This window comes from Anabas testudineus, chromosome 16 (genome assembly GCF_900324465.2).
Source record: "Anabas testudineus chromosome 16, fAnaTes1.2, whole genome shotgun sequence".
NCBI lineage: Eukaryota > Metazoa > Chordata > Actinopteri > Anabantiformes > Anabantidae > Anabas > Anabas testudineus.
The window spans coordinates 17,764,047-17,882,065 of record NC_046625.1 but is presented as its reverse complement, the minus strand read 5'-3'; the positions used below and the strand labels follow the sequence as shown (position 1 = coordinate 17,882,065).

Below are 118,019 nucleotides of genomic sequence, written 5' to 3'. Positions count from 1 at the left end.
GTTTTCCAAAGGTGAAACACATTTAGCATAGATTTTCCCCACTTGAAATGAAAATGGATGAATCCACTGTAGTGAACAGTACCTCTGGGGAAAAAAAAAAAATCTGAAAGTTGTGTCATGGCACTTCCTTCTTGTTAGGTGGAAACATTTCATTATTCATCCAAGTAGGTTCTTCAGTCTGAAGAAGAAGGAAGTCCTGTTGCCATAACTCAACTTCTACATACCTTCACCCGGATGACTGGGAATCTTCACCAACAATAGCTCTGAAACTACTGTAGGAGAAAAGAGCAACTTCAGTATGAAAGATGATAGGAGATTCCAGACAGGACAAGGGTTCAGAGATAGGACTTGGTAGGAGATGGAGTTCAGGGTCACAAGGTCACGAGTGAAAAACATAGACCTGTAGTGGAAATTTATGGTATAAACATTCAAGAATTAACAGAATTAATGTTTTCCTTATGGTACACATATACCTAGTTCCTCAGGAATGTTATGTGGAGGGGGCCCTGTGAAGTATAAGTATGAGGGTTGGAGAGAGGTAGAGGAGACATTTACATGATTGTGGTGTTTTCTCCATGCCGGCATGTACGCATTAAACTGAGATGGTTCATCACACTGAGTCCTTCTTTGAAGTCTACTAAGATTCAGCTATATTGAGAGGAAGAGTAAAATTTTCTACTACACTACCTGCCAAGGTTAACAAAATGACGTTGACATCAAATAATAATGAATGACATCTAAACATGTATATAGCAGGATGATGGGAGCACATTACAATTCAGTATATGTGTAAACCTTTACTGTGGGATCCCTTTACTTTGATGACTTATTTTTCTTTATTGCATCAATGCATGTTTGTTTCCACTAGGAGGCGGCAGAATCAGGCTGGTGAAAAACTAGCTCTACAGGAGGATTACAACAATGTTAAAAAAAAGTTGTTCACTTGTAATGGTTGTTAGTCAACTTACCACAACAGTGTTACTGTTACAGGCTTCTCTGATAAAGGCTGTAATATGTTCCTCTCTAGGATAACATGCAACAGCTGCAAGTGCGATAAAAAACATGTGTGGTGTGTTTACTTTACTGGAAATTCAGCAGAGCAAATCAATCAGTAGACAAAGAGAGAAGTAACCTGAAACCATGTCACATCCTGACCAGGTGGGAAAGACAAACTCAGAGAAGGCAGAAATGAAAGGCGTGGCACGTTTCCTGTTGGAAAATAAAAGAATTGCTTGTGTTAACTACAGGGGGGAAACATTAAATCCACCAGGTTTGCATTTATGTTAATACTGTACTTCTTTTCAAACCAGCTGTATAGCTACCATCTTTTTGCATTCATTCACAAGCTATATATAGCTATGTATATTTATCATGTTCCTCGTCACTCTTTATGCCTTTTAGCACTAGTAGCACTACAGCCAAAGTGTTCTTTAAGAGTGTGCATGTTTGCAAACCATCATTGTTCTATTTTATAACCAAACTCTCTGCAGACAACGCCTTAGTTGACCAAGCATGGTTTGCAAACTCACTGTTATCACCATAGCAGGTTTTTTTTTTTTTTTTTTTTTTTTTGCAGACTTAGAAAGGAAACATCACACAAACCTTGAGATGAACTGATGATTAACAACTGTTACAGACCTTCAGAAATTTAAAATGATGATAAAACTGAAACACACACACAAATACGAAGCACACTATTTAATCATTTTACAGTTAGAACTCTGCTTGCACAAATTAAGATTGTTATAAATAAATACAAAATGTTGGTTCTCGAGTTTTTATCCCTGAATGTAACTTTAAATATCTATTAATTTACAGATCACAAGACAGGTGGCTGTTCCTCAGGTGGCAGAGTGGGTCATTTGCTCATCATAGGGTCGCTGGTTTGATATCCTACCTCCTAATCTCCAGCTGTTCCGATGGAGGCCAGCAATTGTAAACTTCTTAGTCTCTCAGGAGAAACCTATGAGCGCAGCATATCCCAAGTAAAATCTCCCAGGGGCTATTTCTCTAATTGATCTGTGGGTTGTTGTTTCTCCCGAGGCCGAGTTTAGAAGCAGAAGGCAGGAATGCGACATACATCTGACGGACGCACTGATGTGGGAACATGTTAACAGCACTAACTCCAATTTGCAGAAGTTGCAGCCTTAGGCATCTCACAAGGTTGTGGCCTATTTCCAAGAGCAGAAATATGCTGCTAAATTTCAACAGCTGTAAATGTGTCAAACCACTGCGACCACTGCTCATTCTTTCTGTATCCTGTAAGTGTTCACATCTTTCAATGCAGGGACTTTTGCAATCTCAGACATCATGTCCTGAATCATTTTACTTCATATCCCAGTGCCCTAATAAGGAGAAAAGACAGCTAGTGGCTATTCTTTCTGCAGCCTTTTTCAAAATAAGCTACTTTAAGTAGTGCTTTCAGGAGATTGGAAGGATAGATTAATTATTCAGAGAATATGGGTGCTTTTACTAAAGTGCAGATTTATGTCTCCAGTAGATGATTAATGCCACATACGATGGCATTTATAGCCTCAGTTGCTACGTTAGTCCCTAGATGGATTATAAAACAGATTTACACAGTGTAGTAAAATAGGCAGCTATACAAATACACCTTTAGATAGAAATAGCCTTAATAGAAAACAGCACTTATCCTGGAGTTAGAGTTCAATAAGATGAAAACCAAAGGAAATCCACCTAATTGGCCGTTAATACATGACTAGTGATTTATAATTCTTTATTAAAGCAGCTGCATTGCTTCATCAACAAATCGTTCCGCAGCAGACAGGAGAACGCGTGTATCTCAAACAAAAAGGTCTCATCATAGTTTGCTAAAAACAGAAGTGCAACAATGGCAAAAAAAAATGTATCTGAAGCAATGTTGTCTGATGATGAGGAAGAGGGCACACTGTAGAGAATTAGACATCAAGAGAAAAAGAGCTGATGAGAGAGAACAGAACGGAGGGAAAGGGCTGTTGGCGTTTGGCAGACTGATAGGGAAGAAAGGAAAAAGGCCAAATGAAGGCAACTAGTGCCAGTGTGGGCTGACTGGGACAAACATTTACCATAATAGCCTTGGAACGCTTACCAGAACTCACAGCAATGAGGATGTGTTTTCAGGAATGTTCACAACTCGTCAGTTTCAATTCCTTGACAGCTATTATGCCTAGACCTCCAACATACTCTCACTTTAGTCTCACTAAACAATGGCCTGACCAGTAGTACTTCTGCATAATCATGGTGAAGTGGTAAATCTAATAGACCTGTGTGTGGTTTTCAGAATATTGGTCATCATTTAGTACGTCCAAGGTAATGAGTTTCCTCCTCCTGTCTGATGTTGGACCTGGCTTCCTGTAAAAGGGCTGAAATTAAATTAACTCACATTAATTAAATTAGCTCACGTTAATTAAATTAGCTCACGTTAATTTCATTTCAGTTCGAGGGATTGAAAGGTCATGTGTTTTTTCTGTAACGCCAAGAGAAACACTGGCTACCAAGGTATACATACATTTGGGTAAAGAAAAAAAAACTTCAACTCAATTTCTTCTATTTTGTACCAATGATGAAAACATAACAATTGACCAGAGAGCACAGCAGCTTTTCTTTCCATATACTTTGAGTTTATTTAAAAAGATTTGGTATACACTACAATTCTCTGTCTTCCTCTGTGATAATGAAAAAGAGCATATAAACACAGAGACATTTCATGGCAAAGAACGCCAAGGTCAATGATACGTAACACACTACAGATTTCAAAACAAGTCATCCAGGTCCAATGATTGAGCAATTCACCGCGTCAGCCATGTTGGCACCACTGTTGCTAACATCTTGCTGATTATGAAACTTTAACTTTTCAGCTGGAATAAAGACATAAAGTATTCAAAAATGTCTGGAACAAGACGAGTACATTGTTCTGCAGTGTGCACTCTCAGATCAGATACACTTTAAAGGAAACAAAGGCTATCATTTTGCAATTATATTTGACAGAAGGGCAGCAAGGAAATGTACAATTGGAGAAATCCACTCTAAAAGAAAGCTGACATATTACAAACAATAGCATCAAAATCAGCAATACTGAGCCGAGGCTGTTAAGGCATCAATCTTGAAAAATATTTAACATATCAAAATCTTGACAATGACACAGAAATCAACTTACAAAGAAATGTAGTTATGTTTCTTTGGAAAGTTCTAGTGGTCACTGTGCAGTGTTTAAGAGTAACCAAAGTCTAAATGATAACTAACTGTGACTAATACATTTTCACCAAGACATCATCTGAATATAAACTGGCATCTGAATATCTCAAGCAGAAAGAGTGTGGGGACTAGATTTCAGAAACATCGAAACAGATTTAACGGGTTGCCAGAACCACTGCGTAGATGATATAGAGGATGATGATCCCGATACCAATACCCAGGGCCACGTGGTTCAGTGTCCTAGCCACCCTGCTGCTCCGCTCCGCCTCCGCCTGGTCTCCCACACGATTAGCTTCACGGGTCTGAGGATGAGAGAAAATTTTGACTGTCATAAATAAAGACACGTTGAAAATGCGACACTCTCTCTCTGGTTTCTAGCCACATGGGTAATGTAAATTTAATATTCACCCTCCTTTTAATTCTACAATCAATAAGTTATGTAGTCCATTGTTAATATAAAAACGTCCATTACAGCTGCTTTAAGTGGAATTAATGTGTAATTGCTCTGATCGTTAAAAAGGGGAAATATGGCAGAAGTGGCAGAAAACTTCCTCCATGTTTCTGAAATCGAGTTCACTATCCAGCTGTGTCAATAAAAGCAGTCTGTAGCATCCACTCCCTCACTCCCCAAGCGTGGCTGTGATACAATGCTTGCCAAAAACTGAAAGTCATTATTTCTGCTTACATTTGTGAGATTTACAAAGCAGGTTTTACTTAGAGCTTAAGATGAATTGTACAACGTAAAACTGTCACATCACTAAAAGCTTGATTGTGTTTCAACTAATTATACTATAAGATCAGTGTTTGAAACACGGACTGACATTGTCACTCACCTTACAATATGATATGAAGGTTTGCTAATAAATCAATAATTAGTGTTTTTACCACCTCGATTCAGACACAATCAGTGTCTCCTAGTAACTATGAAAGTGGCTTGATTAGAGCTGCTATATTTTAACTCGATTTTAATTACACACTTTCAATGTTATAACATTAAGCTGGTAATGATAAACTACAGTAAGAGGGTTACAGTTGCCAGTAATGGTGTTTAAATCTTAACATTAGTCTAGATCATGAATGTAATTCATACACTAAACTCTTTCTATAGAAAAACTGTAGAACTAGAAACTAATCGGTATGTTTCTCACCCTTCCCCGACTCAGGCCATCTGCTGTGTAACCATAATAACTATAGTACAGAAGACATCAAAGCCACTAACTCAAACGAAACAAATCACTATCACTGCTCTACCTGTTGTAAGTGGTACAACTTCTTCAGTCTAGCACCTTTTGCAGGAAGTGAAAGTACATTTGCAACGGCTCTAGAGTTCAATTTCTCTTTTTTGCAGCAACTGTCACCTCTAAATGAGGATGTGTGTGGTTTTTAATTTCTCCTTTATATTTAAGTGACTCGTATCTGAGCAGTCATAAACACTTAACAATCAAACTGTATTGGGTAATATCACAGCATGAAACTATGATATACTGTAGTATTTGTTTTAAGTAAACTTCATTGACTTCATTTGAAGTCAAAAAGTCCGAAATTTAACATCCTCATCTTAAGGCTTGGATAAATAATAATTACAGAATAGAATATTAAGCCAAAACAACAACAACCATGACAAAGGGCAGTGCTTTATATTACAGGTCCATATTTTTTGAAGTTTATTAACTTGGGTTTAGAGAGCAAAACTGCTATAAGTACCAAATCACACATTTCTTTATATGAAATGTCTAAGAAATCAATAGGAAGTCATTTAACATGGATTTTAAGAGAAGCAATGAAATCTCTGGCAATTGATTGAAATATTGAAATAATGAATTGAAATTAAAATAATTATTGAATTGAAATAATGCTATGTTATTGTATATTGTATAGAAAAGAGAATTTTCTGTAGTAGCTAAAGTACGTTTTATGAAGTAAATGTAGTAATAAAGGTAGTCTGTCTATCTGAGAACAGAAACTCTTCTGACTCTAATGTAATTGCACTTATTACACGATTTAATGCATCTTCGTTCCTGTTTGCCAGCATCCTTAAATTATCCCGCACTGATGCACTAACGGTGAAATTGTGTTTGGTGCATTTTGCAGATTGTCTCTGCTTTCCTGCTGCTGCTCAGTTCGGTGCCTGTCTAGTTTCATATGCTGTTTGCCCTAAAGAATAGTGGGCTTGTCTGTTTTTCTGTCTTGTTCCTTTAGAAGAGATTGTGGATTAGCGCTTTGAGGGACTGGGGGCTGTTGGCATTTCTGAGAAAACCACAGAAAAGAAGAAGTGAGTACAAGTGATGAAAGACAAACTGGAACACATCAAAAGCCTACAGATCAGTTCTCACAATTGAGAAAACCCTACCACTCGCACTTTTACACTCTGATTTAGGGATGTTATATGTAACAGATCATTTTTACTACAAAGACGCTACAAAATGTATCTTAGCGTGGAGAGGTGTGTGAAGCTTTCTGTGACTCAGACTCATTGAACATCACTGCCAGCAGATATACTTGTAAAAGCTTTTGAGCAATGCTCTCCCTTATAAACCAGTCAGAGAATTTAATGACACATAGTAAAAAGTACAGACTACAGTTGCTGGTGGAGATAGAGCTTTCAGCAGATAAAGATCACATATATTTAACCAGGAATGAATGGAGATGAAAACAGAGCTAAAAGTTATATTGAATAATTAAATAATAAATATCGTTGTAGTTTTTCCATAAGTTTACATAACACATTCACCATTCCATTTATAATAAACAGTCAGCGTGTTGTCTGTGTGTTGTCAGCAGGGCTGTACTTCTGTACTTTCAGTGTCTTGTTGTTTCGGTGTAATATATTTCTATTTACATTCAAGTCTTACAACCATCTTAATTGGTGGGCGACAAGGTTTAGACTTTCCGCATGTCTGAATTCATTTTGATAAATAGCTTGGAAGATTTGGACGGCTGTAAACAATCCTTCATTCAGAGATGACTTGCCAGGTGAAATTGAGAAATACATTTGTTATTAGTACATTACCACAAGGGTTCTGAAGAAGGACAGGATGCATTACTCATAGCTGCACACTGTAGATAGTGCCAGTTACTGTTTGGGTGTTCATCTACTGTCAGCAAGACCTAAACTATGAGGAAAGCCTGATGTTTTGGGACACAAAGGACCATTTGATATCACAGAAGCAAGGAATGGCTTGGCACTAGAGACACAGAGTGCTTATGTCTGATCCTGACAAAAGCATAGCTTGTCTGGACAATCCTCTGTTGAGCTCTGCTACTCTCCACTTCTCAACCTGGTTCCAGCAGAAAACATGTCTCATTTTCCCAGAAATTTGCGAAATAATGCATTGTTTCTCAGAAAGCCATTGAAAAAAAACCATGTGAACTTGGCACCATTATGTCAAATTCCCACTGGGCTCTTTCACTCCGCTTTAAATTAAGCGTCAAAAACTAAAAGCATTCAGTGCTCTCATTTCCACAAATGCCACTGAGGGAATGTTAAGTGAGACAGATTCCAGGCACATTCATATCTCTCCACCACTCCCCTTTTTCTGTTTTTTGTACTCTCACATTTCCATCTCAGTTTGCAATTTCTGTTTAACCTTCCAGCTTTAAACACTCAAAGTGACACTAGAGCACACGCAGTGAACAGACATTCACCTCCAATGTCTCTGTCCTCTCCCTGTTTTCCCGCTGTTTAGTTCAATCTGATTAGGATTTTTAAAATCTCTCTCTCTCTCTGTTTCTACTAACATGTAGCCTACAACGCTCAGTTTTTAACTCAACTCTATCTACCGGCTTTCAGTAAAAGAGATTCTGTTTACCACTGTGGATGTAGAACGACGTCTAAGTAGTTGGTCGCCAAAAGGAAAGCCCAATTAAACTGCCCAGATGTAGTCTCCAACGCAACATGCACAGGAGCCACATATCTACAGTACATATATATTTTGGATAATCTGTGTGGTGCTTACATTTACAGTAAATTTTGACTTACTCCCATTGCCTGTTGTGAAAATATTCTTACAGGATATTTAGGGGATTTCTAGAAAGCCCTCACAGTTTGGCTTTCTCTATTTCATCTATTAACTACACAAAAGGCACTTAAAAGCTTACTTCAAACCAAATATTTTTCGCAGGTGAGAAGTCTGGACTGCAGGTAGTCCATGATTCCCAAAAATAATTTTACATTTTGATTATTCAGACCACAGAATGTCTTTGCGCTGATGACTTTTAACTTACATTTGTGAATGCAGGACAAACTGTAATTACAGATAATGTTCTGAGGTGTTCTTCGAATCTTAATGACATAATCTGACATAATTGGGCAATGCACGGGGTATTTCACCATTTTCTGCATTGAGCATGAATAGACCCTAAACCATTATGCAAACAATGGAGCCTCAGCACTGACACATATCAAATTTCACAGTGTTAGTCATAGCTATTGATAGCCAGCGAGAGGTGTGCAAACGCATCATGGAAACTACAATCTGTTTCAACTGTACACACAACAGCCACGTTGTTACAGAATGTACACAGTTTTCTATCAACTACTTTTTTGTTTGCCCTTGTCCAAGGCTGCCAACGGCAAATGTAATCTAATGTAAAATGAAATCTTTGTCCTTTCTCTGCTGTACACTCATTCAGGTTACAGCAGCTAATTTGAACTGTGATGTACAATACCGGTAAAAATACACTTAGTCACAATGATAACTAAATACCAAAATGAAATATACAGTATTTACATTGAACAAGGAACAAGGGAATGAGATGGATGGTCAAGAGCAGAGGATGAGGAAAAAAATCTGCCTGGGTAGGTTGCAGAGCTGTTGAGAAACATGAATAATCTTTGCAACATCTTGGAAATGCTATTATTGCAAAACCTAAAGGCATGTGAAACAGGATGGGAGTATAAGTTGAATAACTGACCATTTTAAATGAAAGACCGGAAAGGCACACTATCTGTTTCAAAGAAAAAGCAAACATATGCTGGGGTTTTCCACAATGCTTAACTTTGATTGTACATTGAGAAAGCTTGAGGCTGCTCCTCCTACAGTGGGTGGATTGTGTCACTTCAAGTTACCAACGCGCTGAGTTCAAATCATTTAGATTGTAGATTAAACACTGCACGTCCAAAAAAAAAAAAAAAGAAAGTCCCACACTCTAATATTTTGTTGGACCGCCTTTAGCTTTGGGGTTAAGCTCTGTACTCTTTGGTGGCCAAACCATGTGTAAAAATGATGTGTCATGCTTAAATAACTTGTTGCCAACTGAAACATAATCATCCATGCAGTAATTATCCAATGGGAGGCTCTATTTGCTTAGTTAAATCCAGGGGGTGAGTTTATTTTAAACAGGGAGTGTATTCTCTCTCTCGCTCTACTTTCTCACTGATGATGTTTTCATAGTAGCAAATTACAGGTGAAATAGTCTGTTTCTTTTTTGTCACCTACCTACACATCCTTAAAAGCAAATCAAATAAAACCTTTGTTATCTTATGTTGGTTCTGTTCTAATGTCATCACTGTAAAAGTGTGTTGTGTGCTGACTATAACTGCCTCAACACGGCATTTAATTCAGTATTTACTGAAAATGTGAATAAACCACTCACTGGTTTATTCACACCCTAGATCTTGTTCTGAAAGAAATCGCCTTAAACTGGTACATTCATTGTCTAAGAAGCTATTGTAACTTTATTCCAGTACATGATTATCTTGTTGATATCACTGAACCTTTGTAGAACAAATGACACATAAAACATAATCTGTCTGCTCAGTCGACCCAGTTTCGAGACTTTAACATGGCATTCATCGGGTTGGCCGCTGTACTGTTTTGATTGTAAAGGAAATTTAACGTGTTGGTGTAACAGTAGCCGTGCTACACTGTGATTTATTTCATGCGATGAACAACAGCAAAGAGCGAGATCAGCTAAGTCCCTCAGTCACACACACATGCTCCTGTTGTCCCCGATGTTGTTTTTCTTTTCTTTCTTTCTTTTTCTTTTTTTGAATTCCGCAGCTTGGTTGTCTTTCCTGTTTCCTGAACCTCTGCTCGGTTTGTGGACTTTTGTGTTATGCACCATTTTCTTTGACCTTGCCTGGTTTCTCTCTGTATGCCTGTAACCTGCTTGGACTTGTATTCTTTTTGTGAATTATTTCTTTTATTTTCATATACCTGGATTTAGTCTAAGTCTGCTTTTGTCTTTTTGTCTTTTGAATTTTGTAACCTGACCATCTTTTCCTTCACCGTAGTTCCCTGTTCCTTGCCTGCAAACTGTGACAATAACTGTTTCAAACAGGGGAAATTTACATTTACATTTATTTCGTTTGGCAGACTTTTATTCAAAACAACTTACAAGAGAGCAACAAGGCGTAGAAGGCTTACCACTACACTAACCAGCCACTGAATAGAAGGTATAGAGTAAATATAAGGAGAATAAAGAGCAGTGTTTGGAACTAAAAAGTCATCCATAACAATTATAGTAATTATGGAGTAAATAACAGAGTAAAAATATAAACCAAAAATGTGCTTAATATATATATATATATATGTAGCTCTAGATTAGGCCTTCACACTGGTTTGTGCAGCAGATGAGAGTGACAGGATGTGGAGAGAGCTCCAGCGTGAAGTCACAAAGTTTACCAAGATGAGTCATTTATGAGTGAAAAATGTAAAAAACTTTTACTTAAGTGACAAAACAATATTTGTCATTTTTTAGAATTATAACTTCAACCACAGGCTTCATACGTCACATACATACACATGCTCCTTGTAATCTCACAGTTCCCCAATTCAGCTTTTTTCATAGTAGTAGCAGTAATCCAGTGATGGTTAACTGTACACCAATGGAAACAATGCAAACACAAACGGCTACCAGCAAACAGATTTGCTAAAATGTACACAACTAAAGTCTAACAATGATTAGTTTATAGTCATCAATATACAGTAAAATCACAGAATGTAAAACATACTCCCTCAAAAGGAAGCTGCACTGCTCAACATGACGTCTTTTGTTTTTAGCACTAAAAGCCTGGAACGTACAGCTGGTCTATATAAACATAATGAGTGACATTTGTTGACATCATTTTACATAACGCTCTATGTGCTGAAGTTCATGTTTGTCTAAACAGTTACTCATTGCTGCCATTTAGAGCTGTAGATGTAGCAGTACGAACAGTATTATACAAAATCCTGTTTTACGGCTTTGTACTAAATTCACATCATCTGAATTTATTTGCAGTTATCCAGAAATGTCCACATCTGGAGCACAGTGACTAAAAAATGAAAGAATATAATATCTTCTGCTCTGTCTTGCAGCTTTGAGTCTCATAGAGTATCTCTTCATTACAGCAGTCTGGGATACAGGCCAAATAGAGTTGATGGCTGTATTTCCTCTACACTCCCACTGCAGATACAGGCATAAATTACTCGCAGTACACACCCTAGCTACACACAGTCTACACACAGTATAAAAACACCCATTCGTGATCAAACATGCCTTATCCCACACACTGGGAAAAAGCCCATTCAAACCACAGAAACTAAAAAAAACAACATCACGTTTCATGGTATGTTAAAACCTTTAAAAAGTCACTACTACACCACTACAGTTTTTCCACTGTGATACCAAATGGAAACAATCAAGCAGCCAAGACAACTGTGCATTCCCATGTCTAGTAAAACAGACTTGCACAACACGAATAACTCGAAGACGCAAAACGAGTAACACTTTATAAACTTTCTCAAGAATTAAAACTCTATTCTATGTCATAATGTTAAATGGCTCCATTTTTTTTGTATTATTTTTGGCATAAATTCTTTTTTTTTTAGTCTCATTTCATGATACACTGCAGTTATTTTCTGGCACATGTTGACTTTCACTGTAATTACTTTGGAGAGGGTGATGACACTTTCATCACCCGCTTTGCTTCCTGTGCCATCTTCACACCTTCCAGCTGTTCTCATTCACCTCCTGAAACTTGGCACTCGTATGGACACATACACCCAACTATACACAAATAAATGATGTTGTTTCCAGTATTAATTATTCACAAGCATTGGAAATTGAATGTTGGAAACAATTCATCATCGTGGAGCTCATGACAGACGTCTAGACCCTGGTTTGCCACTTTACTATGCACTGGTGAACTGCTGAACTGCAGAATGGACTACCACAGTGGCATAGATTCAGAATTAAATAACTTGGGTTTTGGGTTTAGGGGCCACTTTTACTTTGCGCATATGTAGGTATATCACATAGTTAATGAGCAGTATGACAATGGTGGAATTAAACTCACAAAGATGGAAAAGATGAGGGCAGCTATTCCAAGTGGCAGGCAGCAGCACAGCATGGTGAAGATGGAGTAGCCCAAGTAATCATTCACAGGATGAGCCAGTGGAGTTCGAGTCATCAACACTGTTGGCTGGACGGTAATGGTGGTTGGCTGTCCTCCATACTGCTGACCCATGGGGGGTGGCTGTTGTCCATAGCCTGCACCCATATATTGACCTGGAGGTGGGTAGCCCTGCAGGGCACACACATGGAATACAATTCAAACTCCCCAGCAAACAAGTGACTAAAAAGGAAAGTGAAGTAAATGGATGAAAAATGTCTGGAGGGTAGTGACTAAGTGGAGGTGGTGACTTACTCAGTGCTCAACTTCTTTGCTGGAATGTCTCCAGTTTATGTAATTTTTACTTTTACTACTTTACAATTCAAAAAGTAGCCTACTAGACTTTTTACATTTACATTTATTTAACGGTTTCAGTTTATTAGTTAAAACCCAGGTTTAAAACTAGCTTTTTACTAAAATAACACATATCTTCAACCTTACACTTTACTCATTACATTTTCCTTGGCATGATTTTCACCATTGAGAATTTAGAAAAAGGAAGTCCACTTGTCATTACTAACTTCAGTGCTGACATGCAAAAGTGATCATTGATTTTAGATCAAATAATATTATGGCATTTAAATTGCATATGTCTTTGTATCATTAATTATATTTGTAATATTTGTTTTCATTGTTTTACAAAGCATCATGGTCTTCATGGGCACAGCACTGGTAATCCACTGTGATGAAAGGTGATGTGAGGCTCTCAGTACTGTGAGAGCTCAGGATGCAGGATGTGCTGGTGGTTGATGGGAGTTTTTTTTTTTTAAATTAAGTTTCATTTTATTTTCAGTGGAAGAATCCTGTTTGTGTGTGTGTGTGTGTGTGTGTGTGTGTGTGTGTGTGTGTGTGTGTGTACACATCCTCCAGTCTTAATCCTGTCATGGGGCGTTTTCCACTGTATAAAGAACAAACAACGTGCTTTCAGTTCCCGCACAGATTCCCAGATGTGCGGGAACCTTTCTTAAAAACAAACGTAAGGAAAAAAACTACATTCGTGAACGAGGCCTATTGTTTACTTAGTGGAGTATTTGTAGTATTTCTAAGCAGTGGTATTTCTAATTTGGTAAAGAATTTGAACTGCTACCTTTTTAATATTTGGTGGTTTTGACACTGGCCTAGTTTAACAAGATATTCAGGCCATGACGTAACACTTACAGGAAATCCCGTCACCAATTATCTGTTCTTTTTGAGCAGTAAACTTCTCATTTCTCCTTAGAATATACTGCTATGATGATCTGGGTGTTACGTATCTTACACATTTTCTAGGTTTTATAAACCATACTAAAAAGATCATAGTAACAAAATAAAAAGAGAGCAGAAAAAAGTATCATTTCAACATTTTCATCATTTTAATAAGACAAGAGAAGGCTAAATCCAATTTGCTTTGTTAGCATGAAATTTAAGGGATAAAGGTGAATTTATAAGACTTAAACATTTACCAGTGTTACGTAATAAAAAAAAAAAAGAGGAAAAAAAAGAAACAAACAACAACAAACTGTTAAAAAACACTAAACTGTGTCATTAATTCTTCTGTATTTGATGCAGTTCAGTTCCTCCAGTCGCTGTTGGGCTGCTTACCTGAGGCTGAGGCGGGTATCCCGGGCCGGGCTGCGGGTACCCCGGGTTGGGGTTGTCATAGTAAGGCGGAGGGGGCGCCTGTCCCATGGAGGACTTCTCACCGCTAAATTCTGGTGGAGGGGCACCCGAAGACTTGTTGGGGTCCATATCTCAACAATTTGATTGATTTACTTTTTGGAAAAAAAAAAACAAAAGTATTTTTTCACTCTAAACAACCTAAATGTTCCTCTGAACTGCTTGCTCCAGATGCAAGTATGCAAGTGTTAGACGATAAAAGTCCACCTCAGACCGTCGGAGAGCCGAGGCTTGATGAAACTTTCTCCTTACTGTCAAGTCACGGAGAATGAAGAGGAAGCGTGCAGGCAGGGCTTTTCAAATTAAAAGCTCCATCTGACAGCAGCCTCTCCTCATTCACTTTAATGGAGAGAGATTTGAATGGATGTGCCTCACTGAACCACATTGATGATTGAAAAACGTAAACACACGATATGTATGATTTTAAATATAACAGTAACATTTGCTCTAAATGATTTAGACTTTTATTTTAGTGCCTTATTTCCGTTCCTACTCTGTCTGCCATCGGTTGACCACATGGTCAAAGAATCAACAAGCTGAAAGGGAGGGCCCAACTTGGGAGACGTGTGCCTCCCCCACCATCACTTACCATTAACTGGAAAACGAAACGTTGTGTTACAACTGAGAACTCGCTGTGTGTCCTAATCGTGTGTGTGTGTGTGTGTTTTTTAAGTAGAAACATATGGTTTATAAATACTATCAAATGATGTTCCTCTCTACACACATCATGCAGTGCATCAGTGTCGCCCTCTCATCTCTCTCTATTTATACATAGCTTCGGAAAAAACAAAGTATTCAGTTGGTTGAAAGCATAAAAATGATGTGATGAGTATAAACACAGAGTAGGATGGAGACAGTGGCCACTAGGTGGCGCCAGAGCCTTTTTAAAAACACCAAGGCTGTCAATTAGACTGACTCTGGAAAAATGCAGGAATTCACCTAAATTACACCAGAGTTACAGAATTTACAGTTGAACTGACAAAAGACCTACATAGTTTCAGCTGTGTCAACTTGAAAAACACCTGTCACATACCCTAGACACACTCCCTCCCCCCTGTAGACACGTGTTTAATGTTGTTAATGTTTAATGCTCTTTCTCTTCCTTGTAATAATAATAATAATAAATTTATTTATAGAGCTCTTTTCTGAACATATGTTACAAAGTGCTTCACAAGACAGACAAGAAGCACATGTAGCCCAGCAAGATCAAGATCAACTTGAGCAAGCACTAGGCAAACAGTGGAGAGGAAAAACTCCCCCTAGAGGGAAGAAACCTCCAGCAGAACCAGGCTCAAGTTAAACGGCCATCTGCCTCGACCGGTTGGGGAGCAGGAAACAGTTATACAAACAAAACAATAATACAAACAACTACCACATCGGTCCTTGGAGAGACCAGTTCCAACGTAAAGACATTGTAATCTAATGGAGAGTCCTCCCAAGGACAGATTTGTTTTAGCTTACAGAAGATCGCAAAAGGCTCGCCGGTAGAGGGATGTTTTAAGGAGAGTTTTGAAAGATGTTACTGAGTCAGCTGATCTTATATCCTCGGGTAAGCTGTTCCAGAGTTTAGGGGCTCTAACTGAAAAGGCTCTGTCACCTCTAGTAGTCATTCTGACATCGGGGACATACAGAAGATTTCTACCAGAGGATCTCAGGCTACGTGCAGGCTCATAAGGCTTTAAAAGCTGGGATAAATAGCTGGGGGAAAGGCCATGCAGAGCTTTAAAAGTTATTAATAAAATCTTAAAATCAATCCTAAAACATACTGGCAGCCAGTGTAAGGAAGCTAATACAGGAGTGATGTGATCGTATTTTCTTTTTCTAGTTAAGAGTCTTGCAGCCGAATTCTGAACAATCTGGAGCCGATTAATAGATTTCTGGCTGAGACAGGTGAACAGACTGTTGCAATAATCAAGGCGTGAGGAAATAAATGCGTGTAAGATTACTTCAGTGTCATGAAAAGAAAGAATTGAACGTATTTTGGAAATATTTCTAAGATGATAAAAACATGCCTGGACAAGCTTTGTGACATGATGCTCGAAGTTAAGTTTACTATCAAACCAAACACCAAGACTTTTTGCAGTGGGCTTAACTTGTGTGTATGCCTCCCCAACAAAAACTGCTACTACGTCGACTACTGCAGCATCTTTACTGTGTGCTGCTGCTTTATTATGACCCTCAGTGTCATCCTAACCCGTGTCACCTGCGCTTTATTCAATCCAGGCTATTGTTAATACATAAGTGGTACATCTGGATCTGATACACAACTTAGAAGAAAGGACCTTTTATTTGAACCCAACCATTTATCATATGACCAAAAGTGTTGGAACATGTGGAGTTAACATGGATTCAAGTCAATAAGACTTAATATTTACTTGCAAATCCTTTTCTTGCACTAACAGCATCAAGCCCGTGACCCACTGACATCACATTTACATTCTTCTTTTGTGATGCTTTTCCAGGATTTCACTGAGCCTCTTTCAGTTGTTGTTTATTTTTCAGTCTCCTCTTTAGCTGGTACAATTCATGCTCTACATGGTTTAAGTCTGGAGACTTGTGCAGTGTAAAACCTTCCACTTCTTGCCCCTGATGAACTCTTTGTTGTTTAAGCTGTGTGCTTTGGGTCATTATCTTGCTGCATGATTAAGGATCTCCCAATCGGTTTTCTTTTTTTAAAATTGGCATACGAAAAAGGTTTCTGTAGAGTTCATTTTCCAGTTGCCATCATATGTTACATCATCAATGAAGATTATTGGGTCTGTAACTTGTACGTTTGGGATCGTGAGCAGATTCTTTCTTCTCCAAACTTTAGCTTTTCCATCACTTCCTCTTTATCTCCTCAGAGCTTTGTCCCAGAATTTCTGAGGCTCATTTCTGTACTTCTTGACATATTCCAGCCTGGCCTTCTTGTTCTTCTTGCTAATGAGTAGTTTACATCTTCTGGTGTAGCCTCTGTACTTTTGGTCATTAAATCTTCTGCGAACAGTAAATTGTTGTACCTTCACTCCTGCCCTCTGGGGGTTGTTGCTGATGTCATTACTGGTTGTTTTAAGGCCTCTCTTTACTGCCCTCACAATGTCTTCTTCAGGATTTACCAAATGCTTTGCTTTTCATCCATAGAAATCTCTCTAGTTTACAAGTTCTCTATATAATATATAATATAAATGCAGTGTGAACAGGCTACAGCAAAAATAAAGGAATTTGTCTCACTGTTCCAATACTTTTGGAGAGGAGTGTAGTTGTAGGTCTATAAGGTTTTAAACTTACCGTGTTTTGAGATGATTTTTATTCGGATTTGGTATTAATGTATATATAGTGCAATACATTACATTGACATGTAGTTATTTGGCAGATGCTTTTTTCCAAAGTGATATACAAGTTAAAGACAAAGCAAACAAAATATCTAAGCTAATAGTAAAAAACAGGAAAAGACTCCAAATGTTTGTCTGGTAGTGTAAATAAAATGACATAAGAGTTTAATTAAGACAGTGTAGTACCACCGTTCAACAGCAGCATGTCGTCTAGTGGCTGGGATGAAAGGCTTACAGTGATTTGCAGGTTGACTAAATGTATCCTGAAATATCAATTTGTCCCAAACCCACTGCTGCTTAAATTAAATTAAAGTTCACTAGTTAACTGTCTGCTGCACTCACACACACACACACACACACACACACACACACACACACACACACACACACACACACACACACACACACAATTGTACACAGAAAAGCCCAAAACTCAGAGTTGTTTCAACAATTCTTTTATAGAAACAAGATACACTCTTTCTGTATCGCTGAACAGAGAAATCCACTCCACTCGTCGATAAAGCTATACATGGGAATTAACAGATTAACATGAACGGATGATAACAAACAGCACTCTAATCACTCATGACTACGTGGATATTTATCTGACACACAAGCCTTGACAGTGGACTAGGTTTGTCACAGTAAGCGACTAATATCTATATCAACGATTACCTTACGCATACAGTACAGACAACAGAAGTAGTGCGAGACACTGACACAACCAACAGTATGTAGACACTATGGGATTTTTTTGGTAATAGGTTTGCGTTACCACTTTCATGAAAGGGACATGTGTAAGTATGTCTGAGTGTGGAGGTGTAGGCTTAAGGTCAGTCGTGCAGGTATGAGGCAGAAGGCATCACACCTCACAGCCGCTACACACACATTACTTTCTGCTCAACTCTCTATGTAAAAAAAACGAAAGTGTCTTGCTGGCTGTCACAAATCCCTCTGATCCTCCTCCATGCTAAGTCAATGTGTGCTCTGGTTGACATCTAGCAGTCGCAGGCACGACCTACAGACAGAGGACGATAGGAAGGTGAGTTTTCACACAATTTATTTTTTAAAACATGATATTTTTTAAAACAAAAATGTAATATACAGTACAAGTTCGGACAATTGTAGAGTTTATTATCATTTGAAATGGCAAATTCACCAATTTTTATTGCATTCCTGTGTTATTTTACCACAGTATATAGTCATGAAACCCCTGCCTGGCTTCTATTTATGAAAATACACCTCTGCTGCTAGATGGAAAACTGATGATGTAATTTGGAGGAGTTTCCAAGATCAGATGGTTGCTCCTACAATGGAGCTTGTACTGGTTAACCTGCTCCTCCAGATGACTCATCATCATCAATGATGAGGATGATGAGGAGTAAGTTGAAAATTGGCAAAGTTGACCATGAAAGTGTTTCAGATTACTTTCCTCCAACATTAAATTTAAACAATACATCTAATTTGCATTCAAATTGTAGTTTAATACGATGTAAAGCATAGAACAACAGGAGCTCCTGGACATTTGGAGAAGAGGCTGATGGCAGATGTGTGTATTAACATTTTGTAGTGCAGTTTAAATTAATCATGAAGAGCAGTGAAACATATTTGTCTCATTCTCTGTATGTGAAAAATTTGATAAAAACCATATCACTTATTCTCTGATGAGTGGTGGAAAAAGTGTTTGTGTTTCAGCGCACATGCAGGTGGAAATTCAGTGCAATGTGTCCCTGTAGACTCCTGCTGGCTTGCTTACAAACATACGCGCGTGCACCGTGCACACACACACACACACACACACACACACACACACACACACACACACACACACACACACACACACACACACACACACTGTGTTTTTCCATAGTGACCACCTGTGTATTCTCTCTCCATCAGTGGTGCTGAAACTAGCTTGATTTTCCAAGTATCTGACATCATCAATCACCAGGGGACACTACAAATTAATAACATAAAGTCTGCCTTACAGACTGCCGTAACCCTAAAGAGCGTCTTTCATGGCTGCACCACTATATAGAAAAGGAGTAAAGACGCCTCTAACACCACCCATCTCCTGTCATTTTCCACCCCTCTTGTGCCAGACACCCGGAGTCACTCCACCTGTTGAACAGCAAGGTCTCTGCTCAGCACTATGAGAGCTTTTCATACTGTGTCAGTATGTGTAAAATGTGTCACATGTATACAGGGGAACCAACAGCAGAATAAAATTAAACCTTATCAGCACATGAATACCTGAATATTGAATATGATGAAAAGGGGTTCAACGGTTTTTTGGTGTTCAAAGCTGATAGTTGCTTATTGCATGTACAGGTTTCTGCACCTTTTTAGCCATTCCCCTCATAGCTAATGTCATGTGTCTGTGTTTAGAGGTGATGAGCATTTCTGCTGACATTTAAAGTGCACCATCACTAAAAACCTAGTTTCCTTTGTGGGTAAAACATATTTTAGTAGAAATAGGCCAAAGTTAACTGAAGTCAAACTGGTGAATAACTAATACTTATATTTATCTCTTCTAGGTTTCACTTCTTGAGATTGTGTATTGGATTTTTGATAGGGAGTGGAATATCTGACACATGATGGTTGTTTGCTACCAGGTGAAAATACAGTACACTACCTTGGTCGGTGAGCATCTGCTGTGCACCGCTTCCTGTCCTTCTGCAAGGATAAGAGAGGCGAGAGTAAGATAAATGTAAAAGCAGACTTCTAAGATTTTCTTCTATAGAAACTTGTGCACAACTGCGGTTCATAAAAACAACACTAGATTTGGAACATGGCAATATATGTTGCCATGTTGTCATTTTACTAATTATAAGTATGATTTTTAACAACAATTACACAAATGTAATGATAAAAAATCAATTGTGTGAAGAATCACCTCTTGTCCTGGTTGAACTTGCACCTGCAGTGGCCACCTGAAAGAAAACAAAGAAAGAAATGTGCTTTCTGTGTGTAGTTCTTTATTTGAGCCTGTTTTTGACTACATGTGTGGATTTAATTTAGTATCTTACTGAGCAGGATGGTGATGCCAATGAGGCAGAGGACGGCAGCGAGAATCAGGCCTCCAACACGCAGTCTGTGGTAGTCTGCGCAAAGAGATCAGGTTTAGTTTAATAATAGAAATTATCAAGTAAAATAAGACAATGTGAAAAGAGTGTAACTGTACACAAAACCTACATGAACATGTAGATAAAAGTAATTTACAGAAGCAAGTGATACGAATTTGTGCACAGTTCAGTCATGAAATCATAGTTATAACGCTAACTGCCAGTGGCACATATCCTCTTACATCTATTAAATAACAATAATTGAAGATGAAAAAATAATTACCAAATTTAAATGGATCATCTGCAGCTGTATGAAAAGAAATGAATGGCATCAGTTAAAAGTAAGATACACATACACAATGGCCTAGTTTCATTCTCTCACTAATCATTGACATGACTGAAGGTCAGGTCGATACAGTTCAACTTAAAATAAACATTACAGTCAATTTTAAACCAAAATGTCTGATGATGATGTGTTTCTGGGACAAAACCTATTAAACACACAACTCAAATGATACAAAAACATAGTTGTTAGTACAGTCAGTGAACTCACCGCTCTGTTCTTCTGCAAACACCAGAGACACAACTGCAAGAAAAACACACATTTTCATGGTGAAATACATGGCGAGACATTATATTCTGTACACACACACACGTACATATATATTTAAACATGAAGCTTTTCCTTTCTGCACTGTAATTGTCAAACACTTCATTTGCCATCTTATTTAAAATACTGGGATTTCGCTTTTGTTCTCACTTTGTTTCTGTAACAGTAATAGGGGACGATTTAAAAAGCCAGAAGCCTTTTGTCTCATGAACAGAAACTAGAAGAAAAAATACAGAGACTTGAAGAATGTGCTGATGGAGGACAGACATTCAGGGAGAACTTCCTCTGTAAAAAGGAAGTGGAACAAACAGGTCACAAGTTCTTAGTGATGTAACATTATATCAGTGTTTACAGTGGCTTTCTGCTAAAAAAAAAAGAAGCTTGTCATTTTATGGAGAATATTTGTCTCTTGAGAAGAGTTTTACTTACGTGTCATGAACACCAAAGCACAGATTTTTGACATCTTCAAACTTGAGGTCGTTTACCTGCAGAGACAAAGACAATATCCTAATATCAACAACAGTATAAACCATTCAGACGCTTTCTAATCCAACATATCTTAACAACAACCTGAATAATGAATGGAGATTTTACTAAAACTGTATAGTTTTATTGTGTGACTGATGCATACATGCAGACTGACGTTCAACTCTAGGCTCTAGTTGTATTAACATGGGGTAGATAACATTATCTCCAGGACCCAGTGTGACCAATTTGAAATGTGTGTGCATGTAAGATAGCTGATTACGGTCCTGCAAACTGACGGGACGACATAGCCAACAGAGATGTGATGCTATCCATTTAGCTTTCTGTGTTTCCTGGGGGGCACTAAAAGGAGTTAAACAAACACATCACTCATCACTCGTACTCATCAACCGTCTGAAGAACACATAAAAAAAAAAAGATCAAATTCAAACAGGGACAAAGTGGTCTCTCTCACTCTTCTTTCACACTTAAACTTGATCTGTTGTTGATGAAGGGTACAAAGTGCTCTAATGGAGCCTTTACAGGAGAATTGAATCTCTGTGGGTAATATATTACACCCGTGCCACGTAAAAAGCTTCAAAGATTCAATCAAATCTGTTCTTGTTTCAATGTTACCCTTTTATTTTCCTACTACCCATTTAGCTTCTACCTTTTAAAAACGTTTGCTTTTGCTAAATGTTTTTGAAAAATCTATGTGAATATTATTAAAGTGCACTCGTCCCCCCACAGCTATTTCTGTCTTTAACGCCATTTTGATCTCATCTCTACAGTAGAGATAAGGAAAGAATAAGATAAGAGTAAAGATAAGATCACCTTTCTTAAAGATTTCTAGTCAGACTTATCTCCTGACACTGATGCTCACATTGTAAGAATCCTCCTTACATCATCCTCAATCAACAAGTAGATTTCCTGCCAAATAAAATTACGTCCCACACACTGTCTGATTGTTGTCAGCTGCCATGTTGGTGCAGCGACAGCAGAGGTACCATGCGCATTGGGTGGAGACACACCTTAGGAAACCCAGCAGTGATTTTCCACTTACTGCACATTTCTACTCCGAGCGTACAGTGTGATATTTCACTCCTCTCTGTTTCGAACCTTGTAATTGTAAACGGTCTCATGTGAAATACTTTTTGTGTGGAGAGCCGCAGCAACTGAAGGCCAACCAAGTGAAAATCCTGCTGCATGTTAATTTCTTAAAGATGTTACAGTACATCTAGCGTTTAGCATTTTTAAGTGTCTGAAAGGCAACAACGGTGACCTTTAAGACTCAGCGATCGCAATCTAGGAGGATTTAAATAAAACAATGTGTCCCCTCACTCAGCTGTTGGTATTTGGAGTTTGGCAGAAATGGAGAAAGAGAAGAGCAGGATGAGTGCTCCTCTCCCGGTGCCTCTCCACAGTTACCCATGGAGGAGCAGAGGGAATGTAGAGGGTGGGAAACAGGCCAACAACCACTAGGGAAAGGTTTACCTCAGGAGAAAGACACACGAGGAGGAGAGAGGAGGAAGAAGTGGAGGGCAAACACAGAAACGGGAGGGAGAAAAACAGAGAGCAGAGGAAGAAGAGGACACAGAGGGCAAGCTGAATGTGAGCCTGCTGAAAGGGTATAGGCAGAGGGAAGAGTGAGAAGGGGACATATGGAGAGAGGACAGATTATGGAGTATAAAAGCAGTGGCGCCTCCCTGTTCCTGTTTGAAGATCATATTCTAAAGCAAATGTTAGTGCAGGGCGGAGCTAGAACATGAGTGCTGGAGTTGTGTATTCAATCCACTGAAAAGAAAAGCACAAAGGCAAAGCACTTTGAGGGATTAGTAAAGTAAGATGAAAAACATAAGAGTTACAAAGCTATTTTCTTTCTATTTTCATTGTTGCTGCGACCAACATTCATTTGTAGTTTTTGTCCTCACATTGATTTGTTGCTTTTCTTGAACCACACATGTGTTAGCAACAAATAATTAATGAATAATCAAACTCGACTAGGCCAGTCGACTAATCAATTCCTTGACTGTTTCAGCTCTAACGTGTAAATGCAACTTCTTATATACAATCATCAACAGCCACAGAACCTCAGAGGAGCCATTGCTTCATTTCCTCTGGGTACAGATATCTTCCGGAGCCACTTCTTAATCTGGGCCTGGTCCAGGGATAAAGAGTTTTCTGTTCTGGCTCTGTCGCACCCCTCTGCCTGACTCGGACTGTCCCTTGTCTTTTGTTTTCAGCTCTCGCTTCATCTCTCTTTTTCCTCCTTTTAGAACTGTTTTCTACTTTTCTGTCTTCAGTCTGTCTTGGTCTCTCTCTGTCTGACACTCCTTTCCACTTATGTGAAACGCTTTGAGAACCGTTTTGTTTGAAACCACTGTTTCACATTCTTCATCCTTAGTCTCTTCTCATATCCCCTCTACTCTCTTTAAGCCTCTCCTCTCCTACTTCCCTTTTTCATGACACACTTAGACATGTCTGTGCTCCTCCACATGTCTCCTCTCTTCTTCTTTTGTTAAATCTATTCCACTCATTTATCGCTTCCCTTACAAAAACTCTGTATTCGCAGGCTTTCTCTGCTCATCTTCTCTTTCCCATGCCACTTTCTTCTCTGCTTCTATCCACCATTGAGGTTACACAAGAAGATGCAGGGACATGAAACAATGCAATGCATCCTGTCAGTGACTCTGCCATTCTGAGATGGAAGTAATAATTAGATTTATTCTTCTTACTGTAAAGTATTTTTTTAATACTTTACAGTTACTTTACACTTTAATTAACTGTATGTACTTTCAGGTATTGAACTTTGCTATAATAATAATAATAATAAAAAAAGCCTCCATGAACTACAAGCTAGAAAATGACAGGATGTCATGTCAAACCATTCAGTTGCTTGTGCATGTCAGGGGGTAAAGTTGAAATATCACTGAAGTGAACTGGAGATTAAAGTTGACCCACAAGAACTTAGATCACTCCCAGTTGCAACAGAAGTTGAACAGGCAGAAGAGATACATTCAACTTCAAGTCCCAAAGGGCGACTGCTTCAACATTAAACTTTGTTTGCCACAAAACCTCTGTAAATCTGGTGGCTTTAGTCATTAGACCCACACAGAATCAACACATGGTTAAAGCAATTTCACTAAATGTTAAATTAATAACAGCGCAACATCACATGACAGCTTGCCGAGCTGAGCTTCCTCATTGCTCGGTTACGTGTTGTCGACTCCTGCGGTCTCTGTCGTCATCTCTAGTTGTTAAACTGTTCCTGCAGTTCCTGTCAGAGCCTCTATCCTGTGTCTGTTGTTAAAATAGGGAAAACCAAGTTTAACATATTCAGTGATGTAGGCTACTGAGTGTGTTGCTGATCCAGCTCATGTTCTCTGTCAAGTAGCTGCCCGCAAGTTGCTCTATAGCAGGAAACAGTACTTCAAAATGAAAGCGTGGTGCCAGGAATCCAATACACTTCAAAATAAAGTATTGGTGTATTGGGAACCACTGTTCCAGGCCAAAATAGTGACAAAGTAAACTTGAGTTTACTCAAAGCCGATTTAAATTGAGTTGCCATTTACTTTTATTGGAGTGGATTTTTAAACAAAGCATTTTACTTGTCATTAAAATTACACAGTGGATCACTCTTTACACCTCTGACAGACCCTGTTTACTCATGAGCTACTTTACTATTTGAATACCTATTGAATAAAACACACACACACACACACAAAGCAGACACACTGAGAAAGGCTAGAAGTTGACTTTCAATGTGTTTACTACTCCCTCTCTATAGGCGACAACACACATAGAGATGCCTCTATGGTCCTTGAAATAATAGGAAGCAAAGTGTTGTATTACAGCAGCCTAGTGTCATATGCGTCCCACACCCTGTCCTAAAACCACAAATCACAGGGACAAACATCATATTCATTGGTGTTGTTATATTTACAGCATATATGTATGAGGAACACACTGTGTGTGTACGTGCACACCGTTTGTCTTAAAGTGAATTTATCCCAGACAGTCAGTTTCTGCTTCCTCTATTTTGTGTGCATACTGTATGACTGTGTGTGTGTAATGGGGTGTAGCACACACTATGTTTGAATTCAGTCCATGTTTCTATTTTTCCAACACTCCCCCCACTTGCTTGTTTGAATGCTGGACACTTCTGTGTGTGTGTGTGCGTGCACGTGCTTGTGTGTATTCCTGTACTGCTCTACAAAGACAGCTGCCTATTCTCTGTGGTATTTTTTTATTCCTAAATTAGCAGCACTGGAATCCAGTGCGCAACACATCCTTTATAAAACGCACACACACACGTGCGCACAGGAAAGTCTCTGATGTTGAGGCCTAAACACAGTCAACACAGTGTGATCCTGCTTTACACTCTGCGATGAATAATTAGTTTTTATCTCAGCTGACACACAGCTGACTTGTTCCTCCCTTCATGTTACCAGTCCACTCAGGAATTTGTCAACTACAATAAACAATTTTCCTCTGGAATCGAATGCCTGGAAGTGTGATTGATGAAGTGTATTGCTGAATTATTAAAGAGCACACATCTTTCTCTCTGTGGCTGCTGAATAACTGTGTGATAACAGGAAACAGTTACTGACCAAAGATAAGTTTCAACAAATCCAAATCCAAGTGTTGAACCCATGACAGTGTAAAAGCTAAACTGAACAAGACAGTAAGGAAGGAACAGTCAGAGGGTGGGGAATCAATGAAGGGAGGGCACAAATGAAGAAATGAGAAAAAAAGGAGTAAGGAGGAGTAAAAAAAAATCAACCCTGAAAGAGGAAGGCGACAGGAAGACGAGGGAGAGTGCAATTGGGAAATCAAGGGAATCAGGAGGGACACAAAGAGCCAGATGGAGGGTGAGAGGGAGTGGAGCGTACTAGAGCCTTGACTCACACATGGTAACCACAATACTAGTACAGAACGGCTAGCAACAGATCTCATGCCCCTCAGATTGCAGTCATGATCGGTGGATTACCAGGATGGATCATTTCATCTCACTTTCCCTACGCTGAGCTTGATCGTATAATTGTATAACATTGATCTTATACATATATACATATGAGCTCTAATAGACTTTGAATAAATCATGAATCCGATTGTGTTACCACATTTTACCACACACTCGTGATTGCCTCAAATTGTTCTAACAGTGTGATAAGTTGTACATAAAGACGGTCGTTTGGCCTCTGAAAGTCACAGTAACAACCCCTGTTTAAAATCAGTGTCTTCAGGTATCGTGTTTGTATACCTCCGGAGCGATGTGGGGAAAGGTGAGGAGGAAGTGTGTCTCACCTGAGCGCGTGCTCTCGCTCTATTTCGCCACCGTCTCTATCAACTGTTTTCCTCACTTGCACTCGTTTTCTTTTTTAAGATCTGTGGTCATGTGAGGAGAGGTGAGGACAGAGAGCTATGTCTGACTAACCTGAGAACGGAAAGACAACTCTGTCTGTTGCCACCTTCATTCACCCTTTTTCTCTGTCACCTTAAACCTCGTTCAATTCGCTGCCTATACATTCGGTTAATAAGTGAAATATTTAACCATACATATTGTACCTGTAGCCATAACTACACCTCAGTGTGGCTCTGTAAAGAGTGTAAAAACAACCTCTTATCCATTAGTGCTTAAAGAATTACTCCAGAAGGGATCAACAGAAAACTGATTCCTGATCATTTGATGATAACAGCATTAAATAATCAAAACTATGAGACAGTCCTGAAGGTACATAAGGATTATTGTTCACATTTGATCATTATTTCCATAATGTAACAAGTGAAACACTTCAATTCTTGCAGGTTGCAGCAATTTAAACAATATTGAAGATTCAGTCTTTTGGGTTTTTCAGTGTTATTATAAGTAAATGGAAACAAACTGTTTGACAGCTCCTGGATCTGCCCTTGGCCCAATCTGACCTTGTGCCACATAGCAGCAAACTGTTATCACCACTGGCCTTATCCATTGGCCTTTCCTCTCTCTCTCTCTCTCTCTCTCTCTCTCACACACACACACACACACACACACACACACACACACACACTGTTACACGCAGCATACACTGTGTGTACCAGCACCAAACTACCATAATTCCTCAGCAGGAGATCCTCAGCTGTCCTGTTGCTGAGAGTGTCCTGTGACACTTGTTACATGCCCACTCTGGTATTATCCCATTTCAAATATCTGATGCCCTTTATTTGAAACACGTGAAAGAAGTCGAGGCAAATAGTTTTTCGGACTTTGCTGGTCAGTTATCTGGTGGGTTGAACAAAAACCAAAAGCACAAACAGACACTGGGATCAAATGGCGTGACGGAGGACACCATCCCGGGCCGAGACGCACGATGGCCAGGGGATGAGTGCCAGTCCCTGGTCCTGGCTCTGGTCTGGAGAGGAAATGTCAGCCTGATAACGTGGCAGGCTTATGGCATACTCCAGCGTTTTAATGTCCTCTACACTTTACTCTGTTCTAAATTCATTTTACTGGGACATGTTTGAGATTTAAAGCAACAGGCCAATGGATAAGAAACGTGTTGATTTGATTTTATTAATAGGAAATATGTCGATTTGATAAACTTTGATCAACTCACATTAAAAGTAGTTTGAGAGGCACTACGTTAACCAGCATTAAAGCATTCCCTGAAACTGGCCTAACACCAAACCCACTGGAAAGATGCGCACCAGCGGACTTGAACTTCACACCCAAAATGACAACACTTAGAAAAAAAAACGATCTTCTGTGAAATTATATCAGTTCTGGATCCAACGCTTACCTGTGGCAGGTTGTATTTAGCAGCGACAAAAAACAAAACGAGGAAATGTCTCCAAACGCACGGATCTGGGTTTGGTCTCAGACGCAGCGTCTTTTCTCCACACTGTGCGCCAACACCCTGACTTCACTACACTGTCCCACAGGTTGGCTTGGTTTTAGGAAGGGGCTGAGTCTCAAACGCCTCAGTTTGCCTGATGAATCCTGATCCCAGGTCGGTTTTTTCTGTCCGTTTGGCCGCTGGGGAGCGGAGGACTGGAGCGAAGCGGGGCGCGGAAACTGATCCCGAGTCAGGAGGCTGGGAGCCGGGAGGAGGAGTGAAGCGTTAATGTTTGTTTGTCGAGCACGAAGACTCCAAGTTGGTCAAATTGGCTGATCTCACAGTATTAACTTCCAAACTAGGAAGAGAAGTGTAATTAACTACGGTATCCCTGAAACGGACACATAGACAGGAACATATAAATAAATAAACAAATCTGAACGCATCAAGGTGTGAAAAACACCATGACATGCTGACATGAAGCAGCAGATAAACACACCTGTTTCCATGTGTTTTCTTAAGTTGCAGTGCTTTGAACTCCTATAATGAAGCGTTATGATCAGAACTCAACCACGACTATAATAAACATGGAAATGAATGGTTTTATAACATGTTAATGTCATATTCAGTACATGAAACTACTGTAGTGATAATAACCTGACAAGAGGACATGACAGAAATGTCAATAGACAAATGACTGTCTAGGACATGGACTAAATCCACTTTATGTGTAGTATGTTGTATGTAAAAAAACGACGCTGATTTTGATTTAGCATAATGACATATATTTTAATTTAGGTTGTGCACACCAGAGGTCTGTAACAGATTGTTTTTTCTGATTGTTTCAATCTTGAAATGGTTGACCACACTGATAATCTAGGTCTACAGTTTATTAACATGCAAATGCAATGTACAACACACAACACTGACTAAACATTGCATAATGTTCTTAATGCTGCACTGTTTCAGAAACATTATAAAATATAAACTACAGTAACTACACTTAGTATCAAACTTCAGACAGACTGAATTACTCTGACTCATGGCAGCACAGATGGAAATCTATCCAAATCAGATACATTTTGAATAAGAACATGTCTGGGGCTTTGTTAGTGTCATCTCACTTATGATGTCAACACACTGAGCAAGCTCGGCACTGCACACAGCCAATGTCTCCACCCATTCTTCATCTTCTTCCTGGATGAAACCGGTTTGTCCAGCACGATGTTAGATCGTGCTGGTCTCATCTTCCGCTCGTCTACAAGATAAGACAGAAGGGTGGGGTGGTGGTTTGGAAAGAAATATGAGCAGAGAAACAATAAAAAAGGGCCTATTACAGGCAGCGTGAGCATTCAAAGAGACAGATGTACTTACCTGCTCTTCCTGGGACATCGTTTATCTGTAAATGGAAAAGCAAGGTGTGTTAATGAGGGTACGCACGCTTAAATGCACAGTTACAAATGTATTCCCACTCAGATTAAACACACATGGGATAAATTTTATATAGGATTTACAGAAAGACTATGCGCACAAAACCTTTTGGTCATTATTTGCTATGAAATCTAGTAATGATGACTAAATGTCAGTTGTTTCAGTCTAGGAGAAATTACAGCTATATACTTTTTATCCACAGGTTTATCATAGTCACTTATTGACTTTCAGTAAAGTGATTTTCAGCACTTACAAAGTAAAACGCTGACTCCTCCTGCCACCAACAAGCAGGTGCAGACTAGGCCTCCAATTCGTAGACGTTCATAGTCTGAAAATGAATGTTGTCTCTTAACAAACCTTAACCTTAACATCCAAATATAATTAAATTTGATATTTCCAAGTTAATACATGCTGCTCTAAATGTATTATTTACAATACAAATAAATGAGATGATTAATTGTGCAATTTAGATGATAAAAATCCAATAATAGTATTTCTACTTACTGTAAACAAATGGATCTGTAGATCGAGCAAAGAAGCCAACCAAGAAATAGAAACACAAAAAATACAGTTAGGAACAAACCTCAAACAATCCCACAATGCAACAGCAGACTCACTTCAACTTGCTCAACAACTGTTAATGTACAGACACCAACGATAGGCTGGTCCCTGTTGGCTCGGTTACATGACTTTGTTTATTTAAAGCATTCATTCTGACATGGTGACATGTTTTCATATACAGTACAGTATGAAGATCAGTGAACTTTTATTTTAGGCCATTATTCAAGACTCAAAAGAAGCTGAAGTGTCCGGTTTCCTCATAAACCAGTTCCACAGTAAAACAATGCCAGAAAAATGTTAAAGTACACAGAAGGTTTTGGTCTTACTCGCTTCAGTTTCCATGAAAAGCGTGAAGAGCACTGCAAAAAAGCCAGACAAACAAAAAGTTAATTTGTCTGAAGGAGAGTTATCATTGCATACAGACCGTGTCTCCAGTCAGAGGCAGCATTTTAAAGACATGAGCAAAACTGTGCATTGTTTAGTTGATTTTCGTTCTGCGTTGTGTTCGTGTGCTCCTTTTTGCACTTGTAAATTTGTGTATTTTGCAACAAAAACTGTAAAAGTGTTTTCTAGGTGCAGTGTGTAGTATCTGCTTTGTTGCCCTTCACGTTTCACAGATTACAGTTGTGTAAACTCAGCTTCTGTAGCCACATTCAACTCATCAGCCCAGATGTGACATAATCTAAAGTGGTAGAAAAGGACAGACTCACTTTCTCAAGTGAACTCCTCGAGCTGGTTTGGTAAAGTGAATCATTTCTCAGTAATCTCTGTTGTCTTTTTCCAACTGACAGCTAACATTATGTCCTAGAGGAAAAAGGATGAAACTACACGCCATATGTGGAAATAATCTGTTCTTTATTTTATTTACCTGCCATTACGGCCACAAGAGTGAGATGTCCCATCTTCAACAGCAGCACTAAGAGTCAGAGAGAGAGAGAGAGAGAGAGAGAAACAAATAAAGAGAGTGAGAGGGAGAAGAAGCATAATAGCGTGAGAGAATAAAAAAAAAAAAAGGAAAAGTAGAACCTATGCTTTTTCCATCAGGTTCCCGTGTTTCTCACTGCCCTTCTCCCTCTCACCAAGAATGTCCTTGTGGTGTAAGAGGTCAGTGTCTCGTCAGCAGGGATGCGTTCGGAGTGTTTGGAGAGTAAACAGTGGATGATTTTTTGTCTCTGAGTGAAACCCAGCGGGTCTCCAGACAACTTTCCTTCAACATCCACTCAAATAAAAGAGAAAATCCACTGCATTGGGCCAAATGCTGTCATGTGCTACAGATTTTTTTTTCTTAATACGTATTTTTCTTCCTCCCATTTCTGGCTTTTTTTTATGGGAAACTGAATTTTATCTTCTGACTTTGTACAATGAAATGTCTTATTGTACAATATTAATAATATAAGAATATAATGTCAATACAAAATCCACCTTTCTAGTGACGCTGTTCAGTTTGGCTAACAACTAGTGTTATGTATAAAATATATAACAAATATATATTTTTTTATTTAGCAGGCCGAATAGTCCTTCCTGTGCTATTGGGTTGTAATTGATTTGTCTGAAGGTCAAAACAGATTTCTACCTCGAAGTTGATGATTTTTATGCTCAGAGTGCACAAAAGTTACTATTCTTCCTTTATCAAGCGCAAGTAACTCAAATCACTGAACATAACGAAACCCAGGTTTTAAACATTAAGACACAGCATATTCTAACCACAAGACCCTGTCACCTTTAAGTGACCTTGGACACCCTTGGATCAACATAAAGGTTAGAGACACTGGATTTTAGAAATTTTATGTTTATCTTTCATTTACTTATCTTCTCTTTGACTCAAACCAGTTTTTTCGCTCACTTATCCGTTAACGTCTTGCCTGTTACTTTAACCACTCACAAAAACAACTAAGTGAACTTGGCAGCTTAGTTTTATGCTTTTCTTTAACCTGGTTGTAAGTTTTGAAAATCTTTTCTTCACATTTGTTTTTTACGTACTGTATGTAGAGTATTAAATGTGTTCAGCATGTAATGTCTTACAGTGATACAGAGTGCAGGATATTTACATCATATTATAGCAAAGATAATGGAAACACATATTATCAAGTTATTTTTGTTGCTTCCCTCATGCCTTTGTCAGAAGGTTCAGTGTCAGATATCATGGCATTAGTCAAGGTCAAACAGGCCTCTGTCTTTCAAATCCCACGTCTGTGATGACACAACAGCAACAGACTGCCTGAGTGATTTACAACATCACTAAAGTTTGCCCAGTTTAGTGGATGTTATTGTGCAGGGTCAACATTGGCACGTTACAGTGTCCTCAACAGCAAATTATGTTGATTAATTTGTTAATTATTAATTGTGGGACAAAATCAAATAATAATTTATATTGACTGCACAGTGATGCAAGTTTTTTTTTAAGTAAACAAAATGCCCAAAGACTACCCATATACAATATCATAAAGAGAAGGTCAACATACCGTACATATGGATGAACAAATTTACATGATACATTCATTTTTTCACCTTTGAAACTGAAACAACCTGAATTTTTCATTACAGTGAATTTTTACTACACATATTTCTGTTTATCTTTCATTGTTCAAAACACTGAACACTGTTCACAATAACGCCTTCTGTATAAATAATTATAACATGAGAATCACAGGCCTTAAATAATAATGGTACAAAATGTGCCCTTGACCCCAAAGCCTGAGTCCTGCCCTGCCTTGTTCCACTATGTCTGTGCTTACCTGAGCTGACGGGTGCAGGAGCCGAGGTGTATGTGTGTGTCAATGTTCCAAGACAATGCCTGACTGACACTACGTCTTTTTTTATTTTACCTGAATAAGAAGTGTCTGCTCCTCCTCTTTGTTTAGTATATAAACTTTTGTGCACGTGTCCAGTGTGAAAGTGTGATGGCTGCAAGGGCATGTATAGGAAACAAGGGTGGTGTTTTTCCAGAAACATCAGCGTGTGTGAAGAGTGAAAGGCATTTTTTATTTGCCTCCAGTCGGTCACTTTCATACTTTATATTTAACATACTTACTACACTTCTAATGTTCCACTAAGACACAGATGCAAATCCTTATATTAGTATTATATTAGTGTTTCATGTTTGGTTGTGAGTCTGCTTTATAACCAGTAATATGAAATAAAGCCTCTCTCATTTATACACTGTAGGATTTGAATGTCCTTGTCAAACGTAGCCAAAGTGCCAACACTTTAGGAAAATGCACAATATAACCACTGCCCGTAAGACAAACATCATGCCCAAGCATCCCAAACCTGTCCAGGGACTGCAAGGACAGCAAATGTCTGGGAGAAAGTGTTTGTGTTTGTTGTTACGTTGGAATGAAGACAACGTTTGACGCCTGTGGATAACACGTACTAGGTGACCTGACCAGAATTCATCCTCGTTCCCCTTACTTTCCCTCACGCCCTCCCTGTGGCACAACAGGTTTTGTGTGTTCACATATCAACACACTAACACTGTTGAGCTGCTGACAGATTAATTTTTATTTAACACATTTTATTGTTATTTACATGTATTTGAATAAAAACGAACAAATATTTAGTACCTTGATCACCACACATCCTCTTGGATAGAATGATCTAAAGTTGCATCTACGTGGCCCTAATGAAAAAATACTACTGATGTAATCTGTCAGGATAAAACAGCACATGGAAACAGTAGCTACAGCACTTATTATACTATAACTTTAATAATGTTTTAATGTTTAGTAACTGAAAAGAGAATTACTTGACATGTTACATGTCATACGTGGTTTATTAATTTAAGTCTGTGCATTGTATACTTTGTTTTGGAAATGCTAACGTTAGTGCTAACATGCTGCATCTTTATTACCTCATAACAAATGCTTCATTGGGCTCTGTAGGTCATTTCCATGGATACGTTCAGTCCTTTCCCCACACATGCTTGCAAAGACAACATGAAACAAAGTGGAGCCTGTTTATGGTTTGGAGAGTTGATGCAATATGTGTTCATTGGACAGCGAATGAGAAAGACTGCGAGGCGGCTCTGAGTGTTTCCTGCTCAGGATGCTGACCTGGCACCAGGTGCTGCAGTGTGAGGAAAAATAATAAGTGTTATGGACATTAAAACATGTAGACTCTGAAATAAAAATATCAACGTGAAAAAACAGCCCTTGGTTCTTGTGCTTGATAAATAAAGGGCACATAAAGTGCTGTCCTTCTATTCTTCCTGCCGGTCTTTGCTTTTTGTCACGCAGCCACCATGTTATTGTTCTGTGTTGTGTTCCTGTGTCAGGTATCTCAGGTGTCTCCCAGTGCTCCTCTCTCAGTTGAATTGATTGCACTGTGTTGATCTGATGGTTTACAGGCATTTTCCTTTCACTGCTAGAGGGGCGAGAGGCAGAGATTTTTCCACTCAGGTTGTGTTAAAATCTTGTACAAAGCTGGTTTCAGATTGTGAGGCGTTTGTCCACACTTTCGTCAGTTGCATTCGTTTGATCAATTAATTAGTTTAATCCCATAATGTGCAGTATGCAGGCGATTGTACATGCAACACACGTGTAGAGTGCATGTGTCACAGTGGTGATTTGTGACTATTTATACTTTGTCACATTCTGACTTGCATCAGCCTCTCAACAAATGATAATAACACTAGAGATAGAGAAGAGACACAGACACAGAGATACACAGAGTCCTGGGTGTGTAATTGTGTGTATGTGTGTGTGTGTGTGTGTGTGTGTGTGTAAGTGATAATACAATAACTTGACAGCAGATAGAGTGGCAACTGGTGACGACAAAACAGAGACACAGAGTACAGATGCGTCAATAGCTTCATCTAGTGCATTTTAATAAAGATACAATTAAACAATATGTGTGTGTTACGAAAAAACTGTATGTATAAACACTTTCACATTATGTTAAACACGTTTTGAAAAATAGTAACAGTGTCTGTGAAACAAAATATGGAAACTGTGAAAAACTTTTTTGAGTGATGCTGTACGTGTTTGTGTTTAGTGTCTGTCTGCCTGTAACATTATGTGAGGTTAAACAAAAGCCGTGACAATTGCATGTCACTGAAACACTTTTGAGAAGATAATACTAAGCGTGGTATTTTTTTAGGGGCTGTATGTTGATATTTCTGTTTTTGTAGTGGAAATAACAATAATATTTTGTTTAGCAACATACAGTATCATTTCAGCCCACTATTGAGCACTATCAATTAATTAATAAATTCTTTTTAGAGCTCATGGACTAAACTTGGGTTGATGTAACACATTTCATTTCTTGTCCTGTGAGAAGCTGCCATCAGTAGGTTAAAAAACTGACTGTCCAGACCTCTGTGAAAAACTGTAAAAGTAAATGTAAAGCCATGTACTATTTATACGTATTCATGTTATATAAACTAGTTTAAATTACAAGACTGTATTTTAACATTTCCTTTACTAAAAAGCTATGATATTATACAATATTACAAAAGTCATTAAAAATATTTTCTTTTTTACAAAGTCATATTTGAGAAAACAAAAACCCAGAGCTAAGACATGAAGAAGAAGAGAAAAGCAAACATGACCTGACTGAATCCTCAATGCATTTGATCTTATGTCATACAAAGACAAAATGTAGCCACCATTTCAAACTTTATATTCAGTTGTTCTGCTATATGAAGAAATCAGGCACCCGAGACAGAGGCCTCCAGAGAGTGAAATGAGGTGTAGCTGAGCAGCTGAGTCAACACATTGCTCCATACAACTTCTGTTGTATCAACTAAAAGACGAGGGAGAATTCTGTCCTGCTGATTGTGTGTGTGTGTGTGTGTGTGTGTGTGTGTGTGTGTGTGTGTGTGTGTGTGTGTGTGTGTGTGTGTGTCTATCTGCCTCTCTGGTTGTCCATGCTGCTCTATCAGGTGTCACAACACATTTAGGGGAATGAAGACCACACTTGAAATTAGTCAAATACCGGCTGCCATATTACATTGTTTAGAATGACTCGAATTACTAAAATTCCCTTGTGTAGCTTTACATCGGCCAGTGATTTTACTATTTGAGAAGTAGAGCCACATCATTTCAGTGAATTTGAAACAATACATGAGTTGTACAAAAACACTAAAATACTACATATAGGTTAATGATAGTTTAATGAACTAGCATAGTTTTAAATTGTTACTTGTGGCCTAATACCAAAGTTAAACAACAAGAAGAGAGAAGAATGATGAAAACCAATACAAAACGACTTGACACAGGCAGATAAACAAGCAGGTATGTTAGGCATCCACCAGGGGGAAACAAACATCTTCACAAACGCATCACTGCTCTGTGTGACTCTCTTGACTCTGGTAAGTGTTCTCTGCCTTTCACATGCTGTTGATCACTGCAAAACAAAGTAAAGAACCTAGTAAAGGACCTTGGTGCCTTGGCTGACCTCTGTCTATCCCGATCCATGTCAATAAAAGTCTAGGTCATCAATCAGATCCAGTTTTGTGCTGCTAGTTTTTATTAAAAATAAAGGGAAGCTGCTGAGTCGCAGTGTCCAACATGAATTATAAACACTTAAAACGATGCAGTAAAAAATGTTGGTTTAGTGTAATTTACAATGTTTCTTTGAAGTGACTGTTGCTCCTCAGGAACGGCTGATTGGTTTGTTATCTTTACAGGAAGTGCCTCCATCAAGTGGACAAACTGTGAAACTGACTCACCAGGTGTTACTGTACAATGGGGACCTGGGTCTTTAGAGAGGTCTGCACCTTCAGTAGCTTGTTGGTATAGAGCTGTTAACCTACACAATGCCTTAGCACAAAGAGAATCCACACCCCTCATATCCGCAATTAACTGGTGACCGTCTGCAGGCGATCTTTTTATAATCGCTTACTCAGCAATTTAATTTCACCAAAAAAAAAAAAAAAAAATTAAAAGTAAAAACACAGACAGAAGTTAACGTGTACGCAATATGAAGCTTTGTGAGGGCAGTGCACACGGGGCTAATTATTTTTGGTACATTATTTGGGTGAAAGACACAGACACTGAGGGCAGGATGAGGAACCCAGTTTGGCTTCAGACATTTCATCATCTATAGTCCTGGGGTGAGTCCAGGTTTCATTTCACTTGCTCGAAGGATTTTAAAAGAGAAACACTTAATTCAAGGTTTATTCTCTATGGGTTTGGTCTTGAACGGAGCCCAGCTCTGGATTTGCTCCCAAACCACCTGCTAGTCATCTGTTACCATTGTGCTCAAATCATCTTCTGTTTCTTTTCCCCCTGAAAGCATAAAGCCATCACATGTCACTGATCACTTTTCAACGTACATTTACTGCTACATGTTCACGCGCAGCAAGTGAAGCAATACTTACTGAAGCACTTCTGGAAGCTCTCTGATCTCTGCAGTAAGATGTATAACAAACCAAACACCAAAATGGTCGCGAAGAAGCCTCCGACGGTACACCCGATGAGAATGGCATAGTTGTTGCTGACAACTACAGTAGAAGAAAAGAAAACAGCATGCTTTAAAACATTTTCCATAAGGGAAATATCCAACAGACACAAAAGATATATTATATTCAATATCACAGAAATATGGCATAAACAAAACATTACAAAAACATAGAAACTAAAATACTTTATGAAACACCAGAGAATACACCACAATCATACTGGAAGAGAACGACTAACTGGAATGACCTGCTTGTAATCTAAGGCAGAAACTTCCTTCAGGTGATCGCTATTGTGTTTTTCCAGCAAGTGTTCTTTGAATCTTTGTAGAAATGTAACCAGAAGCGTGTACCATTGAGAAAAAAATCTATGAAATAACACAAATAAAACAACAGAGTGAGACATTACTATTGAATGCAGAGGTTTCCTCAGCATTAACGTGGAGGACGGCAGAATGTGCTTTGGGATTATTTGGCTGCTGACACACTACTCGTGAGCCGTTGTCTGAAATAGAGGTTCTGTTGAGGATCCACACGGCCAGTGACTCTCCGTTCTTCATATCACAACGTCCATAGAGAGACTGAGGAAGGAGGGAGGGATAAAAGTGAGAAGAGTGCACACAAGGGAAGATAATAGGACAGGCTACCAAATGTACTGGAATAGGTGAACATATACAGATGCAAGAAAAAGTAATGGTGCCAACAGGAAAACTGTGAACCCTCTTCCCACTGTATTAGTGATACTGTTGCAGAAGCAGTCGTGTCCTAACGTCTAGAGGAGTGACCATGCTGGTTCAAACCATTCAGCCAGCTGGATTAAGTGAGGCATGTGAAAAAGCAGCAGCTGTGGTGGTGGAGGTGTTTTATCTTCCAGGTTATGTCAAAGGATGCAATACAATACAACAAAAACTAGTCCCTATGAAGGCAGAGAAGAGAATGCAGACATTAAGCAACATTCAACAAAACCAAAACGTTTGAATGAGTGAAAAGAGGTATAATAACGTATAATTTGAGGCAGTAGAACAGTGATGCAAAGTTATTTTTTTGTGCGTTCTTGTGTACACTGTGTTCCTTCTCTGTTTGTGCTGAATCACAAACGAGCTGAGATTCAGAAGAACAAATGCCTCAAATAGTTATTGCCTTGCTGTCATATAATACGGTGCAGTGCACTCCCTAAACACGCACACACACATTTTATGTGAGAGATTTGATTTCTAAGTACGTCAGAAAAGCTACAGTGAGTTAAGAAGATGGATAGAGACCCACATAGGCAAAAAGCTGGGGCAGGAGGTGAGCGGCTCACCTGAGGGATAGCTTCCACATAGCCATTAGGGCAGGTGAGGTTGTATGTGCGCTGACTCCCATAGAAGGTAAATGTGAAGTTTGGTGAGGCAGCGGCCACTCCACAGCCAAACGCAACAGATTCACCTTCAGCCACTGTGACGTCAACTGGAAGCGTTCGATAACCGACGACTGCTGTGTTCAGTGTTGAGGTCATGGTGGTGGAGCTGCTTAGAGCTGAAACTTGAATTATGTGTATGACAGACAAAGAGAGAGAGAGAGAGGGGCATAAAGGAGCAAACAAATAACTGGATTAAATAATTACTTGTTTTGAAAAGACATTTTATTATCCACAACCAGAAACTACCTGTACCTGAGGCATATGAGTGTAACATGTGATTTTAAATGAAGCCCCGTGACTACTAGAACAAATCTATTCATACTGTGAATCTGTGTTTCCCTCACTGATTTTCTTGAAGGAGGAAATATTAAAAAATTCTCCAGCAGTTAAACTTGGGCCCTTCCTCCCTTCCTTATCACATTTTCAGATAAGGATTTATTATTTTCAATGTGCGTAAACACTAAAATCCTTAACCATGATATACATCATATATCATATATACTGTATGTTACTTTACCTGAGGAGGGTTTAGTGATTTGGAGCAGGGTCAAAAACAGCAGGCAGCAGATGTGAGAGGCTTTCCACTTGTTCCACATTTCTCCTTTTCCCCTTGTCTCAGGTTTCATCTCCACTCCGTCTCTTTTATACCAAACAGTAGCACTAAGTCACACTACAAGACAGGAATGCAGTGAATGTGCGATGTTTCTTGTGTCCTGATATGAAAACACGGAGAAAGACTGTGAACGCTTAGTGTTGATGGTTGTTTACACGATGATGATAATGATGATAATACTTTTAGTACAAGGTGTGGCTGCTAAACGTCTTTTTTGTACATTTTCTGCACAAAAATCAAACCACACAGCTGCAAACATGTTTCTGAGAGATCCCCATTACCTCTACACTAATGGCTTCTTTACTGAACTTTTGTCAGCCACATTTTCTAAATCTGAATTGTAATCTGTCAAAGTATTAGTAACTATATGGAGACTGAAATGTGAAATGTGACAGGTGAAATTGGTAAGACTAACCACAAAATGAGATGGAAGTTCCCCAGCAGGTCTGCGAGCACCTTCCTTACTGACACAGGATCAGAAAATAGTAAAGAGAGTGTCAGTGTCTCCGCACGATGCCGACTCTCTGTCGACCTCTCTCTGCCTCACTCCATCCTCCAACTCTGCAGGTTAGGGCACCTGTAGGAAGGCAAACATCTTCCTGGTTTACCTGACAGATTTCTGTGAAGGAGGAACAGGTTGAGCAGGCCCAGACTGAAACAAAAATAGCTCCAGTTAACACTGCCAACTATGCACACACACAATCACATCTGGTATTCCTCCCTCCCTCATTATCCCTCTGGAGTCGAGATTCAAATAACTTAGTCACAAACTTTCACTTTCAAATAAGTTGCGTCTTTCTGAAGGACAAACAGGTTGATCAGTTGCCATCATGACAGGAATTGCACCGGTCACCACGTACTTGTTGAGTTGCTGGTGAATTATAGGGCGTTGTTTAATGTTAGAAATGGAGAAAAAGGATGGTGTTGAGTTAAAACGGTAGTGAACATTGAAACTAATCCTTCTTTATACTAGTCTTATTTTCAGCGCACCACATCACTGAATATTACTTTGTATTATATAACACTAACAAATAAAACCATTTCATGACTGATCGAGCAACAAAAGCTCACAGCAACTATGCTTTTTCAAATATTCTCACTGGTACTGCAGTTTTCTTTATGTAGCAGTTAAAACATAGCCATCAAATATTTTATTACCATAATTCAGTTAGTACAGTAGTACAATCATCAGCCTACATAAACACGTAAGACACATTATTGGTGACATTCTGGGAGGCGTGTACTTAAATGCAGCTGCCGTGGGGTAGGAAACAGCAGAGAAACAACCATTATGATGAACTCGTTGGCATCTGCCACCCAGGACTCTTTCTGTTCAGAGGACTTGTGAGGTATTATTAAATTAAAGGCTGCACTGGAATCCAGGAGCCTTTTGTTGCTGTCCGGATCTTTGTGCATGTCGTCTTTCTTGTGAACCACAGCTCTTCTGCTTGAATGATTTCAATTTGCACAGTCCTCTCCACAGTTTTGCTGCACCGAATGTAAAAATATTTCTATAATACCCTCTTTAAGATATTTAGCTGCACATTTAAGAATAAATTATGAAGCTTTTGGTCACATGACATGGATGTTATTAAAATATTATGTAATATTGTCATAAAGATATTATTAATAAATAAGCAAAGCGGTAATATTGACTAAAAAGAAGTGTGCCCTCTGTGGGATATATAGCTGCAAATTTGAGAACAGATTCTGAGTAAACATGTTGCAGATATTATATTGATATTGACAGAGTGACAATTTGCACACGGTCCCTAACTCTGTATAGCCATGTGCTGGGGGGGTGCAGTTCTGTTGTCCGACCATTAAACATCAGACGCAGATCGGTGGATCTGTCTGCAGGAGAAGTTTCAGCCAAATGTCTGTTGAATATCTAACTTCAAACCAATTTCACCGCGGTTTTCTTCCATGAACTTCTCCATGATCAAATTAAATTCCAGGATCTCAAATGCGTCTCTAAATATTGTGTTTCACGTTGATATGGAGAAGTTGATCACACTGCTTCTGATCCTGGCGCCAGGTAAGTAGAGGAAATATTTATATTTTTTCATTTTTTTTAAAAATTTATAGAAAGTGTTGTAATATAATGTGTAATTATTAACCTATTCAGTTATTAGAATTAACTTGTATTTATTGTATCTAATCTATTTATATTGCCCTAAACAGTGAAACTGGATGAAAATCAGTCACAGGGTAGATTCAGCTGCTGAATTGTACATAGGAAGGAATGACTTAATTACAATACCAGAGAAAAAGGAGTTGGCACCTGCTCATTAACACAATTCAAATTTTTGCACCCAAACCAACTTTCAGTTAGATGCAGGTTGCTCACTAGTTTCTTTTTCTAGTCACTGTTATCCTAACAGCAGATCACACTACACACACACACACACACACACACACACACACACACACACACACACTCAAATTATTTGTAGGTTGCAAGAAGTTTCTATTTCCTGTCAAGGTTGTGAAGAAGTAAATCAGATTACACTGCTTGTTTTCTGCAGGAACTGTCAGTGCTGACTGGCCGGTGACTTTTGAAAACCCAAATCCTTGTGCTTTAAAGGGGTCGTCAGTGACCTTCAGGTGCACATACAACTACACTGCTGAAGAAACCGTTCTAAATCATACATGGCACAAAGGACTATTGAAAGGTGACATCTGGACACGCGTGGAGCTCTCTGAACTTTCTTCATATCACAGTCGTACTGAATATCTTGGTGATCTGCATCACAACTGCAGCCTTGCAATTCATGATGTGCAGGATACTGATGCTGGACATTACTACTTCAAGTTTGATACAAACAAGTACGGGAGGCGTAGTAAAGGCTCTGTGTATCTGTCTGTCACAGGTAAAATTGCTCCAATCGCTGTGTTGCCATTCAAGTTTGATATTCTGAGCTTCTCTTAACATCTGGTCTCTTCACCTGACTGATGTACAGAGTTGAGCGCCAGAGTGCACCCACAGAGAGTGAGAGCAGGAGACACGGTGACGCTAGAGTGTAGAACAACTTGTCAACTTTCCAGCGTAGTCTGGTTCAAAGATGGACGGCCGGTAGCTGAACCAGAGTTCCAGGCCAAGGCAGAGGATGCTGGGAATTATTTATGTGTTGTCGAAGGACGGGAATCATTGCGGTCGTACCCTGTTGCTCTGGATGTTCAGTGTAAGTAAGGTAGCAACATTGATGAACAAGACAAATGAGACAAAAGCTGAATCAGTTTATCAGAGTTGGATAGAAGCACATGTTCTCTGAGCCATTATCGTTTTAACAACATCTGTTGCTCTGCTTATTGTGCTCACTTCTAATGTTATTACACTTTAAGATGTATAACATTATTAAACAAAAAGAGTTTTAAATATTTGAAATAAATAATCTTTGTCTGTTTATCCTCTGTCAGGATTAAACATAAGGACTTTCTTTTAAACTGAAAACAAATCTGTAAAAAGGATGTATACAGCAGTGAGTTGGTGGTGTTTCACTGTATACACAGATCCTCCATTAAACGTGTCCATTGAGGTGAGTCAACCTGGCAGTCTGGCTTTGGGCAAAAATGTTAGTCTGACCTGCAGCAGCGCAGCTAATCCTGCAGCAGATTACACGTGGTACAAAGGTGCATCCAGCTCCAGCCCTCTGCTCCAGGTGGGCTCAGGAAGGGTGCTGCCTCTTCTCTCTGTGGAGGCTTCTCATACTGGACTCTACCTCTGCCGGGCCAGGAACAGCGTGGGAGAGAACAACTCAACTGAGGTGCTGCTGACACTGGGAAGAACAAACAGTGAGTATGCAGGGAAACTAAAGCTTGTGGACGACTGATGCAGCAGTCACAGCCAGTATTGTCAATGAGTCAGCAATAACATGTCGATAGCAGATATTTTAAGTGTTGAAACATAGCTTTTATTCCTTATAGTGTTTTTTTCCCGTCTTCTTTTAGTAACAGTTACCCGTGTCCTGCTCTTTTTTGGTTTGGGAATCAAAGTTGTTATTGTGATGTTACTTCCACTGGTCATTATTTGGGCTTGGTGAGTTAAGATATACATGATTTTATTTTTTCACACCGTGGACATGGTTATTCTATTCAACGACTATCATAGCATGTCAATGAAACAAAGAGTTCCATGAATTAACGTTTCTTATTTTATGTATTTAAGCAGGAAAAGACGTAAGACGGCTGCGAACAAAAAGGTAAGAAATTATTTATTTATTATTTATTTAAGTAAGACACAAATTATTTGTTATTATTTGTCACAAAATGTCTCATGTTGTCTTGTCCTCTGCTTTCAGGTGTACAGTCATGACTATGAAAACATCCACACTGCCTAAATGGCAGAAGAAAATGTATGATTAAAAGTATGTTGAAACTAGATATTGAATTACTTTACACTTCCTTTATTTAAACCAGCTTCGCTCACTGACTGAGTGGAGCTAAGAAGATAGTTTGGCTGCTTTAAAGTTGACTCACACTTTCTCCATCTTTCACCTGTGACAGTGCTCAGGCCTTCTCGTGGCTGTTTTATGTCAGTATGTGTATATATCATTTATTAGTATTAAAGTGGAAATAGACGTAAATATAGTATTTTGAACAGTGCAAAAATACTGTTGTTTAACATGTGTCATTGTGTTGAATGGTTCCGTACTGCCACATCATAATGAAGCCAAATAAGTTGTAGTAAAGCCAGGAGGTTCTGCCCCCTTGAGTTTGAGTGCATGTATAGCATATAGGGCTCTGCCAGACTTTTAAATACTGTAATACTTTGTATGTTGTTTTAGCTTTTTCTAAGCTCGGTGTGGAGGCTGGTTGACATTAGATGTTTAGATTTTTAAATATTCTATGTACATTACTGTTCAAATGTTTAGGATAACTTGTCACAGCTGCTTCTATAAAACACCAGCACACAGAGGCAGGCTGTGTTTGCTGATGCAAGTTCATCAATTGATCATTGATTATTAACACTTTTCACACATTTTCATGGAAGACAAGAAAAGCTATAAGTGACCCCAAACATTTGAATTGCAATGTATGCACTTTACAGAGCATTTCAAGGCACTTCTTTCACACTGTAAAGAGGTTTGTATATATGTCTAAATCTATGACTTCCTTTAAACGAGTTGGATATTGACCGTGCAATAAAAACGCTGACACTTTACAGTATATGAACATAACACCTTTTGAACCAATGCTGTCCTTAAAGATGTAGCCCAAAATAGAAGAGCTGATATGTAAGAACATTTTGTAAATGTGACAGAGTCACTGCCCTTCTGGTTTTCCACTTTCTCACTTCTCTGGTCAGCTTCTGTTGGCGCCTTATCACACTGAGGAGTTTACTCAAAAACTACACAAATGCGACCCAGTCAGAACCATGAACGGCTTTTAATTGGATCATTACGACTGCATTTTCCACCATCATCTTCCAGTTTCCACTTCAATAGCGAATTTTTATTAACAGCTGCTTCAGTATTTTCCACTTCTGGGTATCACTTATACAGTACTTGGTGCACTAAAATCCAGTAGGATTTTTTAAAAATAGTTCTGGATGTCAGCTGTGGCTAATGTTTATTGTTTCAATTACATACAACACACAAAAAGCAGTTCTAGTAACAAGTAACTCACAATCTACTTTATCAGGTGTAATAAATATTTAAATATTTTCTCCTTAAAGAATGCCTGGTTTCAGCACCATTCATCATCATCCCACAACACAATTGTACTGCAACAAAACGGCAGCTGCCTTACATTCACTTTTAGTGATTTGAAAAAGTCAGTCCAGTTCATCCTCATTCATCTCAGTGCATCGATATCCAGGAATTAGCATGTCCAATGTGGTGTCTTGCTTGCATGGAAGGTTAGTAATAGTTTAATAGTAAAAGGTCGACAATGAGTCTTGAAAGGTGTTTTTCTTCTGTTCATGTGATTTCGGTCATGAATGAGTTCATAATGTAAAACTAACATACACAAACACAATATTGAAAAAAAAAATCTAAGTCTTTAAATACTGTCTGTCTAATGAAATGCCTCTTGTGCTTTATAGTTTAAATCTGTTGGAGATGACTTTTAACTGAATATTTGTGGGTCTTGCTGAGTCTTTACGGCTCTGTAGCAGTTGTCTGGGTGAGGACGTATGAATGTTGTGTTGATGACTTCTTTTTCCTAAAATAACAAGACAAATAAATCATTAGAAACACACTCATTTGCTGATCTTGACATAGTTCCCTGGATATCACATTAAGATTTTAGTTACACATTGTAGTAATTCACTGTCACCTTGTGCACCACTCACCTTGTCACAAGAAAGGCAACTAAGGCTATAATAGCCAGGAGAGCACAGATGGTCACTCCAATGATCACGGCTCTGCTTCCTGCAGAGTCCGATAGAGTTGCTGCATTGGACAAAAATATAGAATGAGCTAATGTAAGTCAAAATGTCTTAGTCAGTGTTTCATACTGTATATGCATGTATGCAAATAGTTTAACTCTCAGGTGTAGACCTTCTTGTTTTGAAGTTTGCTCATTTGAAATGAATGTAAAGCAACTAAGTAAAGGTAGCTGGCTTTTCATTCACCTACCTCTGGAAGCACTGAGTGCTACAGAATAAGTCTGTGATCCATGTTTGTTGCGTGCCACGCAGCAGTGCAGCCCATGAACCTTAGCGGTGATGTTAGCCTGGCTGAATGTAGGGTTTCTTTCTGTGGGTGTTGCCAGGGACTGCCTTGCTTGATGAAAGCTTTTGTCTGCTGCAGGGAGACATGCTTCCCCTTGATACCAGGTGTACTTGTGGACAGGTGGGTTGGCATCACTACTGCAGGTGAGAGTCACAGGAAGCGTGTCCTGGAACTCTCCGGGAGGAGACACTGACACAGTTGTGTTTCGGGGAGAATCTAGACAGTGGGGAGGTCAAAGGTTGGTTACGGCTAGCTCGAGGTCATATTATATTCTATTAAAACATCTAATTTGTTGAACCCATGCAACAAAGCCAATTTTAACCTATTTATAAACAAGAGTCCTTCTTGACTTCTCTTTGTTTGAGTAAGGCTATATGTACTACAGAACACACTCACAGGTGAAGAATAAAGAAATAACTTTGTGGGCTGACTACTCATTAGTTGTTTTTTCATGTCTTGAACACCATAGAGGACACAGAACACCTTGAAACATGATTAAACTTCACTTACACTGCACATCAAGGCCAAGCACTGGTGACTTCTGCTCTTTATCCCCAGTCTGTATTTGACAGTAGTAACTGCCTGAGTCATTAGATGTAACTTCACCGATGTTCCACACATGTCCAGTGTGTCTTGGGGTGGTGTCTGTGGTCTTGTACCATCTGAAAAGTGCTGTTGATGTGGCTGCAGGGCTGCAGCAAGCCAGACGTAGGGTCTCACCATCAGTGATGTCACTGGAGGGACTTGCTGCCACTGTCACTGCACTGGGGGAATCTGGAGAACATGCATAGAATACAGTTATTTTTTTATGTTTAATACAACAGTTTTATCACTATAAAAAAGTTAGCCCAAGTTTCAAAAGCCATAACTTCTCTGTCTAATAAGAAATGCTGTTTACACAATTCTGTATCATGTATTCTTTTGTACCATTTGTTGGTCATGCAGATAAAGAGTAGACAGAAATAAAAATACAGTAAGAAGAATGTGACTTCACTGAGATTGGTCAATAATTACTTAGGACTATCAGGATCAGTGCCTACTTTTCTTACACTCATCACCCTGCCCTACAAACACACAAAATGAGATTACTTTTCAACAGTGTCTAATACGATAAACTGCTCTCAATCTCCTTTTATCTATGTTTAGCAAAGACAAGTTATTCTTTGTCTCCACTTGTTTGACTGCGAGAATAATCTGCAAGCACCAATGGAGGATTTAGTTAGAAAGAAGAAACTGTTTTGTCTACTTTGTCAAGTTGCACTTCCAAATAATGTATTATTTGGAAGCACTCAGTTTCATTTCAACTATACACAAATAGCACAAACACAGGGTTGCACAGAGGAAGTAGTTACTACTTGGTGCAGTGCAAGGGCAAGACGTCTTACCGCAACATATGACTGAAACATTCTGCCACAGGTTCTACATGACTCATTAACCTTAAAACATTTTGTAATGCCTTGTGTAATTATCCCATGTGGCAACAGACAGAGATCCTGTTAAGAAAGTGAGGCAGTGAGCAAGATGTTAGACACAGAAAGAAAATGAACAGCCACAGTCTTGAGCAAGAACGAGGCTTTGTGATTCTGCTGAGGTCTGACTGTGCAAACTGATATTCTATACTATTTTCAATGTTTCTATAGTCTCTTTGTAACACTACAAATTACAAATTGATCTCTTTGATGACAGTCACTGTCGTGTTCCCACCTGCCACCAGGAGCTGGACTCCTCTCTGCTGTGGCATCTTCTCTGTTGGATGGTCAGTGATGAGATAAAACACGTAGGTTCCACTGTCCGACTGTCTCAGATTAGTAATCCTCAGAGAACAATTGTTTGTTTCTGGCTGCCCCAGGTACTGGATCCTGTTCTGGTAGGATGGATGTGGGAAAATGCCGCCACTGTGGAACACATACCTGACACATACAGACAGTTACTTAGAGAGTTAGAGTCAGTTGGTTTAACCATCATACCATGAGTTCCTCTCTGTGCTTCTGTGTGTTTTTTTTATAAATACCTTGGTGTGATACAGCGGCTGTCTTCAAGACACCACATCTCAGACAAAACCTTGTATTTTTGTCCTTCACTTTCTCCACCCTGGTTGAGAACAATACACAAACTAACTTGAGTCTAGATGGTGTAAAAACATAACGACACATTTGAAATAGTAATCTTTCCTTTGTTTACCCTCGATGAACCACCTCTCCTGACTGACACTGGGATACAGTTTGTACAGATTCTGGATAATGTCACACAACAATGGCGTCTTTATTGAATTACCTGAGCAGGAAGCTGCCCCTCTTTGGTTTCATTTAAACTTTGGGGGTAGTCATAGGAACAAGGGAGAACAACTGAGGAACCAATCACAGCACAGATAGGACTGTCTGGGACACGAACTGACCAATCACCGGCAAGAATGCCTGCGGAGCAGAGGACTAGTATTTTAATACAGTTACACCATCAATCAAATTTTATAAAACTAAATTATTACAACAAGAGTTAAAAAATGTTATGGATGTATAAATTTGTTACATTTTCAGCATTAAAATACTAACAAGGTAAAACAAGGTAAAATTAACTGTGAAACAAGTAGGTTACTGCAGTTATTACAGCAATGCGACTTGTACTCAGCATTTTCCAGGTGTGTCGGCTAAGAAGGGCTGTACTAGATCTCAACCTGATGCTTACAGTGGGAAATTATTAGATTTCTGTTAGAGCAATGTAAAAACATATTGGAAGGCATATTAAAATGTATTCTGCCATTAAAATAAAGTTGTGTTAAATGAATGTAAAAGCAGAAGCTGTGCGGAAGCCAAAATGAATGAACGTGTGGCCTATTTCAAAAAGAATCTCACCTTGGACAGACAGCATGAGCAGCAGCCAGCAGCTGGACGCCATGCCCTGACCTTCCTCCTGCCCTCCTGCAGCAGCTTCACCTTTTCTCTCCTTCCCACTTGTCTCTGTCACTCTGCGACACTTCTACTCTTTATTTAAGTCAGTGACTTCTCCTTTTCATTCGTAGGGCAGGCTGCTTTACTTCCCCTTATTGTCTCTGTCACGGGCTGAGGTGATGACGGGGCTTTCGTGTCAGCAAAGGGACCTCAGGGTCAACAGAGTGTGCGGACGGTAGGTGGTGGTTTGGGTGCACTGACTGTTTATATGAGGCATCACACTTGCTCAAAATAATCAGCTCTCATCCTTCAATCAGTTCCCTTTAAGCCTTGCTGTTGTAGACTCTGTATTATTATGATAATACAGGGCTGTCGGCCGCGGGGTCCACCTGTGCAGGTGCGCTGCCTCAGACGGCCCCTCTGTTAGCCCTCTCAGTGACGTCACGTGACGTCACGAGCGCCCCCCTCGGGTCCACGCAGAACCGACGGACCACGGAGAAAAGTTTCAATAACTTAGTTTCACCTCGTCCAGTCTTCCAAATGTTTCTGTCTTGTCTGCAGGTGGCTTCGGTTGACACAGACGCTCGTCCTAGCTTGTTTTTTCTTGCGTCTCCGGGGTCAGTAACCTGTGAAGAGAGCACAAAGGGATCTACTGAAAACTGGGATTTATCTGTGGTGGCGTGTGTTGTCGTCTGTCTCCGAGGCAAAGGGTGTCATTAGTATTTCTTTCTTTTTAAAGCAGGTTAAGAGAAATAAAATTGATAATATTTTTACTAAAGGAGAAGGCTGGGGTTACACCTGCTTCAAGAAAAGACAGGTGAGTCGCTCTCTGGGAGAGTATGTGAGCCCTGTTCGGCTAATATGTTCATATATTATAAGTGTGGTTACCTTACATAGTGTTTCAGGACATGATCTGAACTTAGAAAACAAGTGGCTGGTATACTGTTTGTTTGTAATAAGTAGGCCACGTGTGTCACTCTTTTTTAATCAGCGTTTTATTTTATCATTTGTGTTCTTTCTGTTGAACCCAATCTGTCCCAAAGTCTCTTAGGAGGGTGCTGGTCTGACAAAAGCTAATACTGAAGTGACCCAAATCCAGTAGCACTGGTCTTTTCTAATGTTATGCCCGCAATTAATATATCTAAAAGTATATTAATATATTGATAATATACGCAATAGACTAGGAGATCTACCCTTTTAAAACAAGTAGCCATAAGGTAAAGACACAGCTGAACTCAGCTACCTGTGAGAAGTCCTGTGACTGGTTTAACCTTTGCTGATGGTTAATTAACCCAACATCCCCTTATCCGTAGTGACATGAGTAGTTTGCATGGAATTAAGATGCAAAGCACAGGTGCTTTAATACAAATATATATATAATAATAAACCTGTTAATGGATCCTTCTGTCTAAATCCAGGGTGGGTCCTCTACGGGGTGGGTCCTTGTGTGTGTTTGAACACAAAGTGAAAACAACAAACACGAAAGAGCTTTATTAATTAAAAATATAACATATATTATTAACTTACTAATTTAATGCAGTAGTATAGTTGTACACTAAGTTTGGAATATTACAATACATGTTCTTAAATTCCTGCTTATTTTTTAGGCTGCATTTCTGTCTATCCAGGTTTTAAAAGATATAAACATGAAATATAATATGGTGTGTGTCCCTCACTATTATTTTATTGTCATTATACCAGGTTATAAAGGGACTGGTGGCGACCTACTGTAGATGAATCAAGGAGAGAAGGAAGGAGACAGCTCATCAAATACACGTGCACTCTGCTTCCCACTGTATACAGATGTATGCTGAGAAAGTTGTAACAGAGGGGAAGATGGGTGAGTGCACACTTTACATGCACTGTTGTTCTTCTGTTGCTCTCTTTCGCCCCCCCCACACCTCCCTGCGCTCACACACACATGCACGGATCGAAACTGTGCTGGTCATGCTACACCTTGTTCTGCCTGCTCTGTGCTTTTGGGACCAGACATGAGTCCACTCGACAGTTAACCATTAACACACTTGTTCAAAGCTGGTTGGCTGTCTGTCTGATGTTCACTAGATTTATTTGTGAGGTTTGACTGTCAGCTTGGAAAACATTTACTTGGACTTGTTGTAATATTTTTTAATCCAAAGAGTTAAAGTGTTAACCTAAATAGAACCAACAAATAACCTCCAAATTACACAGTAACACATTGTACTTCCTGCATACATAATCATTTACAACACACTCTCCTGTCAAGCATAAACAACTCTCTGTAACCATATCACAGGTAGTATGAAGTTCTGCAACACACCACTCAACGTCAGTACATATAAAAGAAAAAGTAAAGAAGACAATCTACATCTGTCCAACTGTTACTCTGCATTAGCTGTAGTGTCACAGTGTTGGAGTATATGTATTGGCCAAACTTTATGGCTCCTAAGGACTTTACTCTGTTAGCCTTTATAGGGATATATCTGTAAGGATAGATAAGATTTCTTGCTCCATTTAGAAAACAGTCAGTATGAACTGTGAAATGCTGCCCGTTGGTGCACACAAAAATATGCTGACCACTTACATTTTATACATATGATCCATACAGTAAAGCACGTAAAGGAACCTACCTTACATTAGAGGAACAAATTGAGAAAGTCTCTTGCTGGCAACTGATGCCATCTCCACAGTTTGTGTTGCGAGGTCTTCTTGGTCACTCTGTCCTTCGTGTGCCGTACCTTACTTTCCTCTTGGTTTTCGGTGCCTGACTGAAGAGAGTCCACCCAGATGTGGTGGAGTAGAACCTTTGGTGTGTGCAATTACAGGAGAAGCACAGTCAAGGAGTGGCACATATGGCGTGACTTGTTTTGTGTACGTCTGCGCTAAGCTTAGGTGGGAGATTATTTTCAGAAATATGCTATATTTACCTTGGTGTGACATGCATATAAACTATTCAGGTATGGCAAGTAGAAAAACACAAATATGTACACTCACACACAATAATATTTTCCTAATTAGCCCAATAATTACTATACAGTTTGATTGCGTTTATTTTTACTCTTCCTCCATGACAACCACCTAAAGTGTGAGTCATAGCTTCTGTTGTGTGTCTCATCTTTGTGTGTGTGGTCTCCTTATGCTTCTGTACTGTTATTTCTGTCTCATCCCACCCTTGCCACGCCTAGATGCATAAAATGTGGTCTTTTTGATTTGACATTCATTTTTAAGACTACTGTCAAAGTCTTAATATCACTGCAAGAGGAAAATGGTAATACAGGACATGCTTGCTATGCAGTGAGTGGGTCAGGAGGCCTAATAAACATCAGCCTAGCGTATAAAAAAAGCAAAGTGTACTGCCACATGTCTCATCTGGTGCACAGCTGCTTCTTTTCACCCAACAGAGAAGTACTACAGTGGGAGGGAGTAATTCGTGCAAAGCTAAGGGGATCCCTCCCAAACATCTTTCAGAAAGAGTAATGACACGGTAAACTTTTTCCACTCTGCTGCCTCTGGGTGGTCATGTGACTCATGGATGAGGATACAAATAATCCAAATTACTCTGAATGCCTGTGTGGATGGGTCACATACATGTACTGGAAGTAATGATTCATTCCTGCCTCTCATGGAAGCCTTATTTACCCCAGTGGCCAAACCATGGCAGTAAACTATTTAGTCACACAGAGTGGCAGCGCTAAATGCTGACTGCATTGTGAAATATGCCACAGCGATGCATTCTAACACTGTTTAAAATGTCAGCATATAAATTAATCTTGGCTATAGTTGTTGTTCAGTAACACAGTGTCTAAAAGAAACTTTTGTACTGAAATTGCCTGTTTTGGCAAACATAACATCTAATTCAGACTATAGTGTTCATCAACATTTGTAATACAACACAACACCCACTGTGGGTTATTGCTTAAATTGTAGTTGCCTGTCAGCTCTCTTTTATATGAAAATAGAAATGATATCTGTTTTCAAATTAGTTACTTTACTATAAACTAAATAATTGTACAAGTCTTTTTGAATCTTTAAACATGACTATTAGTTATTATTATGGTATTTATTATTGCATGTCTATAATTATATTAGTATTATTAATACAATATGTATAACATATATAAAACAACTGTCTACCAACTTTTACTATTGCAGTGCATATTTCAGCGCACAATTTTCCTATTTCAGAGGAACCCCAGCCTCATAACACATGCACACAGATTCACACACAGGAGAAGGTGATCTTAGGGAGAAATGGACACAATAGAGTACTTGTTCTATCCGCCTGTGTAATTGGTAAGGCTCCTGTGTGGTGGGTGGATACAGAGCAGGAAAGGGGGAGGAAGAAAGGAGTGTGGGAACAAGGGGGTGGACAGAACCTTGGTAGGTGCTAAAGCTGAGGTGGAGGATAGTTCCTGAAACATTATCTGAGAGAATGAATGCATGTCCGGGTTGTGCCTCTGATACAACGTCCAGTGGATGTCTGACAGTCATCAGATGTTGCTTTTTGTCTTTTCTCTGCTTGAATTTTGTGTCTAGCTGGATTATTAATTGCATTTACAACTCAAGAAGCAGTAACAGCATTATCATACCTACATAACTTGATATTTGGAGGTGAAGCCTGAGGACGAGTGAGGGAAAAAGAGGGCAGGTACACGAAGGATGGAGGAGGAGACATGAGGCACAAAGAAGGGAAAGAGGAAGGAGAGACACGAGTATACAGGGATGCAAAAAAAAAAAAAAAAAAGGCAGGGAGCGTTCTGGAAAAATCCAAAGTAGAGTTTTCCACAGAGAGAATTGTGCTGTGAAGACAGGGAGAAGATGTGAGGAGATAGCAGAAAAGGTTAAGGTCACTGGAGCAGTAGGCCTACACTGCTATCATGTTTCTTGACAACAACAAAGGAATTCAGCCACACACCAAACATTTCAAGTAATTCTGTAAACACCACACACTGGTTCCTTGTCAGTCTATAAATTGTTTACTTCCACAGATCAAGACACGCCAAAGAAACTGGCTTTAAGTGTGGTAACAGTGCAGGATTGTTCTTGCTTTAATTCAAGACTGGCAGAATCACAGTGGCTCCCTTACATGTCAAAATAAAAACATCTGCAGCCTGTGTTACAACGTTTTGTCCATAGAAAAAGAGAGAAACAGAAACATGAGAGGCAAAATGTTAATAGAAGATAAAGAGAAGTTGGAAACTTGGCATGTGAGGTGTTTTCTATGTTCAGAAGGGAATACTCATATGTAGGATCGCCTCTCATTTCCTGACACACTGGAAAATACCACTATGACAGGCTGGCTGTCTCTTGCTACATTACATTAATGTTTTACACATCTCCAGGTTCAGCAATTAAAGATACTTGGATCTACTTTAAAATGAATTCTCATGTCCACAAAAACGTTAAAAGGCCTTTTCACAGCAGACCAACATAATGAACATAATGATATGTATGAAGAGCTTTTGGATACAGTAGTTGTTTTTTGTGTCACATTCGAAAAACCACAGGTCTTTGTACAGTTAAATGAATGATGACTGAATTCCACTTGGTTGCTTCAGTCAGTCAGTGTTTTTCTGACTCACAGTCTCACTGCTTTGTGGGATACTTGAATATAACAAGTCACCCTTAATATTATTAACTATGCTAATAGCTAATAATATAGCTTTTCCTACTAGAAAGCCAAACCAAACTTACCATGAAACAAGGATGATTTCCTGTTATTTTTCTGAGCTGAGCTGATGAGTTGAGCTGTTCTTAGTGATAAGGGATGTGCCAGATGATTTTTGTATGTTCAGTAACCTCATGCTCCACTCATCCAGCCAATGCTTTACATATGAACTTCTCTCCCAGATAATATAGAAATGCCTACAGTAAGTCACATGTCTTAAAAAAGGAGAATAAGACAGGAGAACTTGTTAAACCACATTCATTAGAGATGGAAACGAGGTGAAACTAAAAATCCTGTTCTGGTTGTGTACTGTCAACATGCATAATACCTGGGACCCTGGAAATGCCACACTCCAGTCTTAGTTATGAACGTTAATGGTTGTATGCATGTTTTTCATTCCATGTCTGCAATGAAAAATGTGTTTTACTTTTAAGCTGTGGATCAAGTTGACAAACTCTGCTCAGAGCAAAGGATAACAGGGGCAGAAAGGGACACACTGAGAATAACACTGGTGTGCAGGTGCACACATGCACACACAAACACACACAAACACTATGTGCACACGGAACAGACATGACATATGCTAGTTCAAGAGTTTGCTCTTGCTTTGTGGAGAAATGATAAACTTTAGACTATTGATCTAGTCAGTGTCATTTGTACTTTTCAGACTGTGCCAGTAAATGTGCTGCATGCCCCTTCTCACTGGGATTACGAGCTGAAACAAGTTATTTTGCTGATGTTTGTTGTAGGATGGCTTACAAACAAACAGCCCAAATACTAGCAGCCTGTACTTTTGGCATGTATGATTTTGTCGAATATATGTATATAGCAATGTCAGCGGCAACGGTTAACTTCAGTTCACCACTGTAATATTTACTCTCTTCAGATACCTTTGTGTTATGTAATGGAAAAGGCTTGAATGCTGCTGTTTTATGTGTACTGGCCTGTGCGCAATTGTGTGTGTCTCTATGAATATATTTATACTGTAAAACAAGTCGATGTGGACTCAAGTATGTGTCTGTCTGCAGGGAGCAGGGGAATCTCTCTGACCTGTGTGTTGACCCCCTGCCGAGTGATTGGCATGTGTGTAACGCTTATGACCTTGGGAGCCATTGGAGCAGCTGTCTGGGCCGTAGGTCAGACCATATACACGTACAATTTTGGTCAAACATCTAACAACCACGATCAATTTGGATTGAAGTGTTCATATTTTGTAGTATTCACTGTCAAAATGATTAAATGAGTTCTATTATAGATAACACTTTCTGAACAAATGGCTGTTGTTTTTATTATCCTTCTGCAGTTACATATTGCACAATGGAAGAAGACACGGGGCTGTATGATGGTGAGTACCTGGGAGAGGAGATGCTGATCATTCCTAAAATAATTATGCCTCCAGTAATGACAAATCTGCTGTGATTAAGGCTGGCGGAGTTTATATCTTTTACTGATGTCAATGATGTTGGCAGACAAAAAAACTTTAATTTCCTAGGTAACAATTCCCAGAAAATATACTGGTCTGCAAAAGACACATTTACAGTTAGATAAGAGAAGAAAGTAACACTTGAGTGTAAATGATGCAAAATAGTATGTATGTTTATCAAACTTGTTTTAAAAATAAACCACAATTGTTTCGTTGTAGTTCAGGTAAATTCTGCTGATCAGCATCTCCGAGTATTTGACTCCACCCAGAGGAGGTGGCGCCAGGTGTGTTCCTCTCCAGCCAACGAACTGCTTGCTAGCATTAGCTGTGAAGAAGTGGGCTTCGTCAGGTGAGAGATTTTTGCAATTATGTCTCAGTGTTGTCATAAATTGTGTTATATAGAAGTAATATAATGTGTGTGTGTGTGTGTTTCAGTGTGGTGAATTACTCAGTCACATCAGTGCCAGATGCCAGTGGAGACGGTGGAGAGTTCTTCTGTGTCAGACAGGAAGAGCTCAGCCATGGCAAGAAAATCAAAGACTCATTGTTCCCATGGTAACAAATACCTGTCTGTTTGATCTTGTAGCTGTCCCACAGCAGTCTAACCTACAGTGTCCTCTCTGTTGCCCTTCATGCTGTTTCTTTCAGTTGTCTGCTCACATGAACAGGAACTTGGACTTAAAATTTTTCTTGTCTCTGTCACACTGTTACTAACTCTGTCTGTCTCTGTTCCAGTGACTGTGAGAGCAGGGAGGTTCTCACACTGTTGTGCCAAGGTAAGATGTGAGCTCAGATCTAAACTAGCTGACTGACACACTGGCACATTTTAAACACAGTTACCTTACTAACTCATCATTTCCCACACATACTATTTCTTTTTATCTGCATCTCATCTTATCTGTTTATACTCAGTATTATATAGTTATTTATATATCTCATTCTTGAATACTTAATTCCTCAAATCTTAGATGTTTTTTTCCTCCCTCTTTGTTGTCCTCTCTGTCCTCTTGCTCCTCGGCAGATTGTGGCAGGCGTAGCTTTGCAGCCGACCGTATAGTTGGTGGAGTGGATGCGAGGCAGGGCAGCTGGCCATGGCAGGTCAGCTTGCAGTATGATGGAGTTCATCAGTGTGGAGGATCCATCATCTCAAACAGATGGATTGTGTCTGCAGCTCACTGCTTCCCTGAGTAAGAGAAAGAACTTGATTTTATACTTAAACAGTAGCTTGAAATGCATGTATTATTGTTAAACATAGTTTCAGTTTGTACATTTTTTATTGGGTTAACATAATCAGATTTTCATCAGTGTTTAATTTGAAGTTTGTATTTATGTTAGTAACTCATCTTTGAATAGAAAACTCTTGTGTGAGACATTGTTTTGTCTTTGTATTTCTCTCTTACTATGCTAGACGGTACCGCTTTGTTAATCGCTGGCGTGTGCTGCTGGGCTCCATTTATAATAAACCAGTCAACGCCAACGTGGTGGAGGTCAAGACTATTGTTTATCACAGCAGCTACCTGCCATTTGTAGATGCTAATATTGATGACAACAGCAGGGACATTGCTGTTCTGGCCCTCTCCCAGCCACTCACTTTCAATGGTAGGACACACAATGACACACAGGGTACGCATGCCATCTCGCACTCATTCACACACACCTGTGTGTTTGAGCTGTGATGATTAGCGACAAGGCCAATGGCAAAGTCATAGAGAGAAAACTAGTGAGACACAGAGATGCTGCTGGGTTTCCTGTTTCTTAGATTAGACCAAACAGGACAAAAGGTCTTTTATCCAACCTAATTTGATCAGCACTGAGCAGGATGTAACCTCCAGCCCCTCTTGGCTCTCATTCCCTCTTTCTGTCCTGGTATCCCTCGACTCCTTTGATAACCCCCACTCTAATAATATGAGGGCTAAAATACTTCTTACGTGACTCAACTCTCCTCTATTGACTATTAGTGAGGCCTATAATCTGCAGAGAAGAAATAAAAGTGTGATTCACCCCATTCTATGCAGTAAAAGGAACTTGGAGTAGAAACGATAGAAACGTTTTAGTAGGTCATGTCTGACATCTAGTGTTTGCCATTCAGAAAAACAGATTAGCTATTATAATAGCACAGTATGAAGTTTAAGTGGCTCTTTCCACAGTGCACAATTTTAATGCAATCCTCAGAATCCCATAATCTGGTAATATAATGGGAGATTGAATGTTCTTTTATATTTTAACTATATAACATTTTTTGTTCTTCTACATTAAGGTGGTACCTGTTGCACTCACATTTCAGTCCTTGTTCATGCCATCTCAGTTCATCTCACTAAAGTCTGTTCATGACCTTAGTTGTCATTTTACAAGAATAAAAACATGGATGATTTATCATGTGTATGGTTTTGTATATACAGTATGTGTTTGTTTCACAGCTTATAGGCATTTTATTCCCCGTATCTTGTCTCCCTGTTTTCACATGTCAAAGTGGTTTCTAATATATTTGATCATTTCTGCAATGACTATGTGCATTTGAATGAAGTACTATTATAAACATGAGTTTGCTTATTTCTGAACACACACATATGTTTTTGCGCAGAATACATTCAGCCTATTTGCCTGCCAGCATATGGTCAAAGGCTGATAGACGGACAGATGGGAACAGTAACAGGCTGGGGAAATGTAGGATACTACGGTGAGTTGACATTTGATTTACAGCTGAACTGTGATGAACTGCAGACAATTACTTGTTAGGCAACATTATGTACACCACTTAACAGTTTTTTTTTTCACAATTTTGTTGTACTGTTGTGCTAAGTGTGACTGTGCAATGACAATAAAGATTTATCTTTGTTTTCTTGATGGTGGTGGTGGTGGTACATTACCTGTGTAGAAGAAAATCATCAGTGTACTGTCAATTTCTTACTCACAGGTCATCTGGCAGATGTTCTCCAGGAAGCAAATGTCCCCATCATTAGTGATGCTGTCTGTAATGCTCCTGATTATTATGATAATCAGATCACCACCAGCATGTTCTGTGCTGGTTATGAGAAGGGAGGCACGGATGCCTGTCAGGTCAGAGTCTGTCTGTCTACGTTTATGCATTCTGCTGCATAAAAGCATGCTTTTTTGGTTTCTAATTAGAGAACTGGATTTTCGCCTATATAAGCAAATCTCAAGAGTGTATTTTCTGCTGTTGGCACATGGCACAATTTGACTCACACTCAGTGAATCAAATCATCAAAATAGAATGCATGACCAATAGATATAAACACGTTACTGGATGTACATAAATGATACTGTTTGTCCTACTTACTTCAGTTACTGAAATGGGCATTTCAAATGTGTGTGTAAACTGTTTGTGTGGTTTCAGGGGGACAGCGGTGGTCCTTTTGTGTCAGATGACTGCCTGTCTAAGACCAGTCGGTATCGTCTCCTGGGGGTGGTAAGCTGGGGAACAGGCTGTGCTATGGCCAAGAAACCTGGCGTCTACACCAAAGTGTCGCGGTTTCTACCCTGGATATCTTCTGCTATGAGGGTAAGAGACTTAATAAATCATTTGTTTTTATTGTGTTTTTCATTGAAATACTGCTACAGGTTGTGTTGACCTACAGAACACAACAGTGACCTACAATTATAATAACTCTTTAGTGGGACAATTAGGTCAGCTATAAACCACTCACTACCAGTTTATGGACATGTCCCAGATTTCTACATACAGTCATATTTATTTATTGTATACAAAGCAGAATCATTAGATCAACAAGACATAAAGGGCAACAAAAAGTTGTTGACTCTCATGAACTCATGCAATTTGTTGTCTGCTGTGTCTCACCTACCGAGTTGTTTATTGTTTTATTGTTACTATTACGCTATTATGTATTTTCCTTTTTTTTTCTAAATGTTTTAATAAGATTGGAGTCATGAAATTATTATTTTACAGAAATGTTTTGCAATGCTTGTAAATCTAAAGTCAGATACATCTGTAATTTCTTCTTAAATATAAAAGTCTACTGTTCTCTCTTTCCAGAACTATCACAACTCACCGGGAGTTCACAAAATGGCTCGGACATGAAATTTCAGCACCCACAGTACAATTATACTTTTTCAACTGTTGAATGACAATATGGTCAGACACTATAGATGTCAATGAGGAGTGTTACAACTAATGAAATGATGTAATGTTCCCCTTGTATCACCTTGTTTCCCATTCATTCCTTTTTCCAGGAAATGTATGCCAGTATATTACTCCGTTATAGATATACTGTATCTTTGCAGATTAAGTTTTAAAATCTTAAACAAAGACCTGCTGAAGTTGTGAGGACATTGCAAAGGTGAATAAAAGAGTAAAAGGGAAATTTAAGACACATAATTGCTTAATTACATTTAAAATGTGTACATAAGTACTTCTAACTTTTTACACAGCAGAGATCCCATTTTGCACAGTAATTAAATCTTAACCTGTTTGATACATGACTTGTTTTAATGGATAATTATCTTTGTCTATCTTGTCTAATCCATGTTTATGATGGACATGGACAGATGAAGATAACTCTCATATTCAAATCAGTATTTTGTTCTTGTTTTGTAAATATTAGTTTATGTGTTTTATGTAGGTGTTATGTTATGTGAGATATGTTATATATGTCTGAATTATCCACACATTTTAAAGCCAAGTGCAATAACAATATAAATCATCTTCTTATAAAATCAAATTTTAACACTTTCCAGCACAGATTTTTAGCTTTTGATTCACAGTGTAAAGTAATTTGAAGTCAGACTCAGAGATGACTTTAAAACTGAATGATTTATGGAAATGCTTAACACAGTGTACATAAAAATACAAATTGTAAAATGTAAAAGCATTCATTGAGTATTTTATTGAAATAAAGTTTTAATTATAAAAATAAACGGACACAGTCTTTGTAATATAATGTCAGAATACAGTTCAAACAACAAAACAAAACAACAGTACCTAAGACACTACAGAATGAAAGAAAGACAGAAACCAGCTAAGTACAGATTTTTAAAAAACAATTACTTGCCAAATGAAATATCTGCTTTTGTATTCAACTAGTATTACTGGACAGCATAAAATAGAAGCTAAATAAATAGAATACAAAGTATAATAAACACTTTTTTTCAAGACTACTGCACAGACACTAACACCTCAATGAACCCACTGGCACACACACTGTCAATAGAAAGACATGATATGTCTCATGATGATTACAATGCTGTTATTAAAGAGTGAAAAGTCTCAATCAGACTCATTTGATTTAGCCACAGTAGCGTAGATCACAGTGTTGCTATTGTCTCCCACTGACCTATAGAGAAAATGATGGTATTAATAATTCATAATAATAAATATTTTATAATTGTAACCATATATGTAATACTGTGTTACATGTTGGGTTTTTATGATTGATTCTGATATTACTCATTGAAACCGAGTAGGTTAAATGTTGAAGGATTAAATATATTAATACTATCAGTGAAAAGTACTTGGAGGACATTTTTCACACAAAATGGTGTCTGTACAGTAGCTCTGATTATAAACAATGTGAATCTTCGGTTTTTATCATTGCAGGCTAATGTGATGTACTTTTTAAAACCTTTCCTGTGATGTTTGTATTATAAAACTGTGAAGTTACAGTGCAGTGCAGTGGACTTTACTTGACTCAGAGTTAAAATGCTGTCACACTTGGTAAACGGTAAACTTACCAGGTGTTCTGTGGAGTTCTGCTGTTGTTTATGTGATGTGGGAGACTGGGGTTTCTGGGTTTAATGGTCACTGTTGAATAGTGAACTTCATCTACAGGAGAAGTGCAGACCTGAAACAAAAGAGGGAATTCAGTCAAAATCTGCTGACATCTGCAATTTGTGACTGTATATGTACAGCATATACCTAATATTTTGAAACAGAATGTTTACATCATGGTTGTGGTTTAGGTTACTCTGTGAGGCAGATGTAAGGTCCTGGGCGTTAGTAACCGCTAGAGGAGAAGATTCTAACATATGGACGTTGGCATAAACACTGTCAGATTGATGGTCAAAAGCTGAAGAACTTGAACCTCTCACACTGAGCCTGAAGTCAAACACAGGCTGCTGGACAGGAAATAAGAAAAGTCAGATGAGGATATTTGTACTTCCATTAAAATGTCTAATTTGGCTTTTTATCATTTGTAACATTTTGGTTAGTTATTTATCTTTTTTGTCTAAAGTGGGAAGTTCATATATCCCGCCAAATCCTTTCGGAGAGAGTAATGAGTTATCTAATGACCTTTACTGGAGTTACTCACTTTTTCCTCTGCACGGAGCTGCCGTTTCCTCCTACCAACAGGAGATTACAAAAAAAAGTCACTTAATGTTCCTTCCCTTATACAGAGGGTTTCTTGTTACTCAATCCTGGAAAACTATTGTTTACTGATCATCTTATTTACTGTATTAAAGATATACTGTTAGTGCTTTAATCCATCACAACTCACAGTCCTACGTCTATTTGCAATCACAGTCACTTCAGAAATCTGTATATAACAGACTTTTAAACAGATACTAATGAAGCATTAAATCCAGCCTTAGCACAAGTCTCCTTTCAACATGTAAACACGGATGAAAAAAGTTTTACAAAGTAATGTATGAAAATGAGCTTTTTAAAAGAGGACATACATGCAGCCATGGCAACGCTTCATTAAACACATCATAAACAGCTTCACAACATATGCAAAAAAAAAAAAAAAGAAGCAGCAGTGACTCAAATATGCAAACAGAAGTGCTATTCAGTCACACCCGCTTTCTCCATCAGTCACTGACTCACCAGAAGAAGAAGAATACAGCAACCACAAGTGTCACAAGAAGGACTCCAACTCCAGCCAAGACTGGTAAAGGCTGAATTCCTGAAGAGAAAAACCCGCACACACATAAACCTGTATGATCACTGTTGGTAGAAAATTCACCTCTGCCTTTTAATTATTAAATGTGATTTTGTTTTCGTCAATCACTGTAAAAAGTATAAAGTAAAAGTCACAAACCAGGCTCCTTTTTCTCCATGGTCAGTAGCAGCTCGGTCGATTTGTTTTCCCCCAGACTGTTCATGACCTGGCAGAGGTAAACTCCGGCGTGCGACGGATCCACAGAGAGTAGAGACAGCACCTGTCCTGAGCCCACCTGCAGCAGGGAGCTGGAGCCAGGGGAATCTGTCCTCTTGTACCACGTGTAGTTGTCTGCTGCAGGGTTTGCTTCACAGCTGCAGGTCAGATTCACACTGCTGCCCTCAGTAACGTTTTGTGGATCGACTGAAACTGCAACATTCATTGGACGGTCTGAAAGAAAAAGTCCCAACAGATTATTCCTGAATGAGACACAACCTGCTCTGTTGTTGTACAGTAGTACAGCATATGTCTGAGAAGATATAAGTTAATGATTTCACCAAGACAAGACCTTAAACATGATACTTGTATTTCGTGCTGGATGGATATATGTGTCAAAATCATTTCCCCTTTTAAGACCAGTCCCGCTGAATAAATGTGTAGTCAACTGTACGGAGAAATAGTCCATAAAGCTCCTTTTCTCCTTTTGGACAGTAATAAAAGTTGTGCTAAACATATCCTAAAGATGAAGCCCCACAATGTTACAGTTGACTTTCTTGGGAGCATCTAATCTACAGGAAATTAGAAAGTTTGTTCACAGAGGTCAACAACTGACCTTGGATCATAGTGACAAAAGTTGAAATGGTTTTATATTCTACTGTTCCTTCTTCTGATCAAAACTAAATAAAAACTGGGAGGACAGATGATGGAAAGAAGGTGAAGGTTGTTTTAAACACGGATAACACGTGCAGTACATCTAACTGTACATCTAGACCCACCTTTGTAGGACTGAATTTAAAGAATATCTACTAGAGTCACTGTTACTGTTCATGGAGATGTTTCTGCTGTGAGAAGCAGTTTAGTTTAAGCTGTGTACAGTACTTACATTGAACGTTCAGAGCCACAGAGACAGATCTAACAGACTCTTGTCCCAGGACAGCACAGTAATACCTTCCAGCATCCTCTCTCCTGGTCTGGAAGACAGGTTTGAGTACAGGTTGTCCATCTTTGTACCACACAATTATTTCAGGTGTAGGACAACCAGACACACAAGTCAGGCTGACTGTTTCTCCCTCTGTCGCAGTGCTGGGCTGCACGAGAGCTGTCAACTCTGATTTGGAAACACAAACAGATTTATTTTATAAAAATATTACAATTTTTGACTGATGTACTACTGATGTATTTTTCCCATTGTGTTGTTACCTTTTACAAACAAATAAAGCCCTGTAGTACTTCTCCATCTGTCGTATGTTGTCTTAAAACTAAAGTAGTATGCTCCTTCATCGGTGTGTTGTACATCTTTGATCTCCAGACTGCAGTCACTCCAGTAGTTGCCTAAATATTTAAAGTCTGGGGGTGGAGAGAGTCTGGAAAAGGGGAGTCAGCCAGTTTTCGCCAGATATCAGCCGGGCTTTATACCAGCTCACTGAAGTGACCTCATGGCCGTTGGGATAGTCATATTCACACTTTAGAACTACTTTTTTCCCTTTTAAAGTGCACTGATTTTTGAAGGTCACCCCCCAGTCTCTACTCCAGGCACCTGAGGAAAAAATAATAAAGGAAACCACCATTTTAATATGGTCGTGGCTCTCGAGACAGGAATTGGCAAATAACATGGGCACCTACACAGGCTAAGTTCTAAACTGAAGTTTGATAAGATCACAGGCACGTTTCATGCTAGTATAAATAAAAAACACAGGTAGTGTGGGATTCCTTACCTGCTATAATGACCAGAATCATTAGAATCCAACTTTTCATGATAAATCCCGGATGATAATGGTTTTATACAGCAACATGTAAAAAAACTGCCACCGAGTCAAAGTTACAAGCTACAATGACTTATTGCTTATTGTGCATTTCAGATCATTTTGTGGCGTGGAAAGCAGAAGTTCCTGCTTCCGCTCATCGTCCATGCTCATCAGAGTGTGTGTTAGGTAAACTTAGAAAGTCTCCAAAAACACGTTTTCTGAATGCACACATGTAAGGTGGTAGGGATGTGGCAAAGCATGTCTGAGACATTAGATTTATTAGTCATTCACCACCTATTGAGACACTGCAGCCAATGCTGTGTGTGGTAATATGTTACCATGCAAAGTAGGATGCTGAGGGTAGAGCTTCACTTTTACAGTGTCAACCTGGGTGTTTCAGGAAATGAGGAACACAAGTGTGATCAGTAGAGAACATATTGCTTATAATGTATCTTGCTCCAAAATGATTAGTGATCACTAAGATCACTGCATTACAATAGACCTTATCTGCCTTTGGCCAACAATAACTATCCCTGTCCACAGGGTGGCGTTAGTGGACAGATGCAGCAGGCTCTGCAAACCGCTGGTGGACAATCAGAGCGAAAAGAAGATTAAGGCAAGTTGATCAGGTTTCAAGACTGCGTTGTGAAAAGATACAAGTAGAGTTTGTAGAATCATGTGGTTGTTTCGCTGCCAGTCAATGTCATGACAAAGTTGACAAACTGTAGCGGTGATGCTTTGTTCTTCCACATTTTGCAACCTCACGTCTGCAGTGCACATCAACAATTAGGCAGCATGTTCAAAATGGCTCCTGTGGTTTTTGAAGTTTCTCAGACATGTAGGAAACATTGTAATTCACATTCACACATGAAGAGGAATAAGGTAAAAAGAAATGACATGTTTTACTGAGGATTTGAAACATCTACATCAGTAGTGAATTAGAACAATCAAGACGATTCAAGATGTAATTGATTGGACATATGAAATAATGAATGTGCAACAACCTAACTGACAGTGTTTGATAAGGGATCTTTATTGATTTCATATTAAACATATTAAGCATGTCATCATTCTATATCAAAACAAATTACATTTACTTAAAAGGTTCGGTTGAGTCCTCTGACTGAATGCTGCATGTCACACAGCCTGAAACGTGTTTGTCTGCTCTTAAAGGAAAATCAAAAATCATCTCTTTTTATGAAATGCACTCAAACACATGCGTTGTCTCCCTTTAACATTACTGCTCTTGTACTGTTTCATCACATAACTCATTATTAATCCATCAGTGCTGCAAGAATTGCAACATATATTCATGCCATAACTATTAGTGCAACAAACTACATACATACATAAAAAATGTGCTTTAATGTAACCAAGCTGTCTAAACTAAAAATATCCCAACAAGCATATGTAGATTATTGTTGAATTGAGTGTTGGAAGTCATGTGTCGCATGCTGCATATTGTTTATGAGGCACAGTATTTATTTACTATCGTAGTTAGAATGTGCAATGTAATTTATATTAGAGACAAATATGATTGAATACAATTGATTAAAGGCATGAAACGGGTGCACAGGCTGGACTCCGAATCAGCAGCAACACCACTGGAGAACAGTGTAAGGCATCATTAGAGTTCAGAAAGTTACTTGTTTCCAGTCTTTTCTGGGTAGGTGGATGTGAATTGACTGGTTCACACGAGGAAGGCTGATGTGTTGTTGAGCTGAAGACGAACATCGGAGAATAGTGGAATATATCTAGAAGTAGAGATACACAAGAAAATGTTAACTAAAGCAGAAATGCATGAGTAAGTTACTGGAAATAAAGCACTTTAATTTAATCTGGTTCTTTCTTCCTGTCTGGTTTTGTTTGTTGCACCAATGAGACTCTTCTTATTTGGAATTTCTTATCTTTGATAGCATGAAAACTGATAAACTGATACTAATTAATAATAATAATTTAAAAAGAAACTAAGGTTTTGTAGTGACTTGTTATGGAACTAAAACAAAGCTACATCATGTGGAAATGCTCTATTCAAGTAGAATAGTTACAGTAGATACTGTACTGAGCTACTTGCCACCTCTGTTTTAAAGTGTGCAGCGGTGTTGTACCTGTAGGAGTTTCCCTGCTGCTCCATCAGTGGTGAGGTTGGGGCAGTAAAGTGTAAACAACTTTGGAGGAGTCCTTTGGTTTTCTATCCCCACCTAGTGGTAGGTTGTGAACCTGCACCTGATCCGTGCTGAACCAATACCAACAACAAACAGAAGCCACATAAGTCCATACGGACATCTGGCACAGATTACGTCATAAACAGTGATATTATTTTCAAAACCGGGATGAGAGATTTATTGTCCTCTCACAAATAGAGCAATGTGTTGAAGATCGCAGTAGTATGAGAAAGAAGGAAGCAGACAAAAGAGAAGGTGATGACAGAGGAATAAAGAAGAGAGCAAGAGAGAGATCAGATGAAGAAACCAAAGTAGTTGTAAAACAAAATTTACAAGACAAGAAAGACTAGATTGTTGCTGTGTTGTTGCAACTTTACGAGCAGACAGATGGTGGAGACAGCAAATGACATCATATGGTTGAGACAGAGTCTACCTGGACAGCTTAGAGTAGTGGACAGTGATGTGGTTGTGGTTGGAGGCTGTGCGGCGAGTTTCAACTTTTGAGACTGGTGGAGCATCAGTCAGAGGAACAATGGAGGGGTGGGAGCTGTCACTCAAGTCGTCTGGCTCCTCCTGCACATACACACACAAAGGTGGATCAAAAATAGATCATATTCTCTTCGATGGCTACGTGAGACTGTCTGGTTGTGTAATGAGCTCCTCACTGGTATGTCGGACATCTTGCCCTTTCTCACTGATGAGGTCTGTTGGGCTGACTCATAGAACACAGTGTCAGCTGTCACTGATGGTTGCTTGGGTCACACACAGAGAGAGAGAGAGAGAGAGAGAGGAAGTAAAGAGAAAAACAGAGCCTTACATAGACGATTAATCTTTGCTTTGTGCATTGCTGGGTAATTTAAACTTTAAATGCATATTTCTGAAGTGATGGCTACATGGCAAGCAAAAACCAAAGATGTTGAAACATCAAGGAAAGACAATAAGAAAAGATAAAAATGATTACTGTACCTTGTTTGCTACTTCTACTGACTCCATGTCTACTCTGTGCATGTTTTTACTGTAAAGACACAATTTATTTCAAATAAAACCTAAAACAGACCTCCTACAAAAAATCATGGTAATATTCAATGATCTAATGCTATAACAACAACAACAACAACAACAACAACAACAACAACAATAAAATAATAATAAAAATAATAATAAGGATAATAATAATAATAATAATACAGATTACACAAATGGCTTAAAGTGTTGGCTCCCTTCCACAAAAGCATCCTCTGTCTTTCACACCTATGAGAACAGATATGGGGCTGTAAATTTGACTGAACTGTGGAACTGTTTCTCGTAGCACAACCCTTTAATTAGAGCAAAAGTGCTTAATTTGTCTCAGGTTTGATGGGTATGACACCTCCAGGCAGTTTTTTATGTTGTTGTATTTATGTCCTTTTTTCTCCTGTCTATTCAGACAGTGACATTTTAAGCGGTGGGACACTGTTACACCTTGATTTCGAGGCCTTAACCTTGTATCTTCCTTGTTTTCCTTGGTTCTTTTTTGGCCATTCAAAGGATCCTTCTGTTCAATCTAGGCTCATTTTTTCTTTGCTTGGCATTTTTTTTCCTTTCTCCTCAGACAATTCTCCTGTTCAGCCTGATTTACTGATGACACCAACATACTGATTACGTTAACTGTAACCCTAACTGAAGACATTTGTCTGCTTGAACTATCAGAGCAGGCAACTTGTTGAAAACCACTTCTTATGAGTTTCAATATGTTGCTTTTACAGCTTTCTCTGCTGTTTTGGTCTATAGTAAACCAAAGGTGTGCAGGTGCATGACAAAAGCGTCATGTCAAGGGACCAAGACTTTTAGCCATATCTGTGTAGTGGACATAACATAATTTTGTGTTGCTCCATGAAAATTGGTTTATTTTAAGACCACAGAAATGACCCATGAAGCAGTGAATAATTAGCAATGTGCTGCCTGTCACCTGATCATGATGGCCACAGTGAGAGTGATGAGTCCAGCAGACACTCCTACTGCAGATGCTAACGCAATGACCTTAAGACGACCTGTCAGTGGAAGGATAATGAAGTTTATCAGTATGACTAGCAACAGGAAGAAATAAAAGGAAGTGATGGATGAATGAGAGACAGCATGTGATATGTAAAAATAGAAGTGCATCACAGAGAAAAGTAGATACAAAAATAGAAGCAGAGAAAGTGTGGAAGAGGGAAAGAGCTGTGCATCATTTTACTGTCTAGACTTGTGTTTCCAGTTCTGATTTCCAAACCTAACTCTACTTCTTCAGCTGTCTAGACTCAAATAGTAGTTTTCCACAACACCTCATCACCTCCTCCTCTCCCCTCATGGTTAGAAGGGCTTTACATGACTCACAATGACTCACAGAAAAAACAGTTAGAAATCATGAGACCATATATAATGAAGACCAGAGCCGGGACCTCATGCTGCGAAAGTGACAGGGAGGTTTCATCACTTATCATTTCCAACACACCAAAGCCGATCCAAGCATCTCCTGTGTTTTAAGCTCATTTGAACACTTCAAACCTTGTTTTTTCAATCATCTCATATAATCCTGTCAGAACAGAGCAGGGCTGTTTTACAAAGTTTATGACAGACACCTCATCTCTTCCATTGCACCCTTAAAAATGACAGTACAATGCATGACGGGAAAACAATTATCAGAAAAAATAAGACCATCATAGACTTAAATTTAGCAGAAACCCTGTTTAAACAGTTGTTAATGTGTCTATGAGGTTAATTTACTAAATGACCCACATAAAACCCCATAGCTATTATGTAAGCATGCTAACTTGAGCACCGACTGGCACTTTTTTATGTACCTCTAACTCGCACAGTGAGGACAGGAGAACTATGTGCTCCGATTCTATTTCTGGCCTCGCAGTAGTATTGACCGCTCTCTCCAGGGCCAACCTCCGAGAAGGTGAAGACAGGACCAGACCTTGTACCCCATGCTGCAGGATGGACACAGAGAGAAGATCCACTTACTGCCGCCCTCACTACAGGTGGATACAGACATAGACTGACAGAGCACCGCATCTTACTGATTACAAACATTATCTGCAGGTTGTGTAGTTAAGAATTGATTCTTTGTGATGTTAACCTTCAGTCAAATCAAATCTTTAGGATACTAACATTGTACAGAGCCTCCGTCCACAGCTAAACGGTGCCATGTGAAGTTCTCCACTGCTGGGTTGGCCTGACTGATGCAGGTCAAAGTCAAAGGTCGGCCAGCATCCACCACGCTGGAGGGACGAGCTAAAATTGAGGTGTTCTTAGGAGGATCTGGAGAAAGAGAAAGACAAAAAGAGGCAATGAGGAAGTGGTAGTAGTAAGAAGTACTATTATACAGTGCTGCAGATATTTTAATACACTATCTGATAATACTAAAAATTCAGAAAAAAGACACAAGACCTACAGAAGGTAAAGCTCTGGTGTATTAAATCATTATTTTACAAAGGCACATTTAAAAGCGCTGATGGATGATGTGTGAAAGAATAATCCCAGAAAAGAAACAGAACAAATAGGTGAGAAAGTAGGCTGTGAAGAGGTATGACTGAGAAATACACACACACACACACACACACACACACACACACACACACACAACCAGCACAACTGTTCCTTACAGAGTACAGTGAGAGTAACAACAGGTGAGGCTTGGTATCCCAGTCGGTTCGATGCTGTGCAGTAGTACTGACCACCGTGGTGAGCACGCACAGATGGGAAGGTCAGATTCTGAACTGTTCCTTTATTGAGCACCTGGTCACCTAGGATACGATACCAAGTGTACCTGCCGAAGAGGAGGAAGGTGATAATGGTGACAATGAAGATGATGATGACGGTAATTTATAGAACTGGGAAAATATATGTATTATTATTATAATAACTAATCATTTGATTGCACATTGCTGGACTTTGTGTTGGCTCCAGATACCAGTGCAGAGAAATTATACATAGATGAATTTATCAATACTGCCCAGTCATAGTTTTCTATCAATAAAAGTCTGATTGAAAAGACAATAAATAAGGAATTAGATAAATAAATCTAAATCAATTTCAGGACGATTCTGATAATGAAGATAAATTTGGTTCAACTCCAACATTGAACATTGAAAACTCTCCTTGTTGATTCTCCATACCTGGTGGCAGCAGGGTTTGCATGGCTGACACAGCTCAGATTCACATATGTGCCTTCCCTGATGTTAGCCGGAGGACTCACCAGGACACGTGTGTTCTTTGGAGAGTCTAAACAGACAAAGACCAAAACCAAGAGCCTTATTACTACTGCTGACTTGTTGTCCTTTAAGTGACAGTTAAGTTAATTGAGGCAGGTACTGGTGTGTACTGATCATGCTGCGTGAAACACAGTTACTTATTCAATTCAACTAAAAAACTGTATAATAGTATTATATAAAGAAATCCTTTGTTTTGTTAGACCAGTTAACTATCATATATGACAAAGAGGAGTTCTTCTTTACCTGCCATTTTAGTATATTTTATTATAAACAGCAACATTAAAGTGTGGAAACCCGGCTGACAGAAATCTGAAGTCAGTTTGTATCACTTCCTGTTAACTGAACTTTTCTCATTGTGACTAGAGTTGCCTAAGTAGTTTAACCCAGACAAACATCTGACAGATGTAAACAACAGGACCTAACATATGAATCATGCAGTTTTTCATAATTAAAATTAAATTCCTAAACACATGAATTTTGAACTGTGCTGGCATCTGAAGCGGGGAAAAGACGGCGTGCCTTAGACACGAAAGAGTGCAACAAACTCACAAGTGATGTTGAGTAGAAGTGGTTTGGAGCGGTCTGTTCCCAGTGAGTTGCGTGCCACACAGAAGTACTCTCCTCTGTCTGTGTATTTCAGGTGGGACAGATGGAGCTGAGGTCTGAAGCTGTCTGGGATGCTGCCACTCTCCATGTCTGGAGAGAAGATGTGAAGATCAGCCCATGCCGAACAGCACAACGTATTCCAAACACATTTGTCTTCTTTAAAAGTTACTGTGACTCTGAGAAAATGATCAAACCTCATGTTACTACTACAGCAACCATGACAACTGTCACCAACCAGCCTATATCTACCTAGTATTTAAACCAACCAGCACCCTGCAGACCGTGCTGCTCTGTACCTTTGAACCATGCAAAGCTCTCTACAGGTGGAGCTGCATCACTACTGCAGGTCAGAGTGACAGACCCCCCCTCGGACACTTCCCCTAAAGGAAAGACTGCTATGGAGGTTGAACGAGGACCATCTTGAGAGGGAAGAGAGAGACAAACGATACGAGAGGAAGAAACAGGGAATAGGAGGTGAGCAAAACTTCAACAGTGTAACATAACAAACAAATGTTGAATCATTTATTATTTATCAGGGCAGTGATTTGCCTCATGGTTTGGTGATAGCAGTAACTCACGTCCCAGAGCTAGGGTCAGAGATGTGGAATGTACATTCTGAGGTGGGATTGGTCGACAAGTGTAGGCTCCTGCATGGTGCTGGTCAAAGCGGTTGATAATCATCCATTTCTCATAGGAACCAAGGTTTAGTCCATCCCTGTTTGCATATCCACAAATCATTGTAAGGATTTACATGTAATGTCCCCTTTTTCAAATATCATCAATTGATATATCAACAATATAAGCATTACATGTACACTTAGCCACCTGTACAGTGCAAGGCTCCTTCCTGGAGCAGCACATCCTGTGGCTAGGCAGCCTACAAACACAGTCTCTCCGAAGCCAAACATATTGGCGGGCCTGGCTGGATGCACTTGGACTTGGAGATCTGAAAAGAGCACACATATCCAGACATGTGCCGACACTCTACGGGTTGTGAGTGAGACCAGAACAGTGCTGTTAAGAGTGTGTAAGTGTACCTGTTACATCAAGAGTGATGGTGTCAGGGGAGGTCCATCTTCCCAGGGGTTGGTCTGTCTCAAACCTAAAGTGGTACTGACCCACATCACTCAACCTGACACCTCGAATTTGGACTGAACAGCTAGAATAGCTGCCCCCAATGTATCTGGAAAACAGGAATAAATGACCCTTATTTATTTCTAAATTATGTCCACTCTCACAACTTTTTTCTTTCTGAAATCATGTGTTTCTTCTACCGTGTGCGTCCTCGGTATGACAGGCTGATCTGGTTCGGGTCAGTGTGGTGGGTGAACTCCCTGCGTCCCTCTGCAGACACACGGAACCACATGACTCGCTTCACATTGTGGCCTGTGGCACATGCAGAGAAAAAAAAAAAAAAACAACGTTTCAATATCTAACAGCAGATGTAAAAATGAGAAGGCTCACGTCCTGCTTTCATACCTGGTGGGTAGTCATAACGGCAGGGCAGAGTAACAGTTGTTCCTGCCCACACGCAGATCTCCTTCCTAGAAAATGACACACTCCACCTGCTCTGGATACCTGCACACACACAAAACAGCTGTAAATCTGGAGGAACTTATCAATACAAAACAGAAAGAAACACAGGCAGTCAAATGGAGCACACCAAAAATGCATTCGCAATTTTTTAAAACAGCACACGAATAGTGAATATTTGTTATAAAGACTTACACAAAGCTGCTATCCAGACCAGATGAGGAGTGTAATTACGTTCAGTGGTCTTTTTACTGTTTGTTCTAAAGTTTTCAACAAAAACCACTTCAGGGTTCCAAATACATACAAGCGTCCTATTGGCTGTTACAGCACCAAATTAAATTTCCTACCATTTGAAATCGGCTAATGCAGTTTGGTGAATGCACATTCGGAAACTAAGAGAAGTGTAAATTTTCACCGCCCACAAGTCAGATTTTTCCTTCCATGTGGCTCCTTGGAGGAAAACTTGTCAAACCACAGCTTTGCTCAGCTCTGAGTCACATAAATTTGAAGCAGTGAGAATGAGTGTTGTTGTGCAGCCGTGGTGTCGTCCTGTGCTGCTAACTGCCTGCCTGGCTGACTACCTTGCACAAAAGTCAATCAATACTTATAAATAACCTGAGTGTAAAGGCAAGGGCACCTGGCTGCAGAACCTGATGTGCACGATGGATCCTATGAGTGTGTCATGTTTTTATGGCTATAACTAGTTTTATATAGTGGGTATAAAACCTTTCTGATTAAGTGTACAAATATTTGATATTTAAAGAGGCTGCCAGCTCATCTCTCTGAGTGTTGAAGATACATTTTGTAAAACTTGTTTATTTAACGTCTGCACATCAAGAGGAGGTAAATTAAATTTTCTCATGGATTTCTGTGATTGTCACTTACCTGGTAAAGCCGTCAGGATGCTGCCCAGAACTAACGCACCTGCCAACATCTCCGCTGACACGAGCTGTGTAATGTCACCAGATAAGGGGGAACAGCACACGGAGACAGGGGGGTGAACATCACATTCATCCAGATAAAAAAAAAAAAAGGCATCCCGCTGTTTAAATATGAAGCACTCACCTCTTAAAGTATCTGCATTTACCTCAGCCAGTCAAACAAAGAGAGACCTGTGTGATGCGGCGACTCTGACTGGGATGGAGGTGATTTTGCACAGTGATCAGAATCGGGTGGTGTGAGATAGGAGGAGGAATGGAAGGGGCAGAAGGAGGAGGATGAGGAAGTGTGTGTCTGTTTTTGGACTTCAGCTACTTTCTTATCAGCCATTTTTTCAATTGTGTCTATTTGAACGTTTTCTTACTTCTCCCTTTGTAAATGTGGAACAGTTTTAAGGTCGTTGATCTCGATGATCATCTTCTTTGTCCTGCCGTGAAAATGTGACATGCTTGTGATCATGTCACTTTCACATTTGGAACTTGTGATTGGACATGAATGACCTCTGGTCTCACAATACAGCAAGTGTATCAGCAGAAGTACAGTGGGATGTGGACGAGGACAGAGAGGAGTTGAATACTTCATGTACTGAGCTAATTAAACTAACACACATCAGTGCTTTTTTAACAGTTGTTGGTTTGAATGTTGTCTATCTATCATGTACATCTAGTCAAACACTCTTAAGTATGTAATAGAAATGGTGTGCGAACCTTGAGCTTCAGTTTTTGTTGCAGTGGAAATGTTTAAATCTTTTAAATTTAAATCATTAAATAGCATAAATAAAAAAAATAAAAGTAGATAAAAACAAATACACATGCTGCTATTATTAATATACAGTATACAACGTTCTGTATATTTATTTCATGTAGAGAGGGAGCGACCAGTGCATCCTCAGATAAGTGTGTTTATGGGTGGAGACTGTACCTTCTCTTTTGGTATTGATCTTATGATGCTGCTATTGATCCTCAAAACATGATTTTCTATCATATAATAGTATTTACATTGTTGAGGTATCTAACCACCTTCTTCTATGTTTACCTTTAAGAACACACATTCAAACCATTGTTCATGTAAACATTTTAATTAGTGCAGCTTTGACTAAACAGGCACACATAATATATGATATTGTAAAGGTGAGTCAGTGTTTCGACTTTGACATAGTCACAATAATGGTGCAAACATCAGCCATCGTGATTGACTGATTGTTAACAAGACAGACATGTATGGTTCATTTGCGAAATGAATCCAGGCCGTTGGCATACATTAATATGCATAAATCAAGCTGACATAGACTGTGCAACCCACAAGTCCTCTCATCCAAAGCTCTAATTGAGAAATGCTGGCAACTGAAAGCTGCCCACAACCAGACGTGGGGAGGTTCGAGACCTCTCAGTCAACTGTGTCCACTTAGCCTGATGAGTCTAAATGACTTTAACATCCTACCCTGCCACAGCTCGGCCAATAGATGTCAGTTTAGCGTCACGACTGGGCCAATTGGCTACTTACCCCAGCAATGACCCAAGAGTAATGATGATGTACAGTTTAACATTTCAGTCAATCTCCATTTACATGCATCCAAGTAGAGGAAAGAAATGGGAGTAAACTTCTAAGTTTCAGAGATGATATCTTGATCAGCATCTGGAAATGAACATTGACATTTTGTTTATTAGCCAACTGATCAAAAATGATGGAGGAGGCAATATCATCAGTGCTCAAGTTCGAAAGCATGGATGTCTATCTGATTTATATCCTGCTACACGCTGTGATGTGGAGGTCTCTCTTTGTTTCAAATATACATAACAGAGTTATTAGAGGTATAAAGTTAATGGTTTTATTTCTCACTTGGGTCCTAAAAAATATAATTTTGTCTGCAGAGGTCTGCATTGTGTTTAGTGGAGAAAGTGACTCAAACTTTCAACTCCAGCTCTAATAAGGAACAGAAATTCTCTGGTTGGGAAAGTTACCTTCAAAATATAATCAAAATCCACAGGATATAAGGTTAAATGGAGAATATATTCCAGTTCACAGATTGCTAGGTTGGATTATGGGTTGAGACCCGAAATGGGTCGCAGGCCCTCCGTTAGTGGGTCCACATGACAAGAACTCTCGTATGATTTAATGATCCTGGATCTCGGGGAAAAAAAGTCTTTTTTGGTCCCTGGCTGAAAGGTTTTGAGAACCAATGCTGAAATGCAGTCTGTATTATAAAGAGTAAGAAGAGTGGTGGCTTTGAGCTTAACCTGTAACCACAGAATGACTTCAAAAGGATCATGGCACACTAATAGGTCAAAGCCTGATGTAATCTTAATCAAAAACATACCAGACAAAACGAATGAAGAGAAACAGATGGATGGATCTAGATTATGTGTGACTGACCACAAACAGAAAGAGAAAGAGGGTGAGAGAGGGAGCAATGAGAATGTTTCAAGGGGAAGGTAAGACAGAGGGGGAAAGAGACAAAAACATGATGAGGTAAGGTTGCTAAGGAGGAAATAAAGAACAAGGAGACGGACATAAAGTGAAATGTGCAGAAAGAGCTGAGGAGATGAAAGACGAAAAGGGGGGAAAGCTGTAGAGTAAAGTAGATAAGTGTTAGATTGGTTGAAGAAATGGAAAAAGTGTGACAGAGAGCAATAGGCAAACGTATGACAGCCATTACAGTAGTGAAGGTATCCGTCCACTGACCGCAGCCTCTAGGCCAGATGAAGTGTGACTGTCTGGTGGTCAGACTGGACCTGAAGATTTTCCGCTGTTGCAAAACACTTCCTGCCTGCTGTTTTCATGTAATGCGAGCGCTCACCGTTTGCTCCCCTGCCATACTTTAAGTTGTACAATATGTTATTTCTATGTTATTCCTTATGCCCACAGATTAGACTCTTGGCTCTCCAGGCCCTCCAGCCTTGGACCGACTCCACATAAGCAAATAATGATTGGACTGTACAACATGTGTTAGTCTTCAAATTGAGTGGTGCTCTCCATGGGGGGAAGTCTGGGCAGGAATGACGATGATCAGAGCTACAATCGTATCTGACAAGGTGATATGTTGTTCCTGTGCTGTCTGTTAGGAGCTCTACATGACGACTTGATGAGCAGGATTTTTTGCCAAGCGAATCACTGAAACCAGCCGGGAATTAAACAAAAGAAATCAGGGGAAGCCAAGGAAGAGAAGGGACTTTCTTTTTTTAGTTAAACACATTGAGTTGATCAGTAAAACAAACGCTATTTAGCCACACAAGTAAAAGCCGAACCAAACATTTGATGAATTTGTAAAACTCCTAAATCTTTGCAAACTGTTGCGACACTATTAAATTTATCCTGGTTTTGCTCATTCCTGCCCCATTCACAAACTCGGCTGCAGAGTCAGATTTCTGCTCCTTGTCTGCCAGAGACCTGTCTGTGGCTGCTGTGGTATTCCACGCTGAATGAGTCATGTCTGGTGGTTATTATGGGCAGGCGTTTGGTTCCCCCCCATCTCTCACCCCGTCTAGTGGCAGCAGACAAAATTACATCTTTTTTTGAGACTGGTCCAAACGAGCTCACTCCGATTCCCGTTTACCCAGGCTAGATGAGTTCACTACACATTTTTGTTTGGTGGTGTAAGAATATGTTACTCTTTAAACTTAAACGTTAAATTGATCTTTCTGAAGGAGATGATGAGGAACATGCCAGAATTTAAAGGCGCATGTGGATATTTAAACATCAACAGTAAGGCAGAGGTTTGCTGAGCGGATGAGAGATTTAGGGGACATGATGTTAAAACCTTAAAGCTTTAAACTAATAATAGGTGGTGACCTGATGCAGGTGTAGGCGTTTGTTAAGTCTCTGAAATTGCGGTAGTTTTCCATCATTTAGGAAGTTCCTCTGCACGTTTCCCTAAATGTAGCTACAGCAGCTTTACCTGGGCCGTTTGAACAAAGATAAGATGACTAAGAAAATGAATTTGCTGACCAGATGTTTTACTAGAAGGTTCACAGACATGAAACCGTTTGTCCGTTCCTATGGGGCAAATCAAAATCATTGCTCCAAGATTTACAGACAGGATGTGAGGAAAAGAAGAGCGCACCTTGTTCACGTCTGCTGTCCTACAGATTTCCCCAGCTGGGAATTTCGATCTCAAGCCACAGTGGCATAAACTTTCTGCTGAGAACCAACGGACTCCCCGTCTTTCTGTGTTTTCAGATATGAGTAAAAGCCACTTCCTGGTGTAGAGTGAGAGAGAACATGTGTGTCTTCTGTGCAGTATGGGTACGACAAAGAGTCAGCATGTGGGACTCTGTGTGTATGTGTGTGTATGTGTGTGTGTGATGGCTTTACCATGTGCAGAGTCCCTGTATGGGACTGAATGAAGTCGGATATGAAGGAACCTGTCAGGTCTGGGCTACTGTCGGAAGCCCTCCTTCTGTAACCTCCTCCTCTTCCTCTTTGTCCTCTTCATTCTCTGTCTGCAGATTGTACAGGAGATCCAGTTTATATAGATTATATATATTGCCATTAATATATATATATAGTATTTTATGTTTTAAAGGTATCATTTGGCAAAAAACAATTTTGTTTTAAAGACAGGTCTTTGTACCAGTTTACTGAATAAAGTGAATCCAGTAGCAGACATATTCAGTTCTGTTGAGGAAGCTGAAAGATTAATAAAGGATGAAGGAAATGATTTCCAGTGCTGCAGTTTCTCAATGTGGAACAAAACAAACCTGTCTTGAATAAATGTGCTATTGTTGGACAGGTTAGAAGAAAAAAAAGAGTGAAAAGAATCAGTCTTCCTGTCATAGGTGTTCATTTGTAGGTGTGCAAGCTGCTGAAACAAACTGTAAAACATTTTCAACATTAGCACTTCATTAAGTGCAATATGAACACAGTGTTATAATCAGTGTGGTTAAAAACAGAGTTTCAACTGAATCTCCAAGCTGCCTTTACATTTCTCATTTGAACCAAAGCGGCTGTAAACACAGACTAAATATGTCGGTAACTGTTCTTCTGATGACAGATACTTTACTGGGGGATACTCTCAGGTTTTAAAGAACATTATACAAGTTGAACAATCAAGATAAATAATGAAGCATGTAGCTGTCGCCCACATGGTGTGAGACAATGTCACTGTTAAATGTGGAAGTCCGAAATATCTAAAGGGTATTAGAGACTAGAGATTAGAAACTTTGCAGTGGCAGAGAAGGAGCAATCAACTTTAGACAGTGTCCAGTCCCACCATGGCAGCCCTCTGGCTACGCCCCTGGTTTCAGGTCGTTCACATGGAACTAGCTCAATCCAGGACTTTCCTGCAATCCCAAACCCAATTCTAACCTTAACCCAAACCCTATAATTAGTTTCGTTGGAGGGAAAATCATCCACACAAGTCATTTTCTGGTAATTGACTGCAAGTAGAGTTTAAATGGTCACAGACGCATATACATACACATGAATACACTTCTATACACGGTGGTCATGCAGCTGTGGCGTGTGTGATAATGAGACAATCCTAAGAGGGACTCATCTGGACTGTGTTATATCATCTCCCTGGAAACAGTCAGCCGCTCTAAAATAGGAGTGCTTGCTCCCAGTCAGCTGCAGCATGATGTCACCCAATATAATTCCTACAATCAAGGAAAAAAAGATATTTGATGACATATGAATGTGCAAAGAACAGTGGTTTTTCTTAAATGTGGAGATTTTTGTGGCGCAGACTAATTTGCAGTACCGTCTGCAGCTAATGTTTGTCTAAACAGAGACGTGCCCTAAACAGAAAAACTTGTCGCCTAAGCCTTTGCACCTGTGTCTTATTTTACCATGTGGAAGTAAAAATTTAAAAAGGAACACAAGTCTTGTCTTGAGTATATTCAACATGTTTGTTATCAGAATATTTACCAGTGGCCAACACTGATGCGTGGACAAAGTCAAATTATACAAAATGAAGAAATGCACCGCAGTCGGGTATTTCACAGGGTTTCGCTGGTGCTCTACTTTTCTAATGAGTGTGACTGAGCTACTGACTTCATAGTACTGAGTACTGAGGGTGTACAACCCTGCTGTGGCTTGTATCACTAACTCTACATCTGGATGGAGCAGTTTTACAGTACATTTACCGTTTTACAGTGGAACCATACGCAGACAAAATACTTATAATTGCACTCATCTCTTAGGAAAATATGACTATCAGCCACATGTTCTACTTATCTCTATGTTTTCAATTGTCTAGTCAGTTAAAAGGTTGTTTTTTTTTTTTTTTTTTGGCTGAGAGAACACAAATCTATATGAATGTGAATGTGACCGTGTCACTTCTCGCCTTTAAAGAGCCTCAGATTGGCCGAGTCTGGTCTGTTTCCCGAGCAATAGCTTTATTAAAGACTGCATCTGTGTGTGTGTGTGTGTGTGTGTGTGTGTGTGTGTGTGTGTGTGTGTGTGTGTGTGTGTGTGTGTGTGTGTGCGTGTGTGTGCATGTGTGTGTGGTTTACTAGCTGGCTGCAGTGGTTCTCAGGGGACAGCCCACTCCAGCTGTTCCTTTACAAGACTGTAACATCAAACGCACACCCCCACACACACCCACACACACACGCACGCACGCACACGCACACACACACACACACACACACACACACTCAACACAAAGATTTGACTTCTCGTATCTTTCACTTCAACCCTCAGCCTCTCATAATGAGTTCATCAAATGAACTCTTCTCCTCACTTCTTCTGTTCCTAACATATATCTCACACCTTCTGCAAAGTCTCCTTCTAAATGCTTCATGTTTCAAACTGTAAACTGTAGAGGTATTGCTAATTTAGAGCCAGATTTGTTGTATATTCCAGAGCACTGGAAAACAGGGGAAGATTTATTGCAGCTTGTTACTTGGTGCTGATCTGGTCAAATCACCAAACCAGCTGGTATATACAAAGCCAGGCAAATACTTTATTAAATATAAATAAACAAGGTACAACTTGGTAATTAGTGAGCTTCAGAGGTGCTGGTGGGTGGAACAAAGTCAGGTTAGCTGGTTTCCCCTAATATCAGTAATACTGGTGCTGAGATATGGTGTTATTCTGACAGTCCTATTTCTTGAGCTGTAATATGTATACTCTAATCTAACTGTGAGAAAGAAAGCAAATACGTTTTAGGCCTCACATGCACAAATGAATTTGCTGGAAAAGTAACTATTCACAGCACTGTAAGTCCAAATTAAAGAGGAATGAAACCAGTTTGCCAGTCCAGTGGATTAGGATGTTTATTGGTGACAGCTGTCTTCTCACATCTATCTTCCAAACAAACTGGTGTTAGTTTTGTGCACAGTCTGTGTACTGTTTCTCATTGATTATATATCACGTTTAATGCTAACGATTGCAGCCATAGTTTTCAGATTTTGTGCCAGTGTTTCTCAGAGGTTTCTGCCTGAAGGCTATTTACCAGCCCGTATCCCTCTCTTTCTGTCACACTCTCTACCCTCAGTGATGTGAGCTCCCTGGCATTTAAGGCAGCCAGCCATTACACCATGGAACGTAGTGGAGCCAACCAGAGCCTCCAGAGTTTGGAAAACCGTAGTGTAAAATGTTTTATTTATTATTACCTTTCAGTTGATACCATTTATCATAACTGACCTTGTTAAAAAAAAGGAGCTTCTGTTTCACAAGAAGACCAGATTGATGTACCCTCATTACCCCCCCATGTTGCTAAACTCTACCCAGTTAAGAACAGTCAACAGTCAAACTGTGGAAATCAGAAATCATTGAAGTCAAACAGCATGACAGCCTGGCTAAGCTCTCATAACCAGTTGGGGAAATAACACTGCCCAGATAAAAAAGAAAACAAGTGGAGAGAAAGTTAAAAATACAGTGAGAGAGGTGAGGTGGTGAGTGACTCTGGTGGTCAAATTGTTCCTGCCACCTCATTAGTGGTGATGACATCACAGCCGATTTCTTTTTTTGGTCCGCGACTACCCCTCCACTACGCCTCTGTTACAGGAGAAGTAGAGCTGCTACTGGCCGGAGTCTTTAACAGCGGAGTCTGGGGAGCTGCTTTTATGTCATCAATAACTCAGGGTGAATAAAAAGGAGGCTGGATCAGCTCTGATTGAAGAAGTCTTTTTGAGCTCAGTATACACAGCTCAGCTTTTTCAGTATTAGAGTTACTCCCCTTCGTCAATGGACTGTAGAACAGCTGCAGATGTCTGTAGTCAACTGATTTAGTTGTAACAAAGCGCTTAACAGTTTTCCTTGAGGATATGGCTCAGGTTAATGCCTGTGGGGAACTTTCAAGCTTGTGTATGTTGCAACAAAGAACATATCTCACAGGTGACCAGCATTGTTTCCCTAGTGGAGCCCGGTCAATCCCTGGGTTTTGTTTAGTGTCTCTCATCGGGAAACAGCAGCCTAACAGACATGAGAGGTAATGTTTATGTTCTGCTGAGTCTGATCGGCTTTTTTCTTTTTATATCCACTGACATGAACTAGACCTTTTAATTAGACTAATATAAAATGTAGAGGGTAATTGGTGGTGCTAATGTGGCAAATGAGATATCACATGAAGGCTGTAAAGGCTGTTGATTGGTCAGTTTGGGCAAATAGTTGCTAGCAAATACAAAACAAGACTGAACCGATCAACTGTGTTAGGTTTGTGTGCTGATGATTTAAAGAAGGGGAGTGAGAAACAGCCTTGCGCTCTTCACCCTTCACCCCCAGCAGAGCAGAGCAGCTTTTTGTGGAAATACTCAGTGTCAGTGTGAATATTGTGTTTTTCTAAAACTAGAGAGCGTCTGTGACAAAAAAGTGGAACTGCAACTCAGGCAAGCTGCAGCAGAAAAGAAGCAAATTACACCCGAGCGCCAGATAACAGATTGGAAACAGACTTCCCTCCATTAGATTTTCTTTTATTGCTCCATTTTGTTCGCAAATACTGCGCGATTCAAACTAGAAGAGACACCCTCATGCAGTGGGACTCAGATGTATGACGACAGCCTTCAGACACATTCAGACAAACAAGAGATAAAAAGTCACACAGACTTTAATTTCCCGGCATTTGTTTCATTGTTTAACAGCGTTCTGAGGGACGTCGAATCAAACAATAGCTTTTTACTATGTGTTTGAACCCAGTGCTCCGCGAGCGTGTTTGTGAGAAACTCTATCATAAAACGGGATATGAACGGAAAAAACTAGAAGAGCAAGCACGGTTTCAACTGATGTTTTCCAGTTGTGTGACCTCTCTTTCCTTCGCCGTCTTTTTTCTGTCTCTCTCTGCCTTACTCGGTTTAATAAGGCCAGCTGTAGAGTCTGGCTCTCTTGGGAAACACAGTAGAGTGTGGCTGGAGCTGAGGCTGAATGATCTTGAAATTGGTGGTGGTGGGGGTGCAAGTTGGGGGGGCGAGCACTTCCGACCATTTTCCCCATGCAATACACTACGCAGTCTGGAGCTCTGGCAGGCCGCCGCCAGCTCTCTCCCCTTCGTCTTTGTCTCCCCCCATTTTCATTTCCTTCCTCTCTATCCTACTTTTCTTCCTCTGTCTCACATCTAATGCCCCTGTCTCCTTTCCCTCTGACTTTCCACCATCCCTCCTCCACTTCTTCCTTTTCCTTTTCTTCTTCCTGCTGTCCCCCTTTCTGTGCTCGTAGCCATACAAAGCAGACAATCACTTTTTGTAATGACCCCTCTCCAGACGTCTGCCCAGTGGCACCAAAAGAAGTCCAGAAACCCCCCCCCCCCATCACTTTCAGCGCTAAAATCAACTGTACGAGGACAGCGATAAATAGCCCCGTTCCTTGGAGTCGCTCTCCCCCTCTAGACTCCTGCTCCGTGGTACCATATCGGGTCCAGACCTGCTTCCGAGTTTTGACAGGTCCCTGACCCACGCCAGAGTAGTTCAGCTGGGTTGGGACTGTGGGTGTGTGTATGTGTGAGTGCCTATGTGTCTTTCTGTAAGTGTGTGTGAGCCACGTTTGGCTCGGCTGAGTTGGTGGGTGTTTTTCATCAGACTAATGAATAATAAGTCTGAGCTGGGAGAAGAGTATCGAGCGAGAAAAGAAGAGGAGGAGAAAGTAGGGGGGAGGAGAGGGGAGGGGTAATGACTATCAGATGGTGTTCAACTACTGTGCTGCTGCCGCCACTGCTGCTGCTGTTTCTTTAAAGGAAAACACCACTCAGTGTGAAAATTTACATACATGATTTATTTTCTGTGGAACCGTGCAATCACCATTGTGAAAACAAGCAAGTCGATCCCAAAGTTGGAAGAGACGGTGGAGAGAGTGTGTTTGTCTTTTAAAATCTGATGCAAGTGCTGATTCTGCAGGAAAAAGACCTTCTGGACCCACAGAAGGGTGAATGGATGTTTACATCTATCTATCCATGTTTGTATATATATGTATTTGTATATCACGTGGCTTCCTGTGTGTGAATGGGACGCCATTCACGCCGTGAAGTATGGTTTAACTTCTCCGCCAGATCTATTAAGCATTAAAGAGTCCGTCAGCTGTCATTAATAATTAGATTTAGCTGGATTAATGCCACCTGTTCATGAAGTAGAACATCTTTATGAAATGTCATCATTATCATAATCATTGTCCCTGAAAATATAAATATAAAGCTAAAAGTTTCAGTCATGTGCTTCAGAAGTGTCATTCACAAAAAAGTGGATTATTATTATTAACTAACCTGCATTAAAACAGAATGAAAGTAACATATTATTATGTTCAGCTGAAAATATTTCTACTGAACATAACTTTAGGTTGACTCAGTCGAAGGTATATTCCCTTTATGCATCCTCCTGCCACTCTAACTGAGGTGTAAACCACCAGGTCCAGGTAAGTTGGCAACATTGAAGCTCATAATATTAAAATAATGGAGCATAAATAGTGTTGAGTTGAACTCTCATTCAGCTTGAGGTTAAAAGTTAAATGTCATCCTGCAGAAGGAACAAGGTTTTAGTTTTATGGACATTCAAATTTTATTTAGGCATCAGGACTGTTTAAATATATTCACATCAGGCACATTGTGACAGTATTTTTGTAGAAAGCGTATTTAAAAACAGTTGTAGTTTAAGTACACATCCAGCAGCAAGCACCACCTGGAGAGTGCATTTTTCACTCTTCTCTTACCTCTGGTTTGCTCTTTTCCTACTTCTCAGGTGAGTCTTAATTCTACCGTATAAATCGTCTATATTTAAAGTAATTTCTATTAAAATCTTAATATAATAATTTATAATGTAACACGTGAGTGACAATTCTTGTTCGCTATATGAAGCACTTTCAGCATGACTACATAAAATACAGAGTCCATGTTGTTCACTAAGGTCAACATCCTATGTCATTTTATGTAAATGTCACCATTAACGTGCTGTAATGTGGCTATTTTCTTTTCATACAGTACAACATTCTTCTGGCAAATGCAGCCATGTGTGATTATGAAAAGACTTAATGTCAACATTATATCCAGTGAAATGTTTTCTGGCCTGCAGGCAATGATTTGGAGAGAAATGGATACTGTGTTAGACCAACCACACACTCCTGGGAGATGCAAATAAGAGGAAGATCATGGCAATGCATGTAATAACGGACCACAGTGAAGGTGGTTTGGAAACACATCTCCATAGTTGGTAGTCACTCAAATATATACAGTTTGACAGTCATTAATCAGGACATTTGGGTGGTGATCTATATATAGATTTTTTTTTATGAAATTCTTTTTACTTGACGCATTGATGATGATTTTATCCCATGCAAGAGCTACAAGCTGTTATGTTGCATTGCACTGTGATCATTTTAAAAAATGTATTGGATTTTCAAGGCAGCAATACCATTAAAAACAGTAGCTGTTGAATCTGGGTCAGTGATTGAGGTGAAGTCAGTAGAGGTTACTGCAGAAGACCTGGGGGCAGCGGTTGCATTAAGTTGGTGGGACACTTGGATGAAGTGACTTTATGTAATGTAGCTTCAGTCTGCATCTGTTCAGTCTGTTCAGAGTTGAACATCCGTGTTACCATGTGTTTTCTAACAAATCTGATATCCAGTGACTGGATGTGTCCAATGAGAACTGCAGAGTGGAAAATGTCATTTTGTTTGTTTGTTTTGCGTTCTAATCTTGGTGCATGCAAGCTAAAAAATGTGACATGAAAGATTATTCACTCATTTCAGAGCTATATGAGATATTTATTAGGAGTGTAACTGATCTGAAACTGAGACCTAAACCACAATCCAAACATCCACGGTCTTGTGTTGCCACCCTGTTCCAACCTCTTCTGGAATTTGCCTCCTGCATATTAATCCCTGAAGCATGCAATTTATATTCAAAATACCAGAAATCAGATATTTCCTCTGTTGTTGTCATAAGAGGACCTAACACTTGACTTTGTGTGTGGGCTTTATGTTAAGAAAATAACGCTGTGTCTGTGTAGACGCGTAGCATGAGCTGCCTGTCACTGCAGCAGCTGCGGTGTGCTGTGTTTGAAGCATTCATGCACAGTAGGCCATCCGGGTTTTGGAAACGCTCAGTGCCCAATAGTATACAACCCTCAACCTGACACCTCTCTGAAATCACTTTCCCCAGTGTGGAAAAAAATAATAAAGGTATGAACCTAACTGTGGATTTGGAAAATTTTTACACCCCTAGTATTTGTAGTGAATTTGCATAACATGCCTTAACAGTGACATAGTGCCGTGCTGGGATGTAATTATACATTTACTTCTACTACTTTACTCTGCTTACACACACAGTTTATGGTTACATCAGTTACTTTTCAGATTAGGTTTTTACAAAACATTAATAAATAAAAAATGTCTAGAACCAGTGCCTCTTATCCAGTTGGACATCTAAACCTTGTTGAGGTCCCTTGTCACATTGCAGTTTTTATAGCTTCTAGTATAGTTGCTTTTACTTCAGTCTGACTGTCCAAACCCTGTTTTACCGTCTTTCATTGGAGACCTTAATCCTCATCCTCCTGTCTCCTGTCTCCTTACCGCTACAAACACTTAATGTAGGTACTTCAATGAACCACTGCAACCAACATTGGCCTCTGTTCATACAGCATAAACAGTATGACTGTGATTGAAGGGTCGAGCTACAGAGACGAGAGAGGGAGAGAGATGTATGGCCAAAAGAAGAAAAAGACAGAGAACCGGAGCGAAGGAGAGACACAGAGAATATCTATAACATTGACAGATTATTTATTGTGCTGTTACTTTTCAGCAGCAGCTTACCATTGCCAATCTACACAAAAGATGCATACCAGCAATGGCAGTTGGGTTTAGAGTTTTCAGTAATGCACCACTGAGGATTGTAGACCTCATAGTTGAGTTTTACATAGGTTGTCAACCTTTAACCACTGTACATTTAAAACAGGAAGCAACATTTAAAGGCCAGTCAGTTCCTTGGAAATGAGAGTTAAGTTGCACAATCATGGCTAATAAAATCCAACAGACTTTAAGTAGGAAAAGCAGATTAGAGTTTGATGAGGGCTGTGCAATACTTTGAGTAAAATCTGAGGGTGTATTCGATTTTCCAAACGGCCAGAAACACCTGTTTTTCTTTCCACATAAGATAAAACTTTTTAAATCTGTTCTGTGTCTTAGTCAGTTTTATCCCATTTGCCATTCTTCCTTCTTTTTACTTTCTCTGCGGTCTCTTCCTAATTCTCTTTCCATGGGGGACGAATTGTTAAAAACAACAAAGTAGTTGAAGCTCCATTACTGCAAACCCCTGAGCCTCAACTTTATCACTATAACACCCTAAAAACTTTAATCCCTTGACTGCAAACTTCTTGCAGGTCAATCAGTGTCACGGCTACAGATACAAGGCTTTGGTCAGGGTTGAATTAATCCAGTTACTGGCTTCAGCCACAAGCCTAGCCTGAGCTGTCAACTTCCAGCGCCGCAGCTGCCTGCCTCCCAGCCTGCTGTTCAGGGACAACGGCAGCACAGAGGAGGAGGCCAAGTGAAGAAAAGAAGATATGAGGAGAAAGTCGAACTCTTGCTTTACCACTCAAGCTTCCCAGCTTTTTTCTGTTAAGAAAGTAAGCAAAGAAAACATTCAATACAGTAAACTTTTACCTGTTGCAGCCTGCAGTAAGTTCTGGATAGAGAAAAGCAGCGTGTTTGTTGTCTGCACAGCTGATCTGTGTCAAAACCTGCAGAAGATTCCAGAAGATTTTGAATTTATATTAAACAGGTAGATCACAGGGATGGGTCACATCTTCATGGCAACAACAAGACAAGTTAAAAAGATACGGGGTTAGTTTAGTTTTAGAAATAAAATGTTTTATTGATTGTCCAGGGTCTTGGCTTTATTATTCACATCAGACATCAGTTTAGTTTGCTTTTTAAATCCCCACTGAAGGAAGACGATGTGCATACAGAATTCATGATGATAGGAATGTGAGTTTCTGAGGGCTGCGTGACCTCTAAGGTCAACACCAAGCGCTCGTGATGCTAGTTCTGTTTTAGGGTGGATTTTCCCTGCAAACACCAGTGTGCAGCCAAAACAAACTCCTGCTGATGGTTTGCCTCTTGCCTCCGGCCTCCCTGGCCTGCTTCTAGACAGCAGCTGAGGGACCCTTACTGCTCAGAGGGAGGAGCGGAGGAGTCCTCCAGCCCTCCCACCAGCTATAAGACGAGAGGCAGACGGAAACACTCAGACAGCAAGCACACGTGGAGCAAAGAGGCAAAGACGGAGAAGGACGAGAGAGAGAGAGAGCAAGCGAGAGTGAAACCGCTGCCTGGGAGTAGTTTTAGCTACCCAAATCGAAGCAGACAATTATAGAAACAAAGCAGCTGAGAGAAGAAAAAGAAGACAAATCAGCAACCTCTTGACATCAACATGCCATACAAGTTTTATTTCCATAGGATTAAATGAAAGAGGACCTGACCTTTGGGATGTGAAGTGTTTTTGTACAAACCAAGAGAGAAAAACAAGAGGGACCTGCAAACTGTGACACAGCAGCTCAGAAGTCAAGTTCTCGAATGCTGACTTAGGATCAACCTGCTCATCTGGTAAACCAAACCTAACCCAGCACCCAAGGACTACATCTGACTGATCACCTGGCTTTACACATTTTTCAAAGAAGAGTGGTGGACCCCTTTAGTCGACGACATTAACAGCAAGCAGCTTTCAGTCCCAAGTTTGTCAACAGTTGAACCTCAACTTGTTGGATTGCCCAGTAGCTGTCAAATCATTGTTGTGGTGAAGATGACATTTGCCATGCTGCGCACGGCCCCTCCTGCAGGGCGCTTCTTGTACGGCGACATCGCACTTCTCTCTGAAGATGATGATGACAATGGCAGCGAGGGGTCGGGCTCAGAAGAGCGAACCTCCAAGTCCTCCAACTCTGCTGCCTTCCGCCTGTCCTCTTCGTCCCCATCTGCCTTTCACATCAAGGTGAACAGGAAGAGGAAGCTGTGTGGAGGAGGAGGTGATGATAGAGTAGGTGATGTGGGCATGGCAGCGAGGCTCGGCCCTACAGATACTTCTCCTCCCGTGCACCAGAGGACTGCAGCCAACGCGCGGGAGCGAGATCGCACTAATTCTGTCAACACAGCATTCACAGCTCTCCGAACACTCATCCCCACCGAGCCTGCAGACAGGTACAGAGCAGCATGACTCAAACTGTGTCATGACATTTGGTCTGATGCACAAATAAGTGAAGAATGAAAAATAAGACAAAAGCTGTCAGTGATCCAGCACTAGGAAGCACAGATAGATCATTTGGGACAGACTTGTAATGGTATTGAGTCACCACTGCAATAAATTACATTTTTTCTCCTGTAATAGTGTTTCATAAAGCTACTTCAAACATTAATGGAGAACAAATATTTTGTAGTATTATCAATGTCTAGTCGCTCTGCATGTTTTGAACCTTCACTGTATAAAACGTTTACCAAAGCAATGCCAGTGCAACTCAACTTTAAAACGTTTTTCTTTTTTAATATCATGAATCTTTTCCTGTTTTGTTGATTAGGAAGCTGTCGAAGATCGAGACGCTACGTTTGGCCAGCAGCTACATCAGCCATCTGGGGAACGTCTTGCTCCTGGGCGAAGGGCTTCATGATGGACAGCCGTGCCATGCCCCCTCACCACCATTCTTCCATGTTAGCTCCTCCCCCAACCGGGGATCTGACCAATCAACTCAGCCAAAGCACATCTGTACTTTCTGCCTCAGCAACCAGAGGAAAATGGTGAGCAGACAAATATAAGTCCATAGAATAAAGTAGAGAAATAAGTGAAGACGTCAAAAACGGTGTGTATAGTAAGCTCTTCAATAAAACGATGTAATCAACACTTGGCAAATGGTATTAAATGGCAGGAAAACAAAGCTTTTGGCACTTTGTTTTTAATCTACACGGCATTATAAATGTATTTCTTTATCACTTAAACATTTTTTGAGAATTCAAAAGATATAAATTGTGCTGAAGCGTCATTTGGGAAACTGCTGTGGTTTATGGTCAGTTTGATGTTTGAAGCTGACCTGAGATCACTGACCGCGCCTGTAAACCTGATTGGCCCTGAGGGATTTTTAAAAGCAGAACCTCTTTAAAGTCCTCTTCTGGGGTAAAGGACTGTGCATTATTATACTGCTGGGGTTTCCTTTAATTTGAGCAGGTGGCTTGAAAAGTCAAGGTGGTTTCTGAACTGACAGGACAGTTCAGTGAATAGAAGTGATTGTTTTTCTATCAGAGGGGTTAAGAGAGGGTAACTGCGAGAAAATGCACATAACTGCGGCATAAAAAAAAACAAAAAACAAAAAACAACATCTAACTCCAACTGGGATGTTTTTTTCTTTCCCCTTTTAAGAATATGAATTTAAAGTTTACAAGGGTATTTATGCAGCGGGTCAGATTTATGACCGGGAACCCATGAAATTCATCCAAAGCCATGTGTATAATTTCAAGAATGTATTGACGTCAGCCTGAATGCAGGCTTTTAATCATAAGTCCTGAAAAACTGACCTAAGATACAGAGATTGGTAACGGGCAATGGCTTTGTTCCACTGAAACTAGATGCCATAAAATTAAAAACAGGTATGTTGTAGCATTGTTACTTTTAAAGAATTATCATATTAGGTTTAAACACAACAAATCAGGGAAAAAATCATTTTGTGAATGCAGCAAAAAAACAATTCTTTGTGTACTGATAAAGCCACAAACTGATTTCTGGTTTCAGTTGTAGGGATTTGATTTTTTTTTTCCAGCTCACCTCTTCCACTTTTTCTCCACTGTTGCACCTTAATATACAGAAAAACGAGGACTCCATCCAGTGCAAGTTTCAACTCACGTTTGATTGATTCGGCACAGGAAACAGACATAATCAAGAACATTCTCAGCTTAGGGAAGCCAACAGTCTGATGAGATACTGTATAACAGTGAATGAGGAATTGACATCAGCTGATTGAAATCAAAACGTATATGCCTCCCGCTCCTTCAGCACACACCACAGAGGATGATAGAGAGGTGACGTCCACTCAGCTTTCCCCCCTCTAACCTATAGCCGCTGCCCATTTAGCAGGATTTATGGGTAAGGAGCTGACATCTGGCAGACTCCCCCGTTACCCCAGCAGTGTGTGAAAGTTAATACCCTCCTCAGTGTCTAAACCCAGAGACCCTTTAGCTTGGGGATAACCTGAGTCTCAGCAGTGTGTGTCTCCCCCTCCCTGCTGCCTCCCCTCTGAACCTCTGTAAGTGAAAGCCTATATGTCCTTGGTGTCTAAACCCAGACACCTTCATCTGTGAGATAACCAGGCTGAAACCTGTCTCCTTTTCTTTTAGCTTCTGGTGGCCTTTCCTCGTTATTCTCTTATTTACCCTCAAACGCTTTCAGTTTCTCCTCCTCAGCTTATACCAAAGGTTCTTCTTGCACCCTTCCCCCCCCCACCCCTATCTCTCCCTCAGGTCTCTGTGTATCGATCAGCCTGGTAGAAGTCAGGGCTGTCAGTAGGAGCTGTGTAATACTATCTGCTGCTGTCAACTCACTGCTGCAGATGCATGACTGACCTGTAAATGCATGCTGGGTAGAAAACAATTTAGAAGCCCTCTCGTGAAAACACAGACACGTTGACTACATCTGTGTTACTCGCTGTCAATCACACTGTGCTGTTTCACATTAACTCAAGTGAGGGTCCCACTAGTTGTGTGCCAGGTTACTTCTGCTGTTTTTCGTGAATCGCGCTGATGAGGTGAACCCAGGTGAAAGTCATTATATTTTCATCATCGCTTTATTGACTTCCACGTCCACATCAATCATGTATGAGAAGAAAGAAAAACAAAATGTAATTATAAAGCTACATTTATGTGCATTTAGTGTGTGTATGTAAGTGTTTCACAACATAAAAGTACATATATTGATAACAAATGCCACAACACACATAGATCTTTATATATATATATATATATTAGATTTTTCTACAGGTTGCTGTAGTTTGTAGCAAATACAGTAATATTCAAATATATGCACATGGTGAATTTGTGGATCAACATTTGGTACATTTGAGTTTTTACAGCAGCAGTAAAAACCAAACCGCTAGAAGTGATTTAGCTTTTTAAGACGTTCATCAACAAGAAAAACTGAGTTTAAAAGGTTTTAATGTTTCTCCATAGTGGTAATATATGGTGAAAGAAATCCCACAGTCCAACTGTATTGCAGTTGTGCTCATGTTGTTGCCTCTGTAAATGAACATCACATTGATATTATTACCTTGACAATAATTTTAAGAGAAAAATGGGGAAGTCTAGATTCACCAGGCGTTTAAGTGGTTAACTGTGATTGGCAGAACCTGAGAGCATTTCAGTTCCCCTGGAAAAGTGCATTTAAGTGGGCTAAAGGGCAGAGTCAGTGCTGGTGATTACAGAGAGAAACGATTGTGAAGGTAAATCGAGACTTTGTGTCCTGAGTGCTCTCTTTGTATGTTTTTATGGTCATTGAGGTTCATCACAGCTGTCAGGTCTGCTTAGACCAGCTGCTTCAATTACACTTGTTTCCAATGTGGGAGAGGGTGAAAGTGAGAAAAGTATACGCTCATTTCCTCTTATTATGTGTGTATCCAGTATAACTGTTTCAAACGGAGCAGCCTTGTTAGTGACGACAACTGCACAGAGAGTGCTGAACTACTGCATAGTACACACAGTATTTATTGAAATACTCATGGGATTTCTTTATCTATGTGACCTTATTTGCTTTGAAGATATTCAAAATATCTTGGTGGAATGCTTTTCTAGATGGTGAATGTGAATGTGTACACATTTTTTTTTAAGAAAACTATTTTTCCCTTATCTATCTAATCTAGAAGATCAGTTTTTAAGCACTTGACTAAAACTCGGTTTGCTTGAAACACATAGGATATATACTGTAGTTGGCTTATTCAGCTGTACTGAATCAGTCATGTAGTGCGACATACTGCAGGGAATGTCATTTACTTTGTATTTTTTGAACAGACGGTCGGCTACAGTATACGACAAGCATCCACATACATCACGTTGACTTTTGACTCTTCATAAAAAACAGTTGTGGGGTGGAGCACCAGCAGTTTGGCATGGACAAACTGGAGTGCAGCCCTCACATACTGGTGCCTTTGATATATGCAGTAAAAAAGGGATGCTCCTGATGGATACATCTGTAAATGAGATGTACATGGCTGAGGATAGAGGATTGAGGTGAGCTTAGGGCTGCTTAAATCCCCATGCTGTCTAGGTGATTGATGCAGAGATCCTGTGTTAGGCCTCTCTGCCTCTGCTGATCAGTGCAACTGTCAGGTGCCTATAGCAGTAATACCGCACAATCGCAGCCTCTTAAAATATCAACTCACTGTTATCTAGAGGCTAGAAGGAGCTCGTTTAAGGCACCTTCATTGAATGTTGAAATGATACTGAGATCGTGTGCAGCCGGCTCTTTCAGTAACAGTAGTAATGCTGAACCTTTTTTCTTTTAAACTTGGCACATTTTCCAGTATTTGATGAATAAAAAAGAGAATTTATATGTTTGGAAACAAAATAAAAACTTCTACTATGATACTTATTGCGTGGTTGCTGTAAAAAGACCATTGTCCCTTTGAGACAGTTTATTTTAGTTGACTTTACAAGTATTTTAAGGCACGATCCTGATGTAATTTCAACTTGAAGGAATTTGATTTATTTGGAATTTTCTATAAATGAAAAAGAAATGTGAAAATTTAGTGGGACAGCAAACCTAACAAATGATGTATACTCCCCCTAATATCACAAACAGTTTTAATTTACATCTGAGCTGCTGTAAAACTTTTATATGTGATGATTTTTGTGGGTGGCTGGAAAGCAGGGTGGATGAAAAGACAGTGGTACTAAAACTGCACTGTGCAAGTGGAACGGACTTATCTCTTGTGTGTGTGTGTGTGTGTGTGTGTGTGTGTGTGCGTCCAAGAGAGAGAGAAAGAGAAAGTGCATATGTATGTGTGTGTTTGTATGAGACTTATGTGAGTGACAGATTGAGTGAAATTGTGTACGTCTTTGCACATATAGTACAGTATGCACACACACACACGCACACACACACACACACACACACACACACACACACACACACACACACACACATATACATACATACGCAGACACACAGGCTGGCTGGCTCTCTGTGTCTGGAAGTCATTGGCAGTGCAGAGCAGAGCAACAAATGAGCTAATTGTTCTGCAAATGATTTATCCTCTGCGGAGGCCTGTACAGCCAGTGTTTAATTCAGCTGCTGCTATTAGAAACACATTGACGTTGGGCTTTGATGGTGATGTTAAAGAAGCCTGGAAACCACTCTCTGTGAAACGCCCTCCCTGCTCACCCACACGCACTCACACCTACACAAATGACAGACATGCACACACTCTGTCGGGCATGCACGACCACAGGAGTGACTGTCACACGTACAGTGCACCACACTCACAGACTTTTATCAGAAGCGTTTTACGCTACTCCTTCTATTTTTTTCTTGTCCTTTCAGCCAGACGGCAGTTCATTGCTGCTTTCTAGACACCCAAAAAACCTCATATATGATTACTCAGTTAAAGAGCCCTGGACGACGACTATGCTTTCAACACTTTCTAAACTAATGGTGTGCAGGAAGTTGTGGAAACAGAGACGGCGAAGGAGAGAAAGCGAGAGAGAGAAATAGCCAACAACTCAGCAGGATAATCAACTTAGCTATTTATCCTCCAGTTTGGACAGTTGGTTTTCGAATGTGCCGAAACTACGCTTTGCTTCTTTATAGAGATCAAATGAAGCATGCACCTTAAAGAGGGCTTAAATGCATGGATAGAACATGTGCAAGAGCACATTATTGGCTGTGGTTTTTACAGTCATTTGGATATTAGTCTGTTTTCAGTGGAAAAAAGCATTGCGTCACTTGTGTGCATGAAGTAGATGTTTCAAGGTCATAGATGAAAACTAAATTACCCTCATTTACTGATAATGCTGGTGTTGACTTGGAGTTAATGTTTTGTGTCTCATGACCAAGAGCTTTGCCTGTTTGTTTCTCTTTTCAAACTATGCTGCTAAGGTGCACTGAAGGTGGCTAAAATGCTGCAGGCAAATATATTCTTACCCACGTTTGGTGTGTGTCAGTGTGTGTGTGTGTGTGTGTGTGTGTGTGTGAGGCTGGCTTTCTGTATGACTGTGTGCCTTCATGCATGAACCTGTCTGCATATTCTCAGCACAGATGGAAGCGGTTAAAACCTAATTCAAGACCAACAGAAGAAGTCGGGTCAGATAACTAACAAAATCTATTAGCAAAACTATCATTCTGTTGTCCTTTGGTCTTCAGGGAGAAGGTTGCTCACAGAGCAAATTAAAACAAAAGTACAGAAAGCTGAGCCGTGCAATGAGCAAATCTAAAAAAAATCCACAAGCAGAAAAGTGCGTTTAAATTGAGCCGTTTCATAAAACAGTAACTACTAAGGCTAATGACATATTGGCTTTTGCAGGGTGCACATCACAGTGCTGATGACAAAGTGATGGTTAGTGCGTAATGTAGCAGAATTAAGTCAGCTGAGACCAGTGAAAATGAAGTTGGGCTTGTGCTGCCATCATAACAGATGATTAAAATTTGGGAATAATTAAATACATGTGTGGTCGCATGGTGTGAACTACATTTGATTAGGCAATCTAAGATAAATCAAGTGTTTTCTGCAGCCATCAGGATGCTTGTTAGCAAACCACAGTGAACATGGAGTACGTGTCTGATGTATCCAAGCCACATAATGGCAGACTGTGGCTTATTTGGTGTTAGTTAGCTTAATTTAAATGCCTGATGTTATTCATTGCACCATTTTGATGTATGTCTGTGATCTTCTAAAACCACGGCCGTTTATGAGGATAATTACAACTTCTATTAGCCGCTCCAGGCACTGATGCACATTCACATATTTTCACTTGATAAACTAAAAAGGGATATTACCAGTTTTCATTTCATGGTTGAATACCAATCTCCTTATACGATTGTCAGGCCGGTACCCAAGTGGAATTATTTTTTCCAACCAGTCATTCCTCTCCTCGTGCAGCCAGGAACTAAATGAGATGTTTGTATTTGATGGTTTAACCCAAGAGAAAAGACAGAGAGGGTGCATGGAAAACCCACTGTTATAACAGCCAGACTGAGCTTTGGAAGAGCTGTATTAAAGAGTGTGTTCACTAGATTCCCTTTAAAGCAGAGGCAGACTGCTTTCACTTTGATAAAACAATAATATTGTTCCACTATGGAAATATCATCATATCGTATTTAAAGTAAACATCATCAGGTAATCATATTAGTGTCGGACAAATCACCCCCCGGGGAAGTTAGCGTCTGTGCGTATGTGTGTGTAGGTGTTTGGAGAGAAAAGGAGAGAGCTGAGATGTCATCCGACCATGCCCTATTAGTCTTCAGAGATTGTTTTGACTACCAGGCCGGCCTTAACGCCCCCTCCTCATGTGTGGACTGACCCAGCTTCTCTCCAGCTTCACCAGTCACAGCTGTGCTTCCTGAGCTATCGCTGAGCACTCACAGTGAGATGTGGGATGATTTCATGGTAATTTCATGTAATTTGGTAAATCATCCAATTGTCGTGAGCAGTTTTTGAACAAAAGTTTTCATGTACCCGCTTTCCTTAACCACCATTAAGCACTTTTATTTCCATTTATAAATACCTACAATTTTCCACAAGGACTTCCAACAAGCAGCATCGAGTCTGGTTGCAGTTGTGTCTTCCAGCTGTTGGTTTTGTAGTTTGTGTTAGTGGAAAGCACAATGACAGCAACGTTATACTAAGGCCAGAACCTTTCCGGGCTTTGTTTGTTTTGTTTGTTTATCTATTTGTTCATATCTAGACAATTCCATGCACAGGTCATCAGCTCCCTACATTCACCTGTTCTTCATTGCCTGATTGCAAGCTCCTGGATAGTAACTGCTGAGGTGATTTGAGTGTGCTCTGTGCATTTTTATGCTCTTTTTATATCTTGTGCGTCACTTACTTTATGTATTTGCTACAATCCATGTGCTGTTGCAGGAGCAGCCAGATACATTAACAATCCTCACTACTTTTATTAAGTCTAGACAATATTGCAAAATACTTTAGGTGAAAATAAACATGTGGACCATGTTTGTCAAGGGTCAACACACCATGTAATAAAACATTGTTATTACTAAATATTTGTGACACAACACGTTTTCTATTCTTTGATAAAGTTTGTTTCTATATGTATATATTTAAATTATTAAAATATCGTTTAGATAAAGCTGCAGTGATTCTGCACTTTCAAAATCTAACATCCAAGAAGAATAAGAGAAAAACCACCAAACAATAAAATATAAGCCAAAAAACAGTATGATGGTGATAGTGTATGTCTAGATAATAGCAATCTAATAATGATCCTCCGTTCTCAATCCAGCTGGAGGAAGAATTGACAGTAATAGTTCCTGTGTCGCCCCACTTTCACCTCAATCAGTGGGAGGACTGATTCCTGTCCAAATCCTATGATCTCACTCCCTGATTACTGGCTGATACCCTTCCAAACACCTACCCACCTTTGTTGATGTCAGTCAGACGGATTTTTCCGAACACCTACACCTTGTGCATGGTCTGAGAGGAAATGTGTAACAGGTGTTCGGCTGATGAGAGGAAAGCGAGGGGGGCGGCTGAGAGAGTCGATACAGTATGAGAGGGGGAGAGAAAAGTCACGAGAGAATAGGAGCATGGGGAAGTAGCAGTCTTATACCCCCACATGAAATTGGCCCCTTGTCTTTTGCAGATAGATACAAAGAGGAATTAAATATTACCATCTATGTGTTAATCTATTAAGTATTTACCAAGACATGCATGACATGAGTTGTGTATTCACTAAAATCCCCTGACTGTTGCTTGAAAAGCCGGGTAGATGGCCTGAGAAGTGAGCTGAGCAGAGGTTAGGTGAGGAGGGAAAATGTGATGTTATTTTCCTGGCCTGATAGAGAGAGTCCCCTTAACAGCCAGGAAATCAACGCTCCTCTGTTCTGATACCACATATAAATGAAAAGCATATCATCATGCAGGATTGAAACAAATACTTACAAATACTGATGCATGATACCGTACAGAATGTGAAGGCGCGTACTGTTCCTTTAAAAGTATTTCAGTGTTGAATCCATAATGATCGAGGTTTTTTTTTAATTTCTCTGTTGCAGAACAAAGACAGGGACAGGAAGACGGCTATCAGAAGCTAACGACGAGGACACAGACCACATGGATAAAGTGCTCAATGGCAGCACTTTCAGTGATTTTACAGTTCCTGCAACTTGAGGACGCATCATGCTTGTGATGCATTACGAAGACATCTGAAGGACTTCCACAGCACTTCCAGGGCTTTTCAAGGAACTTTACTTTTTGTTGACTTCAGTATCATTTTACAAGAACTTTTATTTTCTTACATTTTGGGAGTGCTTTCAAATTTAAGCCACTTTTCAACAGTACTTTTATAGGGCTTTGACATTCGTATTAACACCACGAAGAACCTTTCAGCAACACTTTTCAGAGACGTTACTGTATCGTTCAAAGACTCAGTGGCTCTTTGTTCAGAGTCTGAGGAACTAAAGGCACATGATCAAAAACACCCATGGAAGACAAAATTGTATTCATCAAAAGCTGTGTGTTATTAATGTGTAAACTGAAATATAAATGTATATTTATGTAACATAACATTATATAATGAAACTATGTTATTTAACAGGCATATGGCATTCATGAAAAACAATGAGGAGGTACAAAACATTGACTCACACAGTTTGTGGCGTCACAGAAAACATGCTGGACCTTTTGTGGCATTGGTTATTTCTAATAATCATTTCTGAACGTATCTTAATGCTGGAAAATAACACAAGATGACCAATAAATTTTTTGTGTATCTGAAGGGAGATTTCATTCACATGTCAGTGGGATTTCGAGAAGCTTGTGCTCTCAAATTCTCCTCGGTTCCAACCAATAAACATTAGGAAAGTTTCCACTGTGAAGCTATCCTTTGCCGTGGAGATATTTTAATACCAAATGGTGGTTTTATCGTACGTTTGCTCATTCAGGCAGTTAGGGGAGTGATGATTTTGTTTCAAATAAATCCTCTGACCAAAGAAGCGTTACAGCAGGTCTCACAATGACTACACCTGTGCCTCAAATCATCCTAATTTTTGCTCGTAGCTTTGGCTCTATCTCTCTCTCTTTCTTTTTCTCTCGCACACTCCGTATTTCTTGCTTTCTTTCTTTTCTTCTGGGAAAGGAAGATTAGAGCAGACAGAGGAGGGCAAAAGATGGGGCGGACGAGAGGGGTTTGAGGAGCAGAGGAAAAAGGCAGAGGGAGAAAAAAGGAGGGGGCAGAATTGAATCTGCAGGTATGACTACTTGGACATCTGCTTGTGTCCCCTTGCTGTCCTCTTCCTTACCTTTCCACATGCTCTCTCTCTCTCTCTTGCTTTTCCTCTTCCTTCCTTTTCCCTGGAGTGCCACAGGCCAGCGTCTGGTTGGTGATGGTTTTCCAGCGTGTTTAGCCACACACTCTCTCTATATGTCTTTTTTTTATCTTGTTATCTTTCCTCTTTTTCCTCCACTAAATATGTCCACTACCTTCATAGATAATAATCAGGGCATCAGCAACGTGTCCTTCTGTTTAGTAAAAAGTTTTTTTTTGTTTTTTTGTCTTTAGAATGAGCAACAATAGCACTGTCTTCACATTTTTATAATAGGTAAAAACTGGTTTCATATAGCTCCAGTCGATGCAGTTGTTCCATACCCATCTGCTTTAGCAGCAAACGTTTAGAAATGAAAACCAAACCTGCACCTACTGGAAATTTAGCTTTTTGTGGCTAGTCTCCTCATAGTTATCATGGATTTTAGTACTAAAACTCATTCAGAAAACTGCATTCTATGCTGAATCTATAGCGTCTTAATTCAGCACTTTAAATCCACATAACAGCAGCATTTCTCAAGCTATTTTCCACCATTAAGTAAGATGTAAATGAGCCATTTCTTTAATGGAGGCTAGCCCCTGTGCTGCACCGGTTTGGTGTTTCCAAATTATTTTTTAACAATGCTAACAAGCTGTTTCTGCTACAGAGGTGCCAATTATGGAGTTTTTTCCTTCAATGTGACAAGTGCCTGGTGAAGAAAAACAACCAACAAAAATACAGACGTCAAACCCTGCCAAAGCAGCGTTTTAAGTGGACGCCTCAGTGAAAAACAAAGCTGATTTATTGTGTGTGTAATCTCACAAACAGCCCAAAACCATAAACAGCACTAAATTCCAAATACTTAATGTGTCCCTGAGAAGGCTCTCTTTTATGATATATGTCACAAAGGTGAAGAAAGGAGGAGGGGGGGGGAGTAGATTTAAATTTGGGACAATTTAAAGAAAAATATAGTTTCATGCTTCACACTGCAGCAAATAATGAACTAAAGATAGATGCAAAATCCTTCTTGGAAAAACACTTATACCAAGGAAAATGCAGTTCTAGCATATTATGCTTCAAATGTCCTTTAAACCCAAGTGCCAGGGCTGTTTTTTCTCCCTAAACGTAAGTCTGGGAAACAAAAGACTAAATGTCAGGGCACAGTCTCAGTGTAAGTGGTCCCTACTGCTCTCTAGTTCCTGAAACAAAGATTTAAAAAGCGCTGCACGTCTTGTTTAAAAGATCTTAGATCTATTTTGAGCCAATGAGACATAGATAATCTTACTGTTGAAGGTTTTTTAAAAGGAAGCAATAGCTTTGAAAAAAGTGCTGTGTGTCTAGCATGTCCTAATGACTTCTGGTCCAGCTAGTCTGAGAGCCTGATCTCTCTAGCAGGCCGTCTGTCTGAGCAGTGGAGAGGGGAAAAAGGAACTGGTTCCTCCCACACAGACCAGATCAGATTCCCCCCTACGCCTACACACTCACAGTTTAGCACACACACAGATGACCATTTACACACCCGTACACCAATGAACTTGCATATGCACAACTAGATGGAAGTACAGTGTGCATGCGTGTGCATTGCACGCACACTAAGCAGAAGGATCTGTGATATAACTTAGCTGTCTAATGATCTCTGCATTTTACATTGATGAAAACAGATCAGCTGAGAGGGCAGGCTGCTGTGGCGTACTTATGTGGGCGGTTTTGGACCAAGGTGAACTGGAGGTTGGACGATCGACTGACTCTTATTATCAATATAATGGTCTCTGACGAAGATGTCCCCATGGAAATTTGGCATGTGAATACCGATAGCTGAAATAATAAAAAGGAGTTTTTGTCCTGGTGGGTGCCAGTGCCAGAGCAGCAGGGGGACAAAGCCGGAAACATAGATAAATTAAGCATATTGGGAATTTAGTTGGAAAATGGTTGTGCGTATTCTATTTGAAAACTTCTAAACAAAACAGGTATCACATATAAACCTGGTGGTTTCTGGTGAGAACAATAACAATAGCTTACTAGCAAGTTAAATTTCCACTTTTTCTGAAGGTAATTTGATTTTCACTGAATCTATTCTGCAGCAACTGATCCCGGTGCCTGGTTCCCATCTTTACTCAATTAACAGAATAACTATAAATATTGATAATATATTAAAGCCTGGGAGGCATTGGGAATAAAATTTCTGACAACATGCTGATTTCTTCCCTTAAAAATATTGACTTTTATAGGATTTTCTTTCAGCACCTATTGTTTATTGCATTGTTTGCTTGCATTAGCTGTTCTTTACTTTAATGTCACTGAGAAACAGCTATGAAAAAGCAGAAATTTGAACTTTGCCCAGCTGACACGGCAACGTTAGTACTGATTTATCATGATAGTGGTAGAACAACAAATTAAATTTCAAATTCACACTGCATTTGGCTCTGCTTTGTGCCTTCTCCTGCAAAGAAACAAAACAAAAAAACACTGGCTCGCAGCAAAATGTTCCACTGTGTATCATTAATGCAGCACTTTTGCAAAAATATTGATAGTTCCTTGTTTAAATAGGTCACTCTAATTAAAAGTTGGGTTCCTAGTGACTGCTTGACCTCAGGATTGTTTGCCTTCACCGTGCTCCTCACTCTACAGACCAAGAAATAACTGAACAGGAAACTGAATGTAAAGCTTGTAATTGCTTTTACAAATAACAACCTTAAAAAAAAAAAAGCAGCTAGACAGGCTCTTGAAGCTTTTCTCAAAAACATAAATGAGTCATTTCTACATTTCTCAACTGTCATAACATGAGAATCAGTGAAGGAGACAGGAACACTTCCTGTTTCTTTTCCAATTCATCCATGTTTTTGTGCTCAGATGGTACCCAGCTGAATACGGTCTATTAATTAAAGATGGATAGGTAGCAGTGCTTTTCCTGAAGCATGACCTCCTGTTGACATTGGAGCTGAAGTTTCCTCTGGTGTCCTCTCCTGCTCTGTAGGCCTGTTGGCCAACTTCCTGCCTCCACTCGAACTGTCTCTATAAAACATAAAGAACAAAGATATAAAAAAGCATGGAGGAAAGAGTGAAATGCACCTTTAGGAACATTAGTCTTTCTTATCCAACTGGGACCTGAGCTACACAAACACACACACACATGCACGCACACACACACACAGTCACACACGGCAGGAGGCTAACTGCTCCAAGTGGGAGCTGTGCTGCTGAGGGCCGGATGAAAGGAAACACTAAAACTACAACGAGGGAAAGACAGGTGGCCAGTTTGGCAGGTCCACACGCTCACGCACACACAGTCTGACACCGATACACACACATATACATGTGTACACAAGCGCCTTCCTTCTCAAACCCCCTGTTGTGCACACCTGTGAAAGTGCCAAATCCTGGATTCTACCTAATGCAGCTCTCCTGCTCTCTTCCTACCTTCCCTTTTCTCTCTTCTCTCTCCTCTACAATGAATCTTTCTCTCTCTCTGACAGCTCCTCTGTGTAAACATTCCTCCTGTTAGCCAGTCGCCTGGTTCCCCTTTAATTAGTTGTTAAAAAGACATTTCCTGCTGAGGAGCATACCACCAAGGAAGCCTCTGTGACTGTACATGTGTGCTTTCTCCCAACAGGTACATGCAAATATTCGGTTATTCTTGTAAGATCACCAAGTGCTCATCACTGCTGTAAACATTCAGTCACCTGTATCTGCACGATCACGAACATCTAAATTAGAGAACAACGCTGGAGTGGAGGGCATTACAATGAAGCACTGTTACATTAGCAGACCATGAGGAGAAGAATCTCTCATCATCTGAAATGTCTGTTAGTCTTGCACAATGTTTTGTCGCCTGAAAACAACCCAAATGTTAAGGGGCCAGTTGTTTCTCTTCAGCTTGTCAGGCATCTTTTCATGTGCGGAAGCTTGTGGTTGAGCATGTTCAGGCCAGGTAACCAAAGCGAGCTGATGTTCTCTCGTGGGCTGAGGTTTTTTCCCCTATTGTTATTCCTCTGTTTGAATTCTCACAGTGACTGGTTTGACTCAGAATTAATATCTGTCGGAAAACCTGACCAAAAAGAGACCAAAACTACAAAGGGTCAAATGACAACTAGTGTCCTGCCCCATAAAACATTTAGAGTTGCCACTAATAGTTATTCAGTCTTCTCTCATAGAAGACTAATAAAATCTACAAACACTTACATTTAAGAAGCTGGAACAATAGGATTTTGGTGTTTTAGCTTAAAATGACATTAGAAAAAACTATAATTAACTAGGTCTACATGTTCCTACCAGTTTCCAAACACTAACAATGCTGTAAAACAGAAAGCAGCATTTTAAATGTTGAGAATATTTTAGATACACTGGAATATGATAATGTGTTAAAGAGATTTACATTTTACATAACAGCTCTGTGCTGTCAGCAGTGGAGAACAGGGCCAAGAACAGGCTCGGTGACCGCCAGCTGACAATCAGCAGAGACGAATGAAACCTTATCAAGCAAACGAAAAAAGATTCAGCAGCTGATACTGAGCTTTTCCACCTTTCCTGCTTTAAGTTGTCATCGATGAGAAACAGAGATCTGAGCTGGTGACAGATTGATATTGAGATTGAAACTGCGGGTGAAACACACCCTGGTGCTTATAGTAAGTTGCACGCACGCACGCACTGTGTTGCAAATGTTTCATCCTTTTACAGGTTGAATCACAAGACTCTTTATGTTTTACTAGCTATAAGGCAGTGTGCACAGATCTGAGTCCAACTCTGAGCATGTGCTTCCCTACGTGAAGTGAAAAACTCTGATTACTCTGAACACAGTTTTTAGACAAATTAAAACACACAAAAAAATGGAAATAACAGCTTTTATCCAACTGGTGTTCACAGCTCACATTAATAAAAAGATGGTTTTTGTGAGTGGAGGTTTGGGTGGGGTGAGGAGGAGGAGCAGGTACAGACTGCTGCAATCCTTTGCTGTTTTAAAAGAGAGAAAGAAAGAGATGGTAAGAATGAGAGAATTAGAGAAGAAGCCAAGCCTTCAGTCAGTAGCAGCTTGCCAGAGCGTTGCTTTGCTTCGCCAGGTCCCTGTGCTCTCTGCTCTGTCCTCTCCAATAAGACCCCTAGTTTAATGCTGGAAAATTCCCTCCAAGCTGTCAATCACCCTCTTTAATAAAAACAAAGTATAACATTGCGGTCTCACTCGCTCTCCGTTCCCCCTCGAGAATTCAAATGCAAGGTTTTGTCTGCGGAACTGTGAAAATCTCCTCTGCTTTTATTAGCAAAGCCCTGGTTCGACCGAAACTCTGGAAAAATCTGGCCGCTCTCCGTTGTGCGTCTCCCATCTGGACTACATTAAAGCCAACCACCTGGACCCAAACCAAACCTGAAATGAAACTGGGGGTATTACAGAAAATAACTCCGGGATCTGCCTGCACACACACAGATACATATCTTCTTTTATTCACTCACACACGCATTTGTGTGTGTGTGTGTGTGTGGGTGTGTGTGTTTGCTCCAGACACGGTTCATTCAGCCAATTGCTCTCGCTTTCTATTCTGTGCCTAATCAGATTTCCTTAAGGAAAACCAGCCTTAACCTGCGTGATGGGATCTGGTTTGACTGACTGGCTGGTTGAATGTGCTTTTTCTTTTCGTTTTCTCGATTGTTTGGTTAACTGACCAGCTGAGGGGTTAGTTGGGTGCTGACAAGCTGGCTAACGTGGCTGACAGAATGAGGGATTGGCTGGTTGACTGATGAGCGACACTAAGTGACTGACTGAGTGGCAGCTGGCATCGTACAGTATGTGTAAGATTAATGAACCCTTTCTTTTACCTGGTGAACCAAGAAGAACTCCTTCATATTATGGGTTTTGGCTCTGAGCGAATGGCACGTCCGTCGGCAGTCATGTTGTGTTAAGTCCATTAATCTTCTTTATTCATTTCCCAAAAAAAATAAAATAAAGTAAAGCAAACAAATATTATTAAAGCCAAAACTTGGTGTTGCAGAACTTTCTTTTTGGTCTAAAACTCTAAACCTATATTTTCTTTATTTTCAGCGAATTCCATAAAAAACTAAAACCAACAATGAATGTTTTAGCTCCACTGTAATTCAGAAACTACAGTACTAAAACACATCAATGAGCCCCACTGCTGCACTGGGTGACATATTTCTACCTCACTTTTTTCCTGCATGCCATCGCTTCTTTCTTGCAGAAGTCGCCTTCAGCGACTGTGAAATGTGATGGTCATTCTCAGCCTTTGGAGCTCTTTCATAAATGCTACTGTCATTTTTTTTTTCTTTTTGAGGAAAAACATCACGTCACTCAGTCACTGGTGTGTTGTATGTTTTTGAACAATGATGGAGGCCCATGGCACAGACGGGTAAGCTGAAATCATGATTTGAATTTCCAGACGTTTTAGTGAATAGAAGCAATTTATTTTTAGTGTCCTTTCATAGTATTTGTTCATAGTATTATACATACAGAACATGATTGGACGTACCCTTTAACATTGACACTGTCGTTTATTTTAATCCCGTTTTCACCAGCCTGCTGCTGCATAATGAACGCAGCACCAACTGTGACCCTGAAAACAATGCCCAACAAAAGCACAGTTTTCCCCCATTTGATTAATGTTTCCTAAAAACTACAATACCCAGCTGTTTAAACAAATTACTAAGACTTTTAAATGATATGAAACTATATATGTATGACCATTTTCAAAGGATTTACATCTTCAGAGGGAAATTGTTCCCTCTTGGCTTGGGGCCGAGAGCCACAGACAGACTGGAGAAGTCTGAAAGTATCAAGAGACTTTCTTGGTTTCTGGTCTTTTCATTTGATTTATTGACAGTGAGGAAAATATAAAACAACATCAGCCGTATACTGGATTCTTCTATGTAGAGTCTTTATAAGTGTACTAAAACGAAACAAACACTTTAAAAAACAGTGCAATAACGTTCTTTTGCAAGAGGTTCCTTCAGGGACACTGGCAGATTTACTCTGAAGAAGTTTGACTTTATTTTAGAGCTAATTAGCAGCAAAATATGTTGCATGGCTATAACAAACAAGTCAAGGAATCTTTAATAATAATGCTCAGACTAAAGACACGACAGGTGCACAGCATATGACAGGTGAAGCTGTACGGTCTCATCTTAGTACAAAAGCTGCAGAATGGAGTCAAGAAGCACATCAGAAGCTGATGCATTCACTAGCTTACTGCTTTGGAGGACACGCGCACGCACACGCACACACACACACACACACACACAAACCCACTCACACACTTCCAAATGCTGCCAGCTGGTTGTATTCCAAAACCACTCTCAGCCTTCTTAAATCACCAAGGTAAAGTGTTGTAGAAGCAGAACAAAATGAAATGAAAATAAACATGGCAGAGCAACGTTTACAGCCCAGAACCCAGTATCTCTCCCCTCGGTGAAAAACACACTATAAATTACTGCAGATCATTTTGTGGAATTTTGGAAAAAATTGTTCTGCACTCAAACAAAAAAGTTTGGGCAGTTGATTTATATCAGCATTAATTGTGCATGCGAGTGAGTGCGCTTTGTGTATGTGGGTGATTTGTGTGTGTGCCTGCTGGGTGTCCTTGTGTGCATCCGTTTGTTTATGCAGAAGATTTGTCTTGTGCGTGTGAGAAAGAAAGAGTGGGAGATGGAGTTTTAGCCATAGAGACTAACAGTGCTGTGGTTTTTGACCATCTGATCCTGTACATTTGTTGCTCTGTAGGCAGCTGGACAGTTTCCACTGCTCATAACGACAATATGTTCCATATGAATCCCACTCCTCACCACTGTCAACATTTGGCTACAAATGCAAAACCGGCTGCACACATTTGTAATATCCTTCCACTGGTATGAGTCTGGAGCCAATAAAAAGGGGACGAGACAAAATCATCAACGTCAAGACAATTCACCGTTTATTGCAGCATCACTTGGGAGACAACAGATCTCAATGTAATGTGTTCCCTTGGTGTTAGGAGCTCTTTGCTGAGCTCTAACCAACTGTTTGGTGAAGTCAGAATGACACTTAAAGACGCATAGAAATGCATGCCAGTGTTTTTTGTTCTGCACAATCCTAACTTTCATGCTTTGTGTGACTGTGGCTTTTTGTTAAAAACACAGTTGATGAGAATGAATTTTGTGCCCAGAAAAAATAAAACAATGTGCTAAAACACTATATTGTGGTGGGGAACCACAGAGTTGGTGATAATTTCCTACGGGTTCATCACACAAACAACCCTGTTCACATTACACACAGTCATTTGATCCATGTGCAAGAGGCTTCAAATGTGTTATTACAGACAATATGATGCAGAGCAAAGCAGTAGCATAATTGTATATACGAATGTGATGAGAAAATTGGTAAAGTCCTTTGGTAGCAATTACAGCTGCAAGCCTACGTTGAATCATCTCAGCTTTGCACATCTGCACTCTGCAATTTTTGTCCAATCTTACTTTGCTAAATTGCTCCAGCTCCATCTCACTGAATAGGAAAAATGAGCAAAATGAAACTGTCAAGGCCTTTTCGAAGTTCTCAGTTCAGCTGCCTGAACAGTACTGACTGGGCTTTGGCTGTGTGTTTGGGGTCAGTGCCCTGCTGAATGAATGGTTCTGTGCAATAGAAAAAAAGAATGCTGCTACCGCTGTGCTTTTAGTGTTTGGCTTGTTCCCTACATATATAGAATTGAGCACACAGTGTATTTAAAATCTTATTAGAGCATGCACAAATATAACATTTCATATTTTCCTTCCAACAAATAAATAAATAAATCAACAGCTTTGTGTCTTGGACCATATTAAATTGTATGATAATATTGTGTTTGCCTCCAGAAATAAAAAAATAGCATTTAGTAATACAGTAAATACAGTTGTAGTAACAGTAAAATAATAATATTTTTACAGCCCCAAAATGCAAAAACAAGTGAATTTCAATGTACCATACTGTATAGTGTAATGACATAGGATCTGTGTCCCAGTTTGCCCCAGAGTTTCTTAGTGCATAAAGCTTGTGTCTTGGCTAGCAAATCAGAATCTCCCTATTCTAAGCACACTGAGTTGGGCATATAGCACTAGCATTTTATTATAAGCAGGATTGTACACTGGCAGCAGCTCACATGGAAAAAGGGGAATTAGCGTTAGACGAGTGGTCATAAATTGACCACACAGGACACTGCACATTGTGACTGACTAGAGTGCTGCTCACTCAGCTGTACTGGTCATTTTATGGAAACACTTGGAGACTCAAAGGAGCGGCCTTGTGGGAAGGTTACATTTCTTTGGTGTCAGTGTCAACCTGGTTTCCAATCTTTTGCTCTGCAGCTGGTCCAGGTTCCTGTGTGCTTGTCTTTGTGATTAATGTGTCATGGATGCAAACTGAAGAGATCTGTGTGGTCATTGTGCCAATGGATTAGAAAGGTTCATGTTAGTAGGCAACATATCTGATTTCACAGGTAGTGATTCAAAGCACAATAGCTTTGGTTTTGCACTAGTTGTGAGAAACGTCTAACGTAAATGTCACAAGGTTAAAGCCAGGGTATGATAATACCAACTGAACTGGTGATTTATGAGTAGAAAAGCATTTCCTAATCCTGCATAAATTTTCAGGAAAATAAAATGCAGGAAAGACTGAAGTTACTGGCAAACAGACAAATGTGACAGCGTTTAAAGAGTAGCACTGGTGTAGTCCTTCATTCACTCTGTGTTTCTATCTAAATACATATTTTTTTCCACTCATGCTATCAATACCCAAATACTGAAAGAAGACAGAAACCAACTTCAAAGGGTCTCTAAGTGTTATCAGTCAAAATGAAGAATGATGACAAGACTGGGAAGCTGCAGACTACTTTACCAACATCTATTTTAAAAGTTAAATCCCATCCATTGTCAACATACGAGCAGTTGTCTGAGGGTCCATCCAAAGATGATTCAAACAGACAAGGAAAGAAAAGGACAGAGCTTTTTTCCTTCAAGATAGCCCATGATTCAAACAGTCACATGGGTCAAAAGCCTGTTACTGGAATGCAAAATGCACACAGAGTGCCCATTGTTCATTAGTCAGCATTAGTCAACATTAGTCAACATTAGTCAACCTCACACAGGTAAACGCTGACACTGCATTAATGACCACTCTTATGGTTCTGTCCAGCTGCTCCATTGTTTTTGAGTACCTTGTCTCCAGGTGTAACATGACCAGCTCACTTTTTTGTGTGCGTTTTGTTTTGGTTGTAACACACCTATAGATGACAGATACAAATTATGATGTTAGGATTATAAGGACCTTAAAAAATCCAAACTTCGCTTGCGCAGAAATGCTTAGTGCCTTACCAATCTTTGAAAGAATCTGAATGAGTTATTATTTATGAATCTGGAATCAATTGTGGACAAGTTGCAAGTCAACACAGAAGTCTGTTTATGTTGAACTTGAGTGCAAAATGAGTAGGAGTTGCCAACTCGACAAACAAAAACAAAAACTTCCCCAAACTTTGGTTTGCATCATTCCTCTCTTTCCTCCACTGACCACACCGGGCAACTTATCCTCAGCTGAATGCCACAATAGTAACACCAGCTCTAGCCAAGAAGGTAATCCTTAAAAGCTGGAAATCCAAACAAACAGTGGTCAGATCGTCTTTCAAGACATATATGAATGGAAAACATAACCGCACCACATGACCAAACCAACCGTGCTTCCATACACCCACACTTTTACATGCATTGCTTAAATGTCTCCTGTATCCACTCAAGCATCACTTTGATTATTTGTCTATGTCGAAGACACATCAGGGATTATGAGCATTATATAATCGTGTAACACAGCAGCGGCTGCCAAAGATGTTACCTGCACTCAGTTTACTTTACTTTGCTCTGGGAAGATGTATTAGATGATGCATATTATATGCAAGTCAGAAGATCTAGCAAACTAGCAGCAGCGAGCTGGACACACCCGGTGGAATTTGGGTGCCACAGTTTAGCGGCCACTTGCACGAGCAGTTTACCGTGGCAGTTACAGCAGGGTTTTGTGGTAAGGGCGGAGGTCAGAGCACACTGGGTTTTCCTATAGAGGAAAGAGAGTCAACCTGGCTGAAACCAGGAAGGACAACCCTCATGGATCAACTCATCTGTACACCGCAGCTCACACAGAAGTTTACAATAAAAAAAAAGTGACGGAGTGATGGATGCAGGCACAAGAGCCTCAGGAGACTACTGGACATAAACAACATACAGTAAGAGCCAAATGACCAATAACAGAAGCGTTCCAAAAGGATAGTGATCCCAAACACACGACAAAAATCTCAGTAGAAAGACAAAGTCAGAAGTCAGTTTACTTGACGTATGATTTCATTTGTTGTATAAGACTTTGTTATTTTTCTATTTTTATTATAGCCAGCTTTAAACCATCATCATGCAATATTTCAACAAATGCACACATAGTCACATCCAAAGTGAAGCAGTGCTTTACATGGAAAGGATTAGGATCCTTCAAAACGCTTATTTCCCAGAAGACCTACTGACTCAGGTTCCTGTACTGACTCAAATGACAAAACAGACAGGACAGGAGCAGAAACTAAGGCAGATCCAGATGGACGCAAAATAGAAGCCAGAGCTCTGTAGGCATAATGAATGGGAGATGATTCCAGTAAAGACACAGAAAACAGGTCATCCTGTACTACTTCACTGTGTGAGAACTCACGAAGACAGCGACAAACAAGGATTTATCTTCTTTGCTTTCATTTCATCTTTTGAAGTGCTTTTCCCTCAGTCGTTGGCTTTAACACAATGGAAACTCATGCGATGGTTGCAGATTTGATGTTGTTATTACACTGGTGTGATTATGTTTAGAAATATGAGAGTACAGTGAAAACATTTAGTGAACAGAGAAAGAACAGCTTCTGTTTATTCTTGGTACGGCCCCAACAGTCAAACAGTGCAAACAAACCATGGCGGACTGTGCAGAGTGACGGGATTATGGGTCCCAGTAAATTAGGGAACGCGCTCCTGCCACTTGTCTCTGTGAGGACCATAAACCAACCTCGTCCTCCACATACAATGAGCCTCCTTGTGAAAGAGAAAAGATGTTCAGGGAGAATGAGACGAGCCTGCCAACATAAATAAAGAAAGTAGGAGATTTACTCTGTAAAAACGTGGAAGCTTTCAAACGAAAGAAAGAATAAGATCTCTGCTCCACTGTGAGCCATCGATCAGGTGAGAGGACTTACTCTGATAGAAGAACAATGATACCGTTTGGATCGATGGAAATCACATGCTATTCATGTCTGTGTCATGCCCAGCATGTTCAATGCTATTCTTAAATGGACACATTTAATATGGTATCTCATTAAATATTATAGATCTACACTTCCTCTGGTCTCAGAAAATCCACAACAGTGTAGGGAATAAAAACAATATTCTGGTTTTCTATTCTATTCAATTTCTCTCTTCCTTATTTCTGTTTATTTGTTAGTGTGTGCTAGTTGGACTTTGGAGGATTATCTGCAGCATTGTCACTGTTGTCTCACCATACACACTGCCAAAAGCGTCGGACAACAACAAGCTGAAAATGGAAAAAGAAATGGTAGGAAACTTTATAGTGGGACCTTTATGGGAACAAATTGGCTGTGTTACTGGAGTTTCTGTTAAGTGTTTGGGAGTTAAATATACTGTTTAGTAACGACTGCAGCTGACAGGCCATTATGGAAACAAAGTGAGCAATGCGTGACAAGCTTTTTATCAGCACAAACTGTGGTTGATGCAGCATTTCAAATGGCGCACGTGAGTATTCAAACTACACACTTTGCAAAGCCAAGCTTCCAGGGAAACTTTTTTGTCTTTACTCTTTTTTTGTGTGTGGCACACACTCTGTCATGACTCGTGTGTCTTGTGGCTTAGAACCACATGCAACACAATACCTGCATGGCATATGTCAGGAAAGACGTCAGCTTCTGATTTAAAACCAGTCCTGGTTTCAAAGCTGCCACACAATCTGCCTGCTCCTGAACAAACTCTTGAACTTTTATCTGAGCCTTTTTAGTCTGTGTTGATGTCCTCTGAAGAACTGTTTAAAGAAAGCTTAGCAGAAAGTTGCAGTATTATTGTTGTTGTTCTTTTTATATAATTCTCTCATGTGTTTTCTTTTGTTGTTGAACTCTCCTCCAAACCTCCAGACACAGAAATGGTACAAAAGGATCTGGACAAGCATCTGTGGAGCGCTGCTGGTTTGTTTTGGTGCTGCTCCCTCATGAACAGGCAATGGGACCAGTGCCAAACCTACATCAGGCTGCTCCCAGTTATGCTTTTTTATTAGTTCTTGTCACATCTAATCAAGTGTCTTGTTGCGTTAAATGTTAGGTAATTGGTTGCCACATACAGAACGGTGTCACATTATGACTGAAAAAAAGGACAGGTAAAATGCTTATGCCAGCTTCAGCTAATTTGCTGCTACGGCTCTAATGTATTGCATCTGTTGAAAATAAAGGGGTTGCCACACCAAGGAAAAGTCTTTGCTTTGACCGATTGGATGTGATGATTGTTTCCACTCATTATTTTCGCCCAAGGTACTTAACTGTAGCTGTAGCACCTATAGGTAATGTAACTGTGTTGCTACGTTCTTCGGTGCTCCGTGTGAGGTTTTATGCTTTTGCTCTTTTTTTTTTTATCCAGGTCAGTGTTGTTATTTATTATTTTATCCAGTTATCACTAGTTACCTTCCTGTTTGTTAATCCACAAATGTGCCCACTGCATTTAATAACACCGTGTAATAGCTTAAACTAACTGCAACAAACTATCCTTTTTCCTTTGAGCTTGGTTTCAATCTTGAAATATGAAGTTGGAACATATTTAGTGATGGAAACCACCAGAAGTGCTAAAAATACCTCTGCCAGTCTGGTAGCCACGAGACTCCATCACACACTCATTACCACACGACCTGAGGTTGGGAGGAGAGGAGAGAGGAGGGGATGTGGTCAGGAGAGAGAGACATATAGCGTGTGTGTGCGTCTGTGTGTGTCAGTGTGTGTCTCTCTGTGTGTATGTCTGTGTGTGTCCGTGTGTGCGTGTGTTTGTAAGGCTATCATTGCGAGTACCAGCATGAATTTTTAACCATTGGACTGAGGACATTTTTACAAAGTGAAGACATTTTAGCTGGTCCTCAGCAATGAGAATGGTTTTTAAAAAGCAATGTCAGGTTGAGACTACGTTTTAGGGTTTGGATTAGCTTTTGGTTAGAGTAAAGTTTAGGGCGAGGCAGTTAGTTGAGATGGTTAGGGTTAGGGTAAGGCAGTACACAGTGGTCTATGTGACATTAGGGGGCTAGGGAATGCATTATGTCAATGAGTGTCCTCACACTGACCGCCATATAAAAATGTGTGTGTATGTGTATGTGTGTGTGTGTGTGTGTGTGTGTGTGTGTGTGTGTGTGTGTGTGTGTGTGTGTGTGTTAAAAGGGTTAGCAGCAGAAAGGAAGGGAGAAAGTAAGGGATGTGGTGAGAGGAAGACAAGAGAAGTGAGGAGTAGAAGAAAGGAAGAGGGAGAGAGGGGTATGAGGTGTGCGTGTGCGTGTCTGTCATTGTGTGTGTGTGTGTCTGCACAGAGTCAAGAATGGTTGTGGTCAGATACATTAGTATTATATGATATTTCCTATGGTCTCCTGGCATTTCTGAATGACGGCACATATTGCAGCCCACTGGGTTATTACTGAAATCTTACATCACATCATTTCTGAAGAATTTGCAGTTTTGTTTGACTGGACAAACATCTTTTTCTATGACTCCCCCCCCCCTCCGCTTCTGCTTCTCATCTCTCCTTTCCTCTCTCTTCTCCTCTCCTTCTCTTCATCCTGCACACTTCCAGGCACCTTCTTTTTCTTCTCTTGTCTCTGATTTATTCCCCCCGCTTCTCTCCATCCGTTTGTCTGTCTGTCTGGTGTTCTCTGTTCCAGCTGCCGAGTCCCTGCAGGACAATCAATCCTTCTCCTCAACCCATACCTGGCCCTTGTTCAGCACACACATGCAAGAACACGCATACACTGACACACACACACACACATACAGTAGATATTCATACATATACAAATGCAAAGCAACGTGCACACACACAGACACATATACCAAGTATGTACACACAGACAACCAACAAAAAATATACACAAGTGTATATCAGAAAGACAGAGGGGCAACCTGATCCTTCAGTCAACCTTGGAGTGAAACACACAAATTGAACTTCCAGGTTTGGGTCTAAATCTGAAATCAAGACTAACAAGGTGATCCGTTGCTCAGCGAGCTGAGGCCATGTGCTGGCAGCAAAGTGGGTTTGAGCTCAGTGCAAAACCAGTTTCTTTTTCACCCAGTCTCTCATACCAGAGAATAAATATGCAGCTGACCACATCTAGATTTGAAAATAGAACCTACAAGTTGATTATATGGAGCTACTTAATCAGTTTGTGTGTGTTTTCCAATAAAAATTGCAATGGACATTTGAAGTTTTTTACTCATTGCTGACCAAGTGACCACGGTTTTATTTTCACGTAAAGTAAACAACACATATAGCAGAAATATTCTGTTGTTCCATAACAGAAGTGGAGTCAGAAGTGCAAAGTGTACAGTAGGGTCCTAAGTGCAGGGGCCCAGTAATTACTGTCCCTTCAACCACAAAATAGCTGAAGGAAACAAACTATATTTTGTGGTTTCCAGCCAGTTCGTGTAATTTTACTTGTGTTTGTGGAACAAATTCACATTTTAAAGTTTGTTATTGTTGGTGGTTTAGCGGTAGACATCTACACAGGTGGTCAAGGTCTGACACAACACCCATGTGAACTTCCATCATACCAAAGCAGATTGATTGGCGTGTTTGATGGAGGAGGGAAGGTGTGTGTCTAAGTATGATGAAGAGGAGGCCCCTTGACAAATATGATACGCTGCCCTATTTGCCCATGTAAAAAAAAAAAAAAACAGTTCCTGTGTTGAACACTGATTAGCCGCAGCAGCTGTTGAGAGGAAGAATCCTTCAGTGTGTGAACTGAAAACCTTTTTGTTTGTATTCAGCATTGTACGGCACAACTACAAAGACAGAGTATATCTTAAATGGTGGTGATTTATGGTTTTACAAAGCAAACAGCAGCTTATTGTGTATTTGCACTTATATTCCTAACTTGTGGGAATAGGCGAAACAGCCATGCCTCTCGTTGCAAGGATGTAAATTCCTTTGAAAAATAACATCAGTGCATCTCAAAGTTTTGCTTCAGGGACACATTGCAGCCCAACGCACAGACCTGCAGTTCTCGCTCACTCTCTTGCTCAGTCATCAGTCTCTTTCCTCAAGAATGTAGAAGTGTGAATTATTGTATTTGGACATTTAAACAGCTAATTAAGGGTGCTGTCTGGGCAAACATTATCACATGTTTTGGTCCATATACATGTCAGAGAGTGCAGGGCAGCCCAAAGCAAACACATGACATCAGCACACAGAGAAAGAGAGCGACACAGAGAGACCAGCGCTGAGAGAAACTGAGAGATGAAGTGTGAAGCAAGCAGACAAAGAAGGCAGGAAAATAAATAAGCAGGATTAAGTGAAACAGAGAACACTGTGAAACAATGAGACAGAGATATAAATATGGAAAACACGGGAAAATAGACTACAGTATATTCATGTGTTCCATGGGTGGCTGATGTGTTGGTGATGAGAGAAAGGGGAAGATGAGGAGTGAAACAGGAGAGAGGCCACATGCGGGATTAGGTGTTGATGCAATGAGGTGATAGGAGAAGAGAGGAGGATATTATCAGTAGAGTCAATGTGTTAATATGTTTTATAGAAGAGTTCAGTATTGAAAGAAGAGAGGAGATAAATGTACGGAGGAGAGAAACAAGCAGACAGACCAAAAGTGTAGAGGAAAGAGGAGAAGACAGGAGCTGTATATATAGCTGGATGCTCTGGAGATGTACTCTGACTTAGCAGCTGTTTAAACATCATAGTAGCTCATAGTTTGTTGTGTGTGCTTCAATATCAATACCACATAGTCCACTGAGGATATTAACACATTTAAAAGACTGTGATGCAAAGATTGTTCCTGCTAATTTCAGCAGTGATAAGTTGACTTTGCTGTGATTTTAATAATCTTCACCTGTATCTAACCAGTTGCTGTCATATATAAAACCTAGCTCCTGTGTAGAATGAGGATTTTGTTTGCCAACAATTCATAAATTAGAGGTTACCCATTCAACTCAACAGTTTTTTCCAAACAGCTCTGGTGCTGCTATTGCTCAGCAGACAAACACCGTGTTTAAAGAAAGGTAGTTATTCTTATCATTTACAGCTCTTTCTCTGAATGAAGTACCCTGTACTTTGGTT

At 39.8% G+C, this 118,019-nt stretch overlaps 9 protein-coding genes and 1 long non-coding RNA gene across 16 annotated transcripts; 3 read left to right on the top strand and 7 right to left on the bottom strand.

The window, feature by feature from the left end:
* Positions 1–3,611: 3,611 nt before the first annotated feature.
* On the bottom strand, positions 3,612–14,469 carry si:dkey-33i11.9 (proline-rich transmembrane protein 1). Its single transcript, XM_026371293.1, has 3 exons — positions 14,153–14,469; positions 12,476–12,703; positions 3,612–4,496 (listed from the first exon to the last, which is right to left on the bottom strand). The coding sequence occupies exons 1-3, from the start codon at positions 14,297–14,299 to the stop codon at positions 4,350–4,352; spliced, it is 522 nt and encodes a 173-aa protein (XP_026227078.1). The 5' UTR covers positions 14,300–14,469; the 3' UTR covers positions 3,612–4,349.
* A 3,508-nt stretch (positions 14,470–17,977) lies between these two features.
* Positions 17,978–28,702, bottom strand: LOC113170340 (FXYD domain-containing ion transport regulator 3-like). The gene is made up of 8 exons (XM_026372405.1): positions 28,458–28,702; positions 21,643–21,698; positions 21,157–21,189; positions 20,887–20,910; positions 20,568–20,642; positions 20,435–20,471; positions 20,174–20,214; positions 17,978–18,556 (listed from the first exon to the last, which is right to left on the bottom strand). Exons 2-8 carry the CDS (start codon positions 21,674–21,676, stop codon positions 18,537–18,539), a joined length of 264 nt encoding a protein of 87 aa, XP_026228190.1. The 5' UTR covers positions 21,677–21,698; positions 28,458–28,702; the 3' UTR covers positions 17,978–18,536.
* A 2,650-nt stretch (positions 28,703–31,352) lies between these two features.
* LOC113170914 lies at positions 31,353–33,303 on the bottom strand. The gene is made up of 2 exons (XR_003299669.1): positions 33,221–33,303; positions 31,353–31,401 (listed from the first exon to the last, which is right to left on the bottom strand). It is a non-coding gene; the product is annotated as an uncharacterized LOC113170914 (long non-coding RNA).
* Positions 33,304–36,578: 3,275 nt separating this feature from the next.
* Positions 36,579–40,479, bottom strand: LOC113171132. Of its 3 annotated transcripts, none has more exons than XM_026373515.1 (6): positions 40,315–40,479; positions 39,804–39,925; positions 39,188–39,408; positions 38,294–38,465; positions 37,807–37,929; positions 36,579–37,714 (listed from the first exon to the last, which is right to left on the bottom strand). In XM_026373515.1, exons 2-6 carry the CDS (start codon positions 39,910–39,912, stop codon positions 37,665–37,667), a joined length of 675 nt encoding a protein of 224 aa, XP_026229300.1. In that variant the 5' UTR covers positions 39,913–39,925; positions 40,315–40,479; the 3' UTR covers positions 36,579–37,664. The 3 variants fall into 3 exon arrangements, with proteins under 3 accessions (XP_026229300.1, XP_026229297.1, XP_026229298.1); XM_026373512.1 differs by having other exon boundaries at positions 39,804–39,999; positions 40,315–40,478; XM_026373513.1 differs by having other exon boundaries at positions 39,804–39,956; positions 40,315–40,478.
* A 1,251-nt stretch (positions 40,480–41,730) lies between these two features.
* On the top strand, positions 41,731–44,510 carry LOC113170344 (hemicentin-1-like). Of its 2 annotated transcripts, none has more exons than XM_026372412.1 (7): positions 41,731–41,937; positions 42,428–42,772; positions 42,863–43,084; positions 43,413–43,694; positions 43,851–43,938; positions 44,071–44,101; positions 44,201–44,510. In XM_026372412.1, the coding sequence occupies exons 1-7, from the start codon at positions 41,826–41,828 to the stop codon at positions 44,237–44,239; spliced, it is 1,119 nt and encodes a 372-aa protein (XP_026228197.1). In that variant the 5' UTR covers positions 41,731–41,825; the 3' UTR covers positions 44,240–44,510. The 2 variants fall into 2 exon arrangements, with proteins under 2 accessions (XP_026228197.1, XP_026228196.1); XM_026372411.1 differs by having other exon boundaries at positions 44,068–44,101.
* A 943-nt stretch (positions 44,511–45,453) lies between these two features.
* LOC113170073 (carcinoembryonic antigen-related cell adhesion molecule 6-like) lies at positions 45,454–49,525 on the bottom strand. The gene is made up of 8 exons (XM_026371967.2): positions 49,426–49,525; positions 48,851–48,990; positions 48,588–48,667; positions 48,281–48,486; positions 47,087–47,350; positions 46,481–46,792; positions 46,195–46,294; positions 45,454–46,064 (listed from the first exon to the last, which is right to left on the bottom strand). The coding sequence occupies exons 1-8, from the start codon at positions 49,466–49,468 to the stop codon at positions 46,001–46,003; spliced, it is 1,209 nt and encodes a 402-aa protein (XP_026227752.1). The 5' UTR covers positions 49,469–49,525; the 3' UTR covers positions 45,454–46,000.
* Positions 49,526–50,082: 557 nt separating this feature from the next.
* On the top strand, positions 50,083–61,777 carry hpn (hepsin). The gene is made up of 13 exons (XM_026371966.1): positions 50,083–50,278; positions 51,163–51,301; positions 56,137–56,244; positions 56,412–56,453; positions 56,751–56,880; positions 56,967–57,086; positions 57,267–57,307; positions 57,553–57,718; positions 57,940–58,130; positions 59,113–59,208; positions 59,446–59,588; positions 59,887–60,051; positions 60,544–61,777. Exons 2-13 carry the CDS (start codon positions 51,265–51,267, stop codon positions 60,586–60,588), a joined length of 1,284 nt encoding a protein of 427 aa, XP_026227751.1. The 5' UTR covers positions 50,083–50,278; positions 51,163–51,264; the 3' UTR covers positions 60,589–61,777.
* Positions 61,704–65,449, bottom strand: LOC113170074 (CXADR-like membrane protein). Of its 3 annotated transcripts, none has more exons than XR_003299616.1 (9): positions 65,320–65,449; positions 64,805–65,141; positions 64,488–64,712; positions 63,545–63,835; positions 63,331–63,409; positions 62,816–62,846; positions 62,422–62,621; positions 62,238–62,347; positions 61,704–61,840 (listed from the first exon to the last, which is right to left on the bottom strand). XR_003299616.1 is itself a non-coding variant. In XM_026371968.1 (9 exons), exons 4-9 carry the CDS (start codon positions 63,825–63,827, stop codon positions 61,774–61,776), a joined length of 744 nt encoding a protein of 247 aa, XP_026227753.1. In that variant the 5' UTR covers positions 63,828–63,835; positions 64,488–64,712; positions 64,805–65,141; positions 65,320–65,449; the 3' UTR covers positions 61,704–61,773. The 3 variants fall into 3 exon arrangements, 2 of the variants coding, with proteins under 2 accessions (XP_026227753.1, XP_026227754.1); XM_026371968.1 differs by having other exon boundaries at positions 62,448–62,621; XM_026371969.1 differs by having other exon boundaries at positions 62,448–62,618.
* Positions 65,450–66,415: 966 nt separating this feature from the next.
* si:dkey-33i11.1 (B-cell receptor CD22) lies at positions 66,416–75,026 on the bottom strand. Its single transcript, XM_026372629.1, has 19 exons — positions 74,957–75,026; positions 74,777–74,840; positions 73,838–73,936; positions 73,633–73,744; positions 73,396–73,541; positions 73,184–73,304; positions 72,937–73,073; positions 72,655–72,777; positions 72,302–72,448; positions 71,657–71,762; positions 71,144–71,307; positions 70,650–70,799; positions 70,337–70,468; positions 69,463–69,544; positions 68,481–68,529; positions 68,180–68,266; positions 67,948–68,087; positions 67,458–67,585; positions 66,416–67,103 (listed from the first exon to the last, which is right to left on the bottom strand). Exons 2-18 carry the CDS (start codon positions 74,823–74,825, stop codon positions 67,483–67,485), a joined length of 1,947 nt encoding a protein of 648 aa, XP_026228414.1. The 5' UTR covers positions 74,826–74,840; positions 74,957–75,026; the 3' UTR covers positions 66,416–67,103; positions 67,458–67,482.
* A 14,958-nt stretch (positions 75,027–89,984) lies between these two features.
* LOC113170593 (basic helix-loop-helix transcription factor scleraxis-like) lies at positions 89,985–99,482 on the top strand. Of its 2 annotated transcripts, XM_026372733.1 has the most exons (4): positions 89,985–90,148; positions 90,182–90,379; positions 90,754–90,970; positions 99,444–99,482. In XM_026372733.1, exons 1-4 carry the CDS (start codon positions 89,985–89,987, stop codon positions 99,480–99,482), a joined length of 618 nt encoding a protein of 205 aa, XP_026228518.1. The 2 variants fall into 2 exon arrangements, with proteins under 2 accessions (XP_026228518.1, XP_026228517.1); XM_026372732.1 differs by having other exon boundaries at positions 89,985–90,379.
* The last annotated feature ends 18,537 nt before the right edge of the window (positions 99,483–118,019 follow it).

Excerpts from the sequence above, each read along its gene's own strand:
- si:dkey-33i11.9 (XM_026371293.1), bottom strand. The coding sequence starts at position 14,299 with ATGGACCCCAACAAGTCTTCGGGTGCCCCTCCACCAGAATTTAGCGGT. Across the intron at positions 12,704-14,152 it reads GATACCCGCCTCAGCCTCAG|GGCTACCCACCTCCAGGTCA; the intron begins GTAAGCAGCCCA and ends TGTGCCCTGCAG. Across the intron at positions 4,497-12,475 it reads CCCTCATCTTTTCCATCTTT|ACCCGTGAAGCTAATCGTGT; the intron begins GTGAGTTTAATT and ends TCTCATCCTCAG.
- LOC113170340 (XM_026372405.1), bottom strand. The coding sequence starts at position 21,676 with ATGTCAAAAATCTGTGCTTTGGTGTTCATGACAC. Across the intron at positions 20,643-20,886 it reads AGATGATCCATTTAAATTTG|ACTACCACAGACTGCGTGTT; the intron begins GTAATTATTTTT and ends CTCTTTGCGCAG. Across the intron at positions 18,557-20,173 it reads GCAGATGCTCACCGACCAAG|GTCGTGCCTGCGACTGCTAG; the intron begins GTAGTGTACTGT and ends CTCTGTCTGTAG.
- LOC113171132 (XM_026373515.1), bottom strand. The coding sequence starts at position 39,912 with ATGAAACCTGAGACAAGGGGAAAAGGAGAAATGTGGAACAAGTGGAAA. Across the intron at positions 38,466-39,187 it reads ATGTGGAAGCTATCCCTCAG|TCTCTCTATGGACGTTGTGA; the intron begins GTGAGCCGCTCA and ends CTCCTTCCTCAG. Across the intron at positions 37,715-37,806 it reads GAGCTTCCAGAAGTGCTTCA|GGGGAAAAGAAACAGAAGAT; the intron begins GTAAGTATTGCT and ends TTATGCTTTCAG.
- LOC113170344 (XM_026372411.1), top strand. The coding sequence starts at position 41,826 with ATGAACTTCTCCATGATCAAATTAAATTCCAGGATCTCAAATGCGTCT. Across the intron at positions 43,085-43,412 it reads TGTTGCTCTGGATGTTCAGT|ATCCTCCATTAAACGTGTCC; the intron begins GTAAGTAAGGTA and ends CTGTATACACAG. Across the intron at positions 43,695-43,850 it reads GACACTGGGAAGAACAAACA|TAACAGTTACCCGTGTCCTG; the intron begins GTGAGTATGCAG and ends GTCTTCTTTTAG.
- LOC113170073 (XM_026371967.2), bottom strand. The coding sequence starts at position 49,468 with ATGGCGTCCAGCTGCTGGCTGCTGCTCATGCTGTCTGTCCAAG. Across the intron at positions 48,668-48,850 it reads AGGGGCAGCTTCCTGCTCAG|GGTGGAGAAAGTGAAGGACA; the intron begins GTAATTCAATAA and ends GTTCTCAACCAG. Across the intron at positions 46,065-46,194 it reads GTTGCCTTTCTTGTGACAAG|GAAAAAGAAGTCATCAACAC; the intron begins GTGAGTGGTGCA and ends TTGTTATTTTAG.
- hpn (XM_026371966.1), top strand. The coding sequence starts at position 51,265 with ATGTATGCTGAGAAAGTTGTAACAGAGGGGAAGATGG. Across the intron at positions 57,087-57,266 it reads AAAGACTCATTGTTCCCATG|TGACTGTGAGAGCAGGGAGG; the intron begins GTAACAAATACC and ends TCTCTGTTCCAG. Across the intron at positions 59,209-59,445 it reads GGGAAATGTAGGATACTACG|GTCATCTGGCAGATGTTCTC; the intron begins GTGAGTTGACAT and ends TCTTACTCACAG.
- LOC113170074 (XM_026371968.1), bottom strand. The coding sequence starts at position 63,827 with ATGAATGTTGCAGTTTCAGTCGATCCACAAAACGTTACTGAGGGCAGC. Across the intron at positions 63,410-63,544 it reads CATGGAGAAAAAGGAGCCTG|GAATTCAGCCTTTACCAGTC; the intron begins GTTTGTGACTTT and ends TTTTCTCTTCAG. Across the intron at positions 62,847-63,330 it reads GCTGTATTCTTCTTCTTCTG|GAGGAAACGGCAGCTCCGTG; the intron begins GTGAGTCAGTGA and ends TCCTGTTGGTAG.
- si:dkey-33i11.1 (XM_026372629.1), bottom strand. The coding sequence starts at position 74,825 with ATGTTGGCAGGTGCGTTAGTTCTGGGCAGCATCCTGACGGCTTTACCA. Across the intron at positions 68,267-68,480 it reads CAGTAGAAGTAGCAAACAAG|CAACCATCAGTGACAGCTGA; the intron begins GTACAGTAATCA and ends GTGTGACCCAAG. Across the intron at positions 67,586-67,947 it reads CACTACTCTAAGCTGTCCAG|CACGGATCAGGTGCAGGTTC; the intron begins GTAGACTCTGTC and ends GTATTGGTTCAG.
- LOC113170593 (XM_026372732.1), top strand. The coding sequence starts at position 89,985 with ATGACATTTGCCATGCTGCGCACGGCCCCTCCTGCAGGGCGCTTCTTG. Across the intron at positions 90,380-90,753 it reads CCCACCGAGCCTGCAGACAG|GAAGCTGTCGAAGATCGAGA; the intron begins GTACAGAGCAGC and ends TTTGTTGATTAG. Across the intron at positions 90,971-99,443 it reads TCAGCAACCAGAGGAAAATG|AACAAAGACAGGGACAGGAA; the intron begins GTGAGCAGACAA and ends TCTCTGTTGCAG.